At 32.4% G+C, this 128,775-nt stretch overlaps 19 protein-coding genes, 2 long non-coding RNA genes and 1 other non-coding gene across 45 annotated transcripts; 11 read left to right on the forward strand and 11 right to left on the reverse strand.

Moving 5' to 3' along the window:
* Positions 1 to 3,811: 3,811 nt before the first annotated feature.
* LOC8264946 (trihelix transcription factor ASIL1) lies at positions 3,812 to 5,907 on the forward strand. 2 transcript variants are annotated; one of them, XR_001535351.3, is made up of 3 exons: positions 3,812 to 4,875; positions 5,211 to 5,305; positions 5,456 to 5,907. XR_001535351.3 is itself a non-coding variant. In XM_002521040.4 (2 exons), exon 1 carries the CDS (start codon positions 3,975 to 3,977, stop codon positions 4,848 to 4,850), a length of 876 nt encoding a protein of 291 aa, XP_002521086.1. In that variant the 5' UTR covers positions 3,813 to 3,974; the 3' UTR covers positions 4,851 to 4,875; positions 5,456 to 5,907. The 2 variants fall into 2 exon arrangements, 1 of the variants encoding a protein (XP_002521086.1); XM_002521040.4 differs by lacking the exon at positions 5,211 to 5,305 and having other exon boundaries at positions 3,813 to 4,875.
* Positions 5,908 to 8,377: 2,470 nt separating this feature from the next.
* On the reverse strand, positions 8,378 to 21,973 carry LOC8264945 (chromatin modification-related protein EAF1 B). 2 transcript variants are annotated; one of them, XM_015720466.3, is made up of 24 exons: positions 21,316 to 21,973; positions 19,408 to 19,597; positions 19,231 to 19,285; positions 19,018 to 19,115; positions 17,494 to 18,916; positions 17,276 to 17,395; positions 16,833 to 17,096; positions 16,223 to 16,417; positions 15,921 to 16,001; positions 15,559 to 15,616; positions 14,993 to 15,477; positions 14,833 to 14,883; positions 14,264 to 14,321; positions 13,980 to 14,170; positions 13,832 to 13,888; positions 13,667 to 13,747; positions 13,304 to 13,441; positions 13,025 to 13,141; positions 12,501 to 12,598; positions 12,145 to 12,357; positions 11,662 to 12,040; positions 11,165 to 11,221; positions 9,413 to 11,077; positions 8,378 to 8,901 (listed from the first exon to the last, which is right to left on the reverse strand). In XM_015720466.3, the coding sequence occupies exons 2-23, from the start codon at positions 19,548 to 19,550 to the stop codon at positions 9,497 to 9,499; spliced, it is 5,943 nt and encodes a 1,980-aa protein (XP_015575952.2). In that variant the 5' UTR covers positions 19,551 to 19,597; positions 21,316 to 21,973; the 3' UTR covers positions 8,378 to 8,901; positions 9,413 to 9,496. The 2 variants fall into 2 exon arrangements, with proteins under 2 accessions (XP_015575952.2, XP_002521085.2); XM_002521039.4 differs by having other exon boundaries at positions 9,413 to 11,221; positions 21,316 to 21,966.
* Positions 21,974 to 29,636: 7,663 nt separating this feature from the next.
* On the reverse strand, positions 29,637 to 30,709 carry LOC8264943. The gene is made up of 4 exons (XR_001535352.3): positions 30,552 to 30,709; positions 30,326 to 30,382; positions 29,982 to 30,092; positions 29,637 to 29,901 (listed from the first exon to the last, which is right to left on the reverse strand). It is a non-coding gene; the product is annotated as an uncharacterized LOC8264943 (long non-coding RNA).
* A 714-nt stretch (positions 30,710 to 31,423) lies between these two features.
* On the forward strand, positions 31,424 to 32,640 carry LOC112535177. The gene is made up of 2 exons (XR_003079358.2): positions 31,424 to 31,909; positions 32,000 to 32,640. It is a non-coding gene; the product is annotated as an uncharacterized LOC112535177 (long non-coding RNA).
* Positions 32,641 to 35,880: 3,240 nt separating this feature from the next.
* LOC8264942 lies at positions 35,881 to 37,968 on the forward strand. Of its 4 annotated transcripts, none has more exons than XM_002521036.4 (2): positions 35,881 to 36,272; positions 36,649 to 37,968. In XM_002521036.4, the coding sequence occupies exon 2, from the start codon at positions 36,690 to 36,692 to the stop codon at positions 37,800 to 37,802; it is 1,113 nt and encodes a 370-aa protein (XP_002521082.1). In that variant the 5' UTR covers positions 35,881 to 36,272; positions 36,649 to 36,689; the 3' UTR covers positions 37,803 to 37,968. The 4 variants fall into 4 exon arrangements, with proteins under 4 accessions (XP_002521082.1, XP_015575961.1, XP_015575963.1 ...); XM_015720475.3 differs by having other exon boundaries at positions 35,882 to 36,459; XM_015720477.2 differs by lacking the exon at positions 35,881 to 36,272 and adding an exon at positions 36,287 to 36,459 and having other exon boundaries at positions 36,652 to 37,968.
* Positions 37,969 to 40,000: 2,032 nt separating this feature from the next.
* Positions 40,001 to 43,767, reverse strand: LOC8264941 (purple acid phosphatase 15). Its single transcript, XM_002521035.4, has 7 exons — positions 43,379 to 43,767; positions 42,857 to 43,048; positions 42,419 to 42,752; positions 42,088 to 42,305; positions 41,758 to 41,948; positions 41,060 to 41,344; positions 40,001 to 40,527 (listed from the first exon to the last, which is right to left on the reverse strand). Exons 1-7 carry the CDS (start codon positions 43,674 to 43,676, stop codon positions 40,345 to 40,347), a joined length of 1,701 nt encoding a protein of 566 aa, XP_002521081.1. The 5' UTR covers positions 43,677 to 43,767; the 3' UTR covers positions 40,001 to 40,344.
* Positions 43,768 to 46,096: 2,329 nt separating this feature from the next.
* On the reverse strand, positions 46,097 to 49,701 carry LOC8264940 (protein XRI1). 6 transcript variants are annotated; one of them, XM_048376601.1, is made up of 10 exons: positions 49,520 to 49,701; positions 49,299 to 49,392; positions 48,503 to 48,561; positions 48,275 to 48,394; positions 48,036 to 48,175; positions 47,632 to 47,695; positions 47,442 to 47,544; positions 47,326 to 47,366; positions 47,161 to 47,244; positions 46,097 to 46,797 (listed from the first exon to the last, which is right to left on the reverse strand). In XM_048376601.1, exons 2-10 carry the CDS (start codon positions 49,316 to 49,318, stop codon positions 46,523 to 46,525), a joined length of 906 nt encoding a protein of 301 aa, XP_048232558.1. In that variant the 5' UTR covers positions 49,319 to 49,392; positions 49,520 to 49,701; the 3' UTR covers positions 46,097 to 46,522. The 6 variants fall into 6 exon arrangements, with proteins under 6 accessions (XP_048232558.1, XP_048232556.1, XP_048232557.1 ...); XM_048376599.1 differs by having other exon boundaries at positions 48,503 to 48,567; positions 49,520 to 49,698; XM_048376600.1 differs by having other exon boundaries at positions 47,442 to 47,541; positions 48,503 to 48,567; positions 49,299 to 49,693.
* A 6,184-nt stretch (positions 49,702 to 55,885) lies between these two features.
* Positions 55,886 to 60,962, forward strand: LOC107261417 (ER lumen protein-retaining receptor). The gene is made up of 6 exons (XM_015720514.3): positions 55,886 to 56,392; positions 57,759 to 58,024; positions 58,196 to 58,311; positions 59,479 to 59,552; positions 60,596 to 60,659; positions 60,747 to 60,962. Exons 1-6 carry the CDS (start codon positions 56,302 to 56,304, stop codon positions 60,781 to 60,783), a joined length of 648 nt encoding a protein of 215 aa, XP_015576000.1. The 5' UTR covers positions 55,886 to 56,301; the 3' UTR covers positions 60,784 to 60,962.
* A 204-nt stretch (positions 60,963 to 61,166) lies between these two features.
* On the reverse strand, positions 61,167 to 62,604 carry LOC8264939 (small ubiquitin-related modifier 1). Its single transcript, XM_002521033.4, has 3 exons — positions 62,375 to 62,604; positions 61,625 to 61,774; positions 61,167 to 61,430 (listed from the first exon to the last, which is right to left on the reverse strand). Exons 1-3 carry the CDS (start codon positions 62,477 to 62,479, stop codon positions 61,359 to 61,361), a joined length of 327 nt encoding a protein of 108 aa, XP_002521079.2. The 5' UTR covers positions 62,480 to 62,604; the 3' UTR covers positions 61,167 to 61,358.
* Positions 62,605 to 64,813: 2,209 nt separating this feature from the next.
* On the forward strand, positions 64,814 to 70,875 carry LOC8264937. 7 transcript variants are annotated; one of them, XM_002521031.4, is made up of 10 exons: positions 64,814 to 64,957; positions 65,344 to 65,476; positions 65,637 to 65,775; positions 66,211 to 66,352; positions 66,448 to 66,687; positions 66,944 to 67,949; positions 68,591 to 68,829; positions 68,920 to 68,993; positions 70,021 to 70,132; positions 70,537 to 70,875. In XM_002521031.4, the coding sequence occupies exons 3-10, from the start codon at positions 65,729 to 65,731 to the stop codon at positions 70,567 to 70,569; spliced, it is 1,893 nt and encodes a 630-aa protein (XP_002521077.2). In that variant the 5' UTR covers positions 64,814 to 64,957; positions 65,344 to 65,476; positions 65,637 to 65,728; the 3' UTR covers positions 70,570 to 70,875. The 7 variants fall into 7 exon arrangements, with proteins under 7 accessions (XP_002521077.2, XP_048233346.1, XP_048233345.1 ...); XM_048377389.1 differs by lacking the exons at positions 64,814 to 64,957; positions 65,344 to 65,476 and having other exon boundaries at positions 65,638 to 65,775; positions 66,236 to 66,352; XM_048377388.1 differs by lacking the exons at positions 64,814 to 64,957; positions 65,344 to 65,476 and having other exon boundaries at positions 65,641 to 66,076.
* Positions 70,876 to 72,886: 2,011 nt separating this feature from the next.
* LOC8264936 (xyloglucan endotransglucosylase/hydrolase protein 2) lies at positions 72,887 to 74,974 on the forward strand. Its single transcript, XM_002521030.4, has 4 exons — positions 72,887 to 73,122; positions 73,439 to 73,539; positions 73,747 to 73,940; positions 74,430 to 74,974. Exons 1-4 carry the CDS (start codon positions 72,903 to 72,905, stop codon positions 74,815 to 74,817), a joined length of 903 nt encoding a protein of 300 aa, XP_002521076.3. The 5' UTR covers positions 72,887 to 72,902; the 3' UTR covers positions 74,818 to 74,974.
* Positions 74,975 to 75,414: 440 nt separating this feature from the next.
* On the forward strand, positions 75,415 to 79,380 carry LOC8264935 (GPI transamidase component PIG-T). Of its 2 annotated transcripts, none has more exons than XM_002521029.3 (5): positions 75,415 to 75,761; positions 76,655 to 77,881; positions 78,244 to 78,393; positions 78,475 to 78,655; positions 79,047 to 79,380. In XM_002521029.3, exons 1-5 carry the CDS (start codon positions 75,513 to 75,515, stop codon positions 79,256 to 79,258), a joined length of 2,019 nt encoding a protein of 672 aa, XP_002521075.1. In that variant the 5' UTR covers positions 75,415 to 75,512; the 3' UTR covers positions 79,259 to 79,380. The 2 variants fall into 2 exon arrangements, with proteins under 2 accessions (XP_002521075.1, XP_015575968.1); XM_015720482.2 differs by having other exon boundaries at positions 75,518 to 75,761; positions 76,641 to 77,881.
* Positions 79,381 to 79,572: 192 nt separating this feature from the next.
* On the reverse strand, positions 79,573 to 81,222 carry LOC8264934. Of its 4 annotated transcripts, none has more exons than XR_007216692.1 (5): positions 80,780 to 81,222; positions 80,422 to 80,546; positions 80,133 to 80,246; positions 79,751 to 79,853; positions 79,573 to 79,634 (listed from the first exon to the last, which is right to left on the reverse strand). XR_007216692.1 is itself a non-coding variant. In XM_015720483.2 (5 exons), exons 1-4 carry the CDS (start codon positions 81,081 to 81,083, stop codon positions 79,774 to 79,776), a joined length of 636 nt encoding a protein of 211 aa, XP_015575969.1. In that variant the 5' UTR covers positions 81,084 to 81,222; the 3' UTR covers positions 79,573 to 79,634; positions 79,751 to 79,773. The 4 variants fall into 4 exon arrangements, 3 of the variants coding, with proteins under 3 accessions (XP_015575969.1, XP_015575970.1, XP_002521074.1); XM_015720483.2 differs by having other exon boundaries at positions 80,409 to 80,546; XM_015720484.3 differs by having other exon boundaries at positions 79,573 to 79,853.
* A 4,034-nt stretch (positions 81,223 to 85,256) lies between these two features.
* LOC8264933 (UBX domain-containing protein 1) lies at positions 85,257 to 88,959 on the forward strand. 2 transcript variants are annotated; one of them, XM_048376316.1, is made up of 11 exons: positions 85,257 to 85,472; positions 85,572 to 85,667; positions 85,822 to 85,898; positions 86,206 to 86,288; positions 86,442 to 86,502; positions 86,825 to 86,892; positions 86,985 to 87,066; positions 87,539 to 87,625; positions 87,722 to 87,799; positions 87,927 to 88,046; positions 88,572 to 88,959. In XM_048376316.1, the coding sequence occupies exons 1-11, from the start codon at positions 85,283 to 85,285 to the stop codon at positions 88,755 to 88,757; spliced, it is 1,128 nt and encodes a 375-aa protein (XP_048232273.1). In that variant the 5' UTR covers positions 85,257 to 85,282; the 3' UTR covers positions 88,758 to 88,959. The 2 variants fall into 2 exon arrangements, with proteins under 2 accessions (XP_048232273.1, XP_048232274.1); XM_048376317.1 differs by having other exon boundaries at positions 86,209 to 86,288.
* Positions 88,960 to 89,170: 211 nt separating this feature from the next.
* LOC107261412 (hydroxycinnamoyltransferase-like) lies at positions 89,171 to 91,064 on the reverse strand. Its single transcript, XM_048376315.1, has 2 exons — positions 90,493 to 91,064; positions 89,171 to 90,290 (listed from the first exon to the last, which is right to left on the reverse strand). The coding sequence occupies exons 1-2, from the start codon at positions 90,922 to 90,924 to the stop codon at positions 89,403 to 89,405; spliced, it is 1,320 nt and encodes a 439-aa protein (XP_048232272.1). The 5' UTR covers positions 90,925 to 91,064; the 3' UTR covers positions 89,171 to 89,402.
* A 3,413-nt stretch (positions 91,065 to 94,477) lies between these two features.
* LOC8264932 (hydroxycinnamoyltransferase-like) lies at positions 94,478 to 96,458 on the reverse strand. The gene is made up of 2 exons (XM_048377222.1): positions 96,023 to 96,458; positions 94,478 to 95,917 (listed from the first exon to the last, which is right to left on the reverse strand). The coding sequence occupies exons 1-2, from the start codon at positions 96,452 to 96,454 to the stop codon at positions 95,033 to 95,035; spliced, it is 1,317 nt and encodes a 438-aa protein (XP_048233179.1). The 5' UTR covers positions 96,455 to 96,458; the 3' UTR covers positions 94,478 to 95,032.
* A 1,757-nt stretch (positions 96,459 to 98,215) lies between these two features.
* Positions 98,216 to 101,365, forward strand: LOC8264931 (ankyrin repeat and SAM domain-containing protein 6). The gene is made up of 6 exons (XM_015720454.3): positions 98,216 to 98,551; positions 99,137 to 99,198; positions 99,320 to 99,591; positions 99,874 to 99,948; positions 100,049 to 100,111; positions 101,068 to 101,365. Exons 1-6 carry the CDS (start codon positions 98,445 to 98,447, stop codon positions 101,110 to 101,112), a joined length of 624 nt encoding a protein of 207 aa, XP_015575940.1. The 5' UTR covers positions 98,216 to 98,444; the 3' UTR covers positions 101,113 to 101,365.
* A 625-nt stretch (positions 101,366 to 101,990) lies between these two features.
* LOC8262793 (GPI transamidase component PIG-S) lies at positions 101,991 to 106,815 on the reverse strand. Its single transcript, XM_002521024.4, has 12 exons — positions 105,773 to 106,815; positions 105,337 to 105,421; positions 105,105 to 105,194; positions 104,830 to 104,903; positions 104,407 to 104,491; positions 104,213 to 104,302; positions 103,927 to 104,057; positions 103,168 to 103,249; positions 103,042 to 103,089; positions 102,828 to 102,900; positions 102,622 to 102,725; positions 101,991 to 102,297 (listed from the first exon to the last, which is right to left on the reverse strand). Exons 1-12 carry the CDS (start codon positions 106,648 to 106,650, stop codon positions 102,178 to 102,180), a joined length of 1,860 nt encoding a protein of 619 aa, XP_002521070.1. The 5' UTR covers positions 106,651 to 106,815; the 3' UTR covers positions 101,991 to 102,177.
* Positions 106,748 to 106,820, forward strand: TRNAK-UUU. The gene has a single exon. It is a non-coding gene; the product is annotated as a tRNA-Lys (tRNA).
* Positions 106,821 to 106,944: 124 nt separating this feature from the next.
* Positions 106,945 to 113,091, reverse strand: LOC8264929 (methionine--tRNA ligase, cytoplasmic). Of its 2 annotated transcripts, none has more exons than XM_015720495.3 (16): positions 112,905 to 113,091; positions 112,693 to 112,743; positions 111,243 to 111,447; positions 110,997 to 111,141; positions 110,052 to 110,274; positions 109,782 to 109,937; positions 109,480 to 109,710; positions 109,194 to 109,337; positions 108,857 to 108,947; positions 108,585 to 108,691; positions 108,402 to 108,516; positions 107,940 to 108,058; positions 107,723 to 107,788; positions 107,501 to 107,629; positions 107,244 to 107,387; positions 106,945 to 107,145 (listed from the first exon to the last, which is right to left on the reverse strand). In XM_015720495.3, the coding sequence occupies exons 3-16, from the start codon at positions 111,388 to 111,390 to the stop codon at positions 107,026 to 107,028; spliced, it is 1,938 nt and encodes a 645-aa protein (XP_015575981.2). In that variant the 5' UTR covers positions 111,391 to 111,447; positions 112,693 to 112,743; positions 112,905 to 113,091; the 3' UTR covers positions 106,945 to 107,025. The 2 variants fall into 2 exon arrangements, with proteins under 2 accessions (XP_015575981.2, XP_015575985.2); XM_015720499.3 differs by having other exon boundaries at positions 110,052 to 110,205; positions 112,905 to 113,087.
* A 1,318-nt stretch (positions 113,092 to 114,409) lies between these two features.
* LOC8264928 (putative pentatricopeptide repeat-containing protein At3g25060, mitochondrial) lies at positions 114,410 to 117,420 on the forward strand. 2 transcript variants are annotated; one of them, XM_002521022.4, is made up of 2 exons: positions 114,410 to 117,108; positions 117,197 to 117,420. In XM_002521022.4, the coding sequence occupies exon 1, from the start codon at positions 114,534 to 114,536 to the stop codon at positions 116,334 to 116,336; it is 1,803 nt and encodes a 600-aa protein (XP_002521068.2). In that variant the 5' UTR covers positions 114,410 to 114,533; the 3' UTR covers positions 116,337 to 117,108; positions 117,197 to 117,420. The 2 variants fall into 2 exon arrangements, with proteins under 2 accessions (XP_002521068.2, XP_048233057.1); XM_048377100.1 differs by having other exon boundaries at positions 114,410 to 116,991.
* Positions 117,421 to 117,553: 133 nt separating this feature from the next.
* Positions 117,554 to 121,656, reverse strand: LOC8262796 (B-cell receptor-associated protein 31). The gene is made up of 2 exons (XM_015720515.2): positions 120,394 to 121,656; positions 117,554 to 118,335 (listed from the first exon to the last, which is right to left on the reverse strand). Exons 1-2 carry the CDS (start codon positions 120,677 to 120,679, stop codon positions 117,965 to 117,967), a joined length of 657 nt encoding a protein of 218 aa, XP_015576001.1. The 5' UTR covers positions 120,680 to 121,656; the 3' UTR covers positions 117,554 to 117,964.
* Between the last annotated feature and the right edge of the window lie 7,119 nt (positions 121,657 to 128,775).

Genomic DNA, 128,775 nt, shown 5'->3' on the forward strand with positions numbered 1-128,775 from the left:
CTTGGGACTTTAGGAGGGAGACCACAATGCCAGTCTGGTTGATCCGCGTAGTTTAAGGGGACAAAAGAAAAAACAAAGAACATTCCTTTCCTGCTAACCGTAACAACTAAGGCGACATCCCATGTAAAAGGAAATAAAAATCCCAAATTATTGTCATATGAAAATGTCAAGGGTTGGATATATTTTTATATTCATTAATGAATCTTTTCTAATTGCTTGGTAAACCCGCATCCTGCGAACCATGTTGGTGTCTTTCAGTCGCTGTCATGCATCAAACAGTTTTTGGTCTTTCCTGCAATGGATAAATTACCGTACAGGTCATTGGTTCATGGTCTTAACAACCTGGAAGAAAGGTTTAGATGTTTATTTCTTTACATAATTCTGTAATCATACACAAACCGCCCCCCTCCCCCCCGGAATTTTATTATTATTATTATTATTATTTGAAAACGCTTTACAAGATTAAAAATTAATGACAAAATAGTTTACTTATTAAAATTTAAGCTCTTCTAGAATTTGTTCATTTGACGAGATTTTAAAATTTTCAAAATTAAGTCCCCTTCTTTTCTCCATTATTATTATTATTAAAAAATTTAAATAGTCTGAAAGCAACCGTTTAAATTGATTTAAAATTGATGTTTATATATTGAATACAGATTTCAAGCATTAATTTTTAAGTTAAAAAGTAGAAGTCTTATAAACGTATTCAAATCTCTTATTGAAATACAGAGGTTATAACTTTATTTATAAAATATTTAATTTAAGAATTTTAATTAATAGGAGATAATTCTAACCTTTATCCTTTTTTTGTTCAGTTTTCTAAGAATTTGATTTTGTTACCTTAGATTGTTTAAGGAATCATAAAATTTGATTAAATTTTCATGATTTAATGTGGGTGGAGTTTTAGGCGCACATTCAAGTATTTTTTAGCGATTACGGCATTATAAGACTTTTCAATTTAATTGGAAATATGCAAATTAATTACTGAGACTAGTGGAGAAATGAGAGTCGTCACTTGGATAATCACTGGAATACTTTTACTAATGAGTGGTTTTACTCAGATTTCATAAAAAAGCTTAAGCTATAGAGTCCAGAAATGGATTCAGAAGCCAACTTCATTATTTGTGTATATTAGTCTTTAAATTTATTATTTAACAAAATATTCCCTATAAATGCAAGCATTTTATACACATGCATACAAAAGCATCATACAATACACCTAAGTCTAGTCCATTTTATTCAAGCCTAGCCTGTATTTAAGTTGTTAATCTAATTTACTAACCAATTATATATAAAGCTCATCTATTCTAGCCAATTACATGTTATGCTCATTTCTTGTAATCTTGATTCTAACTAAGTTCAAATCCTAACTAGACATATCTAAACCCATCAGTCTAATTGAATTTTAAGGCTTAGGTTGAGTTAAAGTGATTAACCTATTAGACTATGAGACTCATGTTGGAACAGTTTTTAGCCCTAAGTCTAAGTGACCCATTTTAATTAATCAATCATATAATCAAGTAATGGATTAACATGCAATAAATAATAAAATAATAACGAAGGAAATAAAGCAGAAAAAAAAATCTTAGCTATTATAACCCGCCTATAACTACGATTAGAGAACTAGAAAGGTTTAAACTGAACATGAGCTAAGAATATGTTAAAAACTGCCAAAAAAGTAAAAAAAATATGGGGCTAACATGGTTAGCCGATCGGCTGTCGAATTCAGGGGACATTTCAAACAGTTTTTCTTCGATTCTTCCTAGTTTGACAATCCAAACCCATACTCCAGAGGCGATTTTCACATGCATAGATGTTTAAACAAAATTAAAATGAAACAAAGTAGCTAAAAAGATTAACAAACTAAAGCACAGAAACTAAAAAAACCCTAAATTGCTAGAAACCCTAAAATCTTATAAACTAGCAGTAATTTATTAAAACAAAGAATCATATTTTAATTTAGCCTTAATTACCAAATTATAATGATAGAAACTAAATATTAATTCTATAATCACGTTTTTAAGTAAATCTAAAACCCTAGTCGGTAAAATATCAAATTTAATAAAAAATTATTGTTCTTATTAACATCTTCAAAATCTTATTAACATGTATATTCTAAGACTCTAATCTAATTATACTGATCAAAAGTAAAAATCCTAATCATGTTTCTAAGAAATAACAATACAAAAGTAAATAAAAAGACAAAAAAAATAAAAGAACCAGTTTTTATGATTGATGCAAATAAATGATGGTAGAAATTCTTAAGTTGTCACCGTATATATTGGATCTGCAGGTCTCGAGCAATGAGGAAGTAGTTGAATAAAAAATTAGGTAGGAATCTAAAGCTCGATCTGACTTGGAAAAATCTTTTATTGATTGAAAAAAGTTTTCAAAAGTCCTCTTTCTTAAGTGGCCAGTTTGCTAAAATCTTTCTTTCTTAGTAGCTTGAGGTCTTTGAATTTTAATTATAATCGATAGTGCAATTTCTTCTGTTCTCTTTTGATTTTCTCTCTTTTCTTTCTTTCTAAATGTTTCTTTGCTCTGAATATTACTCTTAATCAAAAATTAATTATTGCCTCTTTCCTGAAACCCTAAACTCCTCTTACTATTTATAGAGATAGGGTTTTAGAGGAAACCCTAAAGAAAGAGATAAATCTTAGAAATTTATCAATAAACATTCTAAATATTTATTTAAAATTAAAGTAATTATCGATAAAATAGTGATTATTCCTAAGAAAATCTTTTAGAAACTATATTTGGACATAAAGTCGTCCGAGAAAACAATGTCGGGGAGTCAATAGTCGATTGGCACTATATAGAGCTGACTGTCATTATATAGAACCGATTGGCTCTAGAGAAGTTCTAATTTTTTGCGATTTAGTTTCTAATTTTATAAAAACTGTAATTTTGATCCTCAAATCTAATTTTTTTGACAATTCAGTCTAAATTGATTTCACAAAGCTAATTCCGGCTGGAATACTCCAACCTCGGTTTCATTTGTCCTTCACCTCCCAAGACCTGAAAAAGGAGTAACTCTCATCATAGGATTTTATGTTTTTATTTTCATATGTGTACTCGGAAAAAAGAGTGCTCACTTGTAATTTTATTTTTATCTTTCTATAAATAATAAAAAAAAGAACCTGTTCCTAGAAAAAGAAAAGGGGTCTTAAGAAAATATTAATTAACAATAGGGGTGATAAAAAGGTTGATAATTGAATCGAATGCCAATCAAATTGAACTAGAAAAAAGTAGTTAATCTAATATATTTAGTTAAATTCTAAATTTCAAAAAAATTAGTAATTAATCAAACTGAAATACTTTTTATATATATTCTATACGCTTTATATATAAAAAATATTAACTAATGTAAAATTTTTATGTAGTTTTTGTATTATATATCATTACATATAAATTTATGATTAAAGTGTTTAATTGCTATACTGTTAAGATTGTAAAAAATAATATAATGAATATCAAATGAAATTAAAATTAAAATTAACTATTAAAATGTTAAACTTTAAATCATTTAAGTAATATATACAGTTAGATTTATAAAGTGATTCTTAAATATATTTTAATATTTCTCTTTAAATACATTTTATTATTATTATTTTATAATTTAATTCTTAGAATAATATTCTTCTTTATTATTTATTTTTATTTTATTTTAATTTATTAATAAAAAGTTACTTAAAAAGTAAAATAAAAATATTATCAAAATATACATGTATTTTAAAATAACTTAAAAGAATAAATTAATAATTTCTAATTTAATAAAAAATAACTTGCAGCCATTCAAGCGCCAATTTAGTTAGGCTTGTAAACGGCCCTCAAAGCCCAAGCTTAGCTGGCAGCACACTTATCGCATAATACCAACTACTACCACCAGCTCCGCCGCCGTCACTACACCACTGCCACTACCACTACCACCACCAACTACATTGAACATAGCAACCCTAAACCTAGATATCTCGATGGCCACACCTTCCCCGTCTCCATCTCCACCACCACCGGCAGAACCACCACCATACTCCTCAAAGCCCAGAACCACCAAAAAACCCCATCCTGTCCCCTGGACCCACCAAGAAACCGTCCACCTAATCCAAGCCTACCAAGAAAAATGGTACTCGTTAAAACGCGGACAGCTTAAAGCCAACCAGTGGGAAGAAGTAGCTGAAACCGTAGCTGCCCGCTGCGGCTACGAATACAACCACCTGGCGAAAACAGTCATCCAATGCCGCCACAAGATGGAGAAGCTCCGTAAACGTTACCGTGAAGAGAGACGGCGATTGTCTCTTAATGGTACCTGTTTCTGGCAGTATTTTGACCTCATGGATTCCCTGGAACGCGGGCCTCTGCCTATCTCGGCTCGGCCTCTGACTCTAATACCAGGTAACGATGACAATGAAGAGGATGATGACGAGGAAGAAGAGGAAGAAGAAGAAGAAGAATATGGATATAGAAGTAGGTCGCTAAGTATAAATTATATACTGCAGAAACCGACTATTGTTAATAGGTTTGCAGGGAGCGATTCTAGGCTTTTGCCCGCGGTGATGAATAAAAGGAAAAGAGAGGAAATTGTAGAGGAGGAGGAACAAGAAGAAGAAGAAGAAGAGGATAGTGGGAAAAGTGTAGAATTGGAATTAGCAGGGGAAATAAGGGCGTTTACGGAGAGGATAGTTGGAATGGAGAGGAAGAAGATGCAAATGATGAAGGAGACTGAGAGATGGAGAATGGAGATGGAGAATAAAAGAATCGAGATGATCTTAGATTCTCAGAGAAAGATTGTCGATATGATTTCAACCGCTTTTGGTTCTCCAGAGGATTTGAAGATGGAGCAAGAATTCTGAAGGTTTAATGCTCTTTAATTCCAAGGTATAGCCTTTTTTTCTTTGAGTTCTTTATGTCAGAATTACTTGTGCATTAGGCTCAGAAGAATCTCCATAGTCAAGAGATTTTGAAATTTGGTGATTCTTGGATGATTTTATTCTATTAGAAGATGCAATGGATTAGTTATTTTGGTAAGCAGTAGTAAAAACCAAAGCTCAGTACTAGAGTGTTCGTGTAAGATTTCGGCAACGCTTTCTGAACTGCAGAGATGGGTGCAAGGGCTTTTCATGTTGTCTATTTTAATTTCTTAGTTATATAGGATTAGATTCTTTCTGCTTATTCCATCAGTATCTTTTCTGTTCTTTACCTGACATGTGCAGACCACTTTCTTGAGGAATCAAACAGTAAAAACTTTGCTCATTCTGGAAGTTTGGCCTTGCTCAATTGGATTTGACAAGAGAACTAATATTCATTGGTAGTTCTTCCATTTTTTGTGAGATATGGCTTAGTTCTATTCCTAAGCTAGGCCTATCTTTGCCTACTTGAATTAAAACTAAGTTTTTGTAGTTCAGTACTATTTTATTGAATTCTCAGTCAAGTAAATTGTCTTCCTACTTACCTACAGGAGAAAGGGTCGTTGTGCGTTTGGAAAATTGGAGTGGTTGATTAGGTTACAATGGATTAATATCATCCTTGTAGATATGTACTAGATCATGTCCAAAGAATTGGTTAGAAGATAAAAGCAATGGTCAATCCATTTTAAAATGGCGAAAACTCGGAAGGAAGGTTGTTTTGCTGGAAGATCATCTAATTGTGGTTCGCTTTGCTGCTTGTTCATTTCTTTGTGCTAACTAGAAAATGCAGCATTCGAACCAGCAGGCGAAGCACTGAAGCATTAAGGAAAGATGCTTAGGATGTTTGTGTGAGATATCAGATGTGGGATATGTTGTCTGTGAATGCTACTTTTGGATGAAAATTTCTTCTTCTTCTTCTTTTCTCTGTATATAAATTTACAGCTATTCATTCTATTGCTTCTATGTGATGATATATTAGCATCGATTAAGTCATTTTCGATCATGGAATAGTCTATTTTTTCTTTTTCATCATCCCCTGATCTCTATTCATTGCTTATATTGATTGGTTTCTGGAGATGGATACTAGTTAGATTATCAAAGTTAGTGGCTTCAACTCCTTATAGAGATTTTGTTTTTTCTTTTTCTTTTTTATTCGAGTTAACTGATAGATTCTGTTGTTGCTGCACTGATGAGAAAAAGAAAAAAGAAGTTATTTATTTGTTTGAGAATAAAATAGAAGCCTGTTAAATAAAATAAAAAAAGTTTGTCATGTGTACAGTTGAAGTTGTTATTTAAAGTATCATCATCAGTACAGGGCTTAATTTTTAATTAAATTCTGAACTTTGAACTTATTTTTAAATTTAATACATGGTTTTCTATGTTTTAATTTTAATTTTAATTTTAATTTTAGTTTTTGAATCAGTAAAAATTATTGATGCAGTTTCAATTTTTGTGATAATAGAAAAAAAAAAAACAGATTAAATTAGCATGAGATTTGTTAATTTGTTTCAACGATATTTAAATAAATAAATAGATGATCTAACAACTGATAATTTTTTTTTAAATATTTGATCATCTTTATTAAAATTCAGAAAAGAAATTTGATAATCTAACTTATTATTTTAAAGTATCTCTCTTTTCTTTTATTCTTTTTGTTTTCTATAAACCAACTGAAAGTATTTTTTTTGAAGATTTCAAACAAAAATGACAAAAATTATTTTGTTTTGAAGAGACTAAGGGTGAGTTGACAATTCTATAACTGACTCAATTTCTTTTTTTAGTTTCCAAAATTAACAACAAATTTTTCTAGAGGTTAAAGCTAATATTAATGCCAAAATACATTGCTAATAGAAACTACATGGTAAATTTAAAAATAAGTATAAAATATATATATTCTTTTTGCAATTGGAACCTAACTAAAATGGTCATAAGAAAAACAGATGGGTATAAATATGAATTATTCCTTTAAAAAAAAAAAAAGAGATATTTGGTATTTTATTTATAAAAAAATAAATAACATTTTTTTCTAATTATTTTAATTCTCATAATTAATATCAATTATACAAAATAGTTCAATTTAATTATCCCCAATAAATATCAACTTTTACAAGTGAGGTAGTGAATCCCCGTCATTCTCCTGGCCTCCTAAAAGGATTTTAATATCTAACATAATTGGAATTAATTCCTCTTTTCAGTTTGCTTTGATTATCTTTTCTGTCCATATACAGTGTAAAGCTCCCTTCGTTTCGCAAAAGATAAATTGTTTTTGTTTTAACGAAATTATTCATTTTCTATTATTTGGTTATATTCGGAAAAAATCAGAGTGTTTGTACTTTTTAAAACAATAGTATTATTCGTTATGCACATTACGAATGTAAATTATTGTTACAAATAAATAAAAATATTAAATAATAAATAATTCTATAAATGAAATATTATAATAATAATAAATACATAAATTAATATATTAATAAAATAAAATTAAAAATATCTTATTTCTTACCTTCAATTTTTACTAAAGAATTTACTCTATTATAAGTATATAATATATATAATGTGATATATAACAATTATAAAAATTTGTATTGAGATATTTACACTCTATTATATATATATATATATATATATAATGTCGCAATTTATCAATTTCTTATAAAATTAAAAATGTACATAAGATTATTATAGAATTAGAATCGAATTAAACTAATACTATTAACATTAGAAGAATAATCAATAATTAATTCTACTAAAAATTAGAAATTTAAATTAATAATTCTGTTATATATATTATAGATTACTTTCTTTAAAATATGTAAACCTTCAGAACACCAGCAGTCGGAGTTGGAGGTAATCAGAGGTGGATATATTACTTGATATTAATATTTAGTAAGTACTAATTTTTATATGTCAATAAGCTTGTATAGAAAAATGACTTTCCAATATTTTCTGAATGCATAATTTTCCTGTGAAATATTTCATCCCGAAACAAATCAACAATAGGCTTCCAAATTATGAGAAGATGCAAAATGTATAATAATGATATTAAGAACATCATCATGGATAAGCTTAATCCAACTGCAAACACCTTGAGTAAAGAAAAAATGGAGATTATCTGCATTCCAATTTCCATCCACTTCCCCCTGCAAAGTGAAAGGCAGTGCTGCCATGCAAAGATTCAGATAACACAACAGGATTTCGAAACATATAACTTCTTGCTCCGATGATTAAGGTGTGATGAGAGCTTGTGATTTCATTCTTAAAAGCCACCATAGACCGAGTTTTTATCAAAGGATTCAACTCTAAATAAGCCATATCTTTATAGTGCTCTATCACAAATGGGTTAGTTAGCAAAGCTACGTTTCAAGGGGAGAAGGATTAACAACCTGCTGCTGCTAAAGTAATAAGCAGGTTAAACAATATGGTCCCAAATGTCATTTGTTATATATATATATATATACACACACAGTAGGAGATGGGTCAGCTAAGGCTTGCTGCACTATGCAAATTTCAGGTACCAATACAAGTCAGAATTCGATGGATGCCCATGGCAGTGATAGATCATCACACCAATATGGACTACTGTGTACCAGAGACCTTGTATTCACAAAATTTTTGAAGGCGTTTTGCCCACAACAATGGTTGCTACTAATATCATTTGGTAGCGTAACAAATACATGCACTGACCTACTGCGGCGCAAAAAGGAAACAGGCCCTCTGCACATGAGCAGGGAAACCATGCGAGAAGTGGGGAAAGCACAAGAAATGGAGAGACGAGAACCTGTACAAATACCTATATTTGTCTCCATCTCCCAAAAGCCCTAGACAAGTGGTAATATACATGATTCCCCCAAATTTGGATAAAATTAGAAAGGGAAGAGAGAAAAGGAAAAGAGATTGGCCCATAGACATCTCTTTGGATAAATTTTTAACCGAACCTGCAAAATAACAATTCATTGCCTCCAAATTTCATATGCCGTTGTGGAGCAATCAGCCTAATCTGCATAGAAGCCATTGGACCATCAAACTCTCGCCATTTAGCTGACTAAAAAACCATTTGCAATTCCAAGAGGAAAACATCTAAAAAATTAACAGTTAAAACCAATCACCAAACAATGGAAGTAAAGAAAGCTATGAAACATGAAAGGTTGAAATATAAGGAATCTCATGACTTGTTAGAAACAGCACAAACAATCAAATTTCTAATAAGAACTCTAGATCAATCTTAATCAGGTGAAAAAAACGAAAGCTGCAATATGGTCATAGCAGACAATAGTCTGCCCCATATTGAAAACTAGAGCTCAAGGGTCGTATAATGTAGCATAATTTTTTAGCATTACATGCAAAACTGAGTGTCGAATAAAGTTGCATACTTTTTTATAATACATGCAAAACAGTTTATAGAACTGCAAATACTATGGTTTTGCATTCCAACTAAAGCATGTGTATGTAATACCCTATACATATGCATTGGCTTAACTAGAGTTGAGAAAAAGAGAAGGCACTATTACCTGTACATTGTGGTACAAGGGCATGCAAACCCAAGCCCTAGCAGCAGCGAGTGCTTCTGGAACTGCTCAATCCATTAGGTTGCTTCATTCTGTCTGGGAATTGGTGGGCCTTATATACAAACTTCCTTGTGCTGATTGAAGATGCTGCTTATGCTGCTGAGAGTGCTGTTGCGGTGGCAGTTTTCGAGGTGACTGCTGTTCTTGTACTTGCTGCTCATGGGGCTGGAACAGTTGTTGAGAAACAGGTTGTGGAGGTGGTGGCGCTAATTGTGACGGTGGCGGCTGCTGCCACTGTGCTCCAGAACTCCCATGTTGGGTCAAGCCTCCTGATAACTGCCTCTGGCCTAAAGCTTGGTTTACTGATGACACTGGCTCACTTCCAGCTGAATTTGTAAGAGGGGGGCTCCCAATAGAACCCACTTGAGAAGCTGAATTTGTCATTGCAGAATCACAAGAAGGTTCTAATGGTTTCCATTGTGAAGCAACAGAAGAAGTAACAACTGGTACCACATTAGCTGAATCATTACAGGCCTGAGACACTGATGTGGTTGTACTTGTACCCATCTGCGGAACACTGTTCAAAGGCTGCTTTTCTTTATGACCCTGATCAGTTTGTGACTTGGTTTGCAAATCAGAATTCAACTGACGATTTTGTTGAAGCATTCTCTGTACCGTTGGTTGAGCCTGACCAGTCTGCTTTTGGTGTATTTGTGGTTGCGGTTGCAGATGCTGATGGTTGGAAGCCATAATTGCTGCTGGAAGAGCTTGATGACTAGCAGATAGTGGATGACCAGAGGGTACTGATGGTACCTGGCCTTGAGTGCTATGATCAGCATGAGAAGATATCTGCTGCAATTGCTTTGATGAAGGTGGTGGTGCAGCAGAAAAGAGCTTTTGCTGCGACTGAGAATGGTTTGGGGATTGAGAAGTAACCAATGGTTTAGACGGTTGTATTGAATTCAAACCAGAACCAGAATATAAGCCTTGACCTTGCATCAAGTGCATGATATGCTCTCCCTTCTCTGCACTTTGGTTTCCTGGAGGTACAGAAAGGCCGTTCAAAGGAGAATGATCAGTAGAAAGGTTCTGATGCACCATCATATTCCCTCTTCCCATTCCCTTCAAAAGTTTAGCTTGCTGGGGAGACTCTGAGTGTTGCCTCTGCGGAGGATGGATCCGGCCAGATTGTTGAAACTGCTGATGCTGCTGTAGTTGTCTTGGTCTTTGTTTTCCCATCTGATTGGTCAACCCACTGGCAACAGTTTGGGAGTTCCGGCTGATCCCATGATGTGGCAAGGCATGTTTCTGCTGCTGCTGCTGCACTGATATGGGAGTCATAGGTGAAGATGGCGTCAAAGGGGGAAGTGACACTGGCTGTGATGAAGTTTGTGGTTGAATCTGGGAACTATTTTGCATAGACGACGGTATGGAGTGTTGGGGCTGAGATTGGACATGTGACATCAAGGCACCAGATGCAGCAAATTGTTGCTGTTGCTGCTGCTGCAGAAGCCGCTGCTGCATATGCCTTTCTTTAGCGACACGCATTGCATATGCTTGCTGCTGTGACCCTGTAGTTTGATTGGTACCCTGAATATGAGGATTGCTCATCACATGGGATTGTTGAGGAGGCAATTGATGCTGCTGTTGGGGATGACCAGGATACGCCTGCACAGCTGGGGGAGACGTCTGATTAGCAAAAGCAGAAGTCAACCCATTAAAAGCAGGAATTCCTTGGCTGTTTGTTTGTGTGACCTGCATCTGAAGCTCGGGTGCCATCATTTGTCTTTGATGCTCAGAGTTATGGCCAGCCTAAGACAAAGACACCAGTGTCATATGCTCTACAGAAAAACTGATATAGTAACCTGGCAATAAGAACCGAATATGCAAGTTCTAGCATGGTAACATCAAAGACCATTAGGAAACTCTAATGATATCTTTGGATAGAAAATAGAGGTAAGAACCAATAAGTTTTTAATGCAGACTAATGATAAGTTACCTTCTATGCCGAGAGCCCTGTAATAAAATCTAGAAAATAATAACAAAAGAAATCAGATAAGAAGTAGCATGAAAAAACAATCACCACAAAACTGTGCCAGCGCCTTTATAGGCCAGGTAAAAAAAGATACCAGGAAGTCACTACATCAGACTCTAAATATCATGTACTAACAAGGTCGCATTTGGCATGCTTTACGAAATATGAACTAATGTGATAATTAACAGAAACAACCATAAATATAGAAAGAACTTACTCGCATCATATGCAAACCATCTCGAGATCTCATCATTGAATTCCCTTGACCAGGACCACTTCCAGATTGCATACTTGCAGGGCTTGGCATCCCAACCATACCAGATGAAAGCATACTTCCAGAATTCAGCATTGATGATGAGGCCATTCCTTGAAATCCTGGCCTTGACAGTGGCATGCTTCTGTTCATCCCAGGCATCATGCCCAAAGGATTTCCACCAGGAAGCATGCGGACACCACGGTCAGCTCCAGAAAGAGACCCAGAAGCAGACAAGTTAGGCTGCTGCAAATTTCTGTTGGATAACATTTGATTATAATGCTGCATCCTCTGCTGCTCATCGACTGGTAAAGATGTTCTTGGAACACTGTATCTACCATCCCTGATAATAATCAAACCCACATCCCAATTTAAGGAAACAGAATTTCATGATTAGTAGTTAGGACAGATACACACATACATACTGACAATCCCAAGCAAGGCTACCTGATAGAAGCATTAAGTGGGCCAGTTTGTGACGAGTTATTGCCAAGGACCACGCCTGAAGATGCTTGCAGAGAGGAATTTACCCCAGAAGTAGGAAGTAGTGATCCTACAGCACCTTGATTTGCCATGGGTAAACCGCTAGGATGAGAATTTTGATGCCCAATGGGAATAACATCTGGACTTGCTGCAGTTGCATCACAGAGATCGAGAGGCCTACATCCACACACAACAAAGTCATTTTGCCATTTCTTGAAGGAGATAAATGCATTCAGAAACTCTTGTGAGTTGAATAAATAGAGATAAACCAAAATATGACAGGCTAGACGGTAAGCACATATCCAAGAGCAAACACTTACGTTAAGACACCTCCATTTTGGTTTGTGGATACTTGGTCAAGAGCAGCAACGTGAGAATTGTGGACTGCTACAATTTGTTTAGGATCCTGATTATCATTCTTCACAATTTGCACAAACGAAAAATCATAGTCAAGGAGTTTTCGAGAAGAGCATAAACAAAGCAAGTATGGGATCAATTCATGTGTTCTAGCATTTGTTTCAGATATACTTATTTCACTCATTTCATATGCTTTATATTTGTTTTACTATTGCCATGGAACTTGAGCTAGCAGATTATATCAGATCACTTAGCATCTATGCAATCTCAAAACCAGGGGATCTTTACAAAAATGTGATAGAAATTATCAATGTTTAAATTCAGGAAACAAGTAAATAGCAAACTCCTATATGGCTCTGATAAAAGCCCAATTGGAAAATACTTTTAGCTAAGTATGCTGGAAGTCAGCAGTACTCGTGTAGACTTCAGAGAACAAGCAACATTACATGATCTGCTTCTACATGCGAACTTTGGATCATGGACAAACCTGACTCCTTCTGTAATGATACTTCCTTCCAATCATGATAATCTTCTCAAAGTGTGACTTGATAGTATCCTCTTCCATTGGCCCCTGCAAATGTTGAAATAATTGCCTGGCACTGCCCTGCATGAAATCAAGCAATGCAAAACCACCAAAGCAGGAAAAAAAAAGTCTTACATTAACAAACAGATAAGTAAGATTAGATTAACAAATAATTAAGTATGCTGAATTTTTCTGATTCTTATTTAGAATATAAGATGGCTATCAGAGAATGGAACTTCTTGCCTTCGGGATACCAGGCAAAGTTGATGGATAAGATTGAGATGTCCTTGAATCATCAGCACTATCATATCCATCACCACCACTCTTATCGATTAACATTTTATGCCGTTCTTTGCATTCTTTAGGCTTGCGAAATATGCACTGTAACATGTTGAACAAGCACCCACTAAGAGAATTTTACTTCTCTAAAAATAAACGGGAAAAAATATTCTTGACACCAATGAAAAGATTTTTTTTTCCTTGGAATAGGAGAAAAAGGAACAAGAATACAAAGTATTTGCAGCAGAACAGATGTATGCTAAAATATGTCATGCAACCCGGAAAGTATGCCAAAACAAGGATACAGATGGAACAAACTTAGTTTACCTTAAACTGAAGGGTGCTGTTAATGGCATCACTTACAAGCTCCCAATTAGGACCCATATCATGTACAAGGACAACAAGTGCCTGAGTTAACAAATATCACTTCAATATCAAATTACAACTTTGCCGACCAAAGAAGACCAGTATCTAGAGATAGTTAAAACAAACCTGATCTTCAAAAAGCGACCATGGATTTCCAGGACCACCTGGCTGGCCTGCAGGCACCTGCAAAGAAGATAAAAGCTCGAACATAGAATGGGACATCCATTAAATTAAAAACTTGAGGGCAGATGGCCACAAGCACAAAGAAATATACCTTTAGCGCTTTGGGTTTTCTGCCCCTATCCCGGCCAACAATCAATTTCATGACTTTGCTAGGCATATTACTCATTTGGGAAGCCACAGGAGAAGGTTGGGACTCACTAATTTGAGCCATATTATCATAGGTACCGTCTAGTGATTGTTTCATTATCTTTGGTTTTTTGGCAGTATGTTGACCATATAAACCTAAGATGAAAACATTTAAACATGTAACTTATAACACTATGTATACCTGTCAAATAAACACTGAAGCATTTTTGAAATGAGAAAGAGCATTACCACTAGTTCCATTAGAGTCAAAATGATGACTCTCCAATCTCTTTTTTGCATGATCCTTCTGGAAGTAAAGAAGCACCACCACAGAATAAACAATTTCTTTTAGATTACTGTTTCTAGAATGCAGAAATGGGTCCACAGGAGAATAGACTATCCACAAAAAGAAATATTGATGGCAAAGGTGCACAGAGTAGAGGACTAAATGCAGTAGAGTAAGTAGATACATAGTGTAGGATATTAATAACTGTAACATGTGTCAGGAAATGAACCTAAAGAACAAACATGTCAATCCAAGAGATTTGAATAGATTAACAAATACAAAAAGGAAGAAGAAGAAAAATAGAACGAAAGCTAGCATATGCAACAACCCAAGATATTCATCTGACATTCTGAGAGCACATTCTTGAATTCCTCAACTATACAATGACTTTTACTTTATGAGATTAATATGATTAGAACCTCATTCTACTCTCTTCTTGAAAGGCTCTGATGATACAAACCAATAATTTAACATGGAAAAAAGAGGAGAAAGCATTTTGAAGCTTAAAACAAAGAAAGAAGAACTTAAGGACCTGTTCATTATGAACAGTAGAATCAAGCTGCCAACCCTCGTATGCAGGACCCTGCAACCAAAGAGAGTCGATCAACTAAACCAGCACTGTAAAAAGAACACCATATAGGAATTACAACTAGTAATGTCTGAATTTTGAGAGCATACGGAAACTTATATACCAAATGCTTAGCTTTCTTCTTCTTTTTTGGCTTTGTTGATGTCTCTGCACAGTCATATGGTAACTGCTCAACAGCTGACTCAACCTCCACACTCTTCTGGAAATGGGATCCACCATGCAAAGTACTCTGCTCATCCTGAAAAGAACTAGTATCTCCACTTGAAGCATCTGTCTTTGCTGGAATCTGCAGACACCCAGTAGCTCCAGCAGAAAAAGGACTTATGAACCTCGGCCTAGGAGTCGTGCGGACACGTTTTGTTGGAATTGAACCCACATGAAGACTACTGGAAGGCCTTTTTCCAATCAATGCATTCTGTTGGGACCCAGCAGAGTAGGGTCTGTAAGAAAAATCAGCAGAATATTTTAAGTTTCTCCTTTTCTTCTGCTCATGTTTTGTTGACTTGGTACCCTCAAAACCTCCATGCAGATAGTAAGGGTTTGTTTCTCCATCCTCCTCATCATATGCATTCTCACGATATCCAAAATCTGAAGGAGACAGTGAACTTGTCAGAAACACACTCTATTAAAGAAAGAAATGAATCATAAATAAAATAGCTCCAACATTACCTGCAGTAGTATCATACATAGATGTATCGACTTCCTCTTGTATGCTACTCCCAGTCCTCTGAAAGGGGAAAACCATTTCAAAGTAAGCAGACTGGAAAAAAGACCCAAAACGAAAGCATTGGATATAGAAAAAAAGAATCCAAAGTTGGACTATAATTAATTCCAATACCCTTTTCTCAAAAATAAAAAAGAATCATCCCAGAACCGTGGACATAATGTGGGTTAACACAAATAAGGCATGAAACTGAACAGTAGAAGTCATTCTACAAGATAAACTCTAATCCGCATATATTGTCCTTCTATGTTAAAATTAAAAAAAAAAATTGAGAAGTTGCAGAAAACACAATGCTATTGTTGTTTACCTCACACTGTACCATATGAGATTCAATAGAGATTCTGTAGGTTTCCATTGCACCTGAAGGAACTGCATAAAATAGGCTTTCCTGCCAAGATGAATACTTTATGCATAAATAACAATTTATGTGCAACCATGTCCATATGTGTGATAAGAGAGTAAATCATACAATTTTACAACAGACTGACATCTAAAATGTATGGCAACCAGCAACTGAACCACATGAATCTACAAGGTGCAGATATGATGGAAGACATCAACTTTAATGAGTAAACTTAACACGAGGAGGAGTATACACAAAGAGCATACTTCTGTAAGGTGATCTTCCCATGAAGTTCCAACAATGCCTGAATCGGCTATTCTATCAGGAGTTGCTGGTGCTTCTGCTTGAAGGGAAGGAACTGCAGAATTGTTGCATTTTAAGAATCTCACAGCATACCCCTGGATCAGGCGTGCAAGGTTCTTTCCAGCATTATGGGTTTCTAGTTCTTTGCATGTCTCCTCCTGTCCATAAGCAGAAGATCAAGAGCAAATGTCAATGCCTTCCTGCACATAAGCTTATAACTGGGCCAGCTCTGCCACTTATTTCAAACTCAACTAAGAATCTTAGAAAAGCACATTTACAACATGCAAGCAAATTGAAACAACGAATTACTTCACAGTATTAAGGATCTTAAAATCCATATTTGTAAGTATCATATACATTTATTGCATTTTTCTTGAAAATAATTAATAATTACGTTGCTTTGTCAGATAAATTGTGCACGCAAAAAACACAAAAGAGAAAGTTTTTTATGAATCAAGTAATAATGATGTGGGAAACATAGTGCAAACAGGAAAAGAACAGCCACCAGGTGTACACGTATTGAAATAAAATATGAGAAATTATCACTTGCTCAACAAATTAAAGAAGTAGCACCTTATCAAGTTCTCCAAACTTGTCCTTGGATAATTCATTCCCATCAAAGCTATTCGAATCATCCTTGCCGTTTTTCAAACCAACACGGTCATCCTTATTTAGAAACATCTCAGCTGAATGCCAGAACTGCATGACAGCCTTTGCCAGAGTGTATGCAACTTTTCTAAGCTTCCCATGTTGGTGCTGTTCTTCAACTCTCAACCGAGAGCTAAAAGCAACCCGGCGACATATTTGAGCAGCAGCGGTCATTTTCCAAAGACGCTCCTACAAGCAAACAGTAAACAAATCAGAAACGGAGAAATATTGAATACAAGTACCAGTAGCATTTTAACGCATTAGATAAAGTCTTCGTCACGGATGCTAAAATTTCCGAAGGAAAAAAGTAAAAATAACGCACAAGAAATCTCTAATTACACCATTATTACTTATCGAAAGAGTCGGACCTGTGCAAAATCATTTGCCAGCCACATCATCTCTTCAAGCACAAAATCCCAGTGAGACTTTCGGCGACTTTCCAAGGGTACAATTCCGATAGGTAACTCTGCAATCCTCTTGCGTTTAGCCTGTTTGCACATCAAATCATATCTTCAAAGCTTTACAAATACGGAAACGAAATTCCTGCAATTAACTCAATAATTGTAAGAAAGTATGTAGAACCAACCTCTATACTTTGTGCCTCTTCCAAGATAGAATCTTCATGAGCCTTCTCAGCAGATATCAAATGGCCACTAGAACAAGATTGAGGGTCAGGAGCAGCAGAAGAGTTTTTCTCAGACAATGTCGATTCAGGTAATTCTTTATTACCACTAGGGCAGACAATTTCTTTATTGAAACTAGAATCATCACTAAATGCATTACACAGTTTTTTATCACCCTCGGGCACAGCATGTTCATTCTGCTCCACTCCTTTAAAGTTTGAAGAACATTTAAACTCATCAGAACTTCTCTGTATTTCTTCCTCGAGTTTGAGAACAGAATCATTGGCAGACTGGTTTGTATGCAGAAAAGAATCACCTTCTTTCACAACATCACTGTTGTCTGTAACCTTGACATCACTCTTTTCATTTCCCATTTCACCAGCCCCTGGATTTTGCATTCCTTCAAATTCTGATGTTCGTTCCGTAAGAGTTCCATTAGCATCATCATTTCTTGCATTAATATACAAATCACTCTCATTGCTTGCATCTAAGCACAGGTTGTTTTGGGTACAAGAGGATTCTGAATCTAATCCTTTTGCTCCTATTGGACCGTTGCTATTTTGGCCTTCATTGGCATCTCTTTTCAATTCATTGATGCCATTTAACTTAGCAGAACAATTTTCATTCTCAGCTTTTGCCACAGTTGCACCCAATGGAGATTCAGAAGCAGCTGAAATTACCTGTTCTTTATCTCCAACGTGGTCAGAGTGCCCAGAAGCCATGTTAATGGGTGCTTTCTGATCATGAACTTTAGACAAATTATTTTTATCATGTTGGTCATCCCTTGAAATGTTAGCCTCCATGACATCCGACCTATTTTCAAGGGGACTAGGTTTAGGTGGACTGGCTATTGCTTCCGGAGCTTGAGCACCATCCAGTTCCATGTTTGACTGGGTATTTTTAATCTCAATCTGAGAAACCATATCCCCATTTGAAGTGGTGGACTTAGGGTACAAACTAGAAGGAATCATCCGGTCCTTCTGATGGTTTGTTTCAGATATCGGTCCCTTAGCATCCCTTAAGCCCGCATGAACCTGTAATAGAGATCCATGACCACCAGAACTCTGCACTACATCAGTTGAGCTTGATCGAGCACCATCACGATTCGGTCTAGACCTGTTCCGTCGAGCATATGGGCGAACAATAGCAGAATCTTCTGATTCCTTTGCATTTTGATTCCCATCCATCTGAGAAGACTGTTCAGATGAAGCAATATTACTCCTACTAGGATGTTTAGGATTCCTTTCGCTTTGAAGAATCTCATTTTCAGCATCAAAATTATCAGCACTATTGGGTTCACAAACTGTTGGTGCTCCTGGTCTACCACTACTTTCCACAGAGTCACCATGAGGAGATGCAGTCAATGCAAAACTACCTTTCGCTTCACTGTAATCACGACAGCAGACAAGTTAACAGAAGGGAAAGCATTGGCTGCTTAAATATAATATTGCGCATCTATAATCTAGAGAATAGGAAAACGAATATACCTAGTCACAAAATGTTCTGTTTGATGATCAGTGAGAGAAGTAGACTGAACACTAACTGAAGCTGCATTCCCAAACTTAAAGTCTAACGGATTGCCACCCTACAGGTATAGAAATATTTGAAGTAATCATCAACCACATTAAGGGAATGGAAATAGAAAGAAAGCTATTTCTTGTACATCAAAAAGTAGCAAGAAAAGCACTGAATTGCCATACTTTCTCAAGAAATTCTAGCTCTCTTCTCCTTTCCTCGCGAACATCATACTCTTGTCTGTCAAGATCAAATCATCTCTCTTATTTATCAAGAAAATTACAAGGAATATATATCACATCACTGGAAACAGAGAATACAGAATTATGGGGTATGACAAGCACAAAAGATGCTAGTATCACCTGAGCTCTGCCTGAGCTCTCTCAATTGCTGCTCGACGTGGAGAGGTTTTGATGCCGATTCCAACTCCACCATCAACAACCCCTCCCATGGAATCAACCTCAGCATTTACTAGGAGAGCAGATCCTAAACCACATCCATGCATTCCTATCTCAATAGCTACAACCTTCCCCTTCCCATTGGTTCAGAAACCTATCAAATTCCTCAACCATATATCAGAAAAAAATAATAGAATAAAGCTAGCAATGAAAACAATGAGAAAGCATTCTTTCCATAGTAAGCTTAAAGTGCAGTATCATGACATGATATGCAAATTCCATATTAAGTGAAGATTCTGGGTTCAAACAGCGGAAAAGGTCACACTTGATAAATATGGTCAGGTTCTTGCAAAATGACGGATTTATGAAGTATGCATATGGTTACCTCTAAAATTCTAAGAGCCAGAATACGGGCAATGGGCTAATTTTCCTTAGGCAGGAAAAGCACACGTATTTTAGCCAGCAAGTGCAGCATACAACATAGCATAAATACAATAATAACCAGGTATACTGATAAGCCCATTATGCAAAGCCATCTATGACCATAAAGGAGAAAAAGAAACAAGCATATGAATAAGATTATTACCAACAGCCATTTCTTACTTATTACATTTGTCATACATGCATCTTAATATCTTTTCCAGTTACATGAGCCTCATTAAGCTATAGGAACAAGAATTAAAATAAAAATGCTTTATTCATTATATGACACAGTTGAGAAGTAAGAAATGGAAAGGAAGTCGTAAGAAGTTCAATTTATGCAGCTCCAAAATAAATGCAAATTGACAATGGCAAATGATAAAGCGTGGGATTTTCCTTAAATGGGCAAAGACCAAACATTTAGCATTAGTGCAGTACTGCAAGTATGCCTCTGTTCTCTGAAAAATAAGTACACTGCAATACACATGATAGTTCCTCTGGTGTCCAAATTGAGTGAGTATAAGTATTACAGGTTGTTCAGTAGATTACGACGCAGAATCCATAGCATATGTCGACCCACAACCACAATCAGTTTGTATGATGATGCGATTTTTGACAAAGAAAGTTTTAGGCAGAGAGAAAAATAAATGTAGGTTATTTTAGCCCCAAATGGATGGGGTGCAGGGAAGGAATGAAATGCTATTGAAAAGAAAAGGAGAATAATCAAGTAAGGAAACTAGAGACGTCAAGATTACATAAAGTTACCAATGTCAAAGAAATAAATAGGACTTCTACATCACCAAGCTTAGTGTACTTCTCCTTCAGTCCATAAAACCTTAATCATCATTCCTTAGTTGACCCAACCAAATGACATTCAAGTCACACATCACCAAAATAAGCACAACAAGCTTGCACAAAGAAATGCTCTAACCACCAAAATTATATCTTAAGAATATGGCAATCTGGTTCCAACAGGTGTATTGTCAGAATTCCAAGATATAAAAACCACATATGTAATCCAGTCAAAAGAAGTTAATCAGCCAAACGAAATTTAAGAGCTTGTAACTAATAAATACAAAATAACCAATAAATATACTCAGTAAGCTGAAAATGTGCATGCTCATTCGCAACAAGAGCACAAATATGCTTAATCCCTTCAAATTCTTATATAAACAATCATTTAGAAACTCAAAAGCAATAGCCTAACAATATACAGACAAGAGAAAACCAAGTCAGTGCATTTGATTCTCGTATTTATGTGAATAACAGCACTTACAGCATCAATGCGTGACAAAGACACAAGAGAAACGAAATGAAATGCGTTGCCTCAAACAAACAAACCCTAGTTTGTTCGATTTAACAAAAAATTTACAAAAATTCAACATTGCAGTCCAATTCTAGGGTTTCCGAAGTAGAATGAACAAAAACCTAAAAATTGAAGCAAATAATCACCTGAATTACAAAATTGAGAGGCTAGGGCACTGCAATGAAACAATTAATTGAAGTGTCAAAAGCACTTTCTCTCTCCTAGGGTTTTGGAAGTTGTGATTGTGGACCAATAAATATAGCTCAATCAAAAGAAGGGAAATTTTTTGCCCTAGAATTAAACACGTCGCTGAAAATGTCTGCCATGAGAACGTGAAATTGGAGTTTCTGTAATTCTTTCTCTCTATCTAAAAAGGTCCTTTCTGTTTTTTTTTTTTTTAAATTCTTTGAGAAATTTGTATCTTCGCTCTGTTTTTTTCTTTTTCCTTTTTTTTTCCGTTTTGGTTTTTCGAAGAGGACTATGCGAACGAGAAACGAGACCTGTCTCTCTGATTGTAATGGGCTTGGATTTGGGTTTTTACACGAAGAAGAAGATGATAAAGGAAGAAGGCCTTTTTTGGGGCTTTTTATGTTTTTTTTTTTTTTATTTCAATTGTTTTTCTTGACATGTTTTTCAATTATTTTGGCTTAGTAACCTATTTAATAATGGACTCTCAACTTTTTTTCAATTTCATCCATTTCTTTAAAAACTTTCAAAACCATAAACATACTTAATTTTGTCTTCAAAAACATCTTTCGATAAAATTTCACGGTTAAACTTGCAGATGTATCAATTGGAATGCTACATCATTATTTTGGAAAATAAGAAATGCAAAGTTGCAATGAGTCAGCAATCTGATGTAGAGCATATTTAAACTCACCGTTTTTGCACCCTTATTGAAACGGTGCATTTGATGTTTTAAGCTGTCTTCATTTTCTTACCCAATTTTCATCATCTTCAAGGGTTAGAATAGAAGCCTTCATTAGCTAGGGTACAATTGAAATTGAAAAGGTTTATCAAATCTTGATTCTTCTCACAAGATTGAAAAGGAATAAGTTTGACTTAGCTAAATTGTAATTCAAAAATATCAAGAGAGAGTTACGAATCTATTCATTCCCAATCTAGGGCTGTTTGCACATATGGGCCAACCCTTTTGCTTATGTCATAGAGTTTGGATAACCATGAGTGAAGATATTTCAGGCGTCGCAAAAGGTTGGAGATTATAATTCCTTCCAATGGATTGAGGATGGATTGAGGAAGCATATACTGTGAGAGTTAAGGAATTGTTAATTGAGGTTGTGATGAAGAAGAAGCTGTTAGAAGAAACTATGGAGGTGAAAGAAGAACACATCAATATTCTAGAGCAGAAACAACAGTTGATGATGGAGGAACATCATGGGTTGGTAGAAAAATTGATAATACTCTTGAAGCTAAGGCTCTTCTAGAAATTGAAAAATAAAAATGGAGTATGAAGAACCAAGAATTGAAGTAGAAATTTATGCTTGTGACAAGAAAAATTTACTTGGCCATGTGTTTTATCTTTTTTTTCAGTGTTTGTTGTATTTTCTTTTGTTTTTAGTAAGAAATATAGTTGTAAGGGTGTTTTGTATCTCCCATAGTGAAGTATTATCAAATAGTTTAGGATTCATCATAACTGTATATGTCTATAATTAGAGGTTTTAATGAAAAAAGTTGTTATGTTTTATCTTTATTTGAACAATAAAGAGGAATTCTGAATCAACATTTCATTTTTACAAAAAGCATTTCATTGCCTGAGTTATGTAGATATAGTCAAGTTTGCCATAAAAATAAAGTGTTTCATAGCCATTAGGCCTACAATAGTGTAACTAGATAACAGGTTATTGAAACCCTAGACAATACTTAGTCAATAAAAATGTTATAATAAAAAAAAATTATTTTGGCCCTCGTTATCTTCACAAACTATCTTTCATTGTGGTACATTTCCATCCTAAGTCACATTTGATTTCTGGCTAGGAAATAAATATTTGGCTAAAGTTTGTGAACTCCCTTGTGTAGTTATTGGTGCAGATTGTGTTGGTGCAATTTGTGGTTGTGCAGGTGATGGATTTACTCTAGCTGCAGTTGCTGCTACAGAGCCCTCAGTCATATAATTGACTCTAGCTTCACTAGGGTGCCACAAAAGCACATTAAATGTAATTAGGCAGGATAAACATGGAATTGCTATAAGAAAATTTATAAAGTTACCCTTACCCTAACATGCATATTTTCTGACTCTAAAAAGATTCTAACCCATTCCCTTGTCTTATTTGCATTCTCTCTCTAAACCCATTAGCAGTTGTTGCATTAAATTTCTTTCCTGGGTTGGATAATCCTAGGTGCAACTTGTTTATTACTTGCACTTGCATTGAATTTTATCTCCCTGTGGTGGCCTCCCTTTGTTCCTCTACGAAAGCATAAAAATAGAACCTCAATTTTCATATTTAGTCAACAAACTACTTCAAAATATAAGATAGTTATCTTAGGTGGTGGTGGCCCTGAAGGTCCAACTACATCTTTGGCCTTGCAAGTCATTTTATTATGACCATACTGGAAACATTTCTGGCATTTCATTTTTATGCCGGTCCTAAGTAACTTATGAGGATTTTGCTATTTTTTCTCCTCATTTGGATCTTTTCCTCTATTTTTTCTAGGTCTGTCGGGTTGCTTACTAAAAAACAGGTTGAAAATGGGTATGTCATCTACAACTGGCCATTGCTTCTCCCGTTCAAAGGCTCCAATAAATGCTTCTAAATGTCTAAGTATATGGCCTTGTGATAAAAAGGATCAACATAAGTCACACGATCCTGCCATAGGTAGTGTTTGCATAAGACAACATGGCAGCATGACACACTTGACAGCTCCCATGCTCTACAAGTATAACTCTTTTCATTTAGGTACATCACATAACCCTCATTATAGAATCCCACTCGGTATTTCTTCCCAACAATAGGTTTCATATGGAAATACTTAATCAACAACTTGATTTTTTCTAGTTTCTTTTTAATTCGAGGACATATGAGATCCTTCCTTAACGTTATCATGCATCCTAACCATCAAATGTGTTCTGATGTCATCTAACATCTCTATATTAGGTTTAGTCCTAGATTTTACTATATAACCATTAAAGGTTTACAAATGTTATTATCTATAACATATGCCTTGGTAAAACTACAGATTATAGATCTACAAAACACCTTTGGGTCTTTACTTAAAAGAGCCTCATGTGCCTCAACTGACTCATCTTTGAAAAGTTTCAAAGCACTTTGAAATTGAGACTCACATGTGCTCTTTGTTGCATCCCAAAATAGCTTTTTGAACTTTGGACCACTATACACCTTTTTCTAGTTGGCATAAATATGCCTTGCACAATTCCTATGCTCAGCATTAGGTGCCAACTCCCTTACGGCATTTAGTAGAGTCTACAATCATAAACGCATATCAGTTGTTGATTATTAATATAAACAGAAATAAATGGACTTATAAGGGAAAGAAGTAACCTTTTGTTGGTCACTCATAAAAGCCCAACCACATCCATCAATAACTCTTAGATCCTCAAATGGTTTACTCAAAAACCAAGTCCATGTTTCTTGATTCTCCCTCTCCACTACTAACCATGACACTGGTTATTCACATCTTTTACAACGGCTGGTAAAAGTGCTCCTCCAAGGACTGTCTTCAGAAAGCATACATCAAAACCTAATAGGCCTCTAAATCCAGCAAAGTACCCTCTTCTCAATGCATTAAGACTTATATAGAACCTTTGGAAAACTGGCATTCCATTTGAATATGGTGGAGTGTACAGTTCAAACCTACCATTACTGTCTATCTAATCAACTCAGTAGCATAGCTCTTCAACTTTATATAATGCTTATCAAATGATCCTTTAAGCTTATTCAGAGCCTTCAACTTTGCTCTGTAACATGCGATCAGTGTTATATCAACATTAAACTATTTTTTCACATCATCTTTAAAGTGCTTCACATCATAATTTAGATTTTTTTTTGAAAATGTATAAATATTATTTAGATAACCCCTCAAAAGTTGCATGCTTGTTTCTAGGCTCTCTCCAGCAATTGTGTTCACCATAGTATGTCTTAATGACAAAGATGTCTTCATCTTGTAGCTTGTCGGGATACAACTTCCAATTATATCCAGATACGCATATTGTACCTAATCTGCCCCCACCAGACTTCTGCCAAGTAATGTTATGGCCGTTTAAGATAGCCCACATTTGAATGGCAGCTTTGCATTCAATATTATCCTTAAATCTCATACCAATCTCTAACTTTATATTCTTATGGTCACAATTTGCTGCATAAACCTTTTGTTTAGGCTTTCTTTTTTTATATGGACTAAGATCCCCCTCCTCACTCGAAACAGGAGTTACAACTGAGTCATCACTACTTACATATTCACTATTGTACCCACTTTCTTCTCAGTGCTTGTCATTTAGGTCAACAATGAATGGAAACTTTGTTGCTGAACTATAACCTTCATTATCTCCCCTTACTTATTGAGTATCTTGACCTTTGTGAGCCTTTTCAACCATCTTTGTAACATGTTCTTGATTACTTCTATGCTTGGCTCTAAGTGGAGCATTAGTGGGCTCATTGTTGTCAAATTCATGCATTCTAGCCCATTTAAGGTCCCTTCTTGCTTCAAGATGCTCCTTATCTTCTGAGCTAAAATCTCCACCACTCATCCCATCATTAGTATCACTAACTTGCAATGGTTTATAATCTGGATCATCATATTCAATTTCAACTAGTAGAGTTGCTTGGGACTTTTCTTGCAATCTAACTCCTATAGTTGAAGCTTCATCAGGGTTAGCAATGTTTATTTCGCACTGAATATTAACTCTAGCATCACCTTCTCGTCCTACAACAACTCCTTCAAACTCATTTGCATTTCAACTTCCTTCTTACCCAGCTCCTCAACAATCTCAATAGCTTCTACATAAACATATATAGTCCCATTCTTAATGCACTTCATCATTTCCATTACTCCATGGTCATTAGTAAAAATCTTAAGCACACTATCATTTGGGTCCATTTAACCTATCTTTACAATATTTAAATAGCCACAACTCTCCACTTCAAACTCTATACCAAAGTAGCCCATCCTGTCTGGGTCACAATCCTCCATTACTTCCAATTTCCCCCCAATATATGTTAATAATTGCTCTTTTCAATAAAGGTTCCTCTGTGATAAAGATGGATATCAAACGAATCCATACTGCATTATATAATAAGCGTAAATCAGCCATGCATACACTAACATTGTTCTGCCCTAAATAGTACCTTTTTAGTATTTATCTTGAACAATGCAGAATCATGCAAAAATCAACTTTCAACACTTATTGTATAAATATAATCTCCAAAGAAACACATTTATCATATGGCAACTATTACTGCAACTTAAAAAAAATGCTAAAGTTACCTTTCAACTTTGTCGGTTTCCTTCAATTATTAAAAGCAACAATGGAGTCTTTTATTACTTTTCCTCAAAATCAACCGTCGAAAAATGGGACATGCATTTTCTCTCTCTTATTGAACGATAAAGAACGAGGGACCATAAATCCTAAAATCTTTACTCACTTGCTTCCAAATTCTTTATGCATTCTTTTTTGTCTATAACTGATAAACAAAGAATATGATTTCTCTGGATGCTGTAAGTCTAGGTTTTACAAGTAGGATAAATTTTTAAATTAACTGTATTTCCTCTTGCACTGTCCAAACGCCGCGTTTCCACACCTCCAAGTGAGTCAACATATTAAGATTGCTAACTCATTTCAGCTTTACATTTTTTATTTTTTCAAAATAATGATATAGCATTCTGATTCACACGTTTGCAAGTTTGGCCGTAAAATTTCACCAGGAGACGTTTTTGAAGACAAAATTGAAGTCTGTTTATAGTTTTGAATTTTTTGTAAAGAAATGGATGAAATTAAAGAAAAGTTAAAACTGATTATTTTTAGCAAAATCTCTAGTTTTACATTAGATTTTGACAATAAGTGTTACATGGTTTGTAAATTCATATTATAGAATTACATTTGGATTAACTTTGCAGTCTTATATAGTTTGTAAATTCAATTTATGGAACTAACTTTGCCAATGAAGAAAAAAAAAATGTATTATCAAATTAAATAATAAAGGTATAATTACTTTTTGACGACAATTTAAAATTTTAAAAATAAAAAAGATGATTTTGGAAGTCGATTATACTTATAAAAAAAAATAACAATTATGAATCAGTAAAAATAGTTTATTCTAAATTTAATAATATGACCATTAAAAATTTCACTTATGTATATTCCATTACATCTTTTACATTTAAATGTAACAAATTTTTTATTGGTTTACTAATTTTTATATTAGCAAGCAGAATTGTTTTGTCCAGGTCATTTTTCTCATTAAAATTGTTAAACGTACTTGCAACATTTAATCTTATGTACTCTCCATTATGTACATTAATTTATTTTGTTATTATGTTGTAATGAGATTCACATTATAATTATTTATTATAAGTTTATATAATATGCAGATTCACCAATTTAAATTCAGATTTGTCCTTGTGATTAAATATTTTACATTTAGTTCTGGTTTAACCGGAAATACACTATGAATATTAATTTATTGTTGGCCTAATTACTAATTAAATTCTAAACTTTACACTTTTTAATAATTTTATCTAATTGTTTCAAAATTATAAAATAAAATACATATGCTTTTATTTATTTTATAAAGAACAAGGTCCCTGAACCCAAATAATTTGTACGTATAAAAAATCCAACCAAAATAGAAAAAATATTCGGTTTAAAATCAAATCTGAAATAGCTCTTATATAAGTAAAAATTCCAACCAAACCATACTTAAAATTCTCCTTTATAGAAAGGACGATCTACTTTTAAGCTAAAACAGTCTATAAATAAAAATAAATTTTATATTATAATAAGCTTTGCCACCCTAAACTAAAGGTTGAAATTAAAATAAAATATCTATAAAAAAATAGTTTGATGTCTTTGGAGTTTTGGTGGTATAGAATAACTCATTAGCATATGCACCTTCTTATTGAAATCAAAATTTTTAAAATTACACCTATCCCTTCAGTCAATAAAATTCTTTGAAATTACATCTATCTTTTTTCGTAATATACATATTCTTTGATTTTGACATACTTTATTAATTAATTATTTATTATTAAAAAGTGCATATTTTGCCTTTTATATTGTTGCCAGTGAAGATAATTGAATAAAAAAGGAGAGGGGAAACAAGGGAGGAAAATAGATGAAGAAAATAGTTTTACTTTATTTAAAAATTGAAAGGAAAAAAAATGATTGAAAGTAAAAATGGAGAAAAAGGTGAAAAAATATAATTTTATTTCTTTTTTGTATTTTATAGGGAAAATAATTTTTTATTTCTTTTTTTTTTATTTTTCAAATTTCCTCTCCATTTTCTTCCTGTACAAAATTGCATGAATTCTGTTTCTCTTTAATTTCTTTCCTCCCATGCAAGTCCCAAATTGCATGATATACAAATACAAGGAATGCACCAGTAGATTGGTGATGGCATTGCACGAAGAACAGCAAACTTTATAAGAAAGATAGGCACTGATGAAGCTTTGGCGTGTTAAGCCCGGAGCTGGTTTTATTTTTCCTCGACAGCCTGTCTTAAAGCAACAAATAGAATTGCTCTGATATTGCAAACGTTATAACGTGCGTCAGGAAGACAAAAGTCAGTTAATGAATGACCGTTAGTTATTAATCAATCAACTTGACCTTGTTTTATTAGTGCCAAAGCTGCAACCTGTACTAGAAATATTAAGAAATAAAAAATCTGTTTAATAAATTAAACGATCTAAATTCAAATAAATTTATATATTCAATTAGTAAATGAATAAAACTCATATTTACTAGTGTTTGATTCATTTAAGCTCGAAAATTAGTTATTTATAAACTCATTTTCGGACTCATAAAATAACTTATTTAAAAGCTAAAAAATTAAATCATAAATTAACTCATTTATAAACTTAAACAATTGTAGACCAACTCATTTAAAGCTCTAATAGATTTGCCTGCAGCCTAATAATACCTTTTACTCACATTTACCTTTAATTTCTCTAGAGATTTTTATTTTTTTCTTTATTTAAGAAAAAAATTATGCTTATAAATTCATATAATTTAATAAGTTAAAATATAATATTTAGTAAAACATATACACATTACATTAATTATTAATTTAATTTAAACACATAATTTATTTTTTAATTAAAAAAATTTATAACTCTAAATTTAGTTAGCTCGAGCCTTCAAGCCGAGCATTCAAGGCTTGAGTTTAAATAAGCCGCGCCTGAACATTCAAATGTCTGGGCTCAGCTCGGTTGACACCAAGTAAGCAATATATAAACACAATAACTAGTAAAAAGAAAAAACAAAGAACACAGAGAATTCCAAATCAGTAAGAGACATAAATCCAATGTTCAGAAGCCAACATCAATGCCCTTTCCCTTTAAGCAAAACACCTTATTGTTTGTCGAATCTCAAAATGACACAAACATGACTTTGACTCCCCACAAACACCAGATCCAAATCCAATACAAACAATCCCCATCTCTCTTATCATCACCCCACCTATTACTTCTTATGACTATTGTTTTTACCTCCTTCCTGGGCAGCCTTCCTCGCCAGCTTCTCCTGTAAGGCCTTTGCGTCCCTGCACAATCAAATAAATTCTTTTTTCCTTTTTTTTTTTTTTTTTAAACAAAAGCAGAAATGCAGAGAGAAGAAACCCACCGTTCACGGCGTTGCTCAGGGGTCAAACCGTCGTCTTTGGGATTCTTGGGCTTCTGGCCAGCCCTAGCTTGTGCTCTTTCACGGTCTCGCTCTCTCTGGTTACCGCGTTCGCTTCAGTTAAAGATAAAACAAACAAATCATCAACCGACAAGTGACAGTTCATTACATCAAATTCCCTAATTTATCCGTCTGGCTGTTTTGGATAAAAAAAAAAAGAATAAAAAGAAGAAGAAAGAAACCGAAAACAAAAGCATCGAAGAAGCAACCAAATAGAGAAATAAAGGAATTCGTAAAAGAAAGAATTGAAAAGAACAAGTTGATGGAGAGTTAGAGAAAAACAAAACTGATCATCAGCAAAGGATATGAGTCATTATCGATTGCGGATATGCAGAATGAATTTCCTGCAAAACAAACACAATCACTTCTTTTTTATTTAATTTCTATCAAGACAATCCACTGAAAAACACACAGATCAGTTATTTTTCCTTTTAATTTCTATCAAGAACCAAATCCAATTAACTAACTGGCGAAGAGACGATGAAAAAAGGAAACAGAGATAGAGAGAATCACCGTTGAGTGCTTCGAGAGGCAAATTGAAAGAATATGGGTTTAGCTGACAGAGAGGGAAGGAACAGAAAAGACAGAGAAAGAGAGAGAGAGTGGTTGACAACCAGTAGATCTATGGAAGAGCCGAGAAGCCTCGGAGATTCTCCCAATACGCATCCACTTTCTATATGATAATGTGGGCTTTTATTTGAATGTCCATGATACTGTATCAGACTTGTTTACGAGTGGACTATTGGACCAATCCGCTGTTTATGGAGGGTTTCTTTCATAAATGGTAAAATACATAACATTATTATAAAAAAATTTACAAAAAGTTTATTATTTATAAATATACTCAAACCTAATCTTTTCATATCAAAATATATATATGTTGGATATATTAAAAAAATATTCAGTATAATTATGACAGATAATGAATCTAAAATATATATATATATATATTTGTAAAAATATTATTATCATTTTATTTAATTTTATGATATCAATAATAAATAAATAAATATAAAATCTATTTTTCTGATTTAAAAATTTAAAAATATATAAAAATATACATTTAAAAAATAAAATAAATTGCTCTAAGGTGAATATATATATATATATATATATATATATATATATATATATATATATTGAGTATATATTAAAGAAAAAAAATATATTAAGTATATATTGAAGAAAGGAAATAAATATATGGTACTTTTGACATATACTTCTAGAAATGAAGTTATTTGAGCTGCATATACTTGTAGAAGTCAAAGTTATTAATTAGTCTCAAATTTTGAGAAATTTTCCCATGCCTCAACTTACCTTCCATTTAGATATTTATAAATCTTATTAAAAGAAACTGTAGTTAGCATACTCATAGCTATGGACATTGCTTACCTCTCTTTTAACATATCAACTCTTTCCATCTTATTTCATTACTCGCGCTTTGCACAGAGAATATGAATATAATTAATATTTCAACTTATATACTTAAGCTGTAAGGTCGAAGTCAAGTTGCACAAGAACATTCATGACCACACATCTCTCTACTCTCTCTCTCTCTATCTATATATATATATATATATATGTCATGTTTTCTTACTGTTCTTTTTTATGGTTTGTCTTTGGATAGCTATCGGTGGCTTCTCCACCCACCAACGATCACTCTAGTGCCCTTTATGGCTTCTTCTTTGTTCTTTTTTGTTAATCTCTCTGTTGTAGATTCTCTTTTTTAGTGCCCTTGATTGGGCTTGTTGATGGGTACTTTCATGTTGTTTTATTGCAAGGTTTTTACTTATTCGTTCGAGTATGTAGGGCGATGTCTGCCTTCATAGCCTATAAATGTCCTTTGAGGGTTCATCTTTTGATGGATGTGGGTAAGAGGAACGGAAAGCTATTGGGTTTTTCTAATGGAATATGGGTCATAGTTGGTTTTTTTTTTTTAATCTCCATTTTTGTTGGCGCAGATTCAACATCTCTTAGTTGGTGGTCAAGCCATTAATAGTGCGTCAAGCTATCTCTACCTTTTTTGAAATTCTATGATGTTTGTGCTTCGCAGAAGGTAAGCCCTACGCTTTTATTGCTAAGACTCAAAGACTAGAGACACAAAAGAGACCTGGTATTGCAGAGGATAGTGTTGGTGTTACCTGGCTTCAACTGTCTTTGAAGTGCTTGGGAAAGAAGGTGGACTTTTTTGGAGACAAGTTGTGTAGTCAGGGACTTGATAGCATGTTTGAATTGAAAGTAGGCCTCGATGTGGTTTGCTTCTTGCGCTTTAAGTCTGGATTACTGGGTTTTATGGATCTTAAACCCTTGTGTAAAACCTTTTCTGTACGTTCTTGCTTGGGCCTTTAGCCCTGTTGTTCTTGGTAGGGATGAACCCCTTTTCTGCAATATGATCTCGGTGTGTATTTTTTTCTGGCCGTTAGGCCCTTTAATACCAACAGTTCCTCTTCAAGGCCACTCTTCTGTTTGCGAAGCTGCTTTTGGCATGGCATGGGCTTTTCTAGGTCAAGGAGGAACAAAATCTTAGAATATGTACGGAGAATAATGCAAAAATCTGAAAATGTTTCACATAAAGCTTGGAGTGGAAACTAGTATCATATCATGTAGTTGTTTTATTATGAGGAAGGTTTCAAAGTATTAAACGTTTATAGATAGAATCAAAGAAGAATATTCACATCTTTAATTTTTTTAAAAATATTTTAAAATTTTATTTTTAAATGCATTTAGACGATGCAAAGGACCGTGCCTTTAAAATTATTCAAAAAAAGAAGTCTGATTGAACATCTTAGAAAAAAGAGAATAAGATACTAATCTCTAAATACTCAAATAATAAATAAAGAAAAACCTTTTATCACCGGTAAATAATTCTAAAACTTTTTTTAACTCTTTACATTTTTTTCTTTTATTTTCTTTTTTGATAGAAAGAAAATATAAGAGGACCAAAACGGTAATTATTATCATTTACTAATAACTTTATGCTATATTTGATTGAAATCTATAAAAAAAATTCATTTAATTTGAGAAGAAAACATGAAAAATAAAATGAAATAGAAATAATAAAGTTGAAAAAATATTTTTATGTTATGAAATGTATTCACTTATTAATATATAATTTATTTAAAAATTTTATTTATTTTGTTATAATTTAGTTTAGCTATGACCAATCTTATACAAATTTGATTATCTAAAATACTAAATTAATGTTCATTCCATATAAAGTATATAAATTTTAAATGGGCAAATGAATTCCATTAATTTATTAGATTTCAACGAAACACTATGTAAAGATCAATTTGCCCCCTTAATTTGAAGTCAACAATTTATTCAGATTGTAATTTTTTAGCCTATTTTACTTACAAACTTGGCAGAAATAGTCAATTCAGTCCAAACTCCTACAAAATTAAAGTTTATTTTACTGTTTGGTTGTAATCTATATTATAATACTGCTTCTCTCATCAGAAATGAAGTTGAGTTTCATTAAATTGATATAATATTAGGTAAAAGTTGCATTCTGGAATTGTAAGGGCAGAGACAAAAGGGTGGTCCTTCGGTAATACTATTCTGGAGCGAAGTGAAGAACTAAAAATAAGTGCAGGGTGGTCCATGATGTCCTTAAATATAATGATGGTCATACGTATGAATTCATAAATGCTGAATTTATAAACATTATAATATAATTTTCTTTTCTTTTTCTTTCAAATGATAATTTAATTCATACACATGCACATCATGCAACATGCTTATACTTAATTTTGTTTGTACAATTAAAAAGAAATTTCATAAATTTACGGAATTTGAGAGTTTTGGCCAATTTTATTTTATTTTTAAATTAATTGCAACCTCGACCAAACTTTCAAATGGGTTAAAATGATGATAATGTAGCAGTTTTAATTAAATTAAAACATCATTTAAATAGTAGGATCTTATTAATTATTTTTTTTTTCAATTTTAGTAGTAAGAAATTAGATTAATGTTATACAAAAGTAAATCAATTGTCAACTTCTAAGAATATGTTTGAGATTGGTGTTGGATATTAAGAAAATATACTTAAATTTTTTTGTCTAATATATTAATATTTTAAATTTTTGATAAACTACTTTGCGTTATTTATATTTTTAGTATTATATTCGCTAATAAATTAATTTTTAACTATATAATAATTTTTAATTCTAAAATAGTAATATCAATTATATTAATAATATTAATTTATATAATACTAAAATAAATTAATAAATAGTTTTAAAATAAGTTTTATATTATTCTACTAATAAAAATTTAAAGTATCAAAAATTAAGAGAGATATTTTAAAATATTTAATTGACTGTTATTTTTAAAATATTATAAATAAATATTAAATATTAAAATTTCTATAAAATTTTATCTATATGCTTAATTTTATAATCTAAATAATAAAAACAACCATATAACATACATGTAAACGACTAGTATATATTAATTTTATAAAAATAAAAATAAAAATAGATAAAAGGGATCAATCACTTTTTTTTTCTTATTTTTACAGATAGAAAAGAGACAAATATGGTTAAGCCAAATTTTATCATGCCTATATTCATTAGAATAAAATTCATTTGTCAATTACAATGAAAGTTTAAAATGTTATATTAATAATTAAATTCAAAACAACATTCAACTTTAAAGTACTACGTTTCTTTTGGCACATATTTTAATTGAATTCTAAGGAGTGGAAGACAATAAATACAAAAACATAAAAGAAATGTCATCTGCCCAACTACCAAAACCTGCCCAACATAAACAAAAAGATATTCCAAATTAAACCTAATTTAGTTGGCCACTTGAGCACTCGTTTTGCAATGAAGTTTATTTTTGGAGTATAAAGATGTATTCTAAACTTTTGAAACGAACCAATTACATGGATTAAGAATTCATTTAGTTTAATTGCTCAAAACTAAGTTAAGTTTGGTACTTAGAGGAGCTGGTGTTGGTAGTTAAGGTTTGATAAGTGAATGTTGTGAAAAATTATATAAAATTTGTGATGGTGATGTTCAAAAGTCTAATGATGAGGTTACTTGTAGTTCTAGTCTATGACGTGGATTTCTTGTTTAATTTTGTATAATAATTTTATAAAAATATTTAAATATAATATTATATTAAATTATCGTTCATAATTCATAGTATTATAGTAATTGATAGTCAGATTTTCACAACCAATCAATCTATTCTGATTACCTATTAAATTTCAATCATTATAAATATATATAAAAATATTTTTGCACTATAATTTTTGTTATATTAGATAATTAATTATATTATATTTTATGAGAGTTTTTAAAAATCATATATTATAGTGTATATTTTATACACGAGTGATTTGATATTACTATAATAATATTTTATCTCATTAGTTGAGATTTGGTTTTTAAATTTGTATTACAAACTAAATACCCGAGCATATGGCAATCAACATTGAGTTCTATGAAATTGAAATGTATATTACTCTTAATTATATAAAAAAAAATGGATATAATTTGTATATATTATTTTCTTTCAAATTGAAATTTATGGGAACATATATATATACATAGAATGGATCAAGAAATGAAGGGTTGTTTGCTGATATTAAGGTCCCATAAAGGCATTGGATGCTCATATATGAGGCACCAAAATCCCAATGATTGGGAGGCTTTATAATCATTGTTATAGGAATCCTTTTTTCTTTTAGTATGGTAATTATCAACGTTAACGATCATGAAAATTTGTTAAGACTTTAGTGTTAGCTTCTTGGCATGGATCAGAAAAAAAGAAAATAAACGAAACGCTTTGATTAAATAAAAGCAAAAATAAATAATCCAATGGAACTCGAAAACTGGAGAAGATCCCATTTTGCAAAGCTGTTTTTATCTTGCGATGGAGATTCAGTAATTCGAATTCTCAAAATTTCATGTAAATATATAATATTAATTGAATAATAATGAGTACTCGACTCAAAAGAAAAAGAAAAAGAAAAGAAATGATTTCCCGGAAATGAAGGGATAAAAAAGGACCCCAATGTTTCCTTAAGACTCGCTCTGCTTCCCCAAACTCATCTCCAACAATACACACCGGAGCAAATAATAAGAATTTTGGATAAGACAGACAAACAGAAACAGATAGAGAGAGAAACAAAAACAAATGTAAGAAAAAAAGTAGAGTGAAACCTCTCTCAAACAAAAAAGAAACAGAGAAGAGAGGACATCATCTTTAGCTTTTCTTTTGGTGCGTCGCCTGCCCTCTCTATCTTATCTCTTCTTTTTTTCTATTTTATGTCTTAATTAATACTGCCTTTCTTGTCTCTGCTGCTCCTATTTTATTATTATTATTATTATTATTATTACAATAATTCAAAGCTGCTGTAAAAATTATTTCATAGCCTCCAGAATACCTGTCAAGGAACCCCCCAAAGGTATCCAATGTTTTCTGTTATAACTCTTTTAATTCTTGTCTTTTTCTTTTTATTGTATTTCACTTATTATATATATGCTCTTAAGAGTTCCTTCTTTTTCGTTTCCAAGACATCCATAGATGTTTCCACTCCTTGAATTCCTCTTCTAAACTATTTTTATTTGTTTTGTATGGTATTATAAAATGGAAGAAGGCGGCGGTGGACGACGGAGGCGCTCGCTTTTAGAACAAATGTCAGGGGACCTGGCCGGCTTAACACTGGATGCGGTGTTGGGTGATAAACAGGCGCAGCCAACACCGACAGCGACCGCACAGATGAACAGAACACTTTTAGATATAATTCGCGACGAAGAGCCACACGGTTCATTGTTCGGTCATAAAGACAAGAAGAGCTGGAAAGCCTTCAGAGACCGCCTCCGCCTCAAGCGAGCCGGCGCTGCTTGGACCTCCACAGTTCCAATTCCGGCTTCTGATATTCCTATTTATAATGCCAACAGCACGGCCTCTAATTTTAATCAATCTAGATCTTTAATGTCACGCCGTAATTCTGTGCGTTTCACCACTCTTTCTTCCGGAGATCACTCTCCTCGTCTGGAAGAAGACGATAATGGCTATCACAATAATGATCATCCGCCAGCACCGGCACAGGCAGTTTCGGTTTCCGGTTCTGCCAGGCCGTTTATGGTTCGCCGGGTATCCTCTCGGTACGGATCATCACTCCTGCCGGATGAGAACATCCATGCTGTCGGAGATGAACCTCAGTCGCGGAGCTTTAGACCGCAAATGTCGCGGCATAATTCAACTCGGAACGGTGAGTCTCCTTTTACTGGCGGCGGGGAAGATGAGGTGGCGCGTGAAGGTGGTGGTGGCAGCGGTCGTCGTTTAGGAGCCGCACTGGCGGAGGAAAGAGCGCTGTCGGCGAGGGAGGCCGTGGCTGCACAGGAAGCGGCAGAGGCGGAGGCTGCTGCTCAGGCGGCGGCGGAAGCTGCGGAGGAGGATGAAGGGAATTCTCCGGGTGCGGAAGAAGCGCAGCCAGTGAGGATGTCGTTGATGGATTTGTTGGAGGAGACAGATAGACAGATGGGATTTGTGGGGTCCAGGTATACAATAGGAGATGATGATGAGGAATGTGAGGAAGAACAAGAAGATGAGGATGATAACGGAGTGGACGGCGGCGATGGAATAGAACACACTTGCTGCGTGTGCATGGTTAGGCATAAAGGTGCGGCGTTTATCCCCTGCGGTCATACTTTTTGCAGGCTGTGTTCAAGAGAGCTTTGGGTTCAAAGAGGTAATTGTCCTCTATGCAATGGATTCATTGTGGAAATTCTTGATATCTTTTAGTGTTTTTCTTTTTTGAAAAATCAAATGCTATTTACATTGATAACAAATTTCAAATTTGTGTAAAGACATTTTCTTTCTTTCTCTGTATCTTTGTAATTTTAGTGACTTGTTATGGATAGATTTTGAGAATGGTACAAATAAGAAATTGGATAAATTTCAGATTCCAGGTTTGAACAGAATATGCAAATGGAGAGTTGCTAAGTTTGGCATATGTAACCCACAAGTGTATAGTTTGTATTTTTGCAAAAGCAAAAAGATGCATCAAAGTTAACAAGTGACAGGTTATGCTAGTTAGACTTGGGTCTTATTTGGTTTACTTGTAGAAGTTGAATTTTATAATTTTTAGAAATTAACCATTAATTATCAAAGTTGATAATGAATTAGCAGTTAATTATCATGCTTTATCAAAAGGATTGTGGACCCATTTTCTTTATTAAAAGAAAAAGGTTTTCTCTTAAGAGTAATGATTTTGATTCTTTGGAAAATGGAATACCAGCTCAACCTTTGCAGTCCTTACAAAGCAGGAACATGGAGTCTAATCCTTTCTTTCTATGGTTTAATATGTTTGTCAAATACAGTCAGCATCATAAATATTTTAATTCTAGTTAGTCTTTTGAAATAACTTTCAAGAAATGGTCTTTCCACAGTGTAGTGAAACAAACAACATAATTTCAAAATCTTAGATGAGTTAGTTAATTGAACAGAAGACACCAAAATGGGGATATTTAATTCAATTAAAATGAAAAATTATGCCATCAGAATTGGGAAAAACACAAAAAGAAAATGAGTGAAAACCCACCAAATTTCAACTAAATCAGACAAATAAGAGTTCAATAAAAGAATAGATAACTTCTGCAACTCACAGCAGGCATCAAAATTGTTTGGCCCTGATAATAGGGCCACTCAATTTATGAATATTATTATAGTCTTCCAGGATTAAGAATTAAATGAGGTGGGGTAGTAATAAGCTGTATCAAGAACTAGTAATAAAAAATTCAACCAAATGCATGTGACTTTTAAGTCCTTGATGGAGAAGTCATTTTCATTCGAAGGAAAGACACTAGACTTCAGTAACTACATCCATGCCTTGCCCAAACTTGGATACTTTTTGAGCTTTGTTCTGGTCTCTTATGGTGGGACTTGTACTCTTTGGTCCCTTCATGCATTATTCAAGTAATTAGCCGCTGGTAATAGACTTGATAAATAAAATTTAAGTTTCAAATTGATCCTTGCGCTTATTGCATAAGCTCTATTTTGTTTCTGTATTTTTTTTTTTGACATTTTAGGTGAGAGAGTGGGAGTCACTCTCTATTAAAAATAAATAAAAAATTAAAATAAAATAATAATTTAGTAATTTTTAAAATCCATTTTATAACTTAAATATGTTTTTTTGATAAATATCAGCCAGAGGAATCTAATTTATTATTCTTTTATAGAGGGCGAGTTAAGCTACCTCTAAACGGGGTACTTTGAGACAAAAAAAAAAAGAGAAGCAAAGTTTTGGACTAATTTGACCCAAAAGAAAAAAAAAATACTAAATTGAGTTTATACAATAAGTTCAGGGGCCAAATTGAACACTATTCATACTTAATAATGCATTGATTGGATGTAGACATCACTTGTGCATATGTTCTATAGATTTTCAGAGATAGGGAGTACTGTTGTTGGCTTTTTGCTTGTCATTTTCCTTTTTTCTTTTTTCCAAAGGCAGCTTCATTGCAAGAAGATAACAACAGAGTGTCATTTTCCTTAGGTATTGGCATCTAGATATAGTCTTTTGTTTCTGGAATCTTTTACCCCTGCTTGCTGTCTCTATTCGTTGTCATTTTGCTAAAAAGGGTAGTTTCATCAACCTCGACTACCAGTAACTATGGTGTTGTTTCAGAATAGCACACACTATCGCGGCTATTTGTAATAGAATAATTCAGCATCACTTGTTTCTTTTCTCAAGGATGAATTGGCAAGGGAAGAATATTACCTTCCTGATTGTTTGGCCCCAGAGTGAAACATAACTCGATATGAAGGATACCAACTTACTCCCACATGCATTTGTTTTCCATGACTGCAACTTTACATGGCTTTTTCATGCAGAGTTGGATTAATCAGTGGTCCAGAAGTACAAAACCACCATGATGTGCAAGACTGCCCTTGTCTTATTTCAAAGTAAAGAAGATAACAATAATAAAACAAGCCAAAGATAATCACATAATCACACATCATTTTACTCACAATCATACTGCTACATTGCAAAATGGTCCTACCAAACAGCTCGTTTCTACCTTCTAATTCTTTATAATTATACAAGGAGAGAGTTGTACAACATAAACTACAAATTGTGTGACAGCACTCTCCACACTTTTAATTTACAATGCAAAATGGCTAGTAATTTTTTCTAGTGTATAGGGTTACAAGGGGAGGATCAATCAAAGATAAGATGCTGCCCCAGCTACTCTATATCTGTCCATCTAATTGTCAGAAGTCTTCAGCTTTTACTCCCCCATCATCTTTGCTTATGGGTAAGAAGTTGTAGCACTGTCATCGATTAGAAAATCATGGAAAATTTACTACTAAAGCTGCTTAAAACATCTGCAAACCAATGTGTAGAAGGTGTGGGGTTAACACGGCATATATCAGGTTGCCTCACTATATAGATTTGATCCCCAACTTTACTAGTAGAATCTTGATTACGGTGCCAGGTCCATAATGCCCAAGTCTCATTCTTCACCTGCAATTCAGATCGAAAATGAATTAATCTTTAAAATAAGATTGCAGTCCTGTGGGTCATGCAGGTAGGACTTTACAAGTTCTCATCAGTCAAAATATAGATTCAAAAGGCGAAAAAGGCGAGGCACAAAATATGCATCCCATATGAAAGGCGATCTAGCCTTCTTTTCTTTTTGGTACGATTCTCGGTGATCACATAAATAACATAACAAATGTTTGTGAAGATGTTTTCTATCAGATGTCAGATAATTGTAGATAAATTAATCATATACATTTATTCAGAGACTAGAAAAGAGTGGAAGGCAAGGATCTCAACATTTTGTTATCAATTTCTCTTTCCTATTAAGTAGTTTAAGTTACAGGTTTGCTTTTGGGCTTATGTCATCGTGTTGCTTTTGATGAGGTTTTCTCAGGAAAAATGTCCTACAGTAATATCATGCAACTCCATTTAGCTCAAACATGTTACGTTTTCATAAAAGGACTTCCATAAACATACACAAGGGCACAGAAAGAGAGACAGAGAAAGGAAGTACCTCCAGAATTCCATGACCAAAGCTGCTTTCGCGGAATGCACTGTAATCAGGTTGCCGGTCCCAACAGAATTTACCTGCTGCTGGACCTGTCGTAAAGTTTGTTGCACAAAAGCCACCCATGTAGGGATCAGGAGTAGTTAATGGCTCCGGGCAATTGCCAGGCTCATCAGCATGTTCAACAGCCATCTTCTCTCGGTTACCCCCATCTCCAACTGTAATGTATACAGGCCCACAAGGATCCAATTTGTAGTTGTAAACTCGATTTGATCTCTCATATGCATGAACCTGGTAACAGATAATTAATAGTAACAATATCAGTGTACTTAATAAAATTAAGGACACGTTCTTTCCAGCAAACACATTGGTACATTAAAGCAAAATTGCAAAGGAAAACATGAAGCAAAGTGATCTAATATTGACTTAAACAACATTGTAAAAACCAAAATGGGGAGTTTTCCAACTTCCTTTACTTAAGCTATGAATGGTTCTTTGTTTCTGATAGCATTTGAAATGACTCAGATTGGTATTTATGGTGTGATCTGTCACCTCCAATTCAATCACTAACAATTTTTCAATTCTGCCTATGGGATGAAAAGAAATAACAGTAAATCCTTTCCTAATGGTGCAACAATTAAGATGGAACTGTTCCATTAACATCTCCTGCCCAAACATCATCGTAATGGATTATAATCACTTACATGTCCATTGAAGACTATATCAACACTGTATGAGTAAAGCAAATCTTCCATTGCCACCCTCATACACTCTGCTTCTCTGTAATGGGCTTTGTAAGAACTATACCAAGGAGGATGCCATACTGCTACCAGCCATGGAGTCAGAGATCTGTCAACATTAGCCAAGTCTATCTCCAGCCACTTGAATTGATCAGCTGTAAAAGAAACCAAAAAACACAAACACATATATATAATTGGAACTTCAAAATGCATTCTTAAGCAGTTGCTCAAGTTCACTCAGTGACTGAAGGTAACAACAATGACCATGGAATATAATATATAAAAGCTTATTACCAGATTTATTATAATCAATGTACGCTCCAAGCATTATGAAATGTATTCCTCCAGCATTGAAAGAGTAATACATTGTGGATAAAGATCCACTTTCTTTAGACGGGAATGCAAACCGAGAACTGTAAGCAACAAATGTTTGGTTTCTAGCTTGCTGTTCAATTTCATGGTTCCCTTCTACCACCATGATTGGAACTCTAGAAACTAAATTCTGCATAAACCTGAAAAGCCAAATCCAAGAATAACAATATCAAGATCATAGCCTCCACAAAATCTATCCACAGACTCAATGTGTGTGTGTTGGGTGAGAAAGAATCAGAAACAGAAAATTAACCTTCCCCAGTAATCCCAACGAGGCTGATAGGTCTCATGGATGGGGGTTCCCGAAAAGGAGCACGAGTAGCAATCGGAGCCAGTTCCATTTGTGAGATATAGATTCGCATAAGTTACATCACCAACGAGCAGAACAAGATCAGGTTTGTTCTTAGTCACATGACTAATTGTAGCAGTTGTATTGTAAGTAAGTCCAAGATCACCAAGAACTGCTATTCTGCTAGGATAGTTACTTGGACCAGAATATGGCATAGTCTTAAATGAGCGAATACCACTCATAGCCTTTATGGAAGGATCTCCACATCTATAATAATATACCCTGTCAGGTTTTAACCCTGTAAAAGAAAAGACCCGGAAAGAAAAACAATTATTACTGAAAGAGTATATGCTAGAATAATAGTTGGCCAACTGCAGACACAAAATGAGAGATTAGCAGTACCGGTGAGACGAACATGATGGATGATCCCAGAAGTGTAATTCTGTAGACCATCAAAAGGATAAAGCTGACTGTAAACAAGGGAATAGCCTGATGCTTCACGAGACAATGGATATCTCAAGGTTCCATATCGAACAATGCTGGCTACTCTTGCTGGGTCTAGAGGTGTTATACTGTAACCAATTTGAAAATCTCCTGCAAAATATAAACACTCAACACCAAGAACCCACTTAAATCAAGAAATTAATAATATTAACAAACACCAATCCAGGCCTAGCTGGGTTGATAAGGCTCGTCTCCTCCTCCTTCTGCGAGGTTAAATTCTCATGAAGCAAGAACTTAGCCAAGAAGTGTGGGCTCCATAAATTTCCCATCCCTCAAACTCTAACAACTAACGTAAACTAATCATATCTCTGATTTAAAAAGATAATAATAGTAACAAACACATGCAATGCAACAAGTATATAAACGCAATTCGGTCACTACAAAAACCAGCACTAACTTTTCAGAAGTAACAAAAGATACCTGTAATCCAGGAGATCCAAACAGAATCAAAAGAGGAAGATAAAGAAACTGAAATCTGTTCAGGCTCGAAACCTCTAACTCGGCGGCCAACGCGGGGATCGGTTTCAGGTAAATCAACAGCGTTGCCACGTAAACTAACGTCGAAAGGAACGGTTACAGGATCAAAAGGACCGTCCAAAGTTGAAGGAATATGTTTGTTGACATGAACGAACAACCCAGCAGCAACACTAGTCGTTACTAATAGAAGCAGAAACAAATAACCTCTGATTGAAGAAACAGAGGAACCCTGAAACATCATCTCTACAAACTACTTCCCATAGGAAGACCAGAAAAAAAAAAAAAAAAAGAAAGCAGCGGTGGACTCAGTTGTATACAAAAATGGAGAGAGGGACTTTATTTAGATGAGCAAAAAGAGGGAAAGAGCATATTCGATATTATATGCTTAGATGTTATTTTCTATTTTTGTTTCTTTTTTGAACAGTTATAAGCCGTTGGGGGCTTCGTCTTAAGATCATTACAGTAACGGTCCACTTGCTGACAGTTTCCTTATATAGTTACATATTCTCGTCATCTTTATTTTCTCATTTTCAAGTTTGAATTTTGTTGGAAAATAAAAGTTTGTATTTTCAATCTTTTTTTCTTTGTTTAATGTCCTGGTTGGCTGGCCTCTGCATATATTAAATATAAATGACACGTGTTCTTAATAATTTATAATTAAATAAGAATATTAATATATATATATATATATGCATTCAAGTATTATAGTAATAATATTATTAATTTAATAAATATAAAAATGCTATATTATTGCTATTGATAGAGCGAGTAAATTCATTTAGTTGAGGAGTCGCACCTCAGTAAAATTTGAAATTATAATGGGAACTAGGAAAATAAATCTAAACCATGGATGGGAGACTGTAACAAAGGGCAATATAGGAAAATTATAAAAATGACATAAAACCCTAATATATATATATAAAATGCTCATTCTTTTAACTTAGATAAAATAGAAAACTATTCTACTGTGTTCACTTGGACTGCCAGAATATGACATCCACCATGACTGTTTTTTCTTCTCTTCATTTTGCTCAGATCCTATGGACCAACAATCATCCAAGTCTTTTCTCTCCAACTCCACCTGAAATCTATCATATCCATCAACTATATTTATATACTCAATAATTCTTTTTCATTTGAAATTGCTTAATACGTAATTATTCAATAGACACTTGGAAAGAATTTCGGAAGGATTTTATGAGAATTTAAAAGTGAGAGACCCCCTGTTGTAGTTTGTCCGCAGTTTTTTCATTCCTTCCTGAAATTCCAAAGTACAAAGGAGTGATGAATTGGTGCTTTTAAAAGGAAAATGCTTAATTTAAAATTAGGGTTTAAAGTTAATAAGAATGACAAACGCAAATTAGAAACTAAGAAAGAAGGTAAAAAGAAATAGCAACAAATACAGAGTTTAGAAGAGAAATGAAATAAACACCATGAATTTATAGTCTTGATCTTTCAACCTATACTCTCACTTCAACTATAATTGAGAGTTTAAATTTACTAACAAACTAAGTTAAGTGCAGATTAAACCTTTACATTTTACAATCTCACATAAATTATTAACCCGACTGTTTTTCTTTTAGCTCATACTCAAATTCGTAAGTTAAGATTTTCAATTTAAATTATTTACTCACTCAAATTTACAATCGAGCTTTAAATACAAAAAATCAAACATTCAACTGCTCAAGCATTAAGCCCTTAGGTTATTTGGAAAAAAAAAAAAAAAAGCCCTTAGGCTGTAAAATCAGCAAACCGAACTCTTAATGCAGATTTTCTTTAGTTTTTTTTTTTTTGTTTTTCTAATGTTAAGGAAGAAGCATTATCAATGAGGAGATATCACAACAGAAAAGAGCAAAAAAACTCCACTTTTATCACTGCACTTGACTGCTAAATAATCTATACAAAATAAAAATGTGTTGCATGGTTAAAAATTGCATAAAATTTCATTTTACAATAAAAAGAAATCATATTACTATATATGTAATGGTTTGATATGAAAAAGGATTCCAGCAAATATAATGGTAAGCAGGCTCTGCCTCTCGTGCTGTCTCCACATGGTTTGCACGTTGGAACAGAACAGAAGAGAACAGGGCATTGGAAAATGGTTTTATGGTAGCAGACAGAACAGAACACTGAACACCCACTTACCCCGTAATTTCCGAGGATTAAAGTACAGAACATGCTTTGCTTTGCTCCTTCCAAATTGCATCAAATGAAGATACCCAATTGACAATTCAGCCTTTTCTGAGCCCCTAGAAGTAACAAACAAATACCAGCAGCATCCATCCTCCATTCTTTCACTCTTCCTTTCTTTTTGTTTGTTTGATGAAAATTGGGTTCCTTCCTTATACTGTATTTGCTCCTAACAGTTAACCAAACCTAATCACTTCAGTTCAATTCATATTGTATGTGCACCTACAAACCTTTTTAATCCTTTCGGAGAAGGATTTAATATGATATTAAAACTTGATCAATAATATAAGCCGATAAAAATTGACTTGAACCGAGTTAAATTGACCTATTAAAAGAACTCCTGAAATTCACGACATACGATCTGATTATTAATATGACAACTTATGCTACTACATCCATTCTATGTCTCCAGATAACTTGGAGCATTAAGAAACTGCTTAGGAGGAAATATGCCAGATACCTTCAATGTGAATGCAAATGACAGTTGACAGATTTGTGCTTTCTACTCCATTACCATGTTAAGTACAACTTCCAAATACACTGTCAAATACAAAAGCTTTGCACTTCTAGATGAATTCAGTGACAGCAATAACAAAATCAAAATAAAATATCATGGACATCAAGATATCATTAGTCCTAGACCAAAGTCAATATGTATGACAACCGTCATTGGCACCTAAATACTACTTGGAAACATAAACACTTTAATGTGATTTATGAATTCCAAGAGAAACCTGAACAAAGAAAGAATTTCGCTATCAACATCTATACTTGAAAGCCCGAGAATGATACATAGCAAAAAAAAGGTCTTAAGGGAAAATGAAACTCAACCCCAAAACACTACGGGATGAGTCCTTCGGGCTGCAAATGGAAGTTCGAGAAGACACTTATCTATTATCCTTTGGTTCTCATAATTGTGATGCTTCCTTTTCCACCTTCCGTGCGAATTTTAGTTTTGCCAACAACAGGCTTCCCGGAAAATGCTGAAGTGGGGTAAGCAGCAGGATCTTCCTCGTTTTGCTTCAATTTTGATGGTGGAGGAGTGCGGATCTTCTGGTTTATGTCCTTCAGAGTAACATCTCCATGGAAACCACAGGGTTTGATGAAGGCAAATGGATAGACAACAGAAGAAGCTAACTTTGTGGGTGTTCGTATAAAGGACTTCTTACCTAAGATGCCAAAAAGTAGAAGTCCGACATGGGGTTAGCTTAGGATTTTGCATAACAAAAATCCGATGAAGTCCGACTCAGTAGCCCGCAGCTTAATGATGCAAGGTAAAAAAGACAAATCCACACAATGTGATTCTGATATTTTACATTACTTCCTGACTTCTCCCTTTAACAAGGGAAAGACGAGCATTCTAGAGTTAGGTAAGTGAAACAATGCTACAAACTTTAATGCACTGAAGTGAACACAAGTAGGACACTGGCATGTCATCATTTGTGAGAAAATACCCATTAATGAGTGAAAATAGTTATTTATCGTGCTCCATAGATGCGAGCAATATACAGAATACTGAGAAAGAGAAACACCTTTAAAAATCACATTCCGAGGAGTCCGGGTAATACGTTTTTGAACTGCATGAGCCTCATTCCCAAGTGGGCCATTGCAGAACTCTACAGCAACAAACTAATATTATATATTTCATAATAAAACTATCCACGTGTATCATGTTAATATAAAAAAATTTAATATACCTGAAATATCAATTTGAACATCACAGGCTCCAGGAAAATTCCTGTCTCACGAAAAAAATCAGTTAGATTTTAGTGGAATGCAGTTTAACTAGAGTCTAAGTTCTAAAGAAGCATACATATCATTGGGACTAAGCCCCATCTCAGTGTCATTAAAGCAATCAGCAAGCCACCCTTCAGAAGAATGATCAAGGGCTTCATAACTCGAGGCAGACACATCTGCTAGAATATATTGCATCATCATTATAAGTCCTAGAGTGATTAATCAAGTACAAATCAGCTGCAGAATAGACTATTAAAGTGAGAAACCTGAAAAACCCGGAACCCAATCTGATGCTTGAGGTAAAACTTCTTCAAGTGAGTCCTCCCTCTCCTGAACATAAGTCACAAAAACATTAACGGCTGGATCATTCTCATATGCAGACAGTAAACACTTTGGTACACTGGACAATGTGGAACAGGATGTAGTAGAAGAAGGCTAAAATGTATGAGGACCCAAGCCAGAATAAAACTAGTTAAAATACCAAGCTGTCCTATCCACCACAATTGGTTTGCAAATGAATACAGATCACATGCTCCAGATTAAGAATCCAAAATTCATATTGCACGAATTTTTCATCATACAGATGCCTATTCTCCACAGATCAGGTTACAAGAACAACATACATTAGATGCAAAAATGCCAAAATATCAAAGGGATATCTAGCACTTGCATTTGATTGTAGAAACACAGATGAGATCTCTTCATGGCAAAGGGGGGAATCTGCTGCTTGAGTATCAAACTGTAGCATCCGGCGCCTCTTTAACTGTGAAGAGGTTTCCCTGTGTTCTTCTGGTTCCTTGTGCATGTTATCTGTGATTCACTTTTTGCAATCAAAAAAAGAGAAAAAAAAAAAACAAGAACTGCCAACTTAGGCTTTAGATAAAGCAAAAGGGGTTAATGAAACCATACCACTATGATTAACATGATAAGCCAAATCACCACAAGCCTTAACTGGGGTTGTTTCATCTAACATGTAAGAAAGATCTTCCTCATTTAGAGTTACCTCATTCCACAAACACTCAGATACGTCTGTAGAAAGGAATAACACCATATAAAAATTAGGGACTGCATTTGTATTTTGTCTCTATGCCAAGCTTCAATATTCACTTGCAATCAAATTAAACCAACAGAACTTACCATAATTGGAATCCTTTTGAAGACAATAATCATCCCCTTGCCAATCCCAATGTTTTCCACTGCCACTTCATAAAACAAAGAAAGATTAGATTCCAATGTGCATCTAAAACCAAACAATCCAATATCTAATTACACACATCCAAAATCCAAACCAAAAGCAATGTAGAATGCAACTGCAGTATGGTGATAGCATATTAAAATTATAATGCACAATACAAAAAAGTAACAAATAGCATATCAAAAGGCAAAAGGGAAACAGCTAAAATCAAACACACTGCATCCAAATTTGTAGCCCTAGGGCAAACAAAAATGCAGAGCAAATAAACATTTCTAATGTTTGGATCCAAGCCAATATAAGAACATTATATTGCTATTCATAATAAAATGTCTAAGAACTTTCTTTTTAGAGAAAAAAAATAAATAAAAGGAAAAAGAAAAAAAGAAAATAGAATGACCCACCAAATTGTTAAAAGCCCACAAATTTATCATCATCATCATCATTTTATCCTCAAACGGTGATAAATCCAGCAAACCCAACAAACAAAGCAAATCCAAATAAACATCACAGCATCAAATGCATAAAATGGATTAAATAAATAAACCAAAATGTAGACCAGAATAAATATAAAACAAATTAAGAAGAAACAGTATATCGATGAAAACCCATCTCACAAAACCAAAATCTATTATTTTTCCAAGAAAAGAAAAGGTAAAACCAGTTCATAGAACATCATTCCCAAACAAACCCATTAATCATAGACCAGCAAAAGACATAAACAAACGGATATTAATTTACCGGTTATCGTTGTAATCCATCACTACTACCCTCTTCCACAACTGAATAATGCACTACTCTCACTAATCACAAATCCAAACACCAATCAATCAACCTAAAAGAAAAATTAGCCGTTACTCATAGATCGATTCCCACAGCTTTACCCTTTCACTTGTTTATATAAATAAGTTTTTTTTTGTGAAAAGAAAAACAATAAAATATCTAAATAAATATTCCAGTACACTGCAGCGAGTGTGCCTCTGCTTGAGATATGTGCTAAATAGCGTCTCTCTCTGCCCTTTTCAATTTAAAGACGCATTGCCTTTCTTTCTATTTTTTCTTTTGTTTTTTTTCCCCGTTGGGTTCTATAAATAGGTCTTGGAAATATCAGTGAAGAAGAGTAGTGAGAAAGGAAGGGACCACGACAGGAATAGAACCCTGTTTTTTTCTTTGTGGGTAAAGTCCGTTACTCGTGGGATTTTTCGGATTATCTTTCTTTAATTATTCTAATTAATAATTATTTTCAATTAATCATAGATTTTCTTTCCTTAATTATGATGCTTAAAAATGGTTTAGTAACCTCAGTTTTTCTTCTTCTTTTTTTCTGTTTCACTCGAGAGGGCTGGCGCGTGGGTCAGCGTTAGCGATGAAAACTGTTAAATGCTTTCCTTCTGGGTCTGAGGATTGGTAATACATTTCGGCGCTTTACTAAATTGGATTGGACTGGGCGCGTACCATTTTTCTTTTTTCTTTTTTTAATTTTTACTTTTGAATTGGAATTGAAAGAAAACAAAAAAGAAATCTTATTCTTTTTATGTGTGTACGGGGATAAATGGTTTTTAATTGGGAACGTGCCAATGCCTTTTCCTAAGTTGGAATAGTGCAGTTTCATCACATTTTTAAATTAATAATAACAGTTTATATTTTTGATAAACTAATTAAAATTTATTTAAAAATTAAGTATGTTTGTTATTACTTTAAATATAAACTTTATATTATTTTTAATATCCATTATTATTTATGATAATCTAAAAAATCTAAATATAATAATATAAAAATTATATTTATTAATTATTTATTTAGTTATATATAAAAATAATATTATAAATATAATTAATATCGTTATCTTTTAGGATTAAAATTTATCCATTCTAAGTTTTTATATATAATTTTAATGATGTAAAATATTATTATTATTAACAATCTTATTTATTGTTGTTGTTGTTGTTAATAGGTACTCTTTGATTGTTTTGATTGTCGTTGATGCAATGAAGCAAATATATATTAGGCAAGAGGGATTGAAATCCTTTGAGAATGGGCAGATTCACGGACATGAATGAATATTTCTAGTCGTGAAAGAGGGTATTTAAGGCATATGAATAAATATTTTCACTCATGAAGTCTATCTAGCTTGAAGAAGTGAGGAAATCCACATAAGTATTCAGAGCCAACATTTCCAGCAGTGAAAAACCATCTTTTATGGCCATGAAGAAATCTTTCTAGCCGTGAAAGAAAACTTCCCAATCGTGAAAAGAAACTTTACAACTGTAAAAAACTTTTTTTTCATAAGTTTAGTAGTCTTCATCGCTGAAGCTTCCAACTGCGAAAGAAAACACTCCCAGTTGTGAATAAAAGTTTCCAGTCGTGAAATATATTTTTCCAGCCATGAACTTTTCTTCATAACCATGTTGAGTTCCATATTTTCAAATATGTTTTTCGCATTGATGTTTCACGGCTGTGAATTAATGTTTCCATCCATGAAGCTACATTTAAGAATGTTGTTGAAATAACCATTTTCTAATTTAATAAGGGTGCAACATCTATATTTTTCAAAGAACTATTTAAACTTCATTTTTAATAGTTCTAGGTTAAACAATAATATTTACATGAGCCTCCAATTGTAATATATCTCACTAACCTTTAGTTATTTATTAAATTCATCTTATGTTGAAGATTCAAGAGAGTTTAAATTTTTGGGTAATTGAGTGATTGATTCTTATATCCAAAGTTCAAAAAGATTAGTTTGAGCACTTGAGTTCTTGTAAATAATATTGAAAATCTTAGGTTGCGCTAAAATATAGGCCATTGGAAAATACTTGGATTTGAGTGCTAACCATTTAAATACTTATAAAAAGTTTGAGTGTAAGCTGGAAACAATTGGATTTGATTTTATACCTCTAAAAGGATTATTGGTAGTGAAAATCTCAAGTGAAGTTTGAGAAGCGGATGTAGGCAAGGAATTGACTGAATCACTATAAACTCTTGAATTTGTTTTTCCTCTTCCTTAAATTCTTTTTATTTACTTGTGTTTATCTTATTGCGTGCATTTTCATACTGGAATGGTTACTTGCTTCCGGTAATATTTGTGTTAAAACTCAAGTTTTTTAAATTAAAACTTTTTAGTTGAAATTGATTTTTGTAAATAAATAATTCACCCCCCTCTTAATTGCCATAAGATATTTCAGAATTCTTGATATACATTCTACCTATACATATACATATATATATCTTTTAAACCAGTATTTTAGAAAGAATAATATTCATAAAATAAATAAAATTATTTATGAAGTAAATAAGCGATGAGTTTGATATATGAACTATATGATGAAAATAATATCTAGCTTAGCCAATTACTTAATAATTTTTTTATTTTACTTTAAGGGTAGATCTAATGAATGAGATGGTGATATAAAGATAAAAAAATTATTCATTAAATAAATAAAGTTTTTTTTACTAATAGAGATTGAAGCAAAGATAGTATGTCTAACATTCAATCTAAATATTTTATAACAATTAATATTATTAAATTAATATAACAGTTAACTAACAAAAATAACTGAAATTAATAAAGATATAAAGATAAAAAAATCATTCATTAAATAAATAAATAAATAAATTCATACATAACTAAAAAGGCTAAACTAAACACTTAAAAAAATTAGTCTAACATATTTACTAAATATTAAGGGTTATTAATTCTATTTTGATGTTTACAAACAATTAAAAATGACTAATTTTATGGTTGAGTATTTATGTACAATGAAAGAAAATTGGTTCTTCTAAGACAGGGCAGACTCATGCTTGTGAACTTTTATTTACGGTCATAAAACTTTAGTTTTTCAAGCATGAAGAATTCTCGCCTCAAATAGTAAAAAAGACAGTAGCATTCACGACATCTTTTCCAATTGTGAAAATAAGAATTTACGCCCGTGAAGAAATATTTATATCCGTGAAAATGATCTCCTCTTTAAAATTAGAAAAAACCACAGAAGAGTTCATAGGAAGAGTTCTTAAACTATGAATGAGATATTTCCAGCCGTGAAGAAATACTCATGCTCGTGAAAAATGATCTCCTCCTTAAAATTTGAAGAAACCATAGAAAAGTTTATGGGGAAAGTTCCCAAGCGGTAAACATGAATTTCCAACCAAGAATAAAGTTTTCTAGCTGTGAAGAAGATGTTTACGCCCGTGAATGATGACAACTCTCCAAATCTTTAATGAATTACAAAAGAGCTCAATGTCAAATTTTTCAAACCGTGAAACCAAAGTTCCCAACCATGAAAGCAATCTTCCTGGCCGTGAAGTGATATTCACGGTCATGATGGGTTCTAACTTTTTAAATTTATTTTTCGCATTGATGATTCACTATTGTAAAGAATTATTTACAACCGTGAAACTGCATTTATAGAAATTGTTGAAATGGCTATTTTTGCATTTAATGAGAGTGTAATATCTCTATTTCACTTAAGAGTATGTATACATTATTTCTAAGTTCTAGGTCAAGCAGGAGCATTTATTTTGAGCCCTTGTTGTGCATTTACTCTCAACAACTCAAAATCTTTATTTTTTTTATCTTGTATTGAAGGTTTGAGCTTGTGATTGATTCTTTGGGTAGTTGGATGTTTAATTCTTGTATTTAAAGTTCAAAATGTGAGAATAAGTGTTTGGGTAAGGAATTAAAAGCTCTTGTAATTAAGATTAGAAATTTTAGATTTGGTTAGAGTGTGAGCCTAAAATAAACTAGAGTTAAAGTGTGAGCCATTAGGAAAATATTTGAATGTGTTCTTAGCCTTGTAAAAAAAAACACAAATAGAGTTAGGTTTGTAATTCTATTTAATAGTGGAAATATCAAGAGGATTCTTGAGGAGTGGATGTAGGCAATAGTTTATCCTAACCACTATTATTTCTTGGTGTTGTGAGTTATGATTTATTTTTCATCTTTGGTTTATATTGTTTTTGGTTTTTGATTTCAACCAATTCACCCCTCTCTTGGTTGCCACTAGAATTACAATATTTAATCCAATTATTATGGTATTAAATAGCTAGACATAAAAATAAGAAAATAAAAGCTCTATTGAAATCGAGAATTCTTCAAGTAGGAAGATAATTGGTCTTCACTCTCCACTTCTTAAAAAACTCCTTAGATATATAAGAACAATGAAAACTATAAACTAAAGTGTATGTGAACGATGAACGGTAGATAAAATAATGGTGGTGAGACCTCTCCTCCTCTTTTTTAGATTTAAATTTGTAGAGATATATATAGAGAAGAATTATCCACCAAAACAAGTGTCCCTAAAGATAACTATACCAATATAAGTCTATCTAATAAATAAAACTATAGATATCCTTATTTCCACCAAATATTATCCCATAAATAATTCTTAATATAAATCCTAATAATAATATAAAATGACTAAAATGTCCTTTAAGTAAATAGTAGAGTAGAGCTAATAAAGTAAACATACCTTTGAATCTTGGGCTTTGAATCTTGGGCCTTAATACGAACATGTCTAATTAAGCTCATTTATTAGTATTTTTCTCTATATTTTCACTTTTGGCTAAATAAAACTTAAGTGAGATATAAACACTTACTTTTACCATATATATATATATATATATATATATATATATATCTATATATATATATATATATATATGTATATATATATATATGTATATATATATATATATATGTATATTATACTATTAAAACACTAAAACATCCTAAATATATATAACCTATCAATATTAATTTAGAATTTAAATTTTGAATTGGTATCTTATAAAGAAAAATAAAATTGTAAACTCTTTTTAAATTTTTTTAAATTAAATTAATTTTTATTGATTGACTTAGTCTAATTTAGTGATTTTTTAACTTTAGCTAACTCGATTTTTAAAATTTTCACTAATCAATTTAAAAATTCCTTAAGATAAAGAAGCATAGTTTTAAAATGTGGTTTTTAAATGACTTAGAAATAATAAAGAAGCATCGTTTTAAAATGTGGTTTTAGAATGGGTTTTCTTTTTATAATTATATAAAATAATAATTCTTCCTCTAATAATTGCTGGATTTTTAAACTTCTAAATAAAGAAATAAAAGTTATGTTAAACAATCAAAATGTTAAAATATATATTAAACATTTAAATTATGAAAAAGTAATGTAAATAATTTATTGACTTTTATTTAAAAATTAATATTTCAAAATGGTTGAAATTGTTATAGTTTATTAAAAACTGAGAACTTAATCATAACCAAAGAAAAATATCAAGTATTACCACTTTCTTTTTTGAAAATTACATAAACATCATCATTTTAATTCTAAGATTTGAAAATGCAAAAATTAATGGAAAATAATATCAGAGTATTCTTAAAATTTTTACCTTTTTTTTTAATTAAAACTTTAATATTTTATTTCTTATTTTCAAATTATAACTTGGCTAATTGGAATTAAAAAAATGAATAAAAAAGTTAATATTTTAAAAAATACAAACCAAAATATTAGAAAAAATTACATATTATATTACTTTGACCAATCCATGGGTTCATTGATTCAATGATGTTTTTTCTGAAATATTTTAGGAATTAAATTTTCAAAAAATAAAAAATTTGAACCATATTATGAAAAAACCTTAATTTTAAGTCTTCTAATGTTGTTATCCACTTTTAATTTCTTCTGCGGGGACGAGCCGACAAAGACAGAACAGACCGACAATGAAATCAAGAAATCATGGGCCTTGTATTTGGGATGGGCTGCTTCTGAAGTTTCGGCCTTTTAGAGGTAAGCTGTCTCTTGTTTCTCTCTCCTTTTCTTTTTCTTTTCTTAATAGAATTCATTCATTTAGGAAATATATGTTCCAACATATAAATAGAAAAAATAAACATTTTTTAGGCTCGAATTGTACCCATTTTGTAGTTTTAACAAAAATTCAAATTGGAAAATTCATAAATTTAAAATAATTAAACTATGTCAGAGACAATATTAGTAACTAAATTAGACTTTATTCTTAAAAATAATTTATCTATTTTATAGTTATTTAATTCATTAATAATCAAAAATTAATAAAATTTTATTAAATAATTTAATTTATCAATTAATAATTATAAACTTTTAACTATCAATCATTAGTTAGTTATACTGACCAATTGAATTACAAATACCAACAATTGTTAAAAATAGTTATTTGCATATAATATATACATTTTGTTTCCTTCTGAAAACCCTAATTCCAGCAGTTTCTGCCACATTTTTTTATAAATCATTTTCGTAATATTTTAAGAAAAATAATAATGTTCTAAAAAAATAAATTAATTACTTGTTCTAGTTTTAATATCTTTTAGAAAGAGAAAAAAAATGAAAAAGGCAAAGTGTAATTTTAAAGGACAAGCAAAAAAAAAAAAAGAGAAGAAAATCAAATTATCTCATTGGAAACCCCTAGTCGCGATGCTGACATTGCAAAATCTGATTGGACGAAAGAACAATTGTAACAACGCACCAGCTGAAAAAAAAGGAAGAAAAAAGAAAAGAAAGGCGTCACACACGAGAAGCTCTAGCAGCGAGATCTGACGCTGCTGCCAATTGCGAATCCACCGCTTTGTCTGCAACAACAAGCTCGTCTGCTCAAACTGCTTAAAAGAGATTTTTGAAAGAAACTGAACATTATTATTTCAATATTTTGTTTTGGGATAGAGAAATCTGTAGATCGAATCTCGAAGCAAAAGAGAAAAAAAAGAAAAGAAGAAATGAATATATTCAGATTAGCGGGTGATATGACTCACCTTGCTAGCGTTCTCGTTTTGCTTCTCAAGATCCACACTATCAAATCCTGCGCTGGTACTATTCTTTACTTTTATGTATTGTCATTAAATGTTAATAGGTTATGGGAGTTATTTTAGTGTTTTTAGTTTTTATTATATGATTAATTTTGGTTTTAGACATTGCTGGTCACAAATTTGGTAATTGGTAATAATTCAGAAAATCAAGTTGATACAGATTGGTTTTTGGCTACTTGTGATAAGCCTGAAGTTGTTTTGCCGCTAATTGTTAATTCAAAGACCATAATTTTATTTAGAAATGAATTAGAAACTTTATTTTCTATCTCTGAAGAAATGAATACATGATTCTAAAATGTTAGTGAAATAAGAGAAGAAACGTCTGCACCTTGTAAAGATGTTTTTAAGTAGAATGGAGGTGACTTGATCTTGTAACTGGTATTTGGAGAATACAATTAAGAGTCAAGTTAGTTCTGTCATTAGATAAGTTGCAAATATGGGTTTGTGTATGCCGCAGATGATTCTGTTCAGCATTCTTTTCTTTTATTTTCTTTGCAAATCCATGAAAAAAAATTGCCAGTCCAACCATGATGTGCACTTATTAAGTTTTGGGATCATGATGTGCCTGAACCTTGCCGAACTTTCACTTCAATTTCTTGACCAGAGAATATTGACTTTTTCACGAGCAAGCATTCAGTGTCCTGGGTGTTACTACTGTCTCTGAATCCTGAGATTGTCAGCGTGTCTGTGTCAAGCAAACGTCCTGAGACAGCAACCTTAAAGGCATGCTTATTGTATTGTGTTTTTCTTCTCTTTTATGGCTAGCATTTTTTAGGGATACAACATAGAGTTGGCCATGTTCCCCTATGACATATGGAACCTTTGGTGAAACATTTCCCTTTGAGGGTTCATGGCCTTATCTTATAAGCCCCATATTCTTGGATCAGTATGATGGCGTTGGAGGATGGGTTTAAATGTGACAGGCTACATAAACAAGATGAAGCTTGGCTTCAGTCTTTCATCTATTAAACATAGCTTTGTTGATCCTTTCCATTTATTTAATTACTTGTAGATTTTGTATCGCATTAAGTTAATGATGGTTGAACTAGAATATGTGTTTTCTTAATTGTTGAACGCAATAAATTTATTTGTTGCTTGATGTGTTACCAAAAATTGGAATGGGTCTACAGTTAAATTTAGCACCTATGGTTATTTTATTGGTTTATCTATTGTGTTAGCAGCAGACTATGGTCTGAACTACGTTCTACAATACAGAAAACATATCTAAATTTTGATTTTCAGGAGTAAATAGTATCATTGGATTTTCCATTTATTGCATAAAATATTTCTTAGTTGTATCATTGAGTTTTATTTCACTGTACTGTGTGGAATTATATTTTACCAAATGACTTTCAAATTTTATGCAGGCATTTCTTTGAAGACTCAAGAACTCTATGCTATTGTTTTTGTTACGCGCTATTTGGATATATTTACAGATTTCATATCCCTCTACAATACTATCATGAAGCTAATATTTTTAGGAAGCTCATTTTCAATTGTTTGGTACATAAGGAACCACAAGATTGTCAGTAGATCTTACGATAAAGCTCAAGACACCTTCCGTCATTATTTTCTTGTACTGCCTTGCTTATTCTTGGCCCTTATTGTCAATGAGAAATTCACTTTTAAGGAGGTCTGTTTTTGTTGTATTTTGCCTTTTTTTTTTTTCTTTCTACAGTCTATATTTCAAGCTAATTGATAGTATGTACAGATCTCTTTTGAATCTTTCTTACAAGATAGGTAGCTTCTGCCTCATTTCCCTGATTATTAAATTTCTTATTTGCTTCACAAAAAAACTGATCAGGTGATGTGGGCATTTTCCATCTATTTAGAAGCTGTTGCCATACTTCCTCAGCTTGTTCTGTTGCAGAGAACTAGAAATATTGACAATTTGACAGGGCAATACGTATTTCTTCTTGGGTAAGCTGCAGTTTAGACTTCATAAATTAATATCAGAAAGCAAAACCATTAATGTAGCCCCTAAACTACTAACGTTTTTCTTGCTAGCGAGTCCAACAAAAATTATTTGTGTTGAACTTCTGACCTTCTGAGTTGCTGTTATTGGTTCCACTTCTGATGACTTGGAAAATTTAGTCAAAATTGGTCCAACTCAGCGATGGCTTTTAGTCTTTCTTTTTAGTTTTGAATTTTGAATTTTTTTTTTCTCAATTTTAAGCGGTTGTGAATTTTATACAATAGTTTAAGAAAAGATAAACTACAGGTGTCCATTTAATTTCTGGAGCTGAAAGTTATCAATCCATGTTTTCCAAATTAAAGGAATAATCTACAATTTCATTGTTCCTTTAATTCTTTTACTTCATATTTATTCATAATTTGTTAGTTTGGAGAATTAAAGAAGAATTCTTTAAAAATGCACAATCAACTATTAGATGAAGTGGGTCTAAAAAAAAAAACTATTAGATGACGGGGTTGTTGATGTTATTGGTGAGTTGGGTACCAATTTTGGCTAATACTGTTAAGTCACTACAATTTGGTTCTGCATTAGCGAGTTTAATGTTCGATATAAAATGATTCCAATTGGAGGGCTCAATAACAAAAATGTCGAAAGTTCAGGGGTTAGTCTCTCCAAAAAGTCATGGATCTTTGATAACTTCTCATTGGGATAATTTTTGTTGAAATGATTGCTTTTGATGTTAAATTAGTTAAACCACTAGACTTCACTTCTCGACTATTTATCAAGTCTGTCTCTTGTATGTGTCTTTTCTCCCTTTTTTCAGATAGTGTCTCATGTTCATTAATCGGATATAGGATATAATTTTAAGTCGAGCTAGTTACGGTTCCAGTTAGCTGTAAAAGTCCTCAATCTAAAATTGAAAGGAGAAATTTATATAATAATTTATCAAGTAGTAAAAGTTACTGCCCTTTTGCTTCCTTGAAATGTTGTTTGGAAGCTTTGGTGCCAAATTAAAAACAGAAGTTTTATCTTCAAAATTCCCTCAAGTTTCTTATCATGTTATGCTCATAGGAAAGGCACTTGATCATTTAAGTCACTATGTTCTTAAAGTCAGATGCTTAAGAAAAAAATAATTACGAATGTTTATCTGGCATTTTCCTTTCTTTTTGCAGTGCATACCGAGGTCTATACATTCTCAACTGGATATATCGCTACTTCACTGAGCCACATTATATTCATTGGATAAGTAAGAATATTCTCAGTCTCTTTATGTGCATATGTGTGTCTCGCACATATATTAATAAATTACTAGGGTCGTGCTTGATTGTGCTTGCTAGTTTAGCTCCTTAGGGAAATGTTTGTCATGAAGATTTCTCAGTATTAATCTAACATTTCCAAATTATCTTCTATGGATGAGGGAGGCTGTTCTGCTTATGTAAAACACTTTCAGCTGAAGTCAAAAGAAGGGATGCTGTATTTTATTGAAAATCCAAAAATGTTTTTGTTCTTTGGGGTAGGACTTCAAATACTTGATTCATATAACTTGAGCATGTTTGAAGTTAGCTGAATTTTTAATTGCTTTAAGTTCATCAATACCAAATGATTTAACTCGTGGGTTTGTGTTTCTGGACTATTACTTGTATCCCAGTCCTAGTCTGGCACTCTCATTTTGCCTCAAATGGATTATGTGGATTCTTTGCTGGGGATGAGTGAATTATATTTAATCATTTATATCTTCCTAGTAAAGAGTAATGCTACATAGCTCACCTTGATTTGTTTCAACTCTTTTCCACCTGATGTGGTATATCATGCTTTTACAAATGAGGTTGCTCTTTTGATTAAGAAATTAATTTTGTAAAAACATTATATGCCACATCAAGTGGGAAAGAGTTGAGACAAATTAAGGTGGGATGTTAAGCATTTTTCCTCGGTAAACTTACTGCAGAATATGACCTTATTCTTACCTTGGTAGCTCACTTCGTATTGTGTCTTTACGAGTGTTATATCATTATGCCAGCTACGTTACCTGCACATGAACTTGAAAAGTTATGATTCATCCATGCATTTTTACCTTAAAGATGAAAATGCTTCAAGTTCAGACACAAATTTCCCGATGTAGGTGTATTTAGGGTAGTCCATTCTTATGTTCTTGTTGGTTATTTTAGTTGTTATGCTTTAATGTTTCTCTTTTATCCTGGGTATGATTTAGACATGGCAGTGCAGATCCTGTAAACAATCAGTAATGGCATAAGCATTGCTTTATGCTGACTTTATCTTTTTGGCATGCAGCTTGGATTGCAGGGCTTGTACAAACTTTGCTTTATGCTGACTTTTTCTATTATTACTTTGAGAGGTAAAGGTTCTTTTCAAAGTAATTTGCATGTTAATCTTGCCTAGGTTACTCATGCTTTTTTCTTTTATCTCTGAAATTATGCTGCAGCTGGAAAAACAACAAGAAGCTCCAGTTACCAGCTTAAGAGTTATTTAAAAACTGCTGCAAGGAGGATATTTTGATCCATCCACAGTAACGCCTAGATTTTTTTGGTTTTATTATTGCTATGTTTTAGCGGTTTTTTTTTTTTTTCTCTATAGCAGGGCTTCTTTGAGATGTAGAAAAAGTGCACCTTAAATCATATTGTTTATTTTTGTAGGGATAGTAACATTTTCATAGCTACTGAGAACTTATCTTGCACCGTTGGCAAAAAATCAACGTTCCAGATCCCCTAAACAATCAGTGATGAATTAAACATTTTCAGACCCGTTTGCTGAAACCCTAACAAATTTGAAATGGCAACAGACAAAAAGAAAAAAGAGTATCATAGACTTTTCTAGGATGATAGGCTAAAATGGGAAGGTAATATCATGACTAAATTAAAGCTTAAATTGATAAACCATAAGAGTATACACTTATATAATAAAAAACCTCTCAAACTGTTTTCAAGTCTGCATCAAGTTTCATTTCCATTTACATTAGCTTTCCTCACAAAACCAAGACAAATAATATATTCATCTACTATGTCTTCCATGGCCCTTTCACTTAACCGATGTGTACTCAAAGGTGTGCATCTCCACCTCCAGTTTGGTGCAGCATAGCATCAATTTCATCTCCATCTTCCATCTCGAGCTGTCACCATGTATGTAGACAGACAGTGTTAGATGTATCATATCAGATGAGCAAAATTAATTCTCATGTGGAAATCTTATCATCACAAAAACTATTATTTAGCTTTTGTAAATGGCTTTGTTTTCTGCCCAATTCTATTGCTGGTTCAAAAAAAAAAGAGCCCTGCAATGAGTTTAAGTAGAATATAACTTTACCTCATCAGGAGTCTGCTCCCCGCGCAGTCTTCTCCCATCAAATAAAAATGCAATGGAGTTAAATTCCACTGATTGTCTGTCACAATATGCAGTCATTAGCTTTCGCAGCTGGGTGCTTCTCTTGATCCTGAAGAACATCTCGTTGCCATCCTACAAAATCAAAGAGTGTTGGAACTTAAATGGCAAAAGAATTGAACAAGTAAACCAAGAAATAAAGACAATGTTCGAATAATCACAACAGCTAATCCCATCACTGCCATATCTAATTGAGAAAAAGAAGAACAACTCAATTAAAACCAATTATAATCTTATTCTAATCTCAAATATTGCAGTACTCATTTTCAACTCCAAGAATTCTACAAATCTAAGGGAAAGCCTAATTCATTAAAAAAGAAGATCGTGCTGAATTACTTTTAGAAAGCAATGAATCAATCCCAACACTCCAAAGACAGCAAAACTATCAAAATAAAACTATGAAACCATGTCTTCCAATATAATCTTACTTCAATGTCAGAGATTAACTTCCACGCATTATAAGTGAGAGAACACAAGCATGTAGCATTTAATAAATCCCTCAGCTCCCAAAATAAGTTGGGACCCAACTCCAATTTCAACATGCAAACCCAAAAATAAGCACAGCCCAGTTCCAATTTCAACATGAAACCACTGAAGTCACAATGTTTTTTCTATTAAAACCAAAAAAAAAAAAAGAAAAAGAAAAAACAAAACTCATAGAACACACGCATATACCTGTCCCTTGACTTTGAGATTAATGTGAGCAGTTTGATCCATAGGCTTCTTGTCCTCCTCCTGACCACCAGCACCAGCACCACCACTACCAGGGGTCGCAGACATATTTATAACCTTTTCAAGTTGTATCGAGTGTTTCTTTGCTCCGAGAACAGAAATGAGGCAGACAGATACCCTCTGCTTAAAAACGTCACACCATTGATGTCTATACAATAGAAGAACGCGTTATATATACGCCATTCTCGAATAAGAATCATCGTTCACTTTTATACTCGCGTGTTAATGGCAATTTTGTGATTTCATGTCAATATACGTACGAAAAGTTTACTTAAATTAACTAAGCAGCGACGTGTCATGTTGAGGCCGCGGGTACTGAGGGTTTCCTTACGATCGAGAGCGGGAGATGTGGGTTTAGGAATTATCTGAATTTGATTAGGATTTGGATTCCGTATTTTTCAGAGTAATGGAATTGGTTTTATTTGAGAAATGAAATTGGAATCGTTGATTGCAGGCAATAAAAGTAAAATGGACGGTTAGGATTCGACTGAAGGGGAATCGGACGGTAGGAAGGGTGAAGGAGAAAAATCAAATTTAATTAATGCAAGAGTCATATACGAGTTCCAATAAAAATGGAATAGTTTATTAGGCATATTTCTAAATAATATACATAGGAAAAAGCGATTCTAAAAAAGAATGTTATAGAGGGGAATTAATGGTGAAGTGAAGTTGTGTTTTTGGGTCATTGTTGTGGTGTTGGCAATTGAATTGGATTCTTACTTATCGGATTGCTCACTCAATTCTTATCCTTTCCAACTTCTATCTCTACTCCTAAATTCTGCACACTCCCTACATTATTATTGTACCATACATATTTTACGGCCGAGGTAATTTATTTATTAATTTTTATTTTATTTTTTAATAATTTATCCAGATTAATAAAATATTTAATAAAATTAACTGTAAAAAATTTAGTCAAATTAGACCAATTTATTTTTTTTTATATATAAATATCTTAAATTTTATTATATAATTTAGTCTATAAATGGTGTTAGAATTATTTTAATTATAAATAATAGATAAATAATAAATTAATTTTCTAGTATTTTATAATTATTTATAAAATTAAATTAGATATATTTTAAATATTTTTCTACATTTATTAATATTTTACAATTTATACTATTTAATATTTAGTATTGTATATACCAATACTATAAATATAATCAATATACTAATTTTAGAATTTAAAAGTTGTTATATAATCAAAAGTTAAATTATTAATTAATAAAAATATTTTATTTTTAGAATTAAAATTATTATTTAATTAGAAAATCAATTCACTAATTAATATAATATCAAAACATAATTAGAAATTATTTTTAAAATTAGATTATTATTTAATTATAAATGTAATTTATTGATTAATAAAATAATATAAAAATTAATAAATTATATATAAATTTAAATTTTATTTGATATAATAAATATACATATAAAAATAAAAAAAATTATGTGTAAAAATATGACAATACATATTAAGAAATTATATATATTTATATATATTTAAATATCTTCTTATTTTACTTATTTCTCACAAAAATATATTAAAATAATTAAAAATAAATTTATAATTTTAAACTAGAGTTATTATTTTTGAACTTTCATTGAATTGTAAAAATATAATGCAAGCACCTTTAAAACTAATTCAAAATTTAAATTCAAAGATAACTCGAATCTTAAATCCCTGATAAATAAAGAATCATGTTTGTTCTGATTTGTGATTTTATATCTTAATTCATGCTACTTTTTACTTTAATTTCTTATCAGCTATTCTTCTAGATGATGAAATGAATTTAATTAGTAATAAAATTTTAAATTATTGGAACTTAATTTTTCTTTCCGTTTCCGATCTTTGTTTTGTAAATATCTTTTTTTTTTCTCTCTTTCATAGCAATATGATTTTTAAGGTTTCTTTTTTTTGTTAACTTCGAATAATTAATTTATCTTAATATTTTTTTTCCTATTTAAAAAATTATATTACAACTTTTTTTAACAAAATTATATTACAACTTTAAACACTTTTAATTGTAATATTTAATTATTTTATATTCCTTTATTTATTTTTTACTTTAGATTTATTTTTTTAATTATTGTATTGCAACAAAGAACCCCATAATTATGAATTGTTGTGATCAATTTATAGTCATTTTTTGGTCCAATCTCTTCTGTATAACTTGCATTTTAAATTAGGCTTTATTTCTGATATCGGTATAGTTATATACTTATTTACACTCTTCTCTGACTCTCACCCTCCAACAGGCATGGTTTCCCTTATGCTCCAAAAAATACACTCATCAGTTGATTACTCTGGTGGGTCACAATTGCTTCCTATGGATACTATTGCACCTCTTTGGGCAGCACCACAACGGCAGTGTCAATCAGATTTTCATACGGCTTTTGTTAAGAACAGGCAGGGATATACTGTTCCATTCTCTTTTGGAGAAGCTGTCCAGTACATTGCATCAGCTATCCAGGCAGAAGCGTATGGCTTGTCGCCTGCTGTTAAATGGGCTCGTCGATCAGGTCTTCCTTCAGTAATCTTTGAGGGTGATTGTAAATGTGTTATTGATACTGTAAATGCTGTTAGAGATTTATCCTCCAAAGGTCAGGGGAATGTGTATTTTTAATCTCGTTCCAAGAAGGGACGATAATAATCAGAACATTCTGATTTTGATTCCTACACGGTTTTTTCACAAACTAAAAGGGACCTTCCTTTCTGCTAGAACTTAACTAGAGAAAACAAAAATAAAAATTAAATATTTATTAGAGAAAGGATAAAAATAGAAGCAAAGTACAATTGCGGCTAGTTTAGTAAATAACAGATCTTGTTCGTAGTAGCTAGATTTTAGTAATTCTCTCTTTTTCTCACTGTCATTATTTTTGGCGCGTAACTAACCTTTCCATTGCAGAGACGAAATCTCGGTCCGATTTTTAAGTCGAAAGACGAAACAAACAAATGCCAACTATGGCATATACTCGAGAGACTCCACCAATCTTCTCATTTTCTTCAATAATTCATAACAACTGCAGCCAATCAAACAGGTTAGCTTTATCGAAATTTCAATTTTGTTTAATTCTTTTTCATAATTTTAAATGTTTAGAAATGGGATTGCACTTTAGCTCTCATTTTATTGTTATGACGTTGGTTAGATTGTATTTATTGTTAAAATAATCAAATTATTGTTTATTGGGATTTGTTTAGGAAAAGAACTCTTCTGAGTTTTTCTATTGAAAGGAATTTGATTCTTTTGACTTTTGGAGGGTGAGAGAAGATTAAAGAGCAGACTATTAAAAATGGAGTCTTTTCCTGATCTTTATCCTTTGACAAGCCTGCAGATTGGGTAAGCATTGGTTTTCATAATCTATCAATGTTTTCAGAAAACATAATCCATTTTTTTTTGAATTGCTTAGTTATATATACTTGATTAATCTTGTGAGAGAGGAGAGAGTACAAAACAAGTGCATAATTCTCACCTTGTATTTATGTTGTCAAGCATTAAAGATCAGAAGACAAGCTAGGTATAGGGGTGCATAATCAAGCTAATGGAACAATTGCAACCTTTCATTTTCTTTATCCAGTGAAAAGTTAATGGAATGAACTCTTTTTCTAATTCTTTCTTGAAGAAGCAGATTTTGCAAGAGGTTAGATTTTTAAAAGCTAAAACATAGTTTCCATAATGTAGACTTTTCAAGTAATAAGGTAACCTTAAGCAATTTTGAAGTTAGATGCTTAGAATATGCATTTTTTAAATATTTGAATATGGTTTCTGTTTTAGGGATATAAAGTCCTATCTGTCACAGGCTTTTGTATATTTTGCTCCCATTAGCAATACGTTTCTTATTCTGGTTGACAATCAGTCATGGTGGCAAAACAATAATTCGAGATCAAACCAAATAAGGGAGTTGATGATCACCAAGGTTACACTTCTTCACACTAATTTTCTCTTTATTGATGTTATTGATGCAATACCATATAGGTCTTTATCCATTATGCTTCTTGTTGATACATGCAGTACAGAATGTCACCTTTTAAAAATACTAGAGCTTTGCGGGGGTGTCCAAGTTTAGGATATGGAACCTTCAGCCATGAAAGGAAGAAATTCTGCAAGTGGTTGCCCAATTTTGACATTGCTAGTGTCACAGAAAGGGCTACATTCTCTATGATGAGTTTGTACAAAGCCTTGCATGGGTTTATAGTATTTGAAGTTGCATGGAAAGATGTACGAGGCATCAACTATTTAAATGAGCTTCAGGTAATCATGAATAGACGTATTACTGACATTGGATAATATGTGTGAGCATGTGTAAAATTTATATGTTCAATTATGTGAACAAGATGCAAGGGATTTTTAAGTTTATTTTCTTTGTCATGAAAGTTGGTTCTAAGGATTCTTAACTCTTATGCTTAATAGCTTAGCAGTAGGGAGAAACGTTTTCCATTTGTAATGCAAGATGTTTTCAAATTGCCCTTCGTATTACCTTTTCATCAACAGTATATGTTTTCCACAGACAGATACATCCCTTGCTTTAGAAGTAAAATTTATGAGAAAATGGGAATTCAACAGCATTGATCAAGCATTGAGCTGTATTTCATCATGGTTCTTGGGCACTCCAGCTGAAACAGAAACACTGCAGAGCAACCTAGTTCTTTTGCATGACAAGGTTCCTTCTTATTCTTCTTGGGGGATCACAGTTGCTTCTAAAGAATTGCTGCTTAATGCATCTCAAGCTGAGCTGTTCTCAGAAGATGTGTTCTTTGACGTCAGGGAATGTCCCATTGACACGGATGATTGTCAATCTGGAATGCATTGCCAGGTGGAAGAGCCAGTGGATGGGAAGAGAAAAGAAATTCTATGGGAGGATGATAACTCTGAGCCTATGGGATACAAGGACACTCTTCTGCTATTAAGTTCCAATGATAGAGATCTTCCATCTAAATTATGCCAGATAATTACATCTGATTTGAAGCTTCTTACTTTGCTTGAGGCAGGCCTTCCCTCTGGGGTTATTTTTCTTCAATCCTATCCACTGTTCAATAAAGTTTATCGTCACTGGATGCGGCCTCTATTAAGAATCCTATATGCAGTAATGTCATGCATAACTGTGATTATTGGGTTTTACGATCTCTATAAGAATGTTCCACTCCTGAAGGCAGCTGCATCACACCTTCCTTGGCCATTTCTCAAGTGGATTGAAGCATGGGATATGGTTTCAAGAATTAAGTATCTTGGAACGATGTTGTTCCTACAGAATTTGCAGAAAGCCATCAAGTGGTTCCTAAGGAAGACGCAACTGATGAAGCTGCTAGTATCGCTACTCACAAGGTCCTTGATTTATCTACTGGCAGAGCTGATAGAACTTTTGACACCAATATGGAGTGCTTTTGCTGAAATTGGAGTGCAAATCTGCATGATTACAAGAGTTGTGGTGCAGCCCTTTTGGAGCTTATTATTGGATCTTGTCGATGTTTTATTCTCACCTCTGGAGCTTTTATATTCATGTATATTGACTTTAGGTAAATTTGTGAGACTCATTATTTCAGGACTACAGTTAGCCTTTCTTCTCCCAGACTATAAGCTTGTGAAAGATTAGTTATATTTTTTGTCGTTCTTAAAAGCATGATTCTGACATAAACTATTCTCATGAATTTGCAGAAAAAAAATATACAAACAGAAAGCTCTTAAGAATATTTTTTCAGCATTACCTCATCCACACATGTTAGAAATGTTCTTAACTTGTCATAGTTGTATGAACACATAACTTTATCTGGCTGTGGCATTCCCTTTTAGGAAAATGTCCTAAAACTCAGTGCCTTGGGTACAATGCTGCAGTTTTTGAGATTATTCAGATGAATATTGAGACAAATTTATTCATAGTGCAAAGCAAAGGTGGTTTAGCAAATTGAATGGACTTTACCATGAGATTATTTCTCATGCTTATTATTAATTAAATTTAATACCTTTGATCCCTTTTAGTCGTCTCAGAGTTTCAACTACCTAAAAAAATCTGTGAATATCTTTCACAAATTACTCTTCTGCTGTTCCCCTTCTTGCATCATATATAGATCTAACTGTATTAAGTTAGTGTCTTTGTTTTTTTCTTTTTTTCTTTTCCGTGCTCAGTTTGAGTTTAATTTGACCTTTCTCTTGCATCCAGTCACATTCATTTTGTCGTTCTTTGATATCATACGGGATTTGCTCCTCTATCCTTCTCAAGGCTGCCTTCTCCTGGCGAAATTTTTGGCTTCTGCAATAATTAACATTTATATGATGCTTGCAAGAACCTTAATGATATTCTCCAATGGCAAGGGTATGCTTACAAGTTTTGCTCAAGCAAAACCTAGCTCATCTGATATTTCATTTTGGCATTCTCTGTGGAATGATCTCTTCTCAAAGGTTTGTCTTATGCCATGGATAATTATGACATCTGTTCATGCCTAGGTTCCTTATCTTATGCTAAAACCTGTGTCTGACATTGTCTCACAGGTCTTCCGGTCTCTTAGAAACATTATATGTGGTCTTGTTGCATTCCTTGCTTCCTGCAACAGGCATAGGCTAAGGTACAAATACCTTTTCATTGTTTTTTTTTTCTTTTTGTTACTGCTTTCATAGATGTTTCTAAGGGACATATAATTAATCTAAAAGTGAAGTTGCTAGAGGAGTTGGCTTGTGTAGTTTTCTTTTTCTCTTCTTTTCTTTTTGTGCAGTTGTGGCAACATAACATTATAATTCTCCCAAAAGCAAGAATAAGAAAAAAACAGGCAATCTTTGGTATAGATATGGAATGAACAGTTAAATATGCACTAGATTGTGGGAATTTTTTGACATCCATTATCCTTTTGAAAAGAAGAAGATGTGATTTGTATAACTTCATAAGCAACAAAATTTAAGTGTTTCATGGTGTGCCTTGATTTTCCTGCCTATCCATCTTTTAATGATTAATGTTTGATTGACCAAATTTGAAGTTCAGTCTCAAATTATGTTGAATGGATAGATCAGGATTAATAAAAGAGAGTTGATGCTTAATCACGCATGGGGCAATACATGTGCAGCCTTACATGTGACCATGTTTCATCTCAATATCTAAGCTGAAAAGTCGTCTAGATTGGATCATTATGGGCTTCTCTGTAGTATTTTTGAAACCTACTTAACATTCTCTGATAACATTTTTCATAATATCACAGTTTTTTTATTTATCCAAAAATAAATCTGCTGAATACTAGGACTGAGGAAATTATCTTTTAAGGTGTTGCACCAAATGGATGGATTGTTTTTGTTCAACTCTGATGCTTGATTTCTCTTGGTGAGAACTGAAAACTAAAAAGATGTTAAGGGTCCAATGGCATAATAATGTTCTCCACATTAGGTACTGTTGGAAGGGACTGCTATTTATATTTAACATTCGGCCTTATGCCTTTATATAATAAGGATCCTTATGTGCATAAGTTCGCAGTAAAATTGCATGGCCAACTCTTGTGGACTGTTAATGCAAAGTATATTTGATAGCTAAAATATTCTAGGTTGCATTAACATGGCATTCGATTTCATATTCTGGGGAATACTCATAGCATATTGTTGGATGTGCAGCACCTACAACCACATTAAGGAAATCGTTCGTCATCCGCGTTACTTTCTTCGGAAATTAGTTCCTCCTCGATGTTCTTATTTCCCAGTGCCTCAATTGGAAAGCAGTCATAAGGTAACGGCACTTTTCTGGTCTTTTTGGAAAATTTTGGCTGTGTTTCATGAGAAAGCAGAAAGAATTGAATAACAATCTGGATTTCTAAAAGATTCTAAAAGGCTGAATTGGCTAAAGCATGAAAACATGGACTTGTTTCACTTCCTGCTTTCTGCCATTATTCAGCAATCCATCAAAGTGAAAAGGGTATCAATGGTATTGATCCCTGAGATATAGCTAACCATTGAAAGCATCTTTTTGTCTCTATGAAAAATTGCTTAATTCCAGTGGAAAAAATGCTGAATCAGACAATTACTAGCTCTAGCACACACATATACCCCATGGTACTGTCAATTGGATATTTAAGCAGTTGTATGAGGAATGCTGATTCTCATGTAGGAATATTTCTTTTCTTCTAATTGCAGGATGGTATTGAGGAGTGTGACCGATGCAAATGAGAATATGCTCGTGCCTATACCTGTAGTCTTTTAGTACTTGTATTTAATCGTAACTCTTCGCTCTCTCTCGCTCTTTCTTATATATATATATATATATATATATAGTTGATGTTATTAGGAGTTGATTAGAGCATAGTGCTCCAATTCATAGATGAATAGACAGATAATATATCTTTTTCTTCTGCATTTTCTGAAAATCATAGACATGGCTGTACAGTTAACAACTTTGTACATATAGTAACTTGAATGAGCTGTAAATTGTAGAGCTACTGTTTTTATAATGGATAATGGAGCATGTTATTGTAATTAAGGTTTTGTAACCTCACACACAGCGTGGCTGAGCTTAATTAAGTTGTCAATAGCATTCAAAATGTATCTTTAACCCCTCTATTTCTTGCTCATTTTATTCTAAACCTAATACCTCAATCTTTTATAAGTAGGATCCACTTATGCCTGTAAAATTTATTCGCCTTACACAATTTTCCAGCCATTGGGATCTAATCTAATATATCTAATGGCTTAAACTTTTATAACATATTTGCTATTCTAATTTCTATTCTCCCTTATTCACTAATTAATATATATTTCTTTCATTTCACTTTCCATTTGTAAAATAATTTAAGTAAAATAAAGTGAATGATTCAGATTTTTTCCCTATTCTTTTTTCTTTTCCTCTTATATCTTCAATGTAAAATTTTCCAGATTTATAATCAAATAATATTGATAGAGTAAGAAATATAAAGTATTAAATTTTTATAAAGAAATATATTTCGCCAATAAAAAATCTTGATTTGCAATGATTTAGCCATTTTTACTTCGATTAACTATTATTATTATGTTGTCCGAAATTTTTAATTTTATTATTTTATTGTTCAATCACAGTTTGAATGTTATTGATTTGACAACCAGATCACATCATTTTAAATTGTTAAGCTTTAAACTCATATTATCAAATATAAAAAATATTATAATGATACCTGATTTGAGTGAAGATAACTAAATTCTTATCCATCGATATTTTTAACGGTGAGATTTTTTTTTACGATTTTTAATTATATATTTTTTATTTGTCTCAAAAAAGAACTACATGGTAAAAATCTTCAAATGGTAAATCTTTGTAATACTTTTTTGTACTTTCTTTTCTTATAGTTGACGCTAAAATTAACATTAATTATTAATAATATTTGTTATATGCAATAAATGTAAATATAAATAGCAAATAACTATTTTACTTATTTAACCATTTATAATTGATTTGATTTGATTATCATAATAAGGAAAAACATGTGCTTCTATGAATATAGAAGTCCCATTCCAATTTTTGTAATAAATTTCTAGGATCCAAACACTAATAATAGAAATCATTTATTTCCATTTTCATTTTTACCGATTTTATTTTCACTAAAGAACCGATTAAGAGGAGAAGATGGTTCAAGATAGAGCAAGAGAGAAAGACTTTAAATAAGTGTCAGCTTATTTTGAGTAAATCATTTTATAGATGGAAAACATCATTAGTTAGTGTGTTAATATATATACATTGGACTTTCAATTACTTACGAAACAGCAAAAGTTGAAACTTGAAAAGGGGGTTGATGTCAAGGTCATGATTGACAAGATATTGGCCATACTGTTGATTAGTTTGATATGTGAGTTTTTATAGTCAGCTGCTGTAACCAATTTCTAAGTGCTTAGTATTAGTGTATATTTTGGATGGGGAAACCCTTAGCCTGTACCTTTCAGGAACCAAATTCTGGATGGAAGGATTTATAAACTATTAAAAGCTCAAAATGCTCAACGGAACTCTATCTGTCTATCTTTTTCCCAAAAGAAAGCAAAACCTCATATTTAATATTTTTATTTAATTTTCTTGTCTTATACATGCAATTAGAAACGTTTTGTTCTTTATGCAATTCTTTTAAGAATCAGACGTGTGTGGATAAGCTTTAGGGTCAGCCAAGAAAATCGAATTTTATGTGATAGCTAGAGCTACAGGTCGATGGATTCCTTACATATAGCCATCTAATGAACAATTATGTTAACCAATATGAATATGATAATTGTTAGAACTTAGCATGTAAAATTTATATATATATATATATATATGTTATCGAGATATCTCTTCTAAAACTTATTTTAAAATTAATTAATTAATATGAAAGGATATGATTTAAATGGTAGTTAATCATTTTGTGCTTGAAGTTGCTTTCTTAACATAAAGTATATGACGATGGAGTTTGTTATGGGGATGGAATGGAGAGGAGTCACTGGCGTGCGGACAAGTTCAAAATCTATACATATATTATATATATGAACTCAAAGACTAGTAGTTCAAAATGCACAACAGAAAGAACAAGAAAAACATGTTGCAATTTCCAAGAATGGAGTTTTGTGTAGTATGTTTTCTCGCATTTCTCCTAGTTGGTGGGGTGCTTTCAAATAGAATAAGTGACACTGGCTTATTTGATCAAACTTATCAAGTTACATGGGGGAAGGATCATGTCTTGCCACTCAATCAAGGCAAAGAGATTCAGCTCTCCATGGATAAATCTTCTGGTCTTTTTCCTCTATACCTTAATTTTCTTCTCCTGCATGCGTAGCTACTTAATCTGCGAACTCGATGCTAGTGTTACTGTATATGTATTTTGCTTTGTTAAGTTTTAATGCATGATCGTGCATGGAAAGGGCAAAAAGATAAGAAAAAGAAAAGAAAGAAAATCCTGAGGAAGACGAAGAGAGAATTTAAATAATTGTGCGAGTTAAATAATAATAATGCACAGTTAAGCAAAACTTGTCAAATTTATTTAGTAGGTGGCTACGTATAATATTTATATGAATACGTATATAAAATACCTTAGGCGAATGCATGCAGGGGCTGGATTTGGATCCAAGCTAAGTTTCGGTTCTGGATTCTTTCATCTGAGGATAAGGCTCCCACCAAAGGACTCAGCAGGAGTTGTTACTGCTTACTATGTAAGTATCTGCGTGTATTTATAACTAATGTGTTTACCATTTTCTTGAAACTATTTCGAAGCGAATGTCCTGACAGTGCACATGCTTCTCAGCCCTTTATATAGCTCCATCCTTTATCAGAAGTATTATAGTCTTGCTTTTGAGCAAATTAGCAATTACAGATGGATATTAATCATATGGGTGGATTTTGAAAAAATTTAATGGCAGCTAACTTCGCATGGTGACAATCATGACGAGCTAGATTTTGAGTTCTTGGGCAACAGAGAAGGAAAGCCAATCACTTTGCAGACAAATGTGTTTGCAAATGGTTTGGGGAATAGAGAGCAAAGAATGTATCTTTGGTTTGATCCTGCTGCAGATTTTCATAATTACAAGATCCTTTGGAACCAACATCAGATTGTGTAAGAACAATCCTTTGATCTCATCGCCTTATTACTGTATTTACTGATTTACAGAAGAGACATGAGAATTATTTTATATATATATATATATATATATATATATATATATACTGTTTTCTGTGTACTCAAAGTAGAAAAAGAAGAAATTATGAATTTTTTTATTCATTTCAAGTGAAGCTATATGATTGAATTCTATCTTGAAGGCATGCCTCCTTGAAAAAAAAACCAAGATTATAATTAATCCTTTGAGTACACTCAATATTTTGCATAATTTATTCATCACCATCTGCTTTTCTTAATTAATAATATCAAAATAGATTGAATTTTCTATATCATCTTACATGAAATGATAATTCGATGAAATATCAAAATATTAAAAAATGAATAGTAATTTTTATTTATTTATTATGTTAGTTTTTTTTAGTAGATTACATTTTATATCGATTCCATATTATAATTTTTTTTCTTATTGATGATTGTTGGTATCAGATTTTTTGTGGATGACATACCCATAAGAGTGTTCAAGAACAAGACAAATATTGGAGTTAGCTATCCGTCAAAGCCAATGCAAATAGAGGCAAGTTTATGGGATGGAGATAGTTGGGCAACAGATGGTGGCCAGACTAAAACCAACTGGAGCCATGCACCTTTTCAAGCTCACTTCCAGGGTTTTGACATTAGTGGATGCTCCTTACCTGAAACCCCAAACACCCAGCCATGCTCTTCTCACAAATACTGGTGGAATTCTGACAAATATTGGCAACTGAATTCTACACAGCGCAAGACCTATCAAGATGTCAGGAAGAAGTATTTAACTTATGATTATTGTTCTGATAGGCCTAGGTTTCCTACGCCTCCTCCAGAATGCCCTCAGTGAGTGATATAGGATTTAATTAGTGACTTTACAATCACTCCAAACATTTCGGAATAATCTCTCCAAACATTTCGGAATAATCACTCTATTTATTGTTCTCTCTTCTCTTCCATTACCATTTACAGCAGTTTAAAAAGAAAATCATTACCATTATCATTTACAGGTTATCCATTTATTTATTTATTATAAATCTTTTCTATTGCAATTCCTTTTTCTTTCTTAACTATATATTATTTACAATATGTATGAATTATCATATGCTCAACGTTCAGATTTGAGAATAATATGCATTAATTTGGATGAATCATGAAATTTTGAAAAATGATTATTGACCCATTAAAAGAACATCGACTATTAATATTTTCAATTATTATTAGTTTAAAATTATACAAGAGAAACCTTTCAATTTTTAAAATTCTATGATACTTAGTAATAAGCATAAAATCATTAAATAACATGAAGTTATTTTTAGTATGTCATAATAATGTATGTAATTTTCTTTTAAAGGAATAAGCTAGAATACTTATTTATTTTCATAACCCAAAAATACATTAATTAATAAATGTACGAGACTGAATTTAAAAATGAAATGGGCCTGATCTAAACAGAAAAGGCCCAGAAGCCCAAGTCTGAAGAGCCAATGCTCGCCCCCGGCGACTTCTGTCTGGTTAAAGCACAGAACACTAGTACACAAATCAATGGAGCTTCCACTAATAAAATCGACTCTCTTACTCTTTCTGATTCTTGTTTACAAAAGTGCCCCTACTCCGGTTGTGCTTGGATCGGCTATAAAACAGCAACCAGAAGAAGAGTTCCACGAGGAACTATTGTTAAGGCCGTTACCTGATCGAAAAGTTTTGGCGCATTTTCACTTTGAAAGCACAGCTCCTCCTCCGAATTCAAATGGGCGTCACCATCATCTCTTCCCTAAACCCATTTCTCAGCTGGTAACTTACTCTTTTATATTTGCTCTTTCTTTTATTTAATCAGGGCAAAATGTCGAAACTTGGGAACTGAACAGAAAATTGTTTCTCTTCTTTTCCTTTTCTTTCCTTATGTTAAAAGATTGTTGATTTGTAATGTAGTATTTTTTTAGTAATGCAAGAATTCAGTATATAGTTGCTAGGACTCAATTCTTTCAACTTAAAATTACAGTTTTTTTTTTGGGAAAGAAATAGAAAGCTGTTGTTTGGAATATATCATGTGAAAGAATCGAAATCAATTCAATTTTGGCATGATTTCATTTCCTTTAAAGTTGCATTTTTTTCTTTTTTATTTATTTTTCTTTATTTTTTTTTAAAAAAGAAAAGGTTGGAAGAACTTAATTCTAGCAATGCCAGACTGTCCAAACATGATAATTAACCAAGTAGAATTTAATTGAGTTGGATCCTTTCGTCTTTGTTCCAAACAAGAGGGAACTCATGCCAAGAGTGACATGATTTTACAAGAGTTCATTTAAATTCGGTTGAATTCTCTAGCATGATTTATAGCAAACAAGGTCTTTAGGATTTTTGAGATCTCAATTGTTGAGATCTTGTACTTTAGCGCATAATATGTTAACAATTTATAGGGTTTATGCTTTAGTTATCTCTTTAGGTTGTCCTGTTGGAAACTAGAACAGTTAAATTCTTGTTCATTTCTCTAAACTGAGTTTGCTCGTGGTAGCACACTAGATTATAGATGTTTTTCCTCTCTCAATTATGTTTCAATTACTTGATTTTCGTATACATCACCCAAAGAATGTCAACCATATATTATAAATTCTGTATGTATGTTATATTTTATTTGGATTTGGTATAGCATACAAGTTGTAACTCATGGAATAGAGTTTCTTGGACAGCTACAAAAGTTTCATATTAAGGAAATGGAATTATCATTCACACAAGGTCGTTGGAACTACGAAAGCTGGGGAGGATTTGACCCCATATCGAGCACTAATGCTAAGCCTCCTGGAGTTGAATTGTGGGCTGTCTTTGATGTCCCCCACGACCAAGTTGATGCTTCTTGGAAGAGTTTAACACATACTCTTTCAGGTCTTTTCTGTGCTTCAATTAACTTTCTTGAGTCCTCTTCATTGTATGCAGCTCCTGAATGGAGCTTCCGACCAGCTACAGGGAATATAAGGTACGGTATGTTGCCTCGTGAAGCTGTTTGCACTGAGAACCTAACTCCATGGTTAAAGCTTCTTCCTTGTCGAGACAAAGCTGGGATTTCTGCATTAATGGATAGACCATCACTTTACAGAGGTTTTTATCATTCTCAGAGGTTGCATTTGACCTCTAACAAATCTGGTCCAGAGGGGAAAAATTCAGGTATCATTCTAGAACAATCACTCACTATTGTTCTTCAGCCTTATAGTTATTCTAGTGCAAAGAATTTTCAACCAAGCTGGTCTTTGAGTTCAATACTCGGAAGGAAAATCACTGGAAGTTGTGATCTTGCAAAATCTAGCAATGTATACCTTCAATTTGAGAGTAACCTAGTAACGGAACTAAAGAAAATCGAGAATAATGGAGTTGTCGACATAGCTTCTGGAGGGATTTGGGGGCCTGGCTTTGAATTGTCAGTTAAGCCAGACATGGTGTTTGAAGAAGAGAATAGCAGGCACAGAAAGGGCTCTTCTGTCTTTTATAAGTTTTCAGTTGATAAATACAGTGATTCTCAGCCTTTTGATCTAGGCCTTACATGGAAATATCCTGTAACTTGGTCATGTGAACAAGCACCACTACATGCTAGCAGGTTCTTGATGGGAAGTGGGAATGAAAGGGGTGCAATTGCTATCTTATTGAAATCTACAGATATAAGTGATGCTTCCTTGGGCACTTCTTGTGCTACTGGTGGAAATAAGTTGCGAGTTGATGTTTTCCAAGTTGTGCCTTGGTATGTTAAGGTATATTATCATACTCTTCAGCTGTTTGTGAATGACCAACCTAAGGCAGTTGGAGATTTTATAGTGAAGATTCATGTTTCGCCATCCAAAGACAAGATATCACCTGGAGTGATGGAGATGGTCTTGCAACTTCCTTGTGATGTGAAATCGGCCACTTTAACATTAGAGTTTGATAAGGTATGCTTGCCATTTTATGTTTTGCTTTGAATTCATCTTATTAATTTCTCAGTTTAGGTTTAATAAGATACATAAGATAGAATAGAACTCTCATAATGCTGTAACTATAGATCAAGATAGTGTGCTCCTTTCCTCCTCGTGGAGAAAATAGAAAGAAAGAAACATTACTGTTCTACCTACCCACTGAACTTCAGGTCTCAAGAAACGCAAAACAGAATGAAAAAGATAGTCGTATTGTTTGCAACTGTTCTTAAGACATTAAGGGCCCAGCAGCTGCGTGGGAACCACTGTCTAATGATTCTCGTCTACTGAACATAATTGGTTATCAGTTTCTCAACTGCTTCTCGATTATATCTCTATAGGGTTTCCTACACATTGATGAATATCCTCCAGATGCTAATCAAGGATTTGATATTCCATCAGCTGCAATAAGCTTTCCCAACTTTTACACCAGCAAGATTTTTCCTAGCAATTGTTCTGTGGAAAAGTCACCCATGTTGTCTAAATTTCAGGTATTTATTTTTGTAAATCTTGTTGATTCCTAATGTACTTCACCTTTGAATCATTTGGCTGATTCTGGATTTCTGGTGCAGGAAAAGAATCCTGTTCTTGCTTACACAGAAGTGTTACTTGTACCTTTGACAACTCCTGATTTTAGCATGCCATATAATGTAATCACAATCACATGCACGGTATTTGCGTTGTACTTTGGATCATTGCTAAATGTTCTTCGAAGGCGTGTTGCTGAGGAGGAAAGGCTTCTTAAGAAAAAAGGTAAACCCATCTCATGGATCTGGCTGTACTGGCTTCTTGGTGAAGCTACAGAGACCCTGAACAGCATTATCATTGGTTAATTGAAGCTTTATGATTTTGTTTTTAAAGTGAAATGTGTGAAATATTTGGTTAAGATGCTATTTATTGATACCCCGACTTCTGTAGTTTGCAATTTAGCAATAACAGCAAATAGATGTATGCATGTTCATGTGGAAATTTGCAAGTTGAGCGTAATGAAAAATGACGTCCATTATAATCTTGAGAATTTCAGTTATTTGCTTTGGAGAGATTATCATTCAATATCTTGAAAATACTATGCTATTGTGCTATTTTAGTTGGTTCGACCTTCTTATTTATCCTGCTCCTAATCTCTTTTGTTGCTCTCTTGCAGCTGACGAGAAAACCAGCTGGCTTTCCAAATTGTCTGCTAAGCTAAGAGGAAAACCGCAGGACAATCCCGAGTCACAGCAGGAAACTTCCGAGTTGAGGCGAGAAGCTCTGGAGTCACCATCAAAGTCATCATCCCTTATTAATTCTAAATTATTGTTGAAAATTATGCTAGTGGCTGGTTTTGCTGTTGCTTGGCAATACTATTTTGGATAACATCATTAGTTACTGGATTCAGAACTTTGGAGTGTACAATATATGAGAGAAGAGAGAGCATACTTTTTAGATATCAGTAAAAGAATTGTTTCTACCATTATACATGGAACTTTCTTCTGTAACCCAATTTTGCATCACTTTGATCTTAGTCAACCTTTTTACAAGCCACTGAATAACTCGCTCCGACTAACAATCGACCATGCATGACACAATTCAACTGTCCGGATTGAAGCTTTCATTTTACTTGATGGTTGATATGTACTTTCAGCTGAATGGCTTGTAGAACAAGTGAGTGTGTTTTACAATGTTGAAAAGAAATTCTAATTGCTCTCTCCCATTCTCACATGTATCATTTGCAGAATTTGGATATTGTAATCTGTAAACAGCAAATATTTAACAAGCAACACACTTAAACATTTGAAAGATAATATTGTAAAGGAGTTGTAGTAGATTGACATTTCATCTGATTCTTTTGCAAGGAGCAGCCAATACCACTTCATTGTCTCTTATCCGTTTCATGTCGCCACTCTGTGGCCACACTTCAGTCTGTTGCTTGAGATAACTCCAGGATAGCCATTGCCTCCTCCTCCAAATTCTGGAAAAAAATAACTCAAAAAAATGTGTTATTCTGAATGCTAAGCTAAGCAAAAACTTATTTAATTATTTCTTTTTCAACAGAGCTATGGAAAGACTTTTGAAGAATTATCTTTACATCAGGAAGATGAAAAATCTTTGCAGAACAAACGAAAATATGCAAAGGCAATTTACAAAGAACACCTGCTGCCTGCTAGCATTGAGATGATTAACTTAGTTAATGCACACGAACTCTAACATTCTAAGTCGCAGTATGAAGGGCAAATCACGTAGGCCTTACCTGAGTTGGCTTCATTTATCTTTAACTTTTTGAATAAATTGACATCTTCCAACAATTGCTTCCTCTTGAAGCCAAGTCCATTATATTTGGGAACTTGATGGTCAGCTCCAAATCCTGAAGAACCACATATTAAAACTTTTAGCTCCCTAAAGGGCAGCCAATATCTCCAATTGCTTCATTGCTATCTCAGATCGTCACTCTTATAGTTGTAATGCATAGTTTAGATAGGCATCTCAAGAACTTGGAAAGAAAATTGTCACTAGTTCAGACTTCTACCTGAATTATTTACCTTCAACATTTTATTCATAAGCAACTCGGTATGTCCGTGCTGTATCCCGCTCCTAATACCAACTTTCTCTGGTTCAGTTCTGTAATTAATCCTACAAGTAGCAGCATCTTGAGGGCTGTATGCTCCTAAAAAGTAGACAAACAATATTCATCAAGTTTACTCCTAACCCCACTATATATATATATATATATACACTTTTTCCTAGGTAATCGCAAATTCTAAGGAAAATAAAAAGAAAGAAAAGAAAAGAAAATTTTGGTTATTTCACACAATTTTCATCAACCAACAGACAAGACAACAAAACAGTACACACCAAATACCAAAACCAAGGAAACCGAGAACAGTCAAAAGAACATACGTTTGGTCCCAGATTTACAAAGCTTGCCATCGACAACAAGAGCATCCGCGTCATCTTGACCAGTAGATAACCCTTTAGAAGAAAAGAACTTAAGAAGCGATCGCCAAGTAACAGAGGAAGATATAAGATCAACTCCTCTACTAATGAAGTGACCATTTAGCTTCAACGTTGATGGGTCTAACCCGAATGCCCTTGCTATCGAACCCAAGTCCAATTTCTGGTCTTCCCATGCTGTGAATGGCACTGTCGTGGATAGATATGGACACAGTAACTTCACTGTTCTGGGTTTATCAAAATCTGACATTTTCTTGCTCAATCTCTTCCTCTATGCGCTTGTTTGTTTGTTTGTAATTCCGTTTGCAGAGTTATTCGCCCCTCACTAGAAGAAGTATTGAAGTGTTCTCCAACGGTTTCTGGAAGTGTCTGAGAGCTTTTATATGCAACGGTGGGTGCTGTCTTCACAACGGCTAAGCCCCTTATAGATGGGCTTGGGCTCTGTTCTTTTCTTGAGACGGACCCTGTCACTTTGGTGTCGAAGACGGCATTCATTGATTCATAACAAGAAAACAATAAAAAATAAATGTTTAACTGAGCTTTAAGAGTAGAAATTAAGTTTAGTATAAAAGAGAAAAGAAGATCATGTTTTCGTGAGTCGCATTTCTTTACCTTTTTATTTATTTATATTAATTACGATTAAAATTATATTTATTTTATTTTATTTTTCAGTATTTAAAAATAATTAGAATTACATTATTAATTCTATATTTTTAATTATGATTTTAGTATCATATAGAAATAAAAAGTTAAATTTTTATTTTGTATAAAACTTTTCAATTAATTCTTTATTTATAAATTTATTATATAAGTAATCTTTTAAATATTTTATAAAATATTATATTTATCTTTGAATAAATTACTATAGTTTTTAGAATTTATGTGAAATATACAAGTTGAGCTCTAATGATTATAACTTTTTTAAGGTTATAGTTTAATATATTTTTTCCTTTTTGTTAATATAATATAAAAAGATAAATTTATTCTTAAAAGGTTATCAAATTTTATAGAATGAATATGCTATATTAAATCCTTCTTATTATATTGAAATTATTATATGTTAAATTTTTAAAATTTAAAATAATAAATTATAAAATCTTACTATATTTCATAATAAATTATAATTTATAATTAATTTAATTATAATTTTTAAAAAATAATTATATATAATACTATCTATAGAACTTAACAAAGCGTTATTATATTTTTATCATTGAGATTTCATTTTACTAAATATATATACTTATAAAGTCAAAGAAAGCTAATATTATATATTGTATATACAATTCATAAAAAGATATTTGTGATTTTATTTGATTATATTGTAATCATAATAAATTTACTAACTTGATAATTTAATAAATTACAAAAAAATTATAGAAAAAACATTTAAGATAATCATTTTTATCTTATTTTTATAATTTAAAATTAATTATTAAAAATATATTTTTATAATCTATTTTATTATTATAGTTATTTATAAGAAATTTAAATTTTATAGTAAATTTTTATTATAATAATATATTTCACTAATTGATAAAAAATAAAAAATTAATTATAATTTTAAAATTTAAGAACCTGTTAGTATATTGTATCATAAATAAGAGGAAAACAGTTATATATTTTGAGGATAATTTTAAAATATTAAGAATTATTATACTTTGATTAACAAAATATGTTATGAAAAATATATAAAAATAAATCTTAAATAAATTATAATATATTATTAAAAAATAGAGGATCGATTTGTGTATTTTACATGACTTCAATGATATCATAGCAACTTCATTTTTTATATACATTAAATTTTCATTGTCATATGGGTTCATATAAGATAAAATAACTTGTGAGTTCTTTAAACATAAGTTATAGAAAATAAAATCATTAAGTATTATTTATAAATTTATCAATATACGATATAGGTTTATTATTCATAAATTGTGAATTCATCAGTTAACATATGAATTTATCTTTTAATTTATAAATTTTTAAGCAATAATTTATGATTTCCCATGCGTATCTTACTGAGATAATAATTTGTAATTTATAAAAAAATTTATTTTTAATTTATGAACCTGTAGTATTTTGATAAATTTTTAAAATATATAAACATTAGGTATATGTATAGAAAATTTATAATTTATAATTTATAAACTTATTATTTTTTACTTATGATAAATCTATATTCGTAACCTATAATTATAAATATAAAATTATTAATTTTAATATCTCTTCATTATTTTTAGAATTTAAATTTTAAAAATAAGATGTAATATACCTTTAAATATAAATATATACTAAATTATAATTAGATTTTATACTTATATAGAAAAATTAAACCGCTAATAGATTTTATAAATATAAATATTTAATTATATTATATTATTTTTCTTAAGAAATACTAGTATTCTTAAAAAGTAAATCTAATTTTATAGTAACAAACATGTAATAATTAGAAATATAAAATTAAAATAGAATAACAATAATTTATAATATAACAAAAATTAAAGAGAAAAGTATTAATAATGAAAATAGACAAAAAGAAGAAAAAGAATAAAAGAAAGTTGAAAGAAAAAAAGAAAAGAAAAGGAGACGTGGAATCATGAGATCTACGCTTTTTTTCTTTTTCTTTTTTGTCTTGAATCCATAATTGGTCAAAGACAGAGTTCAATTCTAAACCGAAAATAATTGTTTTCTTTGTTAAATTTATGGGTCTTTTTTATTTATTTTGTGTTTTAATATTAAAAATATGATTTTTCTAAATCTTATTCAAATATAGAATTTTGTTTTTTATATTTTTCTGTTATTTTTAATAAAATAAAATCAAAAAATTATAAATCTAAGAAGATTAAAAAAATTATATATTTTTGAAAAGAGATACAGAAAAAATAATTATATATTATTGATCATAATATATTCTTAACATTTTTCAAAAATATTTCTTTTATGATTTTAAAACCGTATTTTCCTCTATTAATTTAGTAGATTTAGATTACATGTGTCATAAGATTGAATTTGATTAATAAAATAAAAAATATTTTATCCAATGTTTTAAAATTCAGATCAAATCAACCAATTTAATCAGAAATTTGTGTTTATTTCGATCCCATTTGACAAAAAAAAAAAAAAAAAAAAACGAATTTGCAGTTCGAAATTGAAATGAGGTTAAACTGAACAAAATGGTTCAACTAGGCTTTTTATATATATATTTATAAAAAATATTAAAAATAATAAAATATTAATTATATCACTAAATCTTAAACTAACTTGTATTTAAAATTATTAAAATTTATACTCAAGAAAATAATTTTTTAAAATTTAGTGTTTATAATTTCATATTTTGTATTTATTATTTTATTATCTAAATTTTAGTGTGTGAAGTTTATTAGATATTATTAAAAGTTAATAATTTATAATTAATTTATTGTAATTATCATTTTAAAATATAATAAATTAATTGTATCAGTTTTATTAGACCAGTTTAATATGCAATCCGACCGCTTATATCGGTAAATGATACTTTAACTAGTTCACCTCTAAAATATATTTCTTACAAATTTACTTATTTTTTCTTTAATCTTTTATTTACCCAAAATAATAAGTTTTTACATTTAAGCCTATAACTTAAGTACGATAAAATTTGAAATTTGAAATGTAATAAATAAATAATAAGTGAAAGAAGAGCAAGATTAAATATAAGCTAAAATTAGGGATAATAATGGGGCTGATATTTTTAAATATTCAATTCGACCGAGTTCTAATAAAATATGTACGAGTAATTATAAATAAAATTAAAATTAAATTTTAATACATATGCAAGGTTCCGATTTGAACTTTTGGATACATGTTATTGAACTCAGTTATTTAAATGGATATAAATATAAAGTATCCGAATTCATTATTTAATACTTATTCAAATAACATATATATATAATATATATATGAAATAAAATATAAAATTTTATTGAAGACTACATGATTTAAATTTTATAACTTTTTATTTTTACTAATTTTTATTAATATATTTTAGAATTTAATTATTATAAATAAATTTATAAATAAATAATTATTTAATTATTTTAATATTTATATAGAAAGGTATTTAACCGCTATGGTATCCATTACTTATTTAAATACATTTATAAAGTTTATTTAACAACTATATGTTAAACAGATTTTTATGAAGTTTGATTATATAGAAATAATTCTATTTAGATTCTGGACTAACTCAAATAGTAATTATATATATATATATATATATAATGGGAATCGAGTATGGGTATCCTTAAATGATTCCTGGCCAAAATCTAAGAAAAGAAAAGAAATTTGGCAATTAGGCGGGAAAAGGATTGTAAGTTCTTTCCGTGAGAGAGAAGGCGGCAGAAGGTATAAAATGAAAGAACAAAAGAGAGGTAGCACTTTCCATCGCTAGAATCTCCAAAAAATGGAATGGCGTACATTCCAGGGCTTCTCTTATCTTCCTGCAACTGCCCCATTTCTCTCTTTTATATTTATTCCTATTTTCTCTTTTCAGTTTCGCCTCATCTTTCAACCTCTCTCAATTTTCCATTATTCTCCAATCCAATAATGCAGTCCCAACAGCAGCAGCAGCAGCAGCAACAACAACAACAACAGGAGGGTATCACTTCGTTTAATGTTATTTGTCTTAGTACAGATGGAATTGAATAAATCCTTGCATTTTCTCTATTCCGATTGCATATTTGTTCTTTTATTACAGAAATGGATGTAATGGAAGTAAACAGGCATTTACTTGGAGAGCTTGAAGATATGGGATTTCCACTTGCCCGAGCAGCGCGTGCACTTCACCATTCAGGTGATCAGGTTTATTATATCCTCTAAAGAAATTTTGGGGGGTGGGGTGGGTGTGTGTGTGTTGGTGGTTGTGGTCTTAATTTTAACTTTTGTATTAGTAATCTCAACTGACTTTCATAATTTTATGAACATAAAAAAAAATTATTGGTTTTCAGGTAATGCTAGTATTGAGGCTGCCATAAATTGGATAATTGATCATGAGAATGACCCAGACATTGATCAAATGCCCTTGGTATGCTTCTCTTTTCTTAAACCCTTTTGTATGTTTTTCTTTTTGTGATCACATCTTGATGCTGCTTTTTTTTTTTTTTCTTTTTTTACACACTGATGGCAATACTTACAATTGTAAGTCATTGGTTTTGGGAGCTTTTGCCCGTTTTAGTGTTTAATAAAAGAATAATTTCGAAAATCATTTGTGGAAATTATTTCTTTTGTTAAACAGTATAATGGGTTAGACACATTGTTGGAGGTCTCCCTTTGTGGGAATTTTTTTATCAGAAAATGGGAAAAAGCCTGTCATATATATTTTGAATTTAAAGCAGATAGCAGTGAACATTGATATTGAATCTCCTCAACCATCTCCAACTACTGACGAATTGCAGAATATATTGCAAGCATTAAGGTTTGCTCCTTACAATTTCGATATGATAAAAGTCCTCTTCTTGCTATCAATTATGAAATACAGTTTCTTAGTAACTATTTACTTAGTTCTTTCTGATTTGAATCCTCAAATTTTTGACGCTAATTTCTTTCTTTCATTCTTAATTACTTTCAGGGATCAAATCCAAAAAACGAATGAAGAAGAAGAAAAGAAATTGGAAAGGGAGAGGGAGAAGGTGTGTGCATTTTGGTTGTTGGTTTTTTATTTCCTTCTCTAAATCATGCTCCATTTTTGTCGTTAAAATTTCTTTAGTTGTTTTCTGCTTTTGTAGCTTGAAAAATGTAAAGAGAAAAGAACAGAATATCATCTTCCTCTATTGTCACCAATAGAGCAAGTTGACGCTTGTAATTATGTGTTAAAAACAGTTTATGCAGAAAATGAAAAAAAGAAAACAAGTTTTCTGGCATATATCTTTCGTACTTGTGACCAAAAATAACAAGCTAGTTCGCCTATTTGTGTTCAGTTCGTGTAAGCTGGTTTCTAAAATTGTTTTATAGGAAAGAATTCGAGCAGGTAAGGAAATCCTAGAGGCTAAGAGAATTGCAGAGGATAGTGAAAGAAAACGGTATATTCTGGCACTTGATTTTATGGCATTCTTTTCACTTTTTCTTAATACATGAAATGTTTTTCCATTTTGAGCTCTGAAAACCTTTCCAGTTATTTAGCCTCAAGGAAGGCAGATAAAGAGGAAGAGAAAAGGGCAAGGGACAGAATTCGTCAGAAACTAGAAGCTGATAAGGTGTTTACCATTTCTATGTTTCTTTTTCCTGCTCCCAACATCGACAGCATCCCTTGTTTGTGATTACTTCCTGCCAAACACTGAAAAGAAATTAAACCAGAAATAGAAAAAGAAATTAATACTGGAGCACTTAGCACAATATTTCTGTTATCTGGACTTGAATACAAGAGAGCATTGTCACTAAGCAATTGCTTGTAGAAGTATTTAGCTTTTGAGAAAAAAGTTAAGCAATGCAATCAACGTTCCGGCATATGGTAGACTAAATGTCTACTAAGGAGAAGATTTTTACCATAATCATTCAAATCTTTTTCCTTTTATAGTGCATTTTGAAGATACATAAGCATTTAACGTGCATACTCTTAAACCAGTGATGTAAATTGTATTAAAGATTTTGGAATGCCATTGCTATTGAGTCATTATGATCCTTATCAATTTCAGAAATCTTTCTTCATTTCATTTCATTTCTTAACAGGCAGAAAGAAGACGGATGCTTGGATTGCCACCATCGGTTAGCCATTCGACTCAAAATCCTTCCACACATGTTCTGCAGGAGAAAAAGGTTTTTGTTTCTTTTATTAGTACGTATAAGAGAAGTCATCTATCGTATTACAGACAGAACTTGATGATAATTGGCTTTTGATGAATTCCATGCAAGTTGCAGAAGATTTTTCTTTCTACTACGGAGTCAGAGCAATTTAGAGAATGTTTAAGGTCTATTAGGCGTAATTACAAGGTTTTTGACTTCTCTTTAAAATAGCATTCTGGTTGTTATAAAGTTTAGAAGACAATATTTCCAGTTACCCATTTTGGACTAGGGATTAATGTCTTCCTTTCTTTTAACATTTTTTTTTGGGGTGCAGGATGATGATGCTGCAGTTAATAGAGCCTTTCAAACTCTTCTGATTTATGTGGGTAATGTCGCAAAGAATCCTGATGTGGAAAAATTCAGGAAGATCCGTATAAAAAATCCGCGATTCCAGGTAGGAACTTTTCAGATTTTGTTGAAAAATCCATTTTCCTGGCTTTAGCAGCTAATTATATGTACTAAGTGCTTTTCTCCATTAAAATTTAATTTGTCCATCTGATGCCAACATATAAATTGGTTCGTAATAAATTTGACTCTTGTAGGTCATCAATGACATACAGACGTATAAAAATATAGTTGATTAGGTGAACGTATTTTGATAATAAGAATAGTAATTCAAATAGCAAAAAGCTGTGTGTCCCTGTCATTTGTGAAATTGGCATATTCATCTGCCTTTTGAGCAGTGAAGTGAAGGAATGTTCCAATCAACAGCTGGAGAATTCAAACAGCTATCATTTCTTTCAAGTCTCATTCTGATGAATGGTTTAAAATTTGGAAAATTTTTATGTGCATCTTAAATGATGGAAATTTTACACATCCAGATAGCGTGCTAGATTAGTGGACTTGAAAGCTGTTTCTAAACCTGAGTTCTATTATTTGCAAGTGTATACTGAAAAGGTTTACAATCATGTGCTAACAGGATACAGTTGGAAGATTGAAAGGAGGTATTGAGTTTCTTGAACTGTGTGGGTTTGAGAGAATTGAAGGCGGCAAATTCTTGTTTCTTCCTCGTGACAAGGTCGACATGGCAGTATTAAACTCAGCAGGATCCGAAATAAGGTCTGCAATTACGAATCCCTTCTTTGGTCTTCTCTCTCATGGATAAGAGACAATTGGTTCTATATTAGGATCAATAATTTGATTCTGCAAATTGGGAGAAATATCTGGTGTTAAATGGAATGATGAACAAAGGAGAAGATAATGTAGCCATTCATCTTTCAGAGTTCCATATTCTCCTATCGGGTTCCCTGTTGTTGTATAAGGCTATCATGTTGTACAAAGCTTTGGGAAATGAGTGTTTAGTATCATTTCTAAATTGCCAACCAATTGGTCTCTTTATTTTATCTTTCTACATTCGTTGCTATGCAATTATTACCTTATCTTGGGAGATAATCTTGGGAGACAATTAGTACTGTATATCAATAATCTGCTAAGCTTATGTTAACTTGCCAGCTCTTTGCACAATTTAAACAAAGATTAGAATACAGGCAGAAATAATGTGACTCCTGACAACATACATAATTATGAATATTGATTCTCTTACCAATTAAGTTCTACAATATGAAGAATTTCCCATCATCAATGCAGGCCAGAAATGTGTCCCCTAAAATTATTTCTGACAGTACTATATTTTATCATGAACTGATAAAATTTGCTCTCTTTTAACTGTCTGATTTTTTGCTCTCATTCAGAGAGATTTATTTGGCAAAGCTAACAAATTACATAATGAAACTGTAAATTCATATCTATCTCACCATTCCATCATTAGTCTGCTGAACTCCTCCATTTCAGCATCAGGAAGTTCTAAGCAAACATTAATACCTCCCTCACCTTGCAGGTCTGGCAACAGAAATGCAAAACCTGGTTTGACAACAATCGGTGTGGTGCATTTAAGTTTTCCACACGCAAACACATCTTCCTCTAGCCTCAACCTCCACCATGGCACCAGTCTCAAGCTATTTTCCATGCAAGGCAACCCTCCACAGTGAACTGTTAACCAATCTATCACAGACCTCACATAATCATCATCCACTCTGTATATCCCTTCTTGCACTTTAGTCACAAGGTAAGAGTCATCCTTCTCCTTAAGCTCATTTATTCTTGCTTGAGCAAAGCAGGTGAGTACTGCATTGCCAGCAAAGCCATTTGGGGCTTTAGGCCTGATAATATTTCGAATATTTGTTGGAAACAATAATGTGCTAGTAATATCATCTTTCATCTTCACTGCAATGCTCCAGGCCTTCCACATTTTTGCGGCTACAACTTGAAAAGTGGTGCAGTTCTTCATTCTTCCATCCTCGAGGGCTGCCTTCTTTAAGCTGGCAAGGTATTGTCGGGACAGATAGATTATGTGAGTTTGACCTTGTGATGGAGTATCTTTGTGATCGATGCCTTCTGTGTCCCAAGCAGTGAGGAAGTTGTTGTTACAGGATGTTGAGTACTCTTGGTGCAAGTGATTGATTATTGGTGGATCCCTTCCTCTGAAAATTGTTCGATCAGGTTTTGGCTCTATGACAAGGCCATCACCACGACTAAAGGCAGCCCAATTTGTCTTGAACTCACTGAATGCAGTTCCGTCCATGATAGCATGATTGTATCTTATACCTACTGCTAGGCTTCCACATGCAAACTGCGTCAACTGTCACAACACAAACAAGTTAGACAGATTTAGCAGTTGGTTTCCAATAAACAGTTATCTACAAACATCTAATAGTTGATTACTGTCAATTAACTTTAACAGAACGCAAACTGTAGTTTAATACCCAGCAACAAACGTATATCTATACTACTTGAAGAATATAAAATGAATATCTGATGGTTTCAAATTGGCCGAATATAACCTGTATATGGAGAAGGGGCTTGTTTTTTAGTTCCATTTTCTCTTTGTCATTGTCATGCAAGAAACAAAGCAGCTTCTTGTACTCTGGTTTGGGTTTCAAAAGCTGACCAAGTTCGCTCAAACTGGCCTCAGTTCTGGCTGCAGCAAAGACAACACCTGCACCATTACAGTCAATTTCGAATCGTTCTTTCGCATCTATTGCTGGCACAAGCCGCCCTGCAACAAAGTCATAAGGAACTAACAAACGACTAAGTGCTTCGCACATATTATTACAAATTTGAGAAAAGCTAATATTATTCGCAGGAGGATCAACAAAGGAGACAGATTCTAGATATAACATAACACTGAGGTCCAACTTTGATAAGAAAATGTGCCTTTGCTCTGTGGATTTCTCTGATGCAATGATGAGTTTTTCAATTAGCTTCACCTCCATCTTTCCACCTTGGAAAAGCTTCAACTATGCTATATGTCAATGTCACACTAGAAAGGAAGGGAGTTGGTGTTTGATGTTTCACTGCAGTGTTGAACTTTAATTTCTTTGCTCATTTATAGACGTAAACTCAGTTCAGGATGCAAAGAACTGATAGAGAGAGCATTATAAAAGAATCAATGGGTGGTTTAAGCATCCTAATCTATATTGGAAATTAATCAGTGTCATAAAATCCTTATTTATTGAAGCCTTAAAGTTTTAGCCCCAACCTTCAGTATAAACTTCTAGAGAAAAGTTTGGAGAGTCAGGTTTCGGTGTTAGGCTGCCTAAACCAGAGAATAAACGGTGGTCAGAGCTGGACCAAATGCCTAGTGATGAAGAGAACGTATCTACGACAAGTGTTCAGGGTTTTTTCTTTTGTTTCTTTTTTTTCTTTAAATGCATTTTCAAACTTTGTAAGAAGAGTAAAGCATTTAAAAGTCAGCCTTTAGGACTTGTGTGTAAATTGTATTGAAGAATTTGGAAAGCAATTGCTACATGTTGATTCTTTATGATCAGTTCGAGTTTCAGAATGTTTTATTTCTCACTGTTAATGCATGTTCTGTTTCTTCACAAGCAGAAAGATGGTGAATGCTTGGATTGCCAACACCAGTCAGTTAGCCATATAGCTCTAACATGTGCAGGAAAAGAAAATGGTCTGGTATCATTTTCTATTACCGACTGAAGCTGATAATCATAATATCATTTTGCTCTCTACGCCACAAAGGCTGAGCAGAACCCATGATATTTCTCATGCCGCAATTACAAGCCAATGAAATATGAAATCAAAAGACAATATTTAAATTGTTTGCTAAAGTAGTGGATTTGCAGGCTGTTCTCTGGACCTGTTGTTGTAAAGGGCTACTATGTTGCACAAAGATTTAGCAAGTGAATGTGTATTACTTGTTTTCATACTTTTCCAGCTAATTGATCTCTTTACATTCCCTTTCTACATTTGTTGTTGCTAGGTAGATACATAAATTGCATATCCGGTTTGGCGGTGGTAAAAACTTCTGTTATGATAGAAAAGCTTCGGAAAATCATAATCAAGTTGCTATACTTTCCATTTGCAGCTGGGAATGCTGAAGTTAATCAAGTTGATGGCAACATTTTGTTTAGTTTCTTCACTTTGGTTAAAGCTCTTGTTATGATAGAACAGCTTGTGCTAGTTCCAGAGTAATATGGAATTTGTCTTGTTAAAGTTAATCAGATATTCTTTTGTAGTAGTTGTTGAATTTCTCTATGTAATGATGTGGTAGACGAAACTTGGTTCTACAAAGAAAAAAAAATAAAAATCAAGGAAAACTCTACATAAGAACTCTTATTTTGCAAATCGAGTTTCTTAATTTTCCTTGCACTTCTCATTTTTTGATTTTTTTTTTGTTTACGTTCTTGAACTTATCCAACTTCTATTTTACAGGAACTCAATTTGATTTTACAATCTTGCAGAGAATATCTTATTATGCATTATTTTTGCTCTCATTCGGAGAATTTATTTCAGACATATCTACCTCATCATTCCACCATTCATCTAGTGAAGTCTTCCATTTCGGTATCAGGCAGTTGAAGGCAACAGACAAAACCATCTAGTGATGTTTTCCATTTCGATTAAGTATATACATTGATGCCATCCATGAGACAGTGATTGTATCTTATGCCCATTGCTAAGCTTCCACATCTGAACTGCGTTTACTGTCATAACGAAGACATTATATTCAGAATTGAGCAGTTGAATTAGCATAAATTGTTGTGAACTGTCGAAACCGAACATCTGGAGGTTAATCATTTTGATACGTTGGGAAACAGGTCGACTCTACTGCTGATTAGTGTCTAACAGAAGAAACATCCTCTTCTTTGTTATCCATTTGAATTGAAATAAATTTCAATCCCTGGAAACAGAAGCACATCAGACTACTTGAATAATGTGATTTATTTAAAATTAAAATATAGTCAGAGTCGTGTATGATATGAAATTTACCTGTATGTTTAAATGGTGCTTGTCTTGGAGTTCCGTTTGTTCTTCATCCTTGTCGAGCAACAGACAAACAGCTTCTTTTATTATTACAGTCTATCTCTAACCGTTCCTTCTCTTCCAGCGCTGCCATTAGCCGGCCCGCATCAAAGTCACATGGTACTAGCACACGACTAATGCACACGTTGTTACAAATTTCAGAAAAGCTAATATTATTCACTGGAGGATTAAGAAAGGAGACTGATTCTTGGTTTACAAGAAGAGTGAGATCAATGCTTGACAAGAACACGCGTCTCCATTTTGTAGGCTTCTCTGGTACAATAACAAGTCTTTCAATTAGCTTCACCCCCGTTTTGTCCTTTCACCTTGGAAAAGCTTCAACGACGTTCAATGTCAACGCCGAATACCCAGAAAGGAAATAGGTATTAGATCTCTCACTGCACTAGTCTCGGAATTCATTTTCTAATCTCATTTATAGACCCCAAATTTGGTTTAGAATGTAAACCTTTGATACATAGAGCATTGCATAAGAATCAACTCTGAGCTAGGGTGGGCTAAACATCCTAATCTATGGTGGAAACTAAAGGAGTGATAGTATCCTTATTGATTGAAGCATTGAAGTTTAAAGTTGACTCTTCAGTTTAAACTTCTTAAAATAAGTATTGAAAATCATGTTTTAGGTGCTTGGCTACCTAAACCTGAGTGTTCAAATCTTTCTGATGCATTTCACAGACTTGCTAGAAGATTAAGTCACTTAACAAATCATCCATTAGGGAGTGATTATGCATATTGTTGTAATATTTGCAAAAGATATTGCTGTTTATTCATTATGATCGTTTTTTAATTTCAGAAACTTTATATTCTCATAATCAATGCATTTCCAAAATGTTTCATTTATTCACAGGCTGAAAGTAGTACAGGAGTCTATCTGAAAAAATAGTGTCCTGCAGACTGAATCTGACAAGATATATACATGAAATTTAACGCATGAGTATGTTCTACAACAAAGATAAACTTGTGAAATTAAGTAGATTAAACCCAATACTTATTCACATAGGTTGAGCTAAACTGTAATCTATTCTATTTGAGAATCATATGAAATTATCCACCACGTGTTATTAAAATGACCCATCAAATAAAATAATGACATTTTATTTTATTTTTCTATATCAACATTATTTCTAAAAATTAATGTCTTGTTAATCTTAGAGATAAAGCTCACATATAAAAATGACATTAAATGTCATTATTCCATTCGATGAATCTTTTGATGACGTGGTGGATCATGAGCATGTAATAATTTCTCTGGATTTAGGCATGAATTGCATCTCCTAAAGAGATTTCTAGTCCGAAAGGATTAGTTTAGTTAGTAAGGGGAAATACCCTTCTTCTTTTTTATGATTAGAATTTGATCCTCCTAATAGTATTTTGAATAATGTCTGAGTCCAGAGAATCAAATGCTAATATTCCGAACGAATGATTTTAGAATATCAAGTCTTATACTTTTTCACTGTTTCATATTAAAGAAAAAGGAAAACTATCACCTGTCCTGTAAAATAGCTTATCATGAATCATGAAAGTAACTATATAATGGCTTTTACAGCAAAGTAGCTGACATTTTTTCTTTCAATGAAAAGAAAAATTCATGGGATCAAAGAGCGAAATACCTGAACTGGACCTCATTGTCGCAGTGTAGACTGTCTAAATCAGAACCTACAGAGTGCAAAGACCTGAGCCCAGTAGTTAGAACGTCATAGTTTACAGCGATTGAAAAGGGAGCAAAGAAAAGAAAAAGAAAAAAGAAAAAAGGGTATTGAAGTGAATGTTGGAAAAAAATTGAGGAGTAAATGTTTCACTTTGATTTGTTAAGTATCCAACCATGAACATTTTCAGCAGTAACAGAAATCTCCACTCAGTTCCTAACTCTAAGCTCACCAAAAAATAAAGAAAAAAAATCTAAAAAAGTTCTTTTCTGTCTGAAAGTCGAAAGTACTATCCTCTAGTCCTTTTCTGCTATCAACCAGCATCTATTGTGACAATCAGCAAAACTCATTTATACTATGTCTATATTTTGTGTCATTAAACATAAAACAAACCCCATTACCCCATCAATAATCTACAAAACTCATCCATTTGATCGTCAGGCAATTCCAGGCAAACATTAAGGCCTCCCTCCCCTTCAGGCCCTGGCAAAAGAATGACCAAACCAGGTTTTATCAGAATTGGTGTAGCACATTTGATTTTTCCCCAAGAAAAAACATCTTCTTCTAATCCCAATCGAAACCATGCCACCAATGAGAAGCTATTTTCCCTGCATGGTACTCCTCTATGAACCTCTAGCCAATCTATCCCTGATCTTACATACTCATCATCCAATCTTTCGATCCCTTCTTGCACTTTCTTTACTAATACTGAGTCCTCTCCATCCTTAAGTTCCTTCACACTTGCTCGGGAAAAACCAGGAACTAATGCATTGCCTGCAAATCCATTTGGGGCTTGTGGCGCAACTATCTTTCGTGCATCAACTGGAAATAGCATCATGCTGTTTACGTCATCCTGCATTTTCATTGCAATACTCCTTGCCTTCCATATCTTCGCAGCAACAACTTGAAAACTGCTGCATCTTTTCAGTTTTCCATCCTGGAGAGCTGCTTTCTTTAAGCTGGCAATTCTTTTTGGAGAAATGAAGATCAAACGAGTCTTGTTCTGTGGTAAGCAGTTGTTGACATTGATTCCACTAGTGCCGCAGACTGTGAATAAGCTGTCTGTCCTGCATCCAGTTGAGTATTCGTAGTGTGGGTGATTGATTCTTGGTGGGTTCCTGGCTTTGAAGATTGTTCTGTCAGGATTCGGCAACATTACAATTTCATCTCCACGAGTTAAGGCAGCTAAATTTTTCTCAAACTCACGGACTGCAATCCCGTCCAAGACACAATGGTTATATCGAGAGGCTAGTGCGAGGCTTCCACATCCAAAATGTGTTAACTGTTACAACATAATTGTCAAAATCACAAATGATATTAAAAATGACCAAAATCGAGATCGTGGAAACAGTAATTTTCTAAAAGCAACTGCTATAGAAGATTAAACCTGCAAGTGCAGAAGAGGCTTGTCTTGCAGCTCCACTTGTTCACTCTCATCTTGCAAGAAAGCAACCAACTGCCTGAACTCCTCTTTGGGCGCCAAAAGCTCCCCAAGTTGACTCAAAGTAGAGCTCGTTTTCGCAGCAGCTACAACAGCACCAGCACCATTACAGTCGATCTCGAAGCGATCTTTATCTTCTAGCGCTGGCACAAGCCTTCCTGCAAAGAAGTCATAAGGCACTAGCAACTTACCTAATGCAGAGCATAAATTGTTGCAAGATTCAGAGAAGCTCAATTTGCTCAATGGAGGATCAAAGAAAGACACAGATTCTTGATATACAACGAGAGATAAGTCTATGTTTGATAGAAAAATGCGTCTTCTATCTGTTGGGTTCTCTGGTGTAATCACAACTTTCTCAACTAGCTTCAAGTCCTCCATTAATTCTTTCTGCTTTTTCTGGAGAAAATTGTGAACCAATTGAACGCAAGTATTGATAACTAAATTTCTTGAAAATGGAAGTGAATGAAATTATCTTTGGGCTTGACCTCTACCATTATTTATACATACAATTTTCCTTTTTCTAATGCATGACGTTTCTTTAGTGGTTTTAAAGAAACAAACGTACATCATAATATAACCGAAGCATTTGTTAAAATCAAAGCTTCTTTAAAAATGAGGGTAATACTTATGGCTTTTAGAATTGAGTTGAGTTTCTTAAAAATAAAATTAATGAAGATAAATGAAGACCGTCCATGGATTAATATACTTTAATAGCTCCGACCTTTGTAATAACTCAAGTTATTAATATATAGGGTGAGCTAGCATATATAAAATTCTGATGTTTAACTTAGACATAATAAGCTATGTTAGTGAACTTATCTAAGTTCTTAAATTTAAATTAAATGACTAAATTAATTTTTATTAAATATTTGAATTAAAATTTTTAGAAAGTAAGTAGTTAATAATTAGATAATTAGTTTTAGTCATTGATTTTATATTTAATACTCAAAATTATATAAACATAATTTATTATATTCAAAATTGAATTATATGAGTGGACCTTAATCCAAAAATTTTGCTAATTGGTAATGTGGTAAGAGATATTAAAACAACTAGTGACATTTGGATTAATTTTTTTAATGAAAGTCTTACATTATTACCAATATTTATAAAGTAAAAGAGATTGACAGCAATTACAAAAAAAAGTGAACACCACATTTATGCCAATATATATAAATAAAATTTTATTTTTAAGTTAAAATATACTCACAAAATCAAACTTTAGAAGTAATCCAAAAAAAAAAAAAAAGTAATGGTAATTATACAATAAGTTAAAATTTAATAAAATATAAATTTAAAAAATGTACAGCTTGTCTTTAAACTTTATTACTTACCTATTAAACATTTCAAGTAATACTATGTGCTATTGAATTCTTGAATTGCATAAACTGATGCTATTAATTCCTTTTCTGTTTAAATTTTAATTGAATAAAAAGAATCATAAAATTTACTTATTCTTAGTTTCATAAATAAATGATAATAAGGATGAGAAAATAACAAAATTATACACAATAATTTAACAATTTTCTTGTTTTTTATTTTTGTTAAATATTGGATTCATTTTAAATTGAGATTATTTTATAAATTATAAAATTATAATTTATTATATTAATTACGATTAGAGAAGATTCTTATCTAGACCAAATATATACACCACAATAAATATAAAACGATTGATTATTTAAAATTATTAAATATATACCAATAATTTATTAATTTAGTATATAAATAAAAATATATACCGAGACCAGGCAAAAAAATTTAGCATAAATAATTTGTGTATATATTTATATATAAAAAATATTCTATAAAATAAAAAAGTTAAAAGCACCATCCCATAGTTTAGCAACTTAATAACACTAGCAGCAAAGTTTTTAGGTTAATTTGTATTAAATAGCGAGTCAGATGAGTTCCACCCTTAGTTGAAGATTCCATATAAAAATGATAATAAAAACTTTAATAGATTGAGTTGAGGTTTCAATAACATATTTGTTTAAGTGAATAAAACAAAAGAAAAGGTGCAATAACATATGAATTCAGTCGAGGGGCTCAACTGCAAAAGTGATAAAGTTCAGGGAGCAAATTATAGTTTTTGCCTTTAAAAATATCAACCTAAAGAAAAAAGATATTAGAAAAACTCGATCAGGACCGTCAATACATCACCACTTACACTTCACGTCGCAGGACAGTATCAAATTACTATTCTGCTAACATTTTCTCCACTCTCGATTTCAAAATCACAAAAGCCAACAAATTTTTTTATAAATAAGTTTAATTAGGGCTTTTGTTAATTAATTCCTGCAACGTTCTAACTTGGCTTCCAAATTTTTTAGGGTTAGGGTTTAACGAATTTCATATTAATTAAAAGATGTATGCTGATCGAGTCGAGGCTGCAGCAAAAAGGTCTATAAAAGATCGTCTCAATGGCAATTCTGTCGACGACTCTTCTCGACGCCGTCAATTCACCGGCAAAAGGTTTTTTTTTTTTTCGATTCTCCTCGAAATTTCTTTATTTTTACTGTGATTTCGCTTCATCTGGATTCTCATTGTTCACATTGTTAGGTGATTCTACTACAGATAAAAAATGCTAATTAAGTTTCTAATTTTACCTGAATATTATTAGCTAACGCATGTTTTACATTCTAATTTATCCTCAGTTTTATTTTTCTCATTGTTAGGTTCTACTGAATTGGTGAAACCCTTTTGTAATTCTTATTTGCGATTTTGAATTTGTTAAGAGGCTTGAAGAGTAGAAGAACACATTGGGCTTGCTTGGAATAAACCCTATGCAAGAAATGAATTTTTGCAAAATCATGTCAATTTATTATATGATTTCATTTCTTTCAAAATGCCCTTTTTTTATTAGTTGAAATAATTGAATTCTTGCTTGCTTAGACTTATGTGAACAAGGAGAATCAGAGTGTGGCTTTTTTGTTTCCTATATATCATGGCACCCCTCTAGCATAACTGCCCTCTAGATTGCTTGTTTGATACTGTTTATGCTCTTGCTTTTATTGTGGTTGAAACTCAATTACCAAGATGATTCTGTATGTTTTGCAGGCAGAGGCAAGATGATAAGTGGGAACATGATCTCTATGAGAATAATGAACCACGACTATCAAGTATGCATTGACTGATAAACTCACAGGCACCTAAATATTGCTGCTGTTGTTGGATTCAAATCAATCAACTATATTTGCTGTTGTTGTTGTTGTTCTGACTTTTTGTTGATGCCTTGTCAAGATCGCAAAGTCAGCGGTCAAGATCTTCGTCTGAAGCTTCAAAAGAAAAGTCATCCACAAGCATCTCAAAGCATAAAGGGGACAGTTTCAGGCATGCGGGATTTACGTGAGAAGCTATCTGGGACTATGAATTCACAACCACTGAATGTTGACCCACCTAAAAGAAAATTGGAGGCTGCTAAACCGGCTAGGAGAAGTGCTGCAGTCGAAGTTCCTGAACCAGAGATTAAAAAAGTTGCTGCAATGGCTTCTAGAAGAAAATCTCAGCAAAAGGCATACATCTAATTTCATTTCCTGATTTATACATGAGAAGCTACCTTAGGCATGCATCTTTTATTGGTTTAAAAAGGATCATTAAAAAAAATATTATATGTTAGATGAATTGTGGGCTTTAAGTTTTGTATTTCAGTTACAATGGGTGCTGTAAATTTTGGCAAAGAGCGCATACAGTAAAATTGCTATAATATTGGCACTTAAATGCACACATAAATGTGTGGTAATGGACTCATTTGCAGCTTGTTTTTGCTATTTCTAAGTGCTACATGCCTGGTGCAGGGTGATACTTCATTGGAAGGTTTTCTGCAGTCACTAGGCCTCGAGAAATATCTGATTACGTTTCAAGTTGAAGAAGTAAGTAAATTCTGTGCTTTATTTGCCTGCTGCTAATATGTGTAATTTGTTGGACATGCTCATAGTCTGAACTTCTCTCTTTTGTTTGGGCGCTCTACAGGTTGATATGACAGCTCTTGTACACATGAGCGATGAGGACCTCAAAGTTTTAGGAATACCAATGGTAAACTTGAGCTTTCACTCAGACATGCATATTTTTTATGCTGCATTTTCATGTAGCAATATTGTTGTTTTCTTTTTGTTGATGAAGGATTGCGAATCCTTCCTTTCTAGATATACTCCAAGGAAATATTGAAATTCTGCTTTTTTACCCTCTAAGGATCCATATCCAACTTCTATGTCAGAAATCAATTTTTTGTCAACTGATTAGACTTATTTTAACGCATATTGGTTTTTTAATAAGTATTGAGCGTTGTGGGTCACAACTCAAAATCCTTAACCTAGAGTATGCCTAAAAACTGCAGTTCCTATTCAACTTGCAACATGGGATGGCCAATCTGAAATCTCAATCCATGAAACTGAAATTCCTTTTCGGATTGAATGAAATGAAAATGCTAGCAACTAGCATCGTGCAGTAAACAGGCCTTTAACCATTGGCCACTGGTGCTATGTGCTACTGCTCACATTGCTTTTTCAAAACCGATCAAGTCTTTTTGTCCCGCTAAGGATAGTTAACGGTTAAAAGAATTTATTAGTGAGTTTAAAACTTTGAAGATTTGTTTGTCATCAAGTAACTGTGCTAAGTAAATATGAAAATAATATTATGCTGTTTCTTGCTTGCATACCTGATCTTCATGTTACAATATGTTGCCCCTAATTTTTCTGCTCACCTGCTTTCTTGCACTCTGGAGAAGTAACTTGTCGTAGTCCAATGATCTATATAATTTATTAATTTCCGATCCATTTTTATATCCAGAAAGCTAGAAATTGAAAATAACTCATGTTAGACAACAACTATATTCTGATGAATCGATTTTTTCCGCGATATCGATAAATACCTTCTAGATTGTTTTCATCCATGACTCTGCATATTTTAGGACATGAATCATGGTTCGAAACTTCAGGTTTATGTTCTCCTTCTTGGATCTTCCACAACTGAGTAGCTTTTGGTGATTTCAGGGCCCAAGAAAGAAGATACTCTTAGCATTGGAATCCAAAGGCTAGCATTGAGGAAAGTGGCACCTGCATGTTCTATGGGTTGACAGTCGAATTGTTAGGGCTGCCTTTTGCTTGATATATGCCTGGATGTAAAAAATTGCCTTCCCCCTCTGAAGGTGGCTTAACTGGCTCATTATAGATGTCAAACTGGTATGAATATTAGCTTGCACCAAATGTAGGTCCTTTCTTTTTTCTCTGTTTTTTGTTTTGTCGGCCAATTGTTGGAACTTCAGATTAATGAAATTATCATTTCGTTCAATTCAGTTGTTTTTGGATACTTTTAAGGTATTTCTGATGAACTATGTTAGTTAGGTGATGAAATAGCACAACTTGGTAATGATTAGGTTGAGCAATGGGGGTGTCATTGAAGGAAAAAAAGATGGGTTTTGAAATGTATTAGAAGTCTGATAGCTTGACCTGCATAAATTCAATATTTTCTGCATGCTAGCTAAGTTGCATGATTTCTGGGTGTCCCCTAAGAAGTTTAGAGAAGTGGGGTTTTTTCTATTCAAATGCAAATCCGCAATATTATATCTATCTTGTTTTATGAGGCTGCATTAAGCTTCGAATAAATAAATTGCGCCAAGTCATCTGAGAATGGCTGTGAGTTTCCTGTAAAGATGTCGCAATTACAAGTCAGAAGCGTGTACTTCACTCTCCTTTTCCGTATTCTTTTGTGGCTTGGCATGTGTTATTTAATCATTAACACACTTTTGATTTTCCATTACCTACAGCAACAAAACAAAAAAAATAAAAATGATTTGCCACTTGGACGTTTCAGCTCTTGACTGAAACTTTTGTTGTTCAGAAGTTTTAAATTTGCCAATTCAAAGACTTTTTTTGTTTTTGCTTTATCGAATTCTAAACTTGTATTAACCAGCCACTCATCAATCCCAAGAAATTTCATTGTACTTTAGGAGACATCAAAGGATGATACAAGCTAGCAAAAATTAGAAACCGTATTTAGAAAATGCAGTTCCCTGGCTGCCAACACTATTCTCCCAGTCTTCAAGCATGTCTTCCAGTATGGGAGCCTTCTTCATGTCAAACCAATTATGTTACAGGAAACAACTATGGTGCTGCCTCTGCTTTAGCCTTCCATAACAAGTACTTGGCATTTTCTTTCTTGTATCTCCTCAATTCTCTTAATGCAGCGAGGAGGATATGCATTGAAACTGGAAGAAAGAAAGGCTGTCCAAACACAATTAAAGATTACATGAGAATGGTTACCTGTTGTATTATACATAGCTACAACATATGCTGTACTTGACAATCACTGTTAAGAACCTCATTAGCATATTTTTATCTCCAAAGTTTCAGGAAATTGGCAGAAGCAAAATACTATTAACATGAATTTCCTGAACAAGACAATTTCATACATGTCAAATGGAAAATAGTTGCAAAAAAATGTTAAAACATCTAATATCAAAGCTAAATATATTTGGAACCATTCTATATACACATTTTCAGGAATTCTTATCATACAAATAATAATGATATAGTTATGAAATTTACCGAGTAGACTGCAAAACAATGTTCAAATGAGTAGTAGCTGACAGACATAATTGATGGATGGAAAAAGGCATCCTCTGCCAAAGATCTCGCATTCCTTGAGGAGACTGACAAGAAAAGATTTTGACTAGTTTACCTTCCTAGATAGTATATAATTCAAACTTTTTGAACTGGATTTGGGCTAACTTTAGACAGTGTTAGAAACATACCAGCGGAAGCATCATAAACTCCAAGGGAGACATTGATTTGAGCTAACTCTGCTGATTGAAGAGAGAACATTACCTGTTTAAAGAGGTCATGGAATTTACACATTCGGCATATCAATATATCAAAAACTAGAATAGTAACTCCAATTAAGATCCTGAAAATGCATGTTATATCACTGCCTACGACATTAAAAAGAATATGCTATAGATATAGGACCTGCTTTCCTATCTCATCCGTAATAATCATCCTTGGTAAAGACTGAACCTGCAGTAAGAATTTTATTAGATTCTGATAATGATTTAAAAATATTAGGGTGGCTCTTTAAATGGTTTCCCAACTTACCAATTTAGACAGAGATCTAAGGGTTGTAGCACTTGAGTGAAGATTAAAACAAGTATGTTGCCGTGACAAGAAATCCAATTCCCTGCATAAGAATGATGAGCAGTAAGAAATATGCTCATTGCACTACATTATTTTTGGCTTTAAGAATTAAGATCTTGAAGTCAAAATAAAAATATTAAAGTTGAAAGATTGTACAAGCCATAGAAGTTGACAAGAACAAAAAGAAAAAAAACACAGAATTTTGCAAAAATGTATACTTTGGTCTATATAGATTTTGAGCTATAAACACAAGTACTTCACTCAATTCACTTTTTAAATAAAGCAGCCTATTAGTCCCTAATTTGGAGTATAATATACAATGTATATTACCTTAGGAATAACAGTTGTCCCATATGAAAATTTTAGGACTTTGGTACAATATTTTAACAGGAGTAAAGTGCGAGTCATTTTAAAATTCAAGGACCATATTCACTTCTAAGAAGTGAGGGACTGAGTGTTAAAATCATGTAAAATTACAGAGCCTTTTGTATTTTTCCAAACCAAATATAGGTAATGGTTATAAAATGCAATGCACTCTCTGAAAAAACCGATTTATTTCTTTTCTCCCATTGAAAAGTTGGACTGCAATTGCAAGTTTTGGCTTGTAACATGGTAGACCATTTTTGTTAATGAACTTCATTGGTAAATAAAAAGCCAGGCTGTCATAGAAAAACTACCAAACCCTTAATTAGATTTGTGTAAAACAACTACTTTTCTCACCATTCTGTGAAGCCTCTTTCACTAGCTAAGAGATTGTAACTGCCATATGCACCAGCATAAATACTGTTGGACGTAAGACCAAAAAGTTGCCGGAATTGCCCCATGAAAACTTCAAAAACCTTCTGAAGATCCTGTTCAGAAAATGCATACATGAAACTTGAGAAACATAAGCCAGCCTAAATAACAAGGGAACCAGCATATGATATGCTTATTCTATCTTGAATGAAAATGACGACATTTATAAGAAATAAAGCCAGCTTGGTCACTCTAGGATTAAACATCTGACCTGAGTAGATATTACATGCCTCCCAGGAAGCTCACTTTCTGAATCTTTTAAACAGCTTGGGGAATTCCACACCATAACACCTCCCCACATCTGTGGCAACTCATTAGAATCAGTAACATCATGACAAAATGATTTCACAAGAAGATGAATTGGCAATCAATGAGTCTGGAGCTAAAGAAGATAAGATAACTAACTGGAGAGATGAAACCATTTGTTGCAGAAATTTGCCCATTTGGGAGCTTTAGAAGAAGGGGACATTCATCAGCAGATGGTACATACCTGGAATGGAGAGAGAACATTGACATAAAGATATTTCAGTGAGACAGATTTCTCCTTTCAATGAGGAAAGCAGATTTGCAGGAAGACTCAGCAACTATATGATGGAAGCAGAAATTTCTAGGCAATAACAAACAGTGTAGCGCTTAAACCAAAGTTTGGTCTCAAAGATACTAAACATTTTCTAATGAAAACACATGCAAGCGAATGAAAGGCGCATGTGTCAAGGTGTTTACATCACCATTACATGGGAGGTAATGTGAAATCTGATAACCATACTATTTAAGTAAGACAAAACTGTCATTTGAGAGAATAAAACAAAATCAAGTAAAAGAATATACACCACAAATTGCAGTATCTTTGATCGCCCACCAGCTGCAATAGAAGTATCCAAGTGCCATTCATTTGAGTTCACCTAATCAGATAATTCGAAGACACGTGTGAGAAAAAATTGAGAACTCTCTCATTCTAGATGTTGAGTAGTCCAGTAAAAAAAGACAAATCCATGTATCCAAGAGCTTACACCAGGAAATTTCAAGATTAAAGATAAATGAAATGGTCATAGTCATTTACTTGTCTGATTATTTATCAAAGTGCAGTCAAGAAAATAACTTACAAGGAATGGAAGATCATTCGCGCCAAAGATATAGCTGCTTAGCTTTTCATCCCAGGAAGAAAAAGAGGACTTCGGTGTATAGTACAGAACCTATCCAAACGAAGAAAAATTAACAAAAGAAAATAAAATAAAATAAAACAAATCGGTCAAGGACAAAAACACAAATGGCCAAGAGCCAAAAATGTGAATAGAAACAAGTATTTGCAAAAGAATGAAGTTTTGATTTCATTACCTGGCTTTCCACACTTATATTTGCTATAGGCCCCAATGCTTCAATCACAGGGGCCAACAAAGTCTCATCTATTCTCTGAAAGTCCCTGCAAATACAAAGGTTTGCAAGATAAACGGAATGCACAAACATTATGAGAAGACAAGTTTCATAAACTCAAGTATATGTCTTATCCTATCACCTTAATTTAAAACTTGAAACATAATATGATCAAAGACAATTAACCTTAAAAAGCTGCTTATGAAACAAATTAATGTTTAGTACAAGTAAAACCAAATGTTTCCCTCTATTAGTTCTTTTAAGATACCTACTCTACTCTTGATTCATCCATTATTATTTACTAGTTCCTAAATCAACAGCCCTGAGAAACAAACATAACACTAATTAATTAAACGCAGTGATCCCTAACAAAAAAGAAAACGACAATAATTTTGATTACCAATCATAAATCCAATCGCGGGGATTGGCATTAAGCAAATTGAAAGAAAGCACAATCCTTCCATCAGAACCAACAGGCATGAACTCTTGATGAATCAATCCTTCCTCTTTACCTCCATTACCAAACACATTGACGAATATCTCCACTACTTTCTCCACCATTTCCTCAATTTCTAAATCCCTCCCTACAATCCATGCGTGCCTATACTTCCCTACAACCACCTTCACTCCCTCCACTTCACCATCATCCCTATCCACCACCACAACACTAAACACTTTACCATTACTCAAAACACTCCCCAAAGCCTCATCAACACGCTCATCATCATGACCACCAAAATCTAAATCAGCAGCAGTAATTGCGCCACATAAGCTAGATTGACTATGATTATCAGTATGTGATTGATCGCAAACCCTAACGGAGAGAGTGAAATTATTATTACCACTACAAGCACCGCAATGAGGAGGTCTTTTTGAGGTTAGTTTGGTAATTTGAGATGTAATTGAGAGTTGTAAGTAATGTGGAGACATACTAGGGTTTGAAGTAATGAAAATAGCTTGGAAATGAAACGGAAATTGTAAAGGATTTGATTCGATTTCTTTTGAAAGTGTTTCCATTTCGCTGAATGGTAATGGTGACCGGTAGATTTCAACTGACTTCCATAAGAATGGGAAACCGATAAGGAATGAGACTAGGACAGAGAGAGTCAGGATGAGACGCTTTAATCCAGGTTTAGTTTTGCGCATGCTTTCTGATTCGAATTTTGATTCCGGAGGGGTTTCGGTATTTTCCGATATTTCGGAGAGAGTCGGAGGAGGTTCTGACATTTCGGATTGGTGTTCGGCGGGAATTGAAGATTGTGAGATTTCGTCCGCCATTGTTCAGCTTTCAGCTGGAGACCTGCAGTCTATTGCCCAGCTATAGCCTTTGGCGAGTTAGAAGTCAGTTGTATATTTTCCCATACTAAACAAACAAGCCGTCTTAGCTCAGCTGGTAGAGCGCATGGCTTTTAACCATGTGGTCGTGGGTTCGATTCCCACAGACGGCGTTTTCTGAGGATTATAGTCTAATTACGTTTTACTTTGCAGTAATTGGTAATTGATTACATAAGAGTGCAGCTGTGGGAGATGAATCAGAATCAACAGATTACAGCCACATAGCAAGGCAGGCAGTGAAACAAGAGTGTGCTTTTATTTATACGAGTAATTTACAGCTAAAATGATCTTTAAAAAGCTGTTACAAGGATTTGTGATTCAACAAATATGTGTTTGCTTCAATCTCTCGGCAAGCTTCTTTGATCCAGACTCTTGCTTTGCTTTATTAGTTCCACTTCCAGCATACTTGGCCTTAAAGCCTTTGACCTCATCATCCGTCTGCACAACCCAAATGTGAATGAATGCATGTACGAGAGACTGTCAAGCAAAGTGTTTTACAAATTATGACAGATGATTCCATGACAAGAATGTTTTACCAGTTTCATAAATAAGGGATATAGCTTCTCAATTGTATGACCAGAAGGGATGACTTCCCAGGGTCTTTTTGCTCTCTCAAGACAATCGTCTTCTTCAGAAAGCGAAAATGTCGTTTCAGGAGGCAGCTTAAGCAGCTTGAATACCTTACGCATCAGAATAAAACACACCTCAGAACAGAAATTCCTTGTGAAACATTGGATGAGGATTAATAATGTCATGATTTAATATTCTATCCAGTGCAGCCGTAGTCCCATACCTTGTGAGAAAATGATGGCATGAAAGGTTCTAACAAACGGGCAAGAATACAAACTACACCCACTGAAGTTCTCACGACTATAGAGCAGGAAGCTTGATCTTCTTCATATAGCCTAAAATATTGGCTCGCCTACATGCCATATCAGAAAGCTCAGTAGCTCAGAAATTGTCACAACAATCTATAATTAGATCAATTAATTAAACAAAGTCTTTCCAAGCTTACTTGCAGATATGTATTCCCAGCACCTGAAATGCTCATTGCACATTTTAATCCTTGCTTTAATTTAACCTACATTACATCACAGCGAAAAAAATATTTGTGTTATTGACAAAAGAATGCAGCACAGGACAATAAAGCCACGGATCAGTCACTGACAGGATTTCACTTGAACAGAAGAAAAGAAGAAAGAAAGAAATTAGCCATAAATGCATTAAATTACCTGATCCATGGCTTTTACATATTCGTCCACAAGGTTAGTAACATCTATTGCGAATTTTATTGTCAAGGGGTGTGATTCTGCTCCTGGAGCATCAGGAATGACAGTTCCATATCCTTTCCCTGCGTAAGAATTATCATTGAAAAATTTAGAAGACTGCTAGGTATTACCTTCTTTTTACTCGAGGAAAGTTTGTTATATGATAGGAAACTGAAGAAGTGTAAAAGCACGGGGAAAATGGGGAAACATAGAACATAAATTAAAGCTTAAAACCCTTTACTTGCTGACAAACTATCCCTGGATAAAAAGAGTGTTCCATTGGTTCCTGTACAGGATCTAGTAAAAAGTCAAGGTCAAGACATGTTTGTCAACAGTTGAACTAGCAATCTCGTAAAGGTTTTCATATGTTTTCAAGGACTTTCATATAACCTACAACATCTTGATAAGATACCAGAAGTCACTGACCTGAAGTGTTGGCAATGAAGCTCAATACTCTGTGGATGAAATTGCCCAAATTATGTATCAGCTCATTATTTAACTTTGCTTGGAAATCCTCCCATGTAAATATTGTGTCTGAGATCTGAGGTAAGCAGATCCATGAATGATTTAAAGCAGTACATCACCAGATACTGGAGTGAAAGAACTCACCTCCGGCCTGTTCGCTAGCAAATAATATCGCCAGACTTCAGCAGGGTGGTGTGCATCCCTTGCATCATTGCCAAAAACTCCTACTCCCTTGCTCTTGGAGAACTTTCCTGCAGCATTAATTTATACATAAAAAAAATTAATAAATAAATAAATAAAAATCTGACGAATCAGACCATCATGGTTCCATTAAAAAGGAGAAGGTCCCTGAATTTGACCATCATATTACAGGAGTAGTTTATGTAAAATCAGCCACTTCAACGGGCAAGAAATACCTGATTCATAGTTTAGATACTCTGTAACACTAATGTTTTTCATCAAAGTCCAGTTTTCTCTAGTCCCAATAAGTGTAGATGGAAACATAACCTGCAAAAAGTAACACCAAAATGGATGCAAATTTGATCTCAATCATTAGGAAAAAGAACAAATAAACCATGCGCATGCTAACTTCACAGAAAATGAGTTGTTGACCAATTTCAATCAACTCCTCCAAAGTCTGACTATATTAAAAACAAATCCATGAACTATGCTATTCCAGCACAAAACACAAGTAAAGAAAAACACAAGAAGTAATAGCAGAAGTATACTGAAATAGATGCAATAATTTCTTACTGTATGGAATGGCACATTATCCTTGCCCATAAACTGATACAGCTCCACGTTTTCAGGATTCTTCCACCACTTTTCCCAGTCAGGTGTATAGCATGAAGTAATAGATATATACCCAATAGGTGCATCAAACCAAACATAGAAGACCTGAAAGCCATATATTTAGAGTAAAGTGAGTTTTGACATGCTGCATAAAATTGGATGGCAAAAGGCACAACTAGCTAGCTATAATATTTTTCAGAAAAAGAAAATTCGAATCCCATGGTAAACATATATTTAGCGTAGCCACCTTATCCTTGAATTTTTCAAGCGGGACAGGAACCCCCCACTTAAGATCCCTGGTAATGCAGCGAGGTTTAAGTCCATCTCTAAGCCATGCATGTGTAGTTTGAATAGCATTTTGGCTCCAAGATCCTGTAACTGACATCTCAGAAATATAGCTTTGCAAGTTATCCTTCAACAACGGCAGCTCTAGAAACAAATTGTTAGTGTCACGGGTTCTTGGAGTTGTCTGACACACCTGTCAACAGCACAAATTTTGAAGGCGCTGTAAAATTTTTTAAAAGAAAACTATATATACAAGATTCATACCTTGCATCTAGGATTTATAAGTTCCGTTGGATTCAAAAACTTCCCACATTTCTCACATTGATCCCCACGTGCGGAATCATAGTCACAGCCGAGTGTTGGGCAGGTTCCTTCCACAAACCGGTCTGCTAAGAAACGTTCACATGTATCGCAGTAAAGCTGCATAATTATTGTACTTTTTTGAGTCCATACAAGAATAACAATGGAAGTATAGACATGATACAACTGCGTATGCATATCACGGTAACAATTTTTGTTTTGACATTAACATACCTGTTGCATTATGTTCTCTGAGAGCCAATTGTTCTCCATCAGCTTCTTGAAAATAGCTTGGCAAATCTCAGTTTGCTGAGGAGTCGATGTTCGCCCAAATTCATCGAAACTTATATCAAACCAATCATAGACCTCTTTATGAATTGCATGATATCTAATAAACAAGAAATCCATGTAAAATAGGAAGTGAAGCGGCCAATTGCAATTGCATGTGATCTTTATGCTACAGCGCAAAAAAAAAGTTGAAAATTTTAAGATCAGGACAGGCATTAATGTTCAAAATACAAAGAAGTCCACAGGTATGAAAAGCCAAGTTTGCCAACAGACATAGTAAGATATCAGGATTTGGCTAGTCCCCATTTTGTTGGAAGGTAAAGGTTAGTGCAAATAATAGCCAAAACACAAAATTTCCCCTGTCATAGATGCTATATGGTCCTTAAGTTAGCTTAAGATTTGTTGTTTTCAGATCCAAATTCAACTCACTGCAGTCTAAGGTTTTGCCTAAGTCCGCTGCTTATGCATATCTTCAGATTGCAGCTAAAGCATCACTTCTTTAGTTGAGGATGGCGAATGCAATACAGAATTTTCAGGAAGCTTAACACTTTCAAAGGTCCCAACTGAGATTCTAATATGCCTTTTCTACTTACAAAACAAACTAATGATCAATTAAATATATTCACCCATTGCTTGATCATCTAAGAAAAGTGATCACAAATGAAAAACAGAAATACTTTTCAGAATTATTTGAAATCATCTGCTAACTGTCAAATCCGCATCACTTGTATAGAATTGCCATGAGTAAGTACATGTACTACAAAATTGTACTCATAATAATCGTCTATTACTTGCTGATTATTTAGTCACATTAGTCTGTTCTTATAATGTTTCCTTTCAAACCTAACTTAAAATAACCGTCAGAAACAATATGTTAATTAAAAAACTTACTTATCACATATCTCCTGAGGAGTACAATTTTCTTCCATAGCCTTAGTCTCAGTGGCTGTACCATACTCATCAGTTCCACATATGTATAAGACGTTATGGCCACGAAGACGACAATAACGAGCAAACACATCACCACTTAAAACACCTGTATATGTAAACCGCACAACAACAATAACAACAAAAAGAAGATTAAAAAGAAAAACATAAACAGATATAGAGAAAGGAAAAGAAGAATAGTTACTTAACTGCCAATAATGTTACCAAGGTGAGGTACATTATTAACATAGGGCAAGGCACTTGTAATCAGTACGTTTCTTTTGCCTGGAATTGGCAGCTTTGGTGGTCTTTTGTTTGCTTGGTTTTCTCGGTTTTTTTCTTCTTGTTGATCTCCCATGTTATTAGTTTTTCAGGCTGTATTCTTGGCAGCAGAGAGAAGCAGAACAAGATCAAACTGCAGTTTCAACACCAAGTAAATATTCAACAACATATTAATTGTTGTCTAAGGATCCAACAGGTGCTGTTTATTTTATTTTATTTTTCACTCTAGACTAGTTTATTTACTTATTCTGTCTCTAGTTTAATGGTAGTGTTTCCCTCACAAAAGTTGCTCTATTAATGGCCTTGTCAGCTGATCCAAGTTGCGGGTGGAAGAATATATTCTTATCCATTACATAAACACTTGGGGAGAAAATAAAAAAACAATAAAAGGGTAGGCAGCTAAGCAAGTGAGAATTTGATGACACCCCTTAACAAACCATGCCACAACTCTTTCTTAAAAAGAATTGTTGCAAAACAATGACACTTGTTATAATTCGAATATGGAATCAAATGATTTTCTTATAAAAGCGAGCATCATTTACGTCATAAAAGAATACTTCAAGAAAAAATCAAAATATACAGATTAAAAGTTTCAAGTCTAGTATGCTCTTTACAATTAACTATATAAATAATTTTTGGGCATCCATGTTCACAAGTATCATCTCACCATCAAATTTTACCAAAAAAACCTTTATATATCAAGGAATCACAACCAATAATATCATACCACCATTCAACCAACATTCAGCGATAATACAGCATATCTTAATTTCCTTTAGCAAATAAACATGACCCTGTTACGTAGACACGTATAAAGCTGTCAACTACAACAGATTAAGTAAGATGAATTCGTAAAATTTATCAGAACTCCTATGAAGTGTAATTTAAGACCATCCTTTGCAGATCACTAGACCTGTATTACTAACGTATGAAGAAATTAATTTTGCTCCAATTGAATATATTTAGAGAAAGGAAGATCAAAATCAATTAACACATGGTTGAGTTGTCAATAGAACTGTGCAATAAAAAGTATCGCCTCAAATGATCATCAAAAATAACAAAATTTGATTTATTTTTTTTTTCTATTTCTATCATCTCGCAGAGGACAGCCCAAAGTTTCTAATGACACAAATTTCACCTTATTTGAAGCTATATAACTCTAGATATGGCTATTGCAAGATTACTGTTCATGTCTGATCGAAATTTCAAGTTCTTGCAACTTCAAACACATAATCAATTTCAATCTCAAGAACAACCATCAATCATCATCATTAGCATACATGTAAATCTCATTTCAACAACTAGTTTTTCATCTATAGTAGTAATTATTTAATATAAGTCTTTTATTTATACAGAATAGAATAGTTAAATCACTTACTTCTGCTATCCCTTGATCCTAGTAAATTTGCAGCAGCATCAGCCACTTGGTCTGTTGTCATAACATCAAAATATTCTCAATTTTATTATTTTAACATAAAAATAAATTAGTATCCTATCTTTTCTCTCTAATCTCCTTAATATATATATATATATATATATATATATATATATACTATTAAACATTAAAATTGAATAGTAACAGCCACTTACCCCCTTTTAATTTTGCTTAATTTCTTTACTTATGCTTTGTTGAATATCAATTTTTGTCCCTAGTCTTCAACAACCTCCTTGCAGAGATTTTCCTCTTTTGGCCTTTGAATACAAGGCCAACAACTCTCTCCAATTTTTTATTTTCACTCTATAACAACACTTCAGCTTATTTAACCCTTACCCTTTTCTTATTGTTGCCACTTTTCCTTTCTCTTTCTTTTTTGTTTCACTAATTTGGTCTTTAATTGAAGCTTAAAGAGCCTATATAGTCCTCCAACTTTCAATTTCATTATGGATTTAATTACTAGCTTTTTATGATATGCATGTTATATAATTAAATATAAATGAGCAGGTAGGTGTTACACAAATCAACCACTGGTGGAGCCAGGAGGGATCGAAGGTGGCCATGACCTCCTAAGTGGAATAAGTTTTAAAGATAAACAAATTAATATATGTTTATATTTAAAGTATCAAAAATTTATTAAAATTTAATTTTGTGAGAGAGCGTGGAAAAACTAATTGGATTTTATCTAAATTTGTCGTTAAAAAATTATTAATTAAGTTTGGTTTTATATTATTTACCTCTTAATTTTTATGTAATATACAGATTGCTTCCTATATTTTATTTTATACTAAAATTTTTTTACATTCTAAAAGTTAATACAATTTAAAAACTAAATTGATAAAAAAATATATCTTGATCCTCAAATTTTTTATTAAAGTTACAATTTACTGTAATAAAATTAAAAATAAGAATAGTATCTATTTTATTTTAATCATTTAAAATTAATTTATTTGAATTTTTAATATTTTAATTAATATAAATACTTTTAAGATATTTAAATTTTATTAAAATTTAATTATGTTAAAAATTAAAATAATTAAAAAATACTAGTTAACTATTTTTTACAGACATTAAAATTAATTTTTGTATAAAAAATTAGACAAAAGAGTTTTAATATAATAAATAAAGTATAAAGAGCAATTTATATATTACACCAAAGTTTAGAGGGCAAAAAAATTAAAACCAAGCATAGTTAAAGATTATTTAATAAAAAGTTAAACAGAAACAGATTTTAGTATAAAATTATATATTTTTAAATAATAGATAATAATTAATATAATATGAAAAAAAAAACAAAGAGCAATATTTGCTCATTTTCTTTCTATTAATTTATTATATTGCTAAAAATGGTAATATTTAAATAAAAGAATAGATAATTTAATAATATAGATTTTTCTTCAATATTAACTCATCTTTATTGGAGGAGTATCTAGTAGTTTAATCTCTTATTTGTCTTTTTTTATCATTTATTATAATGGTTAAAAGTATTTTAAGCCTTAAATGTCTAGAATTTAAAAATGGAAAAAGTAAGAATTTATGTGAAGAGTTAGAAAAAGAGTTAGGAATTCTGATATATTCCAAAAATTATAATTACGATAGTAAATTTTGGTTAATAATTCTATCAGATGTTAAATTAAAAATGAATGTTATAGCACATTGCTAATTCGGGATAAACAAATAAAAATACTTTGTGAGGTTTTAAATAAAAGATTAAATAAGATTAGAAAATTCCGATTCCTCTACTCACTCTTACGTCGGCTGTAAGCAATCTAAGTGAGGTTTTAATGCTGATTTCATGGCCAAATCACCTCAAATCTCTGCTCTTAGCTTGTAAACACAAAACAGCCATGACCCAAATCCACGCTCTCATTCTCACAACTGGACTCTTCTTCAACGACGCAAACTCCATTGCCCAACTCATAGCATCATATGGGCGCATTAACAACATCATTCCCGCCCGCAATGTATTTGAAAAAATGCCTCAAAGAAGTATAAATGCATGGAATTCAATGATCATCGCATATTCTCGCACAAACTACCCAGATGAAGTGCTGAATCTTTACTATAGAATGATATCCGAGGGAATTAAACCTGACAGCTCAACTTTCACTGTTACTCTAAAGGCGTGTTCAAGCTTAATGGATTTAGATATGGGAGAAATAATTTGGAATCAAGCAGTAGATTTTGGATATGGGTTTGATGTGTTTGTTGTGTCTTCGGTTTTGAATTTGTATGCTAAAAGTGGAAAAATGGACAAGGCGAAAATTGTATTCGACAAAATGGTGAAAAGGGATGTTGTGAGTTGGACTACTATGATAACAGGTTTTGCGCAAAGTGGGAGACCATTGGACGCGATTGATATTTATAGGACAATGCAGAAGGAGAGAACTGAAGGAGATGGAGTTGTGATGGTAGGGTTGATTCAGGCTTGTACTAGTCTTGGGGATTCAAAATTTGGTCTTTCTGTTCATGGACATATGGTTCGGAGAGAAATGAATATGGATAATGTTCTTCAAACTAGCCTCATTGATATGTATGCTAAGAATGGGAAATTGGAGCTTGCTTCACGTGTGTTTGAGGGTATCCCATACAAGAGTGTTATTTCTTGGGGGGCATTGATATCTGGCTTTGCTCAAAATGGTTTTGCAAATAAGACTCTTGCATCGTTGGTTGAGATGCAGAATTCTGGGTTCAAACCAGATTTAGTTTCTCTTATTAGTTCGCTTTCGGCATGTGCCCAAGTTGGTAATTTGAAGGTAGGAAAATCTTTGCATGGGCATATTGTTAAAAGACTTTATTTGGACAAAGTTTCAGGTACTGCATTGATTGACATGTATGCAAAATGTGGGGCACTTACTTTTGCGCGTGCCTTATTTGACCAGATAGAACCTAGGGACTTGATATTGTGGAATGCAATGATATCTAGCTACGGAATCCATGGAGATGGAATAGAAGCTCTTTCACTATTCCTCAAGATGAAAGAAACAAACATAACCCCAGATCATGCAACTTTTGCTTCACTTCTCTCAGCTTGTAGCCACTCTGGTCTAGTAGAAGAAGGTCAATACTGGTTTCATGTTCTGATTGATAAGTCTAAAATCCAACCGAGTGAGAAGCATTATGCTTGTATGGTTGATTTATTGAGTCGGGCAGGACAAGTGGAAGAAGCTTATCAGCTTATAGAATCAATGCACATCAAACCAGGACTTGCAATTTGGGTTGCTCTTTTGTCAGGTTGCCTCAATCATAAAAATTTATTGATTGGAGAAATGGTAGCCAAGAAGATTCTTGAGTCAAACCCGGATGACTTGGGAATATATGTTTTGGTTTCAAACTTCTTTTCCATGGCCAAGAAGTGGGATGACGCAGCTGTATTTAGAAAGATCATGAAAAACACAGGAATGAGGAAAGTACCCGGTTACAGTGCAGTGGAAGTGAATGGTGACCTTCAAGCTTTTCTAATGGAAGACAAGAACCACAATCAATATCAAGATATCTTGCAAATATTGGACATTTTGGATAATGAGATGAGATCTATTAGATGTTTCTCAGAGACCGAGTTGGTGTTTCAGGATACTGAGAAATGATAGGACATATATCATATAATCAATTTGAGAACCTTGATGAGAATCAGCCTGATCTGATAATCCAATTAGCATCTGCTTTTTATAGAACTTGTCTTTCTAACCAGTATTAGCACTGGAAATGGCAAAGCAACCTTCAGTAGACACTATATCCCAGCCCTTGCACTTCGCATCGAGCAAAAGGTCTCCCATAGCAGGGTCCACAAGCATATGGTGAGAAACGGGATATCTGATGTTGTCATTTCCTCTGCCTGCCTCCTAATTGGGTGTCCCCTCACTCTCCATGTCCAGGGAACCTGCTGAGGAAAGAGGATAGTTTAGGCAGGAGCAGGAAATTTTGGGATTTCCTTCTTGATCAATGACAACTGCAGCATCTTCATCATATCTATTATCATACCGTCATCATGTTTGAGTACTGTACTTCTGGGGTAAAGATGAACATATTGATTCATTTTGGGACTGGAGCTTTCATGTTTGCTTGAGAAAGCAAAGGCCTGGAAGGTAGAAAAGTATTGCAAACTCATTCTTCAACTGCTGGACAACATGGAAGTATTATGGACCAGGCTTCCGTCTGAAAACTGAGGCTTCGCATGGGGATCTGACTTTTACGCCCTAGGATTTCTCTAAATCAAGAAGAGGAAACATAGGCCATGACTACGTAATATGTGCTTGCTCACTCTCTATTCCTGTTCAATGTTCATAAACAGTAAGATGTGGTAGAATAGGTTGCTGCGAGCTGCTCTTCAAGAAGCAACCGAATTCCCAATTTTATGTGGTGAACTGATAATTATTACTTTGTTCATCCTATGCGACTCAGGTGTTTTGAGAAATAGCAATAACGCATTTGCATACTTTTCCTGCAGGTACTTGCGATTGCCTCCTCGATACTCTCTGGAACTTGCAGATGACAACTGAGAGCATATCACTTCCACTGTTTGGGAACTTGTTTCATTTTATTTTAATTTGTTTGATTTACCTGAATAGTGGCGAGTCTCAATGTGAAAACCGAAAGTGGATACCTGGATATAACTACATCATGTTTGGCATGAAATAAACATCTTTCCATGCGTGCATGGTTGACGTTTTAGGCATTGAATGTTGATTAGAGGAACAATCTTAGTTATCTGCTATATCTATCATCTCTGATCTGATTATGATTTTGCCCCAAGTCCTTCACTGTTGCGTGGTGACACTGGTACTCCCAACAAGACAAACTGGCGGGCACAGAAAGAAATGGGAAGAACATTACATTTAGGAACAGTTCCAATTCTTCCAACTATCCACTCCCTGTTTGAAAAATATGGATCCCATCCCATTAACAACCTAAATCACAAACCTATATCAGTAGGAGAAAGCTATATGGAAAGATAAGTCACTATCAACAACTGAAAACAAAGAAAAATGAGCCAAAGAATCTAGATTGAAGCAAAATTACAAAATTTCCATCCCGGTCAAGTTAACCCATTTCCTTTTCTGAGAAACATCGCTAGCGCCTCCTTTTAACCAATGAAGATGCATCAACCAATAGCCATTGCCATTTTCTGTGAAATCAAGGACATTTGTTCTGCAACACGGCTGGAACACAGAACTACTTCACAAAGCCCGACTTATTCAGCAACTTACAAATACCCTCAGCTCTTGTATCCCAGACCTTGAGCCTGAAGATTTTGGTTGTCTTCCAAAAGACGGTCGTATTCTAGTAACAGGTCGGCAGATTGTTTCTGAAGGGATACAACATGGGCCTCTGCAGTTTCAATCTGCTTGTCCTTCTGTTCATTTTCCAACTTAAGCTTCTCCAAATTCTCCGATAGAGTAGAAACTTGTTTCCTTAGTTGCTCTATTTCCATGGAAGATTTATCTTCCTTCTCTTTAAGCTGCATTTTCTCTTTCTGAAGCCTTTCAACTTCCTCTTTCGAAGACCCAATGTTAATCCTCAATCCAATAAGCTTTGTAAGATAATGGTGCATACGATCAATTATGAACCCAAGAAACAGGGTGAACCCTGCAAGATCAAGTTCAAGCCATTAATCAATTTTCATCTTCACTTGTTTATATGGTAAAAGCAGCTTACCCTTGAAGGGGAAGCAGCATGCTGTATTTGGATATCTCACAATAACAGAGGCAAATACTGGAAGGAGTAAATCATCCCGAAGCTATAACAGATGAATTATAAGAAAAGGGGAAAGATGTTCTTTTTTATCCGCTATCCGGATACCAAGGTGCACTCAAGTTTAAAATAACAGTTGGGAGGGGTTAAATATTACACATGTAATAACAGTCTCTATTTCCACTTTCTGCTATATCTAGAAACAAGTAAACCACACAAGTATGGGAGCTAAGACCATTCAACACCCTGGAAATATTTTAAACAGGAAAAAGAACAACAAATAGAATACCTCTGTAATAGTACACAATCTTCAGTCGCATGTCATTACATTTCAAGCTGACCAATATCTAACTTCTATGCTGAAAAGAGCAGGAATCAACTTTTGGCGGCAATACAATAAAGATTATATTATGGTTACCGTTGACACACTTTTGACCAAGTGGGAAAGAACAGATTTAACTTACTAATATAATTGCATACATAAAGAAGAGAATACAGATAGCCACTTGTATGGATGTTAAGAATAACTTAGTGGTCATTGTTGATTGCATCTCATCTTGGTTGAAAATAACAATGAAATTTTTCCAAAAAGTCACTTAACTAGATGCAAGGAATGATGCTTATATGCTTATCCCTTCTCTCTTGTAAATGTGTATTATTTACTAAAACAAAAAAATCTGTGGAATCTGATGGATTTTCTTTTTTCAATGCCACAACAAAATGGGTTCCTTTCCTCCAAAAAGAACAGAAGATAGATTACTACATTCACAGTGTAGCGGTCAAAACTTATCAACATACTTCCAGAACCTTTTAGCATCACCAGTGGCAGATCACTTATTTCTTACACTAGATAGAAAATGCATTCATGCCAACGAAAAGCAAGAAACTGAGACTGACTTCTACAACAACCAGGAAATAAACAGCATAAATACAGTCAATTAGTTTAGAGCCAGTGAAGTGGGAACTCTTCTAGAAGAAAGGTTAGCATCTTAAAGAGCCTTGAACCCTTTAGTAGTTTCATAATTGCGTGATTTAATCCATGGCTGTCTTGTAGAAGATCAATGTCAGTTGTCTTGTAATCAAGAAGTGGGAATTCTACTAGAAGAGTTAACATCTGAAATGAATGCCAATAAGAGATGGAAAGTCTTTAATTTCTCTAGAGGAAAAACAGGAGATGGTACTTTGAGCCAGTTTGACCCCAGGGCGTAATGTGCATGCGCACCTAAGCAATAAAGCAGCAATTTCTCAGAGAAACTGAGAAATAAAGCTTCTGGGTTATTGGCTTCTTTGCACAAAGGCATGAGGTGTCAAACAAGCTCTTAATGGTTTCATGTAAACAGCAACCACAATGTCTTAATGAAGGTCATTATGTTCACCAACTTCCATGCAAGTACATCATCTCTTCATTCTCGCACATTCTCATTGGCACAGACTTTTGTCAATGATTCTTATCGCAACTTTCTGCATCATGAATACCATGAGAAGCCTTCAACTATGTTGTTTGAGGGCCATTGTCCTACAGCTAAAAGCTTATTTTTCCTTAGAAGCATTAAGCATAGGTTATTCAGCCTGCAATCACGTTCACTCTAACAAATTTCTCAGTATCTTTCCTCCTATCAGCAATTCACACCTCCAAGCGTCATAACTAATGAAACATTATCAAAGGTTTTGTCTGCTCGTGGCTAACATCTTTAATTTTCAAACCTGAAACTTTATAGTTAGATATATTCTATAGTTTTTCTCTGATTATATTTTTCTCATCTGTTAAAATGATATATATATATATATATATATATATACACACAAAATAATTTTCACACTCAAAATCAATCAAGTTCAGTTACCGAATAATCTAAAACTGGAGAACGACACTACAAGCATCAATTAAGAATAAAAAATGGAGCAATCAAACAAAAACCAGCAAAGAACCAGAGGAGAAGAACAGGACCATACCTATGAGTGACGCTTCAAGCAAGTGGGTTCTCCATAGAACTTGATCCATAGGTGACATAGTACCAAGCTTTGCACCCTTGTTTTGGATCTTAATAATGCTCATAAGGCTTGATAGGAGAATCACAGACATGGTACTAGCAATAGTTTTCACTGTAGCTGGACCTTTTCCCATCTTCAACTGATCCAAACTCTTGATCACCAGCTCTCTCAAGGGCCCAATCTTTACTAGTAATAATAATGCGACAATGCCCTCAGCAAAAAGAACCAAAAATAACAACTGAATCATCTTTGCTTCAGTACACAATGCCCACACACGGAGCTAGCTCTATATTCAAAAAGGTGTGAGCTTTATAAGCTTACAGATAAACTGAAACAAAAGAGAAGCTTTTTACGAGTAGAGACAACTGGGTGATCATCTTCGCCTCATAGCACCAAACCAAAATTCGAAACCAAACAGGAGTAAAAAAAAAAAAAAAGGAAATTTATATCAGTGAACAGTGCAGTCAGGTTTCATCTTTTAAAAAAAATGAAGTTCAAGGTTACAGATCTGTGTGATTAGGTCCAAGTAAAAAGACGGAAGCTTTTTCTAAGAATACCATTAGTTCTTTTGAGGGGAAATTTCTTTTGCCCTCTGAAAAACTAAACTTTAATGGTGCGGCTTGTGAGGGTTTATGGATTAGTAATAGATAAAATTGCAAACAAATTAGCTTTTGGCCAAGCTTAAAAGAGATTAAGAGAGTAAAAAGATAGGGAAATGGGCAAATGGGTATCAAAGTCAAAAGTGAAAGAAAAAAAAAACACCCAATTGCAGTGGAGAAAGAAAAGGGAATAGGAGGCAGAAAAGGACACTAGCAGCACCCATAAACAGATACTAGCATGTGTGCCTCACTGCATATTAAAGGAGCGTTTGGTTACGGGTTAATATGTGATTAGTAGGCTGTATGTATGTACCATGGAATACAGTCACTAGTACTGTTGTATCTGTACGTAGATTAGAGTTGAGAACTGGCTGCTTATAAACGACAAGGGGGATCTTTGATTGGCCTGGCACACCTCCCTAACTTCACGCTCAACAAAGTAACTGTACCTTGTCTCTGTATCCCTTCAAATTACTGAAGTACCATCCTGATGAGTGACTCTGTTTCTCTTTGGCTAATGTTTCTTTCATAATCATTGTCATACCCATACACACATTTGTAACTCTGCTGTAATTAAAAGCAAAGTTGATTGCTGGTCTGATTTCGTCTTTCCTTCAAGTGGGAAAAAAAAAATTGATAACAGATAAGATGGTTGTAGAATTTAGATTATAAAGCATCATTTCTGATTTGATGTTTATTTAAAGTTGATGATTTCATCAACCTGGAGTGTAAAATAAGGCTTGTAATGGGTAATACTAATAATAATGAATTTGTAAGTGGGTGCTGTTACAGCTAAAAAGCAAGACTGTAGAGTTTGTAGTTTGTATATTGGGCTTTCTTTGGCAGGTATTTCACCACACATAAATAGGCCCATGTCGAAACTCAGCCCCATAGATTTCCATGGCGTCTTCTAATTTTCCCATCAATCAACTGAATAATTGCCTTGGCAACAATGGCCAATTGGTGACCAAATGTTTCCTCGTGGGTAGGGGTTAATCTATTCCAACCGAACCGAATATGTCACAAGTTCAATAGCTATAAATTAAATATTAAATTACAACAATTATATTATATTTAATAATAGGCTTAAGCATGTATTCTTGTACATTTTTGGAAGAAAGAATATGCAAATTTTACATATAAATATTAAAGTGAACAAGCAAACTCGCAAAAATTTAATAGATTGAATTTTCTTTAGTTTGAGTTAATTTATTTATTAACAAATTCGAACAAGTTTATGTTCAACCAAATTTTAGATAATTAATAGTTATTTGCAGTGGCATTTATAAACTACACAGCCTGTAGCACAATCACCGCAATAATGTCGTTGCGGTCTAAATACTAATATGGGATAATTAAAAAAGTTTCTAAAACATTATTGCATATTATCACAACCTGCAAGTTTTTTTTATCAACGTAAAGATTCAAAGGCCCAAGAAATCTCTAGAATTCTTTGGAAGGCAGTGGAGAATTCTAGAACATTTTAGAATTATCTAGAAACATGTAGAATATGTAGATAAATATGAAATTGTATAGAACATTATAGATACTTAATCTTAGCCATTAGATTAAATTAATCATTACCGTCCATTGAGGAGGTGGAGGCCTATATATAGCTTAGAAACTTCATTTGTAATCATCAAGCATAATCAAGCAAAAGTTCAATGAAAAGGCAAATTCTCTCTCTAAAAGCTTCTCAAACTATCTTAAGCTCTCTATTGTTCTTTTTGCTATCTTAGCTAGCATTTTACCTATTCAAAAAATATGGTTGACTAGCTTACTTGTTTTAGTGAAGAGATTAACTAGTGTTGCACAAATTCATTAGTAAAAAGGCTAAGCCCGTGACAATATACATAGAGATTTATTGCAAGGATCGGACTATGAATAAGGCTACAAACGAATTTTCAAAAAAGATCATATTATATATATGGGCAAGTTTGGTATTACCATGTGACATTTTATTCTTAAATTCTTAATTTTTTTATTTTTATTATTTTAATTTTTCAAAATTAGTTTTCAAAAGAGTGTATTATTTACTCCAATTTATTTAAAAAAAATCAAAAGTATCTATAAAAACAATTTTGAAAAATAAAAGAAGTGAAAAGAAAGTAATAACAGAGTAGATGGAAGAGAAAAACAGTGTACCGTAGGAGCATTGAAGATAGTTTGGTGATGCAGTTGAGGATAATATGGGTAAAACCTAACTTTATTTATACACCATTATTCCCCAACAAGCTTCATGACCCCCCCACTACTTCTCCATTCTCTCTACATTTCTCCCTAATTGTCCTCAGTTTGTCTGAGCTGTACCATTGCTTTTTCTTCTAGATTATAAAATTCACAAAAATTACTAATCTCTTATAGTTTATTAGTTATAAAATTAAAACTATAACAACTAGTTTTATAACACTTGATGTCTAGCCATTAAAATTATAACTAGTTATTAATCTTTTACAGCGAGTGTAAATGGATTACTATAGTTTATTAGTCCTTCAATAAATAAATAAATTAATTTTATATAAAGTGTCGGTTAGAGACTATAATAATAAGTTGTTGAATTAATTCATAAAATTTATTTATCTGCCAGTCGGATTTCACCTTTAAATATAATTCAACTTTGCTAATAAACTACATAATTTATGAAATATTTTGAATGGATTAAATGACATCTTTAAATAGTTAATCATCGAGTTTTATATATAGGGTACTTAGTTTTTTTTTTCTTTTTTATTATTTATATTTGATAGGAAAACTTATTCTTTAGTTTCTTTTTTAAATTTTTTATAAATATAATAAAATCTCTTTATAGTTATAATGGAAATTTAAATACTAAATCTTTTTTAATTTGTTAGTGAAATGATAAATACCAGAAATAAAATAAGTAAATATTTTATCATATTATACAAATGAGATTAATGAGATAAAATAATACTACAATATAACAAAACATAACATACCATATTTTTTTTAAAGTTATATATACATATATTACTATGCAGAAAAATATTTGTTAAGTTGAGATTTAAAAAAATTATAATTTATTATTATAAAAAAATTATTTTTATTTATAATTTGCTTAAATTGAAATTGTAATTCTTTTTAATTTATGTAAAAGTTAAATCTATATGAATTATCACTATAAAAAAAATTTATTGTATAGTTTGATGACAATTTTAAAAGGAATATCCATGAATATTTAAAAAGTGACTTTTTGAAAACTGAGAAGTCGAGACTTTGGACTAAGTTTAAGGTGCATAAAACTGAGAAATTCAAGAATGTCTCCCAAAGAGAATTAGGACAGGTACATGACTTCTTATTTATGTAGTTCTGAATTCTCATAGATGTCAAAATTGTCAAAAACACATGTCTGTGTATATATATATATATATATCAGGTGGACCCAATTGTAATAACTTTTGGAATAATTAAGAAATTACCTCTTCCATATGTATGTTCATAAATACAAAAAGTTGTTGCCATTTCATTTTCAAATGAGTAATAAGATAATATTTTAAATCAATTTGATAATAATATAGCAAAACTAAAATGTTCCATGATTTCTTCTTCTTCTTCCTTTTCTGTCCAAAGGAAAAATGTTCTGATTTGTTATGCTTGCAATAATTAAAAGCTATATATCTTAAACAAGTCAGTGAAATTAGTTGTTTTATATTAACAAAAATTAGACTAAAATCTTATAGAGTATTAAAATTAAAAAAAAAAAAACTAAAAAAATGTATATTTGTTAATCCATCCAACTGGCAAGCCGACAAGAGTAATCAAATAAAATACAAAACCTTAAGGTCAAGACAGACAACTGTAATATAAATTATAACATATATAATGGACGGATACATTTACTAATAAAGGCTTCTTAATTTCTTAACTAATTAAGTTAGTTTAGACATTTATTAGTTTAATCTAATAATATATAATATTTTAATTAATAATTTATTTCTATAAAAAATTGTTTTATTAAAATTTTTAAATCACCAATCATTCTAATTCTTAAAAATAGTATATTTAAATAATAATTCATTCTTGCAATATAATTCTAAAAGTTCAATTATGTTAAAAGATTTTTTAAATTAGCGTTGATTGCAGTAGTAAAAGATAGCAATTTGATTATCTTAACCAATGAATTAATTTTTCTAATAACACAATAAATTTTGATTCTAACAAATATCATATCAATTACATTTTTAATATTGATTGTATATTTAATTTAATATTAATGTAATAAGTAAAAAATTAAAGAACCTATTAAAATAACAGTAATAATAGATAAGAAAAATTATCTGCATGATTTTTATATATAAATTTATAGGTATTTACAATTTATTAAAATGAATATTTCGAGATATAGTATAGAGTTGTTATATAAATTGATAATGCAAATAGTTTCCATTACTAATTGAAGTCAAATATTAACATATATCATTATCTTTTTATTATAAAAATATAAAATAATAATAATAATAATAATAATAATAATACTCTAATTGAATTATATCTAAAATATCAATTCTATAAATTATGTAAAATTTACCAACTTTATTTATAATGGAATTAAAATAAATAAAACATTATATTTATACTTATATAATATATATTTAGTATTGTCATAAATTAATATTTATATATCGAATGATAACGAATAAATTTGTTAATATTTACGAGTTAAATAGTAAATATTTAATATTCAATGTGAGACTTTATCAGCACAAGTTGTGCTCAACTTCTCAAAATTTATAAATTTAAATTCCATCTTATTAGAGATAGGAATCGGATGGCTCTAAGTTCAAGAATCATTACAAATTTAAATGATTTTGAACAAATAGAAATATCATGTCTAAAATTCATTACATAATTCGATTCTAGCTATGTGTGACTATTCTCCCTCTATATAATTTAAATTCATTTTATTCTATTTTTTTAAAATGAGATATAAAAAAATAGAAATTAAAAGCCACATAAGAAATTATTTTTCTGTAATTTTGGATAAATAAGTGAATTTTAAATTCTTATAATACTAAAAAATATTAAAAGATAATTATCTCAATAATAGAGATAAATGTTCTTTTAGAAAAAGGAATAAAAATAATTATAATAAAAATAATATTAGTGGAGAAATAGTAATATTTCTCTAGAACTCTATCTATATTAAATCACTTAAAAAAATTATTACTTTTAGGATATGAATAATTATAATAAGATATAGCATTTTATATATTAAGAGCATTTTCAACAACACTATTCTTAATATTTTTCTATATTATATTACAAATGATTGACTAACTATTTTAATTTGGTTTGAAAAGTATGTATACTTCAATAATATTTTTCATTTTACTTCTTAATTATTTTTTATTAATAAAGTAAAATAGAAGAAATATGAATAAAGAGAAAGAATGTGGTTTTAAAAAAAATTAAAAATAAATAAATAAATAACAATAAAATATATTTTAAGAGACAATTTCTCCCTCTTAAATCTAAAAAATAAAATATAAATTACGAGTTTCTTAAAAGCCTAATTTTTATATATATTCTTTGTTCAGAGCTTATTAGAAATATTTTAAATCTATTAAAATTTAAGATTTCTTTTGGTAATGTTTACATATATTTCAATAAATATGAATTATTAATTGTGATTTTTATTTTTCTTGTTATTATTTTCTAAGAGCAACAATTGGCAGAAGTAAGAAAAAAGGTAAAATATGGGGCCACATAGGAAAAATACTTCTATAATTTTTAGAGAAATAAATAAAAATTAAATTCTCATAGTACTAAGAAATTAATTACCTTAAGAATATTAATAATTATAATGAAAAAATAATATTAAAAATATAAATTAATCATAAAGACAATAAGAGTAGTAATATTCCTCTAAATTTTATCTATTTTAATTTTTTTTAAAAATTAATTATTTTAAAAAATATGGATAATTATAATAAAAAATAATAGTAATATAATTTAATCTAAAACTATATAGAAGGAATAAAATTCCTCTAAAATTCTTGATCTATATTAAATTTATCAAAACTTAAAGTATATGGAAACTAAACTAGAAAGTTAAAAAGGAAAACACTTTTTTCCAGATTTTAGATAAATAAAGAAAATATTATAGATTTGGTATTTTATATTTCTTTTTTTTATTTTAGTGTTTAACCAATAAATTAGCTTAAATCTAAAATATTTTAATTTTTAATTTTTTCTTCCTTTTTCACTTTCTTTTATCCATTTTAAGCATTATTTTTTTATAGTTTTTGTTTGTCTCTAGAGAAATTAAAAAAAAGAAACAATAAAATTATTTTTTTTCTCATTCATTCAAGTAAAAAATTTAAAAATATTAAATAATATTTTTTAATTTTTTATCTTTTGCATCCACTTAAAAAAATAAAAATAAAATATACTCTTTTACCTCAAAACAATAAGAAAACAAAGAGGAATGTATTTAAGCTTTCTAAAAAAATAATTTTGGAAAATAAAATGATGATAATAATTTGAAAAGGAATTTAGTCCAACATCTTTAAACTTTTAGTGTTAAAAATATAATAAAAATTAGAAACAAGACCAAAGAAAATAAAGAGTGAAAATAACACATAGAAAAATTGTAAAAACATATTTTATATGTAAAATAAATTAAATTATTATTTTTATATATAAAATGCAAGAGATCCTATAACATATATAAATTAACAGGTTTATATATTTAATTAGAAAAATAATTCAAATATTTAAATATAAAAAATCTAATATTTAAAATATTGAATTTGTAAGTATCCCATAAATCAATAAATTTTAAATTCTTGAAATACTAAAATATGATTAGCTTTAGAAACATAGATTATTATAATAAAAATAATATTAATAATATAATATTTATTTTCTATAAGTAATAATATTCTGCAATTGTTTTTTATTTATATTAATCTACTAAAGATTTTAGTTCTAAAAAATAACGATATGTATGTTTAATTCTTTTTATATATAAAATCTTTTTAGCTTTATTTATATATCAACTAATAAAATATATTAGTATTAAATTTAAATTTTTTAATTTTATTTTTAATATTAGTAATTCTCAAAGACAGAGAGAAGCTAAAATAGAAAATTATGTAGAAAAAACAGTCATCTTAAGATTTTTATAAATATATAAATTTTAAATATATATAATGCTACAAATAATAATTACCTTAAAAATATAAATAATTATGATTGATAATTGACCAATAAAAGGAGATTATCTATAAAAAAATATTAACAGAATATCAATCGCCACTCTGATAATTAATTATAATTGAAATCCAACTAGTACAATAAATTGTCAAAGCTATATATAAGAAAACAAATATAACATTTCAGGCATGTATTATATTCACAGCTCAAATACATACAACTTTCGTAATCTATTTAGACTGAAGCAGTTCTTAGAAAATTCTTCTAAATAAATAAAAAAATAAAGTTTCATATTTAGTTAATATAATTTTTTAAAACTAAGGAATAGAAAAATACTTTTTAAATCTCTATATTTATAGATGAATATAAAAAATATTATTTTATATCTAGAAAATAACCAAATTCACTATTACTTTTTATTAATACCTATCTTTTTTTTTTTAATTTTCAATTGCTTTTACTTAATTCTCGATTCTTTATCTTTAAATGAAAAATAAAAACTAGAAAACTTGAAAATAAATAAGAGAACTAAAAATTGAAAAACTAAAAGAATTTCCACAACTAAACA

The sequence above is a fragment of the Ricinus communis genome, chromosome 7 (genome assembly GCF_019578655.1).
Source record: "Ricinus communis isolate WT05 ecotype wild-type chromosome 7, ASM1957865v1, whole genome shotgun sequence".
Classification (NCBI taxonomy): domain Eukaryota; kingdom Viridiplantae; phylum Streptophyta; class Magnoliopsida; order Malpighiales; family Euphorbiaceae; genus Ricinus; species Ricinus communis.

What these genes read in the sequence shown, in the direction of transcription:
- LOC8264933 (XM_048376316.1), top strand. Translation starts at nt 85,283, where the DNA reads ATGGCGTACATTCCAGGGCTTCTCTTATCTTCCTGCAACTGCCCCATT. An exon ending in TGGAAAGGGAGAGGGAGAAG is followed by an intron (nt 86,503 to 86,824) that starts GTGTGTGCATTT and finishes ATTGTTTTATAG; the next exon opens with GAAAGAATTCGAGCAGGTAA. An exon ending in AGAAACTAGAAGCTGATAAG is followed by an intron (nt 87,067 to 87,538) that starts GTGTTTACCATT and finishes ATTTCTTAACAG; the next exon opens with GCAGAAAGAAGACGGATGCT.
- LOC8264932 (XM_048377222.1), bottom strand. Translation starts at nt 96,454, where the DNA reads ATGGAGGACTTGAAGCTAGTTGAGAAAGTTGTGATTACACCAGAGAAC. An exon ending in AGCCTCTTCTGCACTTGCAG is followed by an intron (nt 95,918 to 96,022) that starts GTTTAATCTTCT and finishes ATGTTGTAACAG; the next exon opens with TTAACACATTTTGGATGTGG.
- LOC8264929 (XM_015720495.3), bottom strand. Translation starts at nt 111,390, where the DNA reads ATGGGAGATCAACAAGAAGAAAAAAACCGAGAAAACCAAGCAAACAAA. An exon ending in TTATAAATCCTAGATGCAAG is followed by an intron (nt 109,711 to 109,781) that starts GTATGAATCTTG and finishes TGCTGTTGACAG; the next exon opens with GTGTGTCAGACAACTCCAAG. An exon ending in TGCTAGCGAACAGGCCGGAG is followed by an intron (nt 108,517 to 108,584) that starts GTGAGTTCTTTC and finishes TGCTTACCTCAG; the next exon opens with ATCTCAGACACAATATTTAC.
- LOC8264942 (XM_015720474.3), top strand. Translation starts at nt 36,642, where the DNA reads ATGGAAGAAGGCGGCGGTGGACGACGGAGGCGCTCGCTTTTAGAACAA.
- LOC8264936 (XM_002521030.4), top strand. Translation starts at nt 72,903, where the DNA reads ATGCACAACAGAAAGAACAAGAAAAACATGTTGCAATTTCCAAGAATG. An exon ending in CTCCATGGATAAATCTTCTG is followed by an intron (nt 73,123 to 73,438) that starts GTCTTTTTCCTC and finishes GAATGCATGCAG; the next exon opens with GGGCTGGATTTGGATCCAAG. An exon ending in TGGAACCAACATCAGATTGT is followed by an intron (nt 73,941 to 74,429) that starts GTAAGAACAATC and finishes TGTTGGTATCAG; the next exon opens with ATTTTTTGTGGATGACATAC.
- LOC8264934 (XM_015720483.2), bottom strand. Translation starts at nt 81,083, where the DNA reads ATGTCAGATTTTGATAAACCCAGAACAGTGAAGTTACTGTGTCCATAT. An exon ending in TTGTAAATCTGGGACCAAAC is followed by an intron (nt 80,547 to 80,779) that starts GTATGTTCTTTT and finishes TCTACTTTTTAG; the next exon opens with GAGCATACAGCCCTCAAGAT. An exon ending in GATAAATGAAGCCAACTCAG is followed by an intron (nt 79,854 to 80,132) that starts GTAAGGCCTACG and finishes ATTTTTTTCCAG; the next exon opens with AATTTGGAGGAGGAGGCAAT.
- LOC8264928 (XM_002521022.4), top strand. Translation starts at nt 114,534, where the DNA reads ATGCTGATTTCATGGCCAAATCACCTCAAATCTCTGCTCTTAGCTTGT.
- LOC8264946 (XM_002521040.4), top strand. Translation starts at nt 3,975, where the DNA reads ATGGCCACACCTTCCCCGTCTCCATCTCCACCACCACCGGCAGAACCA.
- LOC8264945 (XM_002521039.4), bottom strand. Translation starts at nt 19,550, where the DNA reads ATGCATGGATGTGGTTTAGGATCTGCTCTCCTAGTAAATGCTGAGGTT. An exon ending in AGCTAGAATTTCTTGAGAAA is followed by an intron (nt 19,116 to 19,230) that starts GTATGGCAATTC and finishes CTATACCTGTAG; the next exon opens with GGTGGCAATCCGTTAGACTT. An exon ending in GGTCGCTTTTTGAAGATCAG is followed by an intron (nt 13,748 to 13,831) that starts GTTTGTTTTAAC and finishes TTGTTAACTCAG; the next exon opens with GCACTTGTTGTCCTTGTACA.
- LOC8262796 (XM_015720515.2), bottom strand. Translation starts at nt 120,679, where the DNA reads ATGATTCAGTTGTTATTTTTGGTTCTTTTTGCTGAGGGCATTGTCGCA. An exon ending in GCTTGAAGCGTCACTCATAG is followed by an intron (nt 118,336 to 120,393) that starts GTATGGTCCTGT and finishes TTGATCTTGCAG; the next exon opens with GGTTCACCCTGTTTCTTGGG.
- LOC8264941 (XM_002521035.4), bottom strand. Translation starts at nt 43,676, where the DNA reads ATGATGTTTCAGGGTTCCTCTGTTTCTTCAATCAGAGGTTATTTGTTT. An exon ending in TTGGATCTCCTGGATTACAG is followed by an intron (nt 43,049 to 43,378) that starts GTATCTTTTGTT and finishes TATATTTTGCAG; the next exon opens with GAGATTTTCAAATTGGTTAC. An exon ending in CATTGATTATAATAAATCTG is followed by an intron (nt 41,949 to 42,087) that starts GTAATAAGCTTT and finishes TTTCTTTTACAG; the next exon opens with CTGATCAATTCAAGTGGCTG.
- LOC8264931 (XM_015720454.3), top strand. Translation starts at nt 98,445, where the DNA reads ATGTATGCTGATCGAGTCGAGGCTGCAGCAAAAAGGTCTATAAAAGAT. An exon ending in CGTCAATTCACCGGCAAAAG is followed by an intron (nt 98,552 to 99,136) that starts GTTTTTTTTTTT and finishes TATGTTTTGCAG; the next exon opens with GCAGAGGCAAGATGATAAGT. An exon ending in TTACGTTTCAAGTTGAAGAA is followed by an intron (nt 99,949 to 100,048) that starts GTAAGTAAATTC and finishes GGCGCTCTACAG; the next exon opens with GTTGATATGACAGCTCTTGT.
- LOC8262793 (XM_002521024.4), bottom strand. Translation starts at nt 106,650, where the DNA reads ATGGCGGACGAAATCTCACAATCTTCAATTCCCGCCGAACACCAATCC. An exon ending in ATATAAGTGTGGAAAGCCAG is followed by an intron (nt 105,195 to 105,336) that starts GTAATGAAATCA and finishes TCGTTTGGATAG; the next exon opens with GTTCTGTACTATACACCGAA. An exon ending in TTAGATCTCTGTCTAAATTG is followed by an intron (nt 103,090 to 103,167) that starts GTAAGTTGGGAA and finishes TTCTTACTGCAG; the next exon opens with GTTCAGTCTTTACCAAGGAT.
- LOC8264940 (XM_048376597.1), bottom strand. Translation starts at nt 48,695, where the DNA reads ATGCTATCACCATACTGCAGTTGCATTCTACATTGCTTTTGGTTTGGA. An exon ending in TTTTGGTTTGGATTTTGGAT is followed by an intron (nt 48,562 to 48,639) that starts GTGTGTAATTAG and finishes ATGAAGTGGCAG; the next exon opens with TGGAAAACATTGGGATTGGC. An exon ending in TCGGAATGTGATTTTTAAAG is followed by an intron (nt 46,798 to 47,160) that starts GTGTTTCTCTTT and finishes TTGGCATCTTAG; the next exon opens with GTAAGAAGTCCTTTATACGA.
- LOC8264937 (XM_002521031.4), top strand. Translation starts at nt 65,729, where the DNA reads ATGGAGTCTTTTCCTGATCTTTATCCTTTGACAAGCCTGCAGATTGG. An exon ending in GGGAGTTGATGATCACCAAG is followed by an intron (nt 66,353 to 66,447) that starts GTTACACTTCTT and finishes TGATACATGCAG; the next exon opens with TACAGAATGTCACCTTTTAA. An exon ending in GGAATGATCTCTTCTCAAAG is followed by an intron (nt 68,830 to 68,919) that starts GTTTGTCTTATG and finishes ATTGTCTCACAG; the next exon opens with GTCTTCCGGTCTCTTAGAAA.
- LOC107261417 (XM_015720514.3), top strand. Translation starts at nt 56,302, where the DNA reads ATGAATATATTCAGATTAGCGGGTGATATGACTCACCTTGCTAGCGTT. An exon ending in AGAAATTCACTTTTAAGGAG is followed by an intron (nt 58,025 to 58,195) that starts GTCTGTTTTTGT and finishes AAAACTGATCAG; the next exon opens with GTGATGTGGGCATTTTCCAT. An exon ending in ACATTATATTCATTGGATAA is followed by an intron (nt 59,553 to 60,595) that starts GTAAGAATATTC and finishes TTTGGCATGCAG; the next exon opens with CTTGGATTGCAGGGCTTGTA.
- LOC8264939 (XM_002521033.4), bottom strand. Translation starts at nt 62,479, where the DNA reads ATGTCTGCGACCCCTGGTAGTGGTGGTGCTGGTGCTGGTGGTCAGGAG. An exon ending in ATCTCAAAGTCAAGGGACAG is followed by an intron (nt 61,775 to 62,374) that starts GTATATGCGTGT and finishes TTGATTTTGTAG; the next exon opens with GATGGCAACGAGATGTTCTT. An exon ending in GGGAGCAGACTCCTGATGAG is followed by an intron (nt 61,431 to 61,624) that starts GTAAAGTTATAT and finishes ACATGGTGACAG; the next exon opens with CTCGAGATGGAAGATGGAGA.
- LOC107261412 (XM_048376315.1), bottom strand. Translation starts at nt 90,924, where the DNA reads ATGGAGGTGAAGCTAATTGAAAAACTCATCATTGCATCAGAGAAATCC. An exon ending in AGCCCCTTCTCCATATACAG is followed by an intron (nt 90,291 to 90,492) that starts GTTATATTCGGC and finishes GTGTTGTGACAG; the next exon opens with TTGACGCAGTTTGCATGTGG.
- LOC8264935 (XM_002521029.3), top strand. Translation starts at nt 75,513, where the DNA reads ATGGAGCTTCCACTAATAAAATCGACTCTCTTACTCTTTCTGATTCTT. An exon ending in CTAAACCCATTTCTCAGCTG is followed by an intron (nt 75,762 to 76,654) that starts GTAACTTACTCT and finishes TTTCTTGGACAG; the next exon opens with CTACAAAAGTTTCATATTAA. An exon ending in TAACATTAGAGTTTGATAAG is followed by an intron (nt 77,882 to 78,243) that starts GTATGCTTGCCA and finishes ATATCTCTATAG; the next exon opens with GGTTTCCTACACATTGATGA.